This window comes from Ammospiza nelsoni, chromosome 9, assembly GCF_027579445.1.
Source record: "Ammospiza nelsoni isolate bAmmNel1 chromosome 9, bAmmNel1.pri, whole genome shotgun sequence".
In the NCBI taxonomy this organism is placed as follows: domain Eukaryota; kingdom Metazoa; phylum Chordata; class Aves; order Passeriformes; family Passerellidae; genus Ammospiza; species Ammospiza nelsoni.
Genome location: NC_080641.1, coordinates 21,153,505 through 21,297,683, shown reverse-complemented (window position 1 = coordinate 21,297,683; position 144,179 = coordinate 21,153,505). Strand labels below are relative to the sequence as shown.

The following is a 144,179-nucleotide window of genomic DNA, read 5'->3' as shown; positions in this document are numbered from 1 at the left end:
AGGGGGAGATAGATTCTTTATTGATCAACATGTACACCTTGCAGAAGAAATAGGCAGAAGGGAGCAAAGCAGTATGGATTTTTGAGCTTGTATTAAACTACAAGATGGAAATAACTGCAAGTACAGGACTGTCTGCAAAAATTCAGAGACTCAGCAGGGATTTTAAAATAATTTGTATTTCTCTAATCGTAGTCTTTTATTTTAAGTGTTTCAGGAGACACAAAGGAGGACCAGGAATAGATATACAGAGGAGATGAAAGCAGGTCAGGTGTCCTAATACAGGCAGCAGCTGCACTAAAAGCCCATCAGACTGGAGCTGAAGGACAACTGGAATCTCCAGTTTAAAAGTCATTTCCCATTACTTCCCTCTGCTGCTGAAATCAACCCATGAAGGAGGATGGACCATTCTGGGTTTGGAAATGTGCCAGGCTGAGGACTCAAGGCTTTTGCCAGCACCAACACATCCAGCAACAGAGGGGATAGTCATTCTGGATCTCAACACCCAGTGCCACACGCTGCAGTCAAAGTTTGCTTAAGGTTTCTGCTGCCAGTAGAGCTGCAGGAAGAAATTGTACAGAACTTCCTCTTCAGAGCAAGTACCCAACCCAGTGAAACAGTGGATGAATCAAAAGAAACATCTTCAGCCAGGCTAATTCATGCCACATCCTGTAAGAATAACTGTGGGATTGATTTTGCTTGTGCTGTGAGGATTCACACGTGTTATATATTTTTATCTTTCCTAACACATACTATTGACATATATACGTGTATATATATATATATATATATATGGATATTAACCCTTTTCCTTAATTTGTTTTACCTAATCTGCTTTACAACTTGTGCTAAGAGAGCCTATACACTTACTCTAAGATGAGGAAAAACCATTGGTACAGTTATGTCCTGTCTTTTATCACAATTTTATATACCTTTATTCTTGCCATAGGTAGGAAGATTCACAGGTGCACCTGAGAGTGTGGCCCTAAAACCCTCTGTTTTCATTCACCTGTTTTGTCAGTTGCTGGAGTGCCCCACAAACAGGCCTAAATCTTCTCAATCTTCTTCAAGCCTAGTGGGAGAACTCAAGTGGAAGCGTTTGCAAGATTGAAGTCTAAATATTTTATTTTAGTCTAGCAAATTAATTTATGAGCAATGACATAACAATGTAATGGAAGATTTTTTTGTTAGTTTCAGAGAACAAAACATTCAAAAAGCACTGTAACTGTTGTGTGGTAAGTAGCTTTCATAGAAATGAAAATTCTGTAGACACTTATAAAATATAATGGTTTAAGTTACATTATGCAGTTAAAAAGATATTGTATGATTAAGTTAAAGTACTTGATCATAAATCCAATGAGAGAGAAATTAACAAGGGTAAGCAAGGCTGAAAGATACATTTTAAGATGGATGTGAGAGGGGTTGGAGAATCAGTGAAGCAAACACAGAAAAAAGCTTGGTTGGTGCTGGTGAAGCACAGAAGTGGAGTCTTGTGATGAAGAGCTGTGGTTAAGGACAAGAAAAGCTCTTGGTAAAAAGAGTAGAAAGAGTAACAAAGAAGCTGATGTTCCACTGCCTTGCTGCTCATCCTGTCAATTTACCTCTAGGGAATGGGATGAAGTACAGTCAGATTAGACTGGTAGTACTTAGAGCAATTGATTTTGCTCAGATAGAGAAAGAGCTGGAAGACATGAAAATAGAAGCAGAATAGGTCGATTGGATCTGAGAGGACCACTGTGGCCACAGCTGCAGGAGTGGCAAAGGCAAATGAAGAGGAGAGGATTTAGTGAGCTGACACAGAGCAGCAAGCTGGTTTGTACCTGGCACATTTCTATCCAGCAGGAGCAGAACCGGCGTTCCTGGAGGACGTGTGCTGCAGAGGTGACATTCAGAGGCAATGTGAAAGGTGATAGATACCAGGTCATCTACACCAAGGTGAATCAGCTGCAATCACTCATCTCAAACTCAGTATATGCATGTCCTGATAACTAATGTGAGTCCTACACTCAAGATTCTCAACTGGCTTTTCACAGAAAAAGTTAACGTCAACTGCAACAAGTAGCCTAAATACAAAGTGTCTGAACCTAAATACAGTTGTTTACTGATTTCCCAGTTAGCATATTGCTAACAGGCAAACCAAGCAAGGCTCTAGAGAAACTCTGAGGCATAAGAAAAGTGATCTCTAAACTAGGTGCTTCACAAAGTCCACAAGCAACTTTCAGCTTCCTCCTTAGTCGACAATAAGGAATAAGGTAACAAAAGCTTTCAGTGAGTTCCAGGCATAAAGCCACCAGAAGCTTTCTGGAAGTCAGTTGTAGTCTGGGCAGTAATATATTAACATAAACTCTACTAATACAGAGGCCATCCTGACACTAATGACAAAGGATTTTAAGAACTCAGATTTTTTTTTTTTTTTAATTTTGTGACATGTATCTTAGGTCAGGGGACAATGCTGGCTAGGATCAGCACTATTTTCCCACAACTTCTGCAAAGAGAAGTCGCTGCTCTAGCACCAAATTACCTTTTTAATGGTAAAGGCCTCCTCTCCTTTTTATTGCTCAGGAAGAACATCATCTCTCACCTCACCCTATGCTAACTGCCACTGACCATGGGTGTCTAGTTTACTACGTATTTTCATTAGAAGGCAAAAGCAGAATGATTTTCACATAAAACAGTACCTGAATATGAAGTCATGTTAAAAGATGCAGACTAAAAGAGTGTAAACAGACCCTTGTGACAAGATACCATCAGTTAACCTTTGAAATAAGCAGCAGTGACCTCCCACTCAGTATGAGAGTCTGCCACTACAGTATTGGACCAGCCTTTGCCCTACTTTTCCTCACTCAGCACCATATGCTGAAAACATCTTCCAGACAGAGCACCTTGTCTTTAAAACTACGATACAACCAGAAAGAAAATGGGAAGCAGAAATATAGGAATTCAACCTAGTTCAGTCTAATTTTTAAATGAAGTCAGTGTTTTTTTCACTCTAGATGCCTGCTTACTTATTCAAGTCAAGTTCACTCTTAGGGGGATCTTGTCAATAAAGTCAAATCAGGCTCTCTGTGAGCAGGGAGGTTTTTGAGGGTCTTTTTTGAGGGCTTCATTAAAAGCAGACAGTTTCTCTAACCTTTTAGCAGAACCTGTTATCTGATGACGTGAATTAAAGTCTCTCAAATGACTAATAATCATATCAAGGCTGCCATGTCAGCTTGTAGATTTGAATAAGAGGGTCTGAAAACATTTGCATGCCTCGATGTGCCAGTGCTAAGAAGCTAATGTGATAGTGCTGTCATAAAGCACTGGAAAGACATGACTTAATGTAATCTGTCATGTCATATGCTAATCTTCAGCCATTACTTGAGTGCTGTAAGTAAGTAGAAAGCATTTGGGAGAAATCCTTTTCAATTTCTCTGAGTACCACTTCTGCTGCTGGTCAGCTCAAATGGGTTTTGTGCATTTAATGCGGAGCTCAAGTCAAGTTGGTTTAGGTCACACTTAATTAACCAGCACATTGATGGGTTGGGCTTGTACAACATTATGGAAAATGGGTATTCCTGATACTGCCTAACACGTAAATATTTCATATGCTGGTGGAAAAACCAAAACCAAATAAAAATAAGTCTTCCTCAGACCTTGATAAGAAGGTGTCTGTTTCACAAAACCACTGACTTCCTAAAAAGATCCTGTTTTCTATGCATTTCAGCACCTCGCTTACCTTGCTTCTCTGTGTAAGGACAATTTAAACAAAGATGATTATAAATAGTTAAAGACATTTCCATTTGTAACTGCAAACTTTTAAAGCACCTAATTCGGACTTGTCATTTGAACTACAATAGACAAGAGGCAGCTTTAAGCAATGTGCTTTTTAATAAGAGCAGAGAAAACTATCAAAGGGAAAATTTCACTTTACTTATTTGTTTTAGAAAAATGGCACCAACATTTTTTTAATATACAGAAGTTAAAAGAGGGAAAAATACTCACAATGCTAAGTACAGCATGCAGAAAAGAAAATGAAACATATTAGTGAGAATGACAGAAATTTCAGGACAATTTTAGCAAAGTATGAAGGGATTTTGAGTCAATACTTGAAGGTTATTTTAATAATAGCTACAGCCTATTCAAATAAAAGCTTAAGAACCCTGTGCCTTTTTCAGCTATGAAGATGTTGAGCAGGGCTTAGCAGTTTGCAACCTGCCCCAGCTAAGTCTGAAGTCTTTGTGCTCAAAGGTTGCAGATCATTTAGATTAGGACTGCCATAAAAAAATGTGGGAATATTACACTCACACCAAGGGCAAGAAAACTTTCTTTATTCTGTTTTCTTGGTGGTCACATTGGAATCAAATCCTAAGTCGAACATTTAACAGATCTACAGGAAACAGAGATAGACATTCTTTGTAGTATTAGGTCATTATGTTCATTCTATTGCCAATGGTGGATTGCTCCCCATAGTAAATTCCGAAGCACTTCATTCAGTCTAAATTTGAAACAACTCATTTTAATAGGACTTCCACCATTCCCAAAGAGAAAGTGTAAAATATTCTTACCCTCCAACATCAAGTGTGGCTATCCCCTTTTCAGATCTAACCCCCACCCGGCCTTGCTACAACAAGGGGAAAATGGTGTTATATTTCCAAGCCTCAGTTTCCCATGCTATTAAAACACTTAAGAGTTTCTGATCAAGAAACTTCCCCTTCTGGAGGTATAAAAAGATACAAAATATGCTGTTAGGTCTGTGTGAGAACAGTAATCCTTCCGTTCTTTAATAATGGAATGTTCATTTACGGCTCCAGCAAAAGATGTCCTTCCCTACCACTGAATGGGTTAAATCCTTTAAAGACTAGTCTTTTAGAGACTTTTTTCCTGAAGTTCCTCATGATCTAATGACCCTACAATGAAATAAAGTCCTCTGATTTTCTGCACCATAGAGTGTGAGGGCAAGATTTCCTCCTATTCTCATTAGAAGTTCTGATTGCAAATGCAAGGACTTAGGGCAGATGCAACCCCAGGCCCTCAAGCCTTCACCAGGTTATCAGTGCAGTAAAATGAAAGCTCAGCTTTGTGATCTGCCCAGCTTTAAGTGACCTGAGTATTTCTGCTGTACTCCAGACCAAAGATAGTCCAACTTTACAGACAAGAGTTTTAAAGAGTGCCCTTTCCTGACTACAGAAAGTCATGTCTAACAGATGTCATTACCATGAGGCTTCCTCAGATAAACACCCAGAATACATCAGCCAGCCAATTTATTCATATTTCTTTTTACTCTTTTCTCACATAGAGCAGTCATCATTTCAATTTCTTAATTTGTTAGTTATTTTAAGTCCTTCCAAACTATTTGCTGACTAATTTTGGATGTAATGGAGTCCAGAAGCATTGCCAAGATGAAGCTCCTCACAGCTGTGAGAGGAACTGTGTATCTAAGGAAGTGAGGATGATGCATTTCATTGTCCTGTACTGTATTTAAGGGGAAGCATTCACTATTTCACTCACCAAGAGAGAGAAGGGGCTGTTTTCACAGATGAACTGACAGGCAAGCTCGACTTCAGCTATATTGACTTTGTTGTCTGATGGTGATCATTGCCAGGAAGCATGTTTTTCAGAGTATATACCTTTTATAGAGAAAAATACCTATTCAAACTCACACTGGGCTTTGTCTTTGCTATATCAGCTGGAGCTGTAACTCCACTTTTGCATATAACTTGAGTTCCACCTGCACATAGTACCCACATTTTGAAGGAGAGCCTAATACCTAATTTGAAGTCACCCCATCAGTGAGATGACATAGGAGGTATTTTAAAGCACAGGTGATACTCTCAGTCTATTTCCAGTGCATCAATGACTTTTGAAGGCTACCCAAATTCTGCAGGTCAATATTTGATTCACCTGCTGAGGATACCACTAAGGTATGTTTATCACCACCTATGATGGCACCTCCCAGCCAGGAGGAGTGTGCTAGAACTATCCTGATTCCTCTTGTAGCCAGCCCCTGGGAAGAAGTATTTTTAGTTACTGTCATCTGAGTTGGCAGGATATGACTCAAAGTCTGTGTGCATGATTACACACACAGAGTTACCTAAACAAAGCAATCAAGGTCTAGGCTGGTTCAAAATTACTATTTATTGGTCTATAGAGTGGTATTTATCAAGTGTCACAAAAATACTGAGCACCAAAAAAGAATGTAAAGATATCCATTATTGTAAAACACTTACAATTGGCTTCCAAAGTTTGTAATAAACTTTTAAAAGAAGGTGAAATGTATCCTAAATTTTTCATGGTTTATGTTCACTAGAGTATAGGAAATCAGCTCAAAATGACAGTATTAAACTATGAATGTTTGTGTGCATCATTGCAGATAACTACCTGAAAGACGTAAATCAATAATATAACAGATGGGGGAAGAGAGAGATTGTTTTCATATGCAAATGGAATGACTTAAACTAGTACAAATCAGAAATCAAGACTGTTCAGCAAAAGGTTTTCTGAAGGTTATCAAATTTATAGTTATTAGTGATTTTTCCATCTCATTGAAGACAACATTAAGACTGGAAAGATACAAAAGTGACATCTTCCACACTGCTTCCACACATAGCGATGTGATCTCCTTCTCCAGCAACATGATGCAGCAATACCAAAAGGAGACTGTTTATGTACAGGCTAAGTCAACTAAGGTTCAGAAATAACAAACAACACAATCTGATTATTAACAGACTGACTGCAAAAAGAAGCAATTAAAAGAAGAGAGAACAAAACTGTTTAGACTCCTCAGTCCATTTTAAACTGTGAGAGATCAAAAGAGATTTGGTGACACTGGAAGATACCTTACAGGATAGTTTTATAGGACTTTGACATCCAGGTAAGAAAAATGCATTTGAGGATCCCTTTATATCTATTTACCAATTCAGAGGTAATTTGCTGATGAGTTTTTTTACATTCTGTTACATATGATTAATGAAATTAATATGAACTAGTGAAAGAACAATGTTTTACATTTTCACTGAAATATTGTCCTATTTTTTTATATAACACAAGAAATCCATACTCAATATTCTCCAGGTCTGACAGGACAAAATCTTCCAAATTGGGAATGAAGACAGTTGTTTCCTCATTCGGAAAACCTAGCATTTAATCTCGGATTAATCAGAAAGGCCTGGACATAAGAAAGTCTTCCCACACATAGCACCATTTTCCACAGGCTGAATATTTGTAGAACATCACAGATGTAGTTTCCTGTTCTCTAGATACATCTGGTAATGTCATCAGGCATGGTCACTGGGGTGGGTCCCCCCATTTTCTTTGGCTCAAGTTTCGACCTCCCCTAAAAAGAGGTATTCAAAGCCAGCGGGCACCAGTTTAGTTCCTTGCTGTTCCATAAGCAACAGGGCTAATGGCAAACAGTCAAAATATTCTCTTAGAAGCTTGAAGTTGCATTAATATGAGCTTGGGACTTTACCAGGTCTTTGAATGCAGACTTTAGACTTTTCTACTGTAACACTACACATATGAATGTTCTGAAGCTTTCATTACCTGCAGGCTTTTTTAAAAACAGAAGAATGTTTGATTTGGATGGTTGCATTGAATTAGGGGATATTAATGGATTATACCCACAGTCTCAATAGTAATTGCCAGTTGTCTACAAGTAACTAGCTCTATATGAAGTCCAAAATTATCAAAGCAAACCACAAACAATAATTCAAAAGCACAAAACATGTGCTCTCTGTTTATCTTTCTAGGTTAAGTGCCTCCAGTCTAGGCAGAAATTTCATTACTTCTCAGATAAAATGGCAGCAGTTAGAATTCAGCTTTATTTACAAGTGAGTGTAAAGTTTTGGGGAAATTGTTGTGGCATGGCTGCCTTAGAGATATATACATATTTCTACTCAGACCTAAAGTGAGTGCAATTGAAAGACAGCAAGAGAAAAAGTATACTGGAACTTCCTAAGTCCTATTGTACTGGCACATAGAGGACTTCAGATTCTCTTTCAAAAGCACATCACCCCCAAACCCAAGCTATAGTATATATACATGTGTATATATATATATATATATACATACATACATACACACATACGTGTGCATGTAGAAACATAAAATCACAAAATTTATTTTATTGTAGAGTGCTAAAAAATTGTTTTCAAAGTGAAAGGGAAACAAAACATTAAAACTAAAAAATTAAATGTGAGAAAAAAGTTCATCTGAACTCTTTATGGGCTGAAGCATCATAATGCGAATTGCTGCTCAGAAACACCAACCTAATAACAATCAACATGATAGTTAACCAACAACATAACAGCAACAACCTGAATAGTCCGAAGTCCAAACTGAAGTCCAAAGAAAATTAACTAAACTATCTAGAGAGGGCTCTTCTTCATGCATAGAGTTTCAAGTGAGATTAATATTACCTTAAAACTTTTGCAAACTGCTAATAGGGCAGATGTGCCCCCACAGGAGCATTTATGTCTGAGTGTTGTAACAATGAAGTCTATTCACAGCAAAATATTGAAACTTGTATTGACTGTGACTGGACACGTGCATATTGGGATCTGATGCCTAACACTACTGCAAACTCAAGTTTGTAACACCTGCTAAAACACCTATACAATGAATTGGCATATAGTTTACTAATTGCTCTCATAACGTCTATGCAAACAGTTATAAAACTGAAGTTGTTGAGGTGCAAAAAAAGTATATGCACCAGCCACCCTTGACTGGAAACATATCTATCCACAACAGTTACATAACAAGCAATGGCTTCTCAGACTTTTATTCAGTACAGTTTTTTAAAAAGTCTGCTTTTCCCTTCTAGGTGATTTTTCATATTTTATTTTCTATTTCATACTAGCTATGTACAGTATAGATGAGAAAATACCTGTATGAACACAGAAAATCATTCTGGACAGGAATATTCGAATGCTAATGCATAGTATATTTATTTTCAGAGTAGTTGTAGTTTGAGTACTCTGGGCATCTTCAAAAATAAACACCTCCAGACTGAAGTCTCACATAATAGAGTTACCTTCACAGTGTAAGAAATAGAACAGAATAAGAATATGAGTAACACATCTTATGATTTGCTCACTGTTGTTTCCATAACTTTGCAAAATGTAATTTTTTTTCTTTGGGAAGCTGACTCTTTGAAAAAGTAACAGAAGCATGGGTTGTGTTATTTACTTAGATGTTTTGAAATTTCAACATCGACATTTACTCTGATAAAGAGCCCAGGGAGCCAAAGAGCAGGTGGGACAGGGTAAGATGCAAAAGTAAAAGCTCAACTAAGCAAAAAAACCAACACATCTAATCAGAGCAGTTCTGAAAACTGAGATGCTGAAAGTAAATAACAAAAGATTGGGTATCTGGAAAGAGCTCCTGGAAGGGTAGAAATGTAAGAGAAATGTCTCCTTCAAAAAAAGGAGGGCATAATAGTTACTCCCACAAAGTTTATGCTTTCATAAGGCAGGACTCCTGTCAGGATCGTGTTTTCAGACAGGATGAGAGAACAGAAAGCAAGTTCTAAGTATGCAGTGATATCAATTTGGAAGAAATAAATTATGAAAAACATCATTAGATGTGAAGGCCATTTGATCTTTTAAAAATCCAAGTTAATAGATATTAAATGCAATTTGGTGAAGTATTCCCCCATAAAGGAAAGAAAGCCTTCAAAATGATAAAATACTGTAGTCTGCTGATCAAGGAAAGATTACTTTGAAAATATATTATATTGAAATCTTTACTGGCAGAAAGGGAGCGTTATTTTTCAGATGGAAAGCAGACAGGCATTCTCATGTGAATTTAGCAGTCTCCAACTACATGGATATGGCTTGGGTAAAACAATCTAAATACATTTTATTTTAGATACAAAACAGGATCACTGTGTATCTGGGGTGTCAAGGTTTCTACTATCTGAGCCAAACTCAACTTCATGGATGGTGAAATATTTTTTTAAAGGATATTAGACTTCAGAATAACTGTTACTAAAGGGCTGTTCAGATGAGCTTTGAGTGAAATTTCATCTGTATGTAAAGGTTTAGTCCACACGCAGGGAACAGACACCAGCATCCCTACAGGGGAATCACACACTCGTTACTTTCTCCATCCCTAAGAGTATTGCTGGAATTCACAGCTATTACCATCATTACAACAACTTTCCACATTGTTTTTTTGTTTTGAGTGCCATTTAATTATCTGCAAAGTAGACAGGGTTTGTTTATTCTAGACAAAAATCTAAAAATAAAGTCTATACTGTTTTAGTATGGAAAAAGAATTTTAAAAAGCACAAAAATTCAACACCAACTGTACAAAGCTAATGGAGAGAGGAGAAAAAGCAAATAGTCTACTAAAATGTTAAACAAATTAGGCCAAATTGAGTCACCAGCAAGATCTTCAGATGTGTCATAACAGAGGGTTAAAATGGCTCTCCGAAATCTTTCCACACTTCCTGTTTAGTCCAGCCAAAGATACCCATGGTCAAGAATTGAAATTCTTCTCATCTAGAGGGACAAGTATCTTCCAATACACTACTGTGTAGCCTTTAGGGAAAGCAATGTTTCAAGCAGGCAGCATTCTTTTCTACAACACTCTTCTAAACTACCCAGAAACTTTGTGAAGGTAAGCTGAAGGAAAATTACTTTATTTATCAACACAGACTCTCCCCTTTCTTTTCCACTCCACCCTCTTCAGCATGCTTTTGCTATTATGGTATATTACCTCAGGACTGCTGTTTATCCAAAGTTTCTTCCAGATGTAAGAACTAGGAATAAAGTGGGTAAGAAACGGGAAGAGGGAAAAATCTCAGGTTCATGGTTTATGTACATATGCTATTTTTCCTCTTCCTACTGCCTTCTGCCAAATAAAAATATATTCTGCCTTCTATTATATTGAAATGTTTCAGGCAGTTCATCAGTCTATCACAGCTAATACTAGTTCTAGTCATTAAACAAAAAGTGAATACTTTTCCTCTGGCTCTTTTTATATATACAAATCACTCCTTAAAATTGCCTCAAAATTCACTTTCAAGTACTTCAGCTGACATTATCATGATCTAGAGAACTCAGTTCCTGTAGTATATGTAGGTGCTACTACTCTTCTCTGGAAAAGCAAAGATTGTTTATATTGAGTGTCATTCATTCATTTCATCTTCACCCCCACAGAAGAAAGTGCCAAGATTCCACTTTCAAAAGTATCAGACCTTTGACCAATCTGGTTTACCCCACAGGCTGAGAAAGGTTCAAAAGAGCAAAAGATGAGGTCTGACCTACTCTTGTTCCATGAAACAGGCTGGAAATGCAAACTATTAAAAAGAAGCATGGCTTTACTACTCAGCACACAAAGGGCAATAGTAAAGAATGCAATGAATGAAGTGTTTCCCAGACCCTCAGCTCTTAATCCTGCAACATTGCAAACAATAATGAACAACAGACTTTTCTCAATTTTTAATTAATAATGATGTCTTCTTTTGGGGTACAAATATTCAAGATAGAAAGTGTAAAATCATGGAGCAGAAAAAAGAAACTATGTCTTGAATAGTAAACAGGAGAAAAACAAGGTAATCAGGGTGAAGTTGGAAGCCTGTGTACTGTGGTCATTGGTAGTGAGGTATTTGGGATTGAGAAAGATTGTTGAGGAGTGCAGTGTAAATGGGGTGTTGAATGACTTAACCACTTATTTCCTTGCTTTTTGTTTGTGTTGGCATACAGGAAGTCCAGAAATCCTAACCAGAAGGTGATAAAATCTGAGTGTGTGGCTGGGTAGACAGAGAAGTAGACTGGTAAAAGGGTAATATACATCAGCACTGAGCATAAATAACACTGGCTAAGAAACTAGAACAGCTTTGTTTCATACATCACAAAGAAGAGACAGAAATACTATGTAACAATAAAACACAGAGCTGAATAAAAGTGGAAAAAAATAAACTGAAGAGTTCTGTGACTTTAGCTCAAAAGGAAGCAGTAGCACTTGCAAACTTATTTAAATGAGGTTCAAGATACCTTGTATATCTCTGTATATGAATCATTCTGATAGAAAGTAAAGACACTGCATAAAAATTTCAGATATGGGATCTGGCTCAGCCAGTCCAGCGCTCCCAAAAGGAGAGCCTGGATACATTCATTGATTTAGGGAATGATTGATGCCAGGTCTTTTGAGATCTAAAGGAGCCCAAGAAAAGATGTCTTGCTCAAAAAGAGTAAATGACAATATGGAAAACAGGTAAGTAGACAGTGTTTTATAATAATCTATCTGCAACAAACCATCCAAGCACATAAAAATCATCATAGTGAATAGTACCCATTCAGAAAGGCTCCAAGAGTACCCACTCTTTGTTTTAAGTGGCAAGATACCTAGTGTTTCCTCATGACAAGTTCTTTGTCATGATATCCTAAACTAGTACAAGGTAAATTACTCATGAACTTCATCTAAAATTGCAAAGCATATTCCAATGAATCATACACAGAATTTGCATGATTCACAAATTGCTGAAAAGAACTACTATGCAATGCTTCGGAAACCAGTTGGTTTTCTGAGCAGAAACTTTGGTTTTCTGCTCAGTTCTGTCTTATTGCTAAACTCAGAACACTTACTGCTCTGAATGGTCTAAATGATACTCTGCTGGTCTGAAGTGATCAACATCTCAGCGATCTTTGCTCAGTTGTCTGACAAAAAAAAAAAAGAGGAAAGGCAAGTATGGCAATGGACAAGTCCAGTCTATATTATATGGAGATGTTTGCAAAAGCAGAGAGAAGAATAGAGTGAAGGTATTCACACTGCCAATGTCTAAGAAAGGAAGACAGGCAAATGCCCTATGTCATCAGTAAATAATATAGGTTCTTCTTAAAGTTCACTTACGGGAAGAAAATTTTCCTCTGTGAACAATTTGGAAATGTTTTGCTTTGTATTTCTTGCCTTCAGTTTTTCGTATCTTGTTTCACTTGTTTTTGTTGGGGTTTAAGTTTCCCAATTTGACCTTGCAATTGCAGACCTAAAGAAAAACAACTGTTAGTTCTTGCTTCCTGTGAATTGGACCACACAGCAGGATCTTCTATTTGTTTAAAAGCAAAGGTCTAAGTTCTGGAAGATGCTGAGTGCTCTCAGCTTGTTAACTTCATAGATCAGAAAATCACTTGACAGCAGTACAGATGCAATTATTTTTTGATTACTTGGTCTGCCGTCTCTCTGTCTCTCTCCAGCAGACTTTTCCCCTCCTAGACTGTTCTACCCACCTCACTATCTCTGTACAACCTCTTCTTGCTTTTCTCTTCTGAACTACACATGCATATAATGGAACAGCCCCCAGGATGGTTTGGAAACCACCCAACCGTTACAAATTCCCCCATTTTCTTCACACAGATTCCACAGTCGTTATAACCCAACAAGCATGAAAGATAGCAGGGTAGTGACTGAGGGTGTCCAAGAAACACTTCCAGCCAATGTAGAAGGCAGGGCGTGGCCAGAAACTGGACGCTTCACTGTATCACCTTTAGTTTTGTCCTGTAACACATCAGAGCTCAGCAGAACTTCCTCACGAACAGCATACATTAGGAAAAAACCTTTTTTTAAGGCTGGACACATATTTCTAAAGCACTGTAAATTTTCATACCACATTTTATACTGTAAAATAGTTTTTAAAACCTGTATTCCGGTCAAGAATTTACTAATTCAAATTTACCATTAGACAAGTGACATGTCAGGAGCTTAATGAAAAAGTGTTGAGGTAAGAGTTTGGTTAAAGAAAGGATTTCAACGGCTGCATTTCAAAGATATAATGCAAATATAATTAACCTACCTTTAGATTTGTTCAGCTGAACACAAATTTTAAAAAGAACTCTGCCAGTCTTCCATAGTGGCTTGTTCCAGACTTCCCTATCTCTGTGATATAGAGTGTATGAACTATATATAATATTAGCCAAAATCTAAAGGTATAATAGTGACAAAACCAACCCCTCCATACAAGTTGAGAACTGCCCTTCAGCCAGTATACCTGATTGTCTATATAAATTAAATGAATACAGAATACAATTAACATATTTTTCTTCATCTATCTTCCTTTTCTAAGCAACTCAGTTAAATAAAAAAAAAGGAGCTGTTTCTTTTTCATTGTTGTTAGTTTCACATGTGAAACAAAGACAGACCAACCTCAAGCCTTTTGATAAATATGATACCGTGGTAACTGCAGCATTCACTTTGTATCCCATTTCTCCAAGTTCCTGTCAGCCAGATGTCACTTGCAATGCAAACACCAGAAAAATATGAAATAATAATTTCATACATCATCTATGTGAGCACGAGCCAGTCAAACCTTCAATACAAATTTAAACTGCTACTACATATAAAGCAAATATCATCCAAATAATATTTAGAATGATTGAAAGGCTTTTGATTTGGAAGTGTATTCTCTTAAGCTAAGTAGTCCCCAAGACCATCCAGAAAATTCAATTGTTTCATTTTAAAATGTTTTCTGCCCAAAATTATATCAAATCCTAATGTCTTAGTAGAAACACATGGGATTGGATTGCTGACTGGGCGCCTGATGTCAAAGAGGAATCTAATTTTCCAATGGCATTTCCTCATACTGTCTCACCAAAACACAAAATTGATAAAATTTTAATGGATAATTTTCAGAGAAGGACATTAGCTATCATGCTGGGAAATAGTGCAGGAGAACACCACGTAGCATCAGAAAGGCAATGTATCAGAAGACAGTTTAAATAAATATTAATAAAGCACAAAGCACATGCCTCACATTTTATATTTTCTCTTGCAACTAGAAACAGAATTCAGAAGGTAAGTTTTGCAATAACAGGCACATCATTCTTCCCTTCTTTTCCAGAGCATTTTTTACAAGTGATGTCCTTAAAATATGGGTGTTACATATTACCTAAAAGGGCACAGTGTTCATCTTTTACTGGGGTGACACAGTCACAGTCAACACAGTCCTCTTCTCATTGACATCAATTGTGAAAGTCATATTGAATTCAATGACTACATCACTAACCACTCCATATAACAAAATATTTTTGTTAAGTAACTCTACAAAAAAAATTGCAATGCTGGAATAAATGAAACATCATCCTTCTGGATCTCCTGATGGGGCAAGGTACTGCAAGCACTTAAGACCAAAAGCCATGACAAGATGAAAAGGGCTAAATCCTGCTCCTGATGACAAATAAGTTATACTAGGGAGAAAGGTACTAATTAACTGTATTAGGTTATCACTCAGTAACAATGTAAAGCATGCATATGGAAATGTGCTATTTAAAATGTGTTCTTCTCTGAATAATTTTCCTTTCAATTAAGCTAGGTCATTAATCATTTAAATTTGAGACTTATTCAGAAAATACAAGTGGACAGGCAAAAAGAAAAGTGAAATAAGATTTTACTAACCTTTGTAATTTATTTTGAATTTATAAGTGTAACACAGTGGAATATATTTTGAACTAGACTGACTCAGCTTTCCAGCACCCATTTCTTGTCATTTATTACTAGTTGGGTTTTGAAATCTGTATATATATATTCAGGGTATTCAGGTTAGTGCGCATGCTGATAGAGAAAGGAACAGTAGCATTTATGCTTAGAACGCTATTTCTGCTTTCATCAAGAGTTAAGTCTTAAAAAGTCTTCATAAATATCTAAGCAAAACTTGCAGAACTTTAAAAGGACCACAACAAAAGAAAATCACAGTGATTAAAATGGAGGTTTAATTTTCTGGGGGAGAAAAAGCCTGCCTATACCACATGCCAAGTCTACCACAGGTTGGTATTTTTCTTCTACAGCAAACTGAAAAACATCTCTGAAGTCCTCAGATTGGTTAAAGACTAGGGCTTGTCATGTAGACAAAGATATTTCCACAGCTACTGCTTTCATTCAGAAATGCTCACTTTTATTTCACTGCTCAGAGGCCAGAACCATTGTGAAGAGCAAAAAATTCCTATTTTGGTACAGCTCTTTATGGTCCACTGCACCTCTCTTCTAGTCAGCCTTGGTAGGACACTTCTCCAGATCTAGCCAATAAAATGCTTTTGACACAGCCCAGAAGTCATGCTGGAGCTTGCTAAGACATGGCTTCCCCAAGCCCCAGCTCTGACCTGAGCACAACCAACCCATAATTGCCCATCTCATGGGCCAATCAGTGAGTTAGACCTTCCCCAATGCCTCTGGCATTTTTGCCACACCAATCTGCCACACTGCCATCTAGTCTATCCTCCACACCAGTCACCTTTGCTCCTCCTTTACTCAAAGGAGTTCCCCTTTACAAAATAGGAGGGAAACAGAAAGCTAAAAATTTGGAAGGTGGTGCTGGAGGCTTCTTTGATGTATCTGAGTAGGAGAAACAAGACCTCCCTGGCTCTTTTGTTCAACTTTCCTGCTCCATCTTCTACAAGTGGAAGACAGTCTCCACTCTCTCTGTTAATCAAAGGCAGCAGAAGAGAGTTCTGCTTGCATTGCATAAGCATTCCACTGGGAAGGATAGTCAGTGCAGGAAAGAAAGTTTTGCCAGAGAGGACTAAAATTCTCAGAGGGTTGGCAAGGTGTATTGTCTTGATCTGGTTATTTAGAGTAATGAAATCTAAACAGACTTTTATTAACAAGTCTTTTCACACCTCCTCTGCTCTCAGCAGCTGAGTTCAGCACTGAAAGAGAAAGTATAATGCAGTAACTTTGAGAAGCTTTCTGTGCCTCTCTCAAATGAAGCATGCACTGGTTACCTAACTGTGCATGAGTACAGTACAGCACCAGCATCAGCTTCTGCCAAAACTCTATTACTGGAGGAAATTGCAAATTTGACAGATTTGCCATCCTAAAATCATAATGGCCTAAGAATGAAGAGGAGAGTGAAACGGATAGTTCCCTGACCAGATTTGCTCCACATCCTGGCTGATCTGTGCTGATAGCCTTTGGTAGTAGCTCAAGGGCTCAAAAGAACTCTTTAATTATCAGATTGACTTAGAAGTCAATTTCCAGCTTTGCAAACAGCACTGAAATTTTATTTTAACCAGAAAAAAAAAGTACACTGAAAACACACCACAGCTGCAGATATTTTTTTTCTAATTCAGAGAAAAACTAAGTCTGAGACTTATAGTTTTACCTGTCTCTTTTCCTCCCCAAAAGCATTTAATTTTTCTCAGTGCCAGCTGAACCTCTCTTTTCAGTTTCTTTCCTTTTAAGACTTCGAAGTTTCTTAGTAAGGGGATTAGGTGGGTAACTATCTGTTCATCAAGACTTTGTGGGACATAGTCAGAGTAGTTAATACCAGGTGGGTAGATACTGGAGCAGGCACAGTAGGATTGCTCCAGAGGCTCCTGGCAGTTTGAATAACTGGTACACCTGTGCAACCTATTCCCATATTTTGACTACTCAAATAACACACCCCCTTGTATAACTTGCTGATGGTTACCTGTATCACGCACTTCATTAAGTAAAATCTGAAATTATTACATTAAGTTCTTCACACAATGAAGAAGGAGCCCTGCATGCTGAAATATACTGTGTTGGATTCCACAAGCTGGACTTACTGATCAACTACAGGGAGAAGTTATACCATAAATAGCATTTCACAATATTTAAGCTTGAAAACATGCAGCTGGGCATAGGTTGGTTTTATGTGTCTGTATTCTCTTTGCTTAAGGATTGTTTAGAGATATATTTGCATCTCCAAGACAAAGTACATGTTAATTACCTCATGTTTGCACTGTACTTTCAGGAAGGAAAGCTATATAAGTGCTAAGTGCTATTAGCATCATCCCCTTCTATTTTTCTCTTTCAGCTTTTAAGTGAATATAGTGCTTGTGAAAGTTGTTGGATTGACAGCCCTGGAGACTGAAGTCTAAAGTGCAGCACACCCGCTGAGCCAAACAGAACTAAAATGTACAAAAGCTTCTCACCAAATTTTAAATACATGCTTCATTTAGCTATTGTTCTATGACGGCATGTAATACTACCACTGAAAGTTTTACTGCTGCCATTTATTTGTTCTAAACATCAGTTCAGACTCTTCCTTTATTTCCTACTTTTAAAAACCATTTCTTGCTGACGGGCAACACCCCAGAGACCGCTTCCCTGCCTTCAAAATCCCACGTTCCGATGGAATGCTGCTGGAGCGTAACTTCATGCTGCTGCAGTCAGGTACAATGGTGCGTCCTGGCATTCACTTTGCACATCACAGAAAAGTACATTAGCTAATCTCACACAGTTTTAGCACTGATCACACTAAGTGCTTGTCTGCAGAAATGCTACTCTATATTGTAATCTAAATCTGAGGCAAGGAGGCTTCTAATGGAAGATCTGCTCCTCTAGACAGAAATACTAGTGTAAGAAAACTAAGTCAATACTTAAATAACAATTCAATGTTCCCTGACAAATGGGTCATCTTATTTTTATTTAAACACTAGATTTCCAGGAGTACACCTCGGACCACTGAAAGATGTTTGGATTTTTTTTTTTTTATTTACTGTTTTGAAATCCTTTATGTTTATATGTATATACCAAAAGACAAATCCTACCTTCTAAGATGCCTCTCTTCGCACAAGCACATTCAGATCACTCGTAAAGCTTTCTCTTGATTTCAGCTAGGGCCACTGCTCTCTCCAGGAGATTGCCATTCCTGTAAACAAGTTCTCTAAATTACACAAATGCTTACTGGCTGTTAGTTTCACAGTCTCTTTTTATCCACTGTCTGCTTGCCTCCAGGTGGGACCGTTTTAAGTGAAGGGACTGATCCTAGTTGAGTAGAGTGAGCACATAAGATGCAGAACACCTGCAGTGTGTAGAGCTGATACTAACAGCTGCTGCTTCTGATGCTTCCAGATTTCTTCACTTGTCTTGACAGGTTCCAAAAAGCAAGTTTGGTGCCTGGGTCATCTTCAGTCCTGCGTAACTTCAAGACCCGGCACTTACAGAAAGTAATTCCTTTCCAATTCCAATTACTTTCCAGTTTGGGAAATTTCTCAGGGCCTCTTGTCAGGGCATGCTAGTCTTTTATGATTTCCAGCCTGCAATGCTGCTCCTTTCTATTTCATCTTGACTTGATGTCATTAGTCTTCTTTCACAGAAACCTGAGCATTCTTTTCCTAATTTATCTAGATGGTACCCTGACAGCAGCTTCTTTGATCAAGACTTTGCCATTTATGTCTCTTCTCCCGTTAATCATTCTCTGAAATGAGACTTGTAGTAAAAAATAATTAAATCAAGTCTGGCTGCCTTTAAATTTCTTTGCTTTCTGGGATTCTGGGTGCTCACTTAGGCCAGGCTCTTTGGAGACACTGTGCTTTCTCTGGTATATTAAACAAGCCATTTGAGCTATTTTCTTTTACTGGAAGGTCAAAACAGGTTTTAGCATTGGTGAAACTAAGAGACATTTACAGCATGCAGCTATGACATCCAGACACTTTTTGGTTTGATAGTTCTCCCAAAAAGAATCTCCCATTTTCTATTAAAAAAAAAATTAAATCTGGAGGCAAAGTAGCCACACAATAATTTTTCTTGTCTTTGCTTCTTGGAAAACAAGAATTCCCTATTATGCAAAATGTCTATGCTGAACTCCAGGTTCCCAGTCGTTCTCTTTCTTTCAAATACTAATTTTCAGTCACTTAATATCTGCAGAGAAAAAAAAGTAAAAGACTAATGATTTGTTCAAAAGTGATATTTAAAAAAATCTTTATAAAAATGTGGTCTACAACTTATAATTATCTGCCTCATGTTTTGTGAGGTCTGATTCTAAATGAAAATCTCCAGCTTGTACAGTGCCTCAGGATCTCTTCCCAGCAAGATGGCCCATCTCCTACTGGTCAGATTTGTTCTCTCTTGCAAGTTGAATTCCAAGTCCAAGGCATCTGTGGCCTGGTTCCTAAAAGTCTGAAGGGCCAACTATGACCAACATCCTCATTTCTCTGGCCAATGGAAGTGTCATTAAGAGTTCAGCTTATCTGTGAGATGACACTTCCATCAACTTGAGATGATAAAATAAAATGCCCCAGGGGAATACTAAATATCACAATGTTTAGCACCCTCCTCGTCACTGCGAAGCACATTTCCTTTTGACTTTGCTGACATAAGTATGGATATAAGTATGAGCCTAAACTTACTTAAACACGAAGTGTTACTGACAACCTTCTTCCAGTTTGACAAAAATAGGGGAAAAAATGACACGATATTTGATATGCAGTCACATTATTTGGTTCAAGGCCAGAAGGCCTTGAGGTTTTACAGTGCCCAATATATTTTAGGAATCTGTGTATGTCTGTGTATATAAAATAATTGTAACACACCATACAGATCTACATAGATACGGTTAAAAACAAACTAACTAACAAACCAACATTAAGACTTTTTTGACCTCTATGACAGACCGACATTTTTGCTTAAGCCAGAAATGATCCTCTAGCTTTGTTGAATACCACTGGTTTTTACAAGAAATAGTCTGTTAAAGTCAAGGTAAATCATCATCTGGTTTCCTGTAGTACAAATGGCTGCATATAATGCATGTTCTTGCTATTAAGTCTAAAGTATTACAAGACCGAAATGTTCTGTATCTCATCTCAAATTTTCAAACAATCCAATATCCAGTCTATGTATAGATATATTCTTGCTGTTTAATCTCTTAAAAATCAATCAATATTAATGTGTCTGCCTGAAAGTTTTAAGGTCATTGTCTCCCTTCTGACATTTTTAACTACAGCAACATCACATTATATCATTATAGACTCATGAAGCAACGTACTTTTACATTTTTGCAAGATAATGTCTCTTTTGTGTTTCAGTTTTTATCATAATATAAATCTTGAAATGCAATTTGCATATCTTTTGTTTAGCAAAGGAAACCCCCCCATTTAAGACTCTGTAATTTTAATACATAGACTTTAAAGTGGATGACTTTTTAAAGGAAATGCACCAAAATATTCCAATTTATTCTTCAACTGAAGCGGCTGCTCCATCAGTAAATTAGTAAATTCCCTTAACAATACACTTGCTAACAATTATGGTCTGCCTTCCTTGGGCGCACTTGACAGTAGGGTTGCCGTCTGTTGAGAAGACCATTCATGGATTTAAAGGGCTATTTCTAGGCTTGTACTTTAAACATTGGAAAATACCTCTTTGCTCTTCAGCCTTCCCTCTACTTGTCCTGACTTTCCTGTGCTCTGTTGGTCTCCCTTCCCACCCTGCTGAGAGCACCAGTGCGCTCCCAGCACTGAACTGTCCCTCTGCACCAGCAGCCACAGCCCAGCAAGGGCGTTCAGGCACATTCAGTTCCCAGCAAGTCTGGCCCATTTGTAAAGCCCAGGATGCACAAGTAGAGAGGAGGGAGGACACTTACAGACAGGAACAGGCAGAAATGAACAGGCTCAACCAAGAAATTCAAAAGCAGCCATGAAGGAAACAAAATCAAGACAATGAATGGGAAAGGGATGGTAGGAGCTCTGGCTCTGGATAGATGGATATTTCATGAATTCCTTCAATAAATAGGAAACCTCTAGGGAAATTCAACACCTGGCAATCTTAGTGGATAGTGGTGCTGCAAAGAAAGCATAATGTTCACCCCTCTGGTAAATTCAAGCAATTAAACCCCCTTAAAAAAAAGGCCCTCTTAGGCTTTCTGCCCAGTAAACTCACAGCGAAAAGCAGCTTTAATAAATGTTATAAATCTCACCTCTGAGCCAACAGGAAATTCAAATGGTTTGCATGTGCAAGAGCCAGGGAGCTGCTGAAACAAAAGGTAAATGTGGATATTAGAATAGATTATGCCCATACTCTGACTGGATAACAGTAGATGCAAGAGGCTCAGAGATGACAGGTTTTTTAAAAGCATCCTTTCTACTGCCATCTTTGACAATTTGTGTTGGTGTTACACTAGAAGTTCTCCTTTCTTTGTGAGTGGACAAATTTGTTTAGTGATGAGTTTACTGGTTCAATTATTACAGTATTACTCCATACCATACAACATTATTGGAAAGCAGTTTTGAGTTTCAGTATTTAGACAAAAACCTAAATAAAGAAATAGCAACAAATATCTGTGGTTTCTAAAATGAAAAGATCAAAGAAGAGAGACTGCAGAGAATTTTTGATCAACACCTTGACAAGGGGTGTTAGTTTTAATAAACAGTAAGACTTTTAGGCCATTATTAAGTATGAGATGCAGTCTCAGCTGTGTTTCTAATTTCCTTTCTTGCCTTTACTGCTGTTGTATAAAGCTCTGTAGTGACGAAAATCATTTATTGAAAAAATCTGAGCAGAGCATTCAGGTTTACGTTACTTCACCTGCCAATGAGAAATATTTGCCTCTTTGCCCTCCATGACGCCAAAAGCTGCAGGTACATTCTGTATATGGGACAAATCCCTGGACAGAGATGCACTTGTAGAAGTGAGTAAGAATTTCTTTACTGAGTCTGAAGGCTAAATGATCACAGTACACAGTCCCTTTTGATCATTGCTCTTTTAAAGCCATAGATAAACACAGCCAGATCTTTGTGCACATTTTTTAGAAGTGAATTTAAGTACATAAAAACAATGCATACCTGGCAAAATATCCTGTCAGAAGGAGATTTCATGACAATTTTCTGGGAAGATGTTGTCTACCAAGTTATAAACACTTTAGTTTTTGTCTACCACACACTACAGGCTTATGAAGCACAGAAGACCATGAAAATTAGAATGAAGAAATAGGGAACGAGAGACAGAAGTTTGGATGGAAATAAGCCATATTTGCTGCTTGAATTTTTCATAGGAATCAGGACAAAGGCATGTTCATTCTTCCACTCTTAGTTTTTGGGACAGGATGGCAGAGAGGGTTGTTATGAGAGAAGTCTCTTCAGAAATCTCTTCATCACCCTCAAAAAAAAGCTGGGAATTAATTACTTTATTACAAGAGGGACACAAGAAACAAGTGTCTCTGTTATAATGACTCCATCTCTGGCTTTCCACCTACAGTATTTTTCCTTAGGGGATTATCAAGATTATTAGTAGTTATTACTAGTAAGCCATTACTATGAATAATAGTAATTACAATATAATTTAAGGACCCTAGTCATAATCACTGTGGAAGACTTATGAGCATAGTGAAGGCCAAAGCATTGCACATGCCTGAAAATGAACAAACACAGAGTTACATCCCAGAGAGCACGACACTCAAAGCCTTTCACCCCTAAATGGCCAGTGGCAGCATCAAACCCAGCACTTGTCCACAGACAAATGACTGACAATTTTTAACAACCTTTTTTGACTTTTAAAAGAAAACAAAGTGAAAACAGGAGGATTAGTAGAACCACATAATCCCATCTCTAGCCCCAAAATGTTCTGGTTGTGTGACATTTCTGCTTAGAGTAAACAGTGTTTTAAAGAGCAGCACAGATCCAGACACCAAGTGGATCAAGGACACATAGAGAACATTCAGCCATTATGGATATTCCATAGAAGGGCAACAAGATTTTGTCCACTCCAGTTTGCTTGTTCTGTGTCCCTTATTCAATAGAATTCTAGTTTTTCCTTTAACAGAGAGCAAAGACCTGCCTGCTATGAGTTAATGTCTAACATATGCTCAGCATGGACACACCCCAATTTTCCCACTTTTTACATTTCTTTTTTATGGTTTTCTCTCAGGAACACATGCCCTCCCTTCTCCTTTTGCATCAGTTCTAAATCCTTGTCTATCTTGCTTTCCATCTTCAGAGTCATGACAGAACTCTTCTAAAAGTACTCTGCTGACAATTTCTGATCTGGTTTTCCACTAAGATAAGCAGAACTGCATTTATAACCTTTTAACTTCACATATAACTTCATAACTTTAGTTTACAACTATATAAAATTTTGTAAGGTTTTATTTTTAAAGGATGGTGTTATCTTAACATAAGCTATGAAGTCACTTGATATATATATACACATACATACACTATGTGAGCATACATACATATTAAATATGTATATCATTACACACGGACATATGCTTCTGACAAAACATGAAGAGAGGACTTTTCATGCTATAAAAAATGGTATTTGCAACTGCAATCCAAAATATATTGCAAAGGGTATTAAAATGTGTATCGTTCTATTTCAAAGAAAAACATTTTTCAATGTAACATGCTGCAGCTGTGTTTGTTAAGATTTCCTGATCATGGGGGTCAGTGTAAGAAACACAGCACTACCTTGACAAAGGTGACCAGAAGCACTCTACCCAGAAGTGCCCCTCCCCCTGCATTAGAGAAGGAATTGTAGGTCAGATGCTCACAGGCACATCCATCAAAGCAAAAAAAAATTGTTTTGTAATAGTATATTTAAGAACCTAAAATCACTCCAAAACATATATAAGCTGGTTATCCAACCTCTTTATTACTCTGGCATTATATCTACTTAATTTCTGGTTCAGTCCAGATGCAGCTGAATTTCAGTATACAAACACTGGTTCTTGGTTGTCAAGCCCCACATACCAGTTTACATGAATTTAACAACACTACAGGGCTTAAAATGATAAGCATTCAGGGCTGGAAACATGTGACAACTGCTGTGTCAAAGCTTGCACAATGTTCAGAGCAATAGCCAGTTAGGCCAGTTCTGTTATCTTGAGTACAGAATCATTTCCAATGCCTCATTCTTAAAAATTAGGTAGGCCTGATAAGCCATATCTATTTGCATAGAAAAGTATCCTGTCTAAGTCTTTCATGTTGCCTAACTTAGGCAAGATTTAAATTAACATCACAAACAAGGTACTTACCAAGGAGGGAAAAATGCACATCATAGGAAACCCTATTCATTTCACCTACAAAATTCTGGAGTTTGGTTTAAAGCTTTAGGGTTTTTATTATATTTTCATGCAAAATTTTTGCTTGTTAGCTCATTTTTTTTCCCAAATTCAGCTAAGATCTGCTTTGGATATGAATTTCTGTATGAAAATATTTTTAAAGTTTCCAATTTTGACTCATGGAATTTATTAAGCTATTATACACCCCCATTCTTGCGTGAAATTTAAAGGTACCTCTCATGACTTTCAAGCAGTGCATTCCCCAAAAGAAGAAAGGAAGAGTAAAAATATAATTGTTGAGATTAGGCCTCAAATTTGCTTTAATGTTTGCTCATTTTTAAGAACTGATGCACTCTTAGTGCCCTAGTTCTACACCAGCCCTGAAACATAAGACACATTCTTCACTTTGCTGCTGCATGAGACCCTTTCTACATTAAACATTTTTGCTTGGTCCTTAAGCAATAAGTTAGGCAGAGGGAGTGTGACAGACAAGTTGCTATTTCATACTTGAAACAGCACCTGGAGGGCCAAGACCTTTCCCACTTTAATAGTAGACAGAGAATCATGGCAGTGATCAGGGTCATATGGTGGGTGAGGAAGTCACTGATACTGAAGGATCAGATGTCACTGTGACAGCTGTAATAACCAGGGCTTACTTCCTTCAGCAAAAAAATATCCACAGAATATGGTGAATACACTGCTGCAATATGTACCTCTTCTACCTTTGTGTCATGCTATAAACATTAACTCCTGAAGGCTCACAGTGCAAGAGCAGAGCAACTAACCCTCACAAGACATTATAAAGGAGATATGACAGAAGAAGAGGCTTTTTTTTAATCTTGAAAATTCAGCAGAAAAGTTATTATTTGCTTGCTATTGACAATTCATTCCTCTGAGATAAAAGAACTTAGTTACTAGAGGATCCCAAGCAGACAGCTGGCAGTGATGAACAGAACAGCATTCAATTGCAGCAAGTGAACATCATAAAACAGGCACCACTGGATTAAAAAGTAACCTTAAACTGTTTAGTATACACAAAGGCAGCTAGTCAAAACACTTCAACAATGATTTAAAATCTCAAGTTAGAGGCTAGTTTCAACCTTCAGGGAAGGCTTCTCTATTCATAAGGAGCTTAACTAATCATAACTTTTCATTACTTATCAGAACTGGATGCAGTGTGTCACAGCATGATAACTGAGCTCTGGAAATGTAACAAAAGATGTCTTTTTACAAAAATAATGGTGAGACTAAACCCCAAATGTTAATCTTTGAACTTGGTGGGGGAATAACATCCTGTTACTCATTAAGTGTTTCCATTAGCATGCAGGGAGTCTTAGGCAGGCAGCTCCTGTTTGTGTTACTATGATGTGGAGGGCAGCACGTGTATGAGGAAAGGAGCAGATTTCTGAAACCTGGTCCAGGATGCTACACAAAGTGCATCACCAGGAAACAGCACAGGCAGGATCAGACACACTGCATTTCTGCAGCCAGCTATCTATGGAAATAGTAAGTATACCTGAAAAATAACATTACTTTCGGTTGATCTAATTGTGCCATATTAACAGTCTAGTGTTTAAGAAAACATTCGGAATTTATTTTCTAACATGATAAAACTCTAGCTTTAAGAAAGCTTCAGAGTTACAGTTAAATGGAGCCCAAAAAGGACCAGATTTCTATCTATGTTTTCTTCAGTGTAGTTCCAGATGCATTAAGACCTCAGCAGAGACCTGCAAATATTATGTACGGCTTTCTTTTATCTTCTGGAAAAAAGGGGGAAACAGTATGAAAGAATGAACCAGTGCCAAACACTACAAGAAAGGCTTAATAAATAGAGCCCAGGGTCACAATGTTGCTCTTATTTGCCCTGAAATATATCACTGAAGTTCTGTATATTCATATTTGTTTACATTATAAATGTACTAAATGAGCTAATTATAGTGATCATAATTTACAATTAAAAACAAACAGTTAGAAATTTCAAAGGCTTTCAATATCTTTTCTTTAATCATTCACCCAGGCTCAAAATATGCATTTTTTAGATTAAAGCATTAAAGTTGCTAATTATATTCTCAGAACTAACAATTATTTCTTTACCCTTTTACTACCTTCTTCTGGCAACAAAAAAATGTCAGCACTGATTTAATTTTTTGTTATTACCGGATTAAAAGAAGTTTCTAAAATGCAATTAAATGTGCCCTATAGCTATAGTAACTTTTCTATCAGCATCCAAAGCCTCTTCACTAAAACAACAGCATAAAAAAATTATTCAGACTTTCTAGACATACTTTTTTCTCCTTTTATAACACATTCCTTTGGTGATTATCTCCAATGACAACTCAACCATCTTAATGAGACTCTGTGCAAATCTAGATCTTGGTAAAAGGGAAAAATGAAAGTTAAAGAGGCTGTTAAGAGTGCAAAACCCTGCAGATGTCAAGCACTGGTTCTTCACCTTTGGAAGCTTGGTTCAAGTTCACCCTGAGGCCCTAAGTGAAAAGTTCAATAGCCTCAACTATTTCCCTACCTGATATATCACAAAATCAATTACTTTATGATGGTACATTTGGTAACCTATGCTCAGACAGAATCAAGTTTTTTCCCATTGGGAATTTCACCAATTATCCCCTCACTAAATTATTCTCAGATAAAAGAGAAGTTCCTGCTATCAGCAGGAGTTTCTCCTTTTACTGCCTCTCTTGTTTAGTAGTTGAGCTGGCTTGGAACAGTGATGCTGCACTCAGCCCATGCACCATTAGCTGCTGTGTGATCAGAGTGATCCATGGTGACAGGACACCAAAACATGATTCAGTGCCCACATTTGTACTGGTTTGGAAAAGAAGAATAGTCACTGCAAGCACCCAAAGAAAAATTGTAGCAAGGAACATAATTGGAATTCTACAGTTCCTCAAGGACTTGGTTTCCTCTGAAGAGCCTGGAATGGTAAGGCCCTGCCTTTAAGTCTCACAGTTGTGAACATGATTTTCTAACTGCTATCAACAGCTTCCTTGGCCCAGGCTTCAAGAGCATACTGATCCACCTCACTAGTAGCTCTGCTAAATTTACATCTTGTGTTACTTTTATAACAGCTTGTTGCTGGAGTGGATATATTTATGTTAATTTGTTAATATTGTTTCCAATTTACAGACAAAGTTTTCACGTAAGTGAATGCCAGTCTGAATAATAAATACAAGTCACTGAGAGGTTTAGATACAGAATATGCATTCTGTATGCTGCTTTTTAAGTCAAGCTGCAATCATTGCAAAGGACCATTCCAGCCCCTGCAGTGGTCTGTCCAAACTAAGCTCATTTAGATTAGTCTAATTCTCAGCAGTCAGAGTTTTGCTTCATAAAATCACCAGCAACAAAATTAATGCTAACCAGCATCCTCTGTCAGAGGAGGCTGATGGCACACGCATTCATTGTCTCTGAAAGGGATTATTCAGTCCTAGCACCAAGTAAGTCAGCAGTGATACTGTCCCCGTTGTAGTAATTTTGTAGAATATATTCTGTTTTAAACAGGCATCTTCCAGATTAAAATTCTGAGAGAGAGACAGAGTTGACAATCAAACAGAATTTTGATCTTATTCTTCCTAGAGTAAAAATGTCTAGATATGAGCAGTGAAAATTATGGGAGCTAAAGGAAAGTCCCAACATGCAAAGATGAAAGAGATGGAGACTGCCCAAATAAAGAATGGTGTAATACACAGAGGCCACAGAATGAACGGTAGAAAAACAAGAAGTTAAAATTCCTATTTACCCTTACACATAATATAGGGACATAAGGAGATGTCTCTCAATCTCACTAAGAGAACATAAATTTTAAAAAGAGTTTTATCATGCTGAGTTCTTATCACTGTTCAGCAAATTTACACTTTTCCCACTATAAAATGGGGATAGTACTCTTTCTTCACAAACACAGAAAAGCTTGTTGGGGAAATATCCATATAATTCTATAATGAAGAATGCTGTTGAAAATAGTAAAAAGAAATTAGTTATTTTGAGTGCAGTGCAGATTTGGAGTGCGTTAGCTTGCACAGTGGAAAATAAATAAGGCCTAAGACTATAGACAACGCAATGAAGTCAAAAAGAAATATTCAACACCTTCCTTGTTCCCTGCAAATCATCACCCTCTTGTGCAAAATGAGGCAAAACTAATTAGTGATTTGTAAATAAGGATGATACCCTAACACATAGCTGAGAGAAGCTGACTTAGGATTCTAGGGCCATCCTTGAAATTCCGAGTGCTTGATCTTGCTATCCAATGGACTTGTTTTTTTTTCATACAGTTACAAACAAGTTATCATTTCTACAAAAATAACCGGATTATTAAGCTGATTGTTTGCAAAATTAGTATGAAATGTTTGAATTGTTTCTCTAGAGAAATGCAAAAGATTTCATTTGTAGTCTTTCATTCTGTGAGCATTTAGTGAATTTCTCATAGGAATACTGCATTCCTAAGGAGCATTTCAATTCCTCTGTAAATGTTACACTCTTCTAATAAACTCTAGCAACAAACCTGTTCAAAGTTCATGCTTAGACTTCTGCATCTTTCCAAGCATACTCTTTCTTCATCAAGACCAGAAATATGCCCACCAAAATGGTGATGAAGAACAACTACACAATTCAGAATTTCCTAAGTGCAGTACCTAATGTACCTGCTCCATTTAAGGAGGCATCTGGACAGTCAAGGCAAATGTTGATGGAAGTATTTTGCAGACTGAATAAACTGTCCCAAAGTAAAATAAAAGAGTAAACCTATCAAAAGTTATAATACATACTTTATTTAATGTATACTCCCGAAGAAAGGGGATTTACAGCCAGCTATTAAAGGTATTTTTTTCTTTAAGAGCACAGCTGGAACAACACACTACATGCTTTTTTTGGTAACAGCACAGTAGGAATAATTCTGGATATGTAGATGGATTTGAAAATACAAAAACTCATGGTAAAATTTTGGATGACATGGCTACAAGTTCCCCTGGTAGGTTGGATGAGATAAACTCAGATGTGTCAGAAATACCAAAGCATTAGATGCTGCATCTAACAGAAGGGAAGATAAGGTATCAGGAAAAATTTCTTTACTCCAGCCATTGTCAACCATCAGTCTGTCCAGGGAAGTGTGAGTTACCACCCCTGGAGGTGTTTAAAAGACATGTAAATGTGATACTTAGAGACACTTTCCTTAGTGGGGGACTTGGCAATGTTGGGTTTACTGTTGGATTCAATGATGTTTAAGGGTCTTTTCTGACCCAAATTATTGAAGTGTGATTCTATACACTGTGTTACAGACTTACCAAGAAGAAAAATGGCATGCCACAGAATAAATTTCTCTCTAGTCCATGGGTGTTTTGCAAATCTGTGGGATAAATACCAGCCTATGTTTAAATTCTTCTGTGTAAGAATGTTTGGGATTCTTTTTAACATTTTTGATGAACAAAAACTAAAGGGGCTGGATAATGCAAATACCGATGTCCTTAGCATTATGTGGATTGATGAGTTGCACAATGCGTTCCCTCTGCCACATTCAGGTCAAAGATGCACCAGCTGGAGGCTGAGTGTTTTACATGTAGCATGGTCATGGCAGACACCTTGCAAATGGCAGCAGACACAGCCTTACAGAAACAGGAGGACAACCTGGAGAAGAACCAAGCTGGGGCATTTGCTCAACATCAGATGTGCAGATGTGGTGCTGAGGGACGTGGTTCAGTGGGAACTCAGCAGGGTGAGCTTTATGGCTGGACTTAAAAACCTTAAGGGTCTTTTCCAACCCAAATGATTCTATGATTCTACATGTTGGACTGTTACCTTAGGACAGACAAGCAGCCCTTTAATCTTCCCTTTTGAGCTTCATCCATACCTCAGGATGAACTAGAAAGTTCAATCCACCATTCCTAGAGAGACATAAGTGTCTACTAGAGCAAGTCACTCTTGCTGCTGATCAGCTGTGGGGAATGCAGACTGTTCATTGACTGGATCAAGTCAGTAAATGCTGGGAAGGAATCATAGAATTATCAAATGGTTTGGGTTGGAAGAGATCTTAAAGATCATATAGTTCCAACCTCCTGCCACGGGCACAGACACCTTTCACTAGACCAGGCTGCTCAGAGACCCATCCAACCTGGCCTTGAACACTTCCAGGGATGGGGCAGACACAGCTCCTCTGGGCAACTGGAGGGAATATGAAACTGGGATATCCTCACCCACTGAGGGTAGGAGGGGAGCCACTTGTATTGTAGGCAAATTGTCCAGCCATGTCCTACTAGCTGAAGGCAGCATTCAATATTACTATTATTCTCCATATTCACTGGAATTACTCAATTCAGGCTGAATCCGGACACTTTAACTGTATCATACAGGTACACTTTCTGAAACTAAGAGATTTTCAAAGTGTACATGCAAAATTTTCCTGCTTAGTACACTATTCTGTTGTTACAATCTTCAGAAGATAATATCCACCTAGTCCAACAGCTGACAAAAAGCAATGAAATCGATCATGTCAGAAAGATGCTAAGATAACTAGATAAGTAACTAGTAAGGAAATTTTAGTAAGGAGTTTCCCAGGTCTCCTGTCTACATTGGATATCAGGCTTTATCTAGAGTTAAAGAGGCAAGAACCCATTATAGAGAAAGTCCATGGCATAATTAGAAAACAATCAACACTTTTTCTAATGCTGATTTCTTCTTCACTTTAAACTGCTTCATTGACTTTAATTAAACTTGCCCTGGGTTATGAAGCTAGCAAGCTGCAAAAACATTTGAAAATTAAATAAAATAAAAGCATCTTTCTTGTCTGAAGGGTTTTTGCTTAGCTGTACCACACTTCTCACTTAGAGGATTTTTGAATTATTAGAAATGCTGTATGTGACAATGTGACACTGCAAAACTTGTTGGTTTTGCTCTTGAATTAAGATAACCTCCCACTCCACAGTAAGAATCACAACATTAAATTACTGAGATTATCTTCAATGCTCTTCATTGCAGAATTCCTCTGCTGGTTTCTGAGAAATGGTGTGATGCTGTCACCACTTACATCAGCCCTCCTCCCAGTTTTGTCCAAGGCCAAAGGAAAGGAATGTTGCATATTTAGAATACAGGCAATTTTCATGCCAATAGCTCAGGCCAAGTTTAAAAGTACATGACACAGACTTTGGAGGAATAAAGATATGGCCCTTGTCCTGCCCCAGCTCATGAGAATGTGACCAAAATTCCCAAGAATGAGAGTGAATGGAATACCTTATAAAACATTGAGAGAAAAGAAGGTGGGAACAACCATATCAAATATACTCCAGCCTGGAGTCATCTAGTTTCAACAGATGTGACCTTCACTGTATTAGAAGTGAAGGTCACTATATTCTAAATAAAATAAATTCTAGTCAAAGATTGGCCTGGTAAAGAATTAGAAAAGCTCAGGTCTGAATTAATTTTACAATTTGGTCTGCCTCTATTTTGTGTTGCTCTCTTTTTATCCTCTGAAGAACTTCCTAGAGACAACTGAGGAGGGTTCAATATCTGTACTTATTATTTCTAGAAAAAGCAAAAATATATTTTGAAAAAATTCCAAGTTTTGCTAAGAAAGTAGCAATTACTTGCAACTGCATGCACGTCTTGGTGAAGTGACATAGTGTTTTGTAGAGTATTGTAGTTTAATCTGGGGTTCAAAAGATTTTAATTCAATTTTTGCACAGCTTTTCTATTTCTTTTTTCCCCCGACATCCACAGATATCTGAAAAGCCAGAATTTCTATGAATAAGAATGCTACTATCCTCTACTACTCTTAAGATATTACCTAGATATTGTCACTAAAGTCCAAAGAAAGAGCTTCATAAAAGTCAGTGATACCAGGATCAACTGTATATATCTGTAAATTTAACATATATGTTGTCTACAACAGAATACCTAAAAATATGTTAATTGTCATTTGTTATATCTTGAATATGGACATAACATTGATGAAATGGGAAGAGTTTTCCAAACTGGTAAAGACAGGCAGTCTACAATAAGAGACAACTCTACTAATGTCCACTCAAGCTGTCTAATACCACAACAGAATTACTCCATAGTTTATGGACATTCTCCTTCACCAGAATCTTTGAGAACTTTCCATTTACTTCAACAGATGCCAAAACGAGCCCAAGAGCAGGAAATTAGGAAATATACTGTACCCAAATGAAATCATTGTGGGAATTTAGGTAGGCAGAATGTAGTTATTCACATTTGAATTTGGATAGAGCACTAGGTTTATATCCCCATTCTGGCAAATATATGAGATACATAATAATCAAGAAGAACAGAGCTGCTGGCTTTCCTTTCAGTCAAAAGAAAAGAATAAAGGAGGAGAATGATCTGTTCACTTGATGCTGAATAAAAGGAGTGACATTTATTGCATCATCTGCAAGACTTGCCAAGAAACAAAATGCATTAAGTAAATAATCACATTTGAAAAAAATAGAAGTTTTGTTCTCTGCTGGTGCAAATTGAAATGTACGGTTTTCTTTCTTTTGTGTTCAGTGTAGGGAAAAATCTTTGGAAATTAGTGTCTTTACAAAATACTGATACATTATTTCTACATTCATTGATATAGGTGAGGACACCAAGAAGCACTGAGAAAAATAATGGATTCTCTTGCAAATGTACTGGATTGTAAAATAACAAAAAGTTCCAAATCTTGTAATAGAACTGCATTACATTCTAGCAATGTGGATCCATTTCTGAGGTGGAACATGACAGCTTTTTAACTTCCTACAACAATATGAGACAGAAGAATACTATATTCAGTTGATACCACAGGGTGATTTATGGAGGCAGAATGTAATAATATAAATTGAGTTTCAGAAAGACACCGTGACTAATCTTACAAAAAATGCTACAGGATGTTTAATAATCCTGGTGGGTCAGAAGCTGTTCCTCAAAAAATTCTCTTAAGACTGATTGTTATTAAAGTATGTACTGCATTTGGTTCATTTTTCATTTAACTATGTAGGCTAAAACTGCTGTCAAGTGCAAATATTTGAGTTGTAATTGGATACCCATACAAATGGAATAGAGCCACCAAACCTCAATGAAAATTATAATCATAGAATACTTAAGGTAGTAAATGCCCTTTGAAGAGCCATAAGACAAGCATCTGTCCACATCTTTTGAGGTCTCCCTAGCAGTACTCATGGGTGTTTATTGTCCCATTAATCAAAGACAAAGGAGCAGGAATGAGGCAGCACACTAGAACTCCTTGCATTCTCTCTGCAACCCTTCTCCATTGCCTCCCTTCAGCATTTAAGGCTGTGGGAATTATGTGCTTATGGGTGGCAATTCTGACAAGACTGAAGTGAGCAGAGAGAATGGGAAAACACAACATATATAATTAAGGGCCTTGATTCAAATGTCTTAGAAATGTGTTTTACTGCTAAGGCCTCTGTGTCAGTCCTAGTGGAGAAGCAGAGCTGTTTTCACAGTACCTCTTTCCTTGTCTGCAGAGAGGCTGAGACTGCAAGTGCTGGGAGCTCTGCTTTGAGCCAGCATGGTCACACAAGGAGATGAGGAAGAAAGAGACGCCATTCCATGGGCCTCATGTACACCAACACTACAGCGCCCCGCACTCCTGCCAAGGCCTCTGTGGGATGGCAGTGTGGCGACCCCATGGCTGGCAGGGCCTGGCGACAAGAGAGGCACCTGCTGAGGCACTGGGCTGGGGCCAGGGCTGGGGCTGGCCAGGGGCTGACAGGGGCCGGCCAGGGACAGGGAGTCCTGAGGGGACTGAGGCCTGCGGGTGCCCTCAGGGCCTCGACTCATAAAAAGAATATAAAAATAAAAGTATCTCAAACAGTTTTGGTTTTGGGTTTAGTTTTTGTTTTTAGTTTTGTTTCATAGGGCTTCCTGCCTTTCCACTGTGTATTTTCCCCTGCATTTTCTTTATGATTTAAAATGTACTTACCCATAGCTTTCACCACTGCATGCAGCTCTTTTCAGTTCACCCTTGTTAATGAGAACAAATGAAAAAGGACGTTTGTGCATTTTCAGAGGCTATCCAAATGGGCTGAGATCCACTTACATGGCATCCTTTCCTTGGCTACACAAAACACCAATATTTTTGTAACTCTGGAAAATTTGCTCCACCTAAAAGTTTTGGCTAACACTAGCATTTTCATCCCAAATTTTGGCCTTCCTATAATGTCATAAAGTTTTTGTTAACCAGCCCACAAGTACCTTAAAGAACATTTCTCAGACAGTACATAGCAAGATGTTTAATGTATGCAGTATTTCAGGTTTGGTCCCAATATCTCTCTTACAACTCTCAGCCTTTTCCATCACACAATACACTATGTGGCAGAGACCACCCAGCAATTATTTTTTTCACTGTATTTCACATTACCCTCTTTGTTAAGTTTAGTTGTAGACTTCAACTCCATAAGGTAAAATATTCCTAGATACTTAATAGCCTGTGGTTTTCAATCTATATTTAAACCCTGCTTTATCCACTGATCGTACAATATGTTCAGGGACATAAACTCCAACTTGCCTCAGTTGATTTGGCATTCAGACACGCTTGCAAAATTCTCAGCTAGCATCTATAGATTTTTTATGTTCTAGGAGCTGAAATAAAAATACCATTTATACTGTATGATACTTATTAGAGATGAATGAACAATGCATAGCAAATAACTTAGAAAACTATTGTCTACTAAATATCCATAAGCGGATCTCTTATAATGATTTGATGATTTCTTTGAATTTATTCAACATTCTCCAGTTCTTCTCAGTTTTTATTCATTGCTTTTCAACTTAGATATTTCAAATGTTCAATAGTCATTAGCCAATCTATGTAGTTTAGCTCTGATGAATGTGTGTGAGTGGTGATTTTTAAAGTTTTCACTAGCAAAATTTAAGTATATAACTCTGGTGATATTAATATTTGTCTTGGCTTTGACAAACATCTTGCATGTACCAATGCAGGTACGAAGCAGTTAAAATAATAATGCACAAAAGAATGACTTTGCAAATGTTGCATTTGCAGCAGCAAATCTGGGCCATGCCAGGAAGAACTAGAGAAATCTGGACCGTGTGCTTCAGACTAATAATGTGCTACGCATGACACAAAATCCTACGCCTCTCGTGAGGGTGTTATTCTGCCAGTGAAGTTTCTCAACCCAAAGGAGACCTTTGTCAGAAAATTCTTAAACCTGTATGTGATTTTTAAAGCTCAATCCTCCCCAATGCAGACACCAGACCCAGGACTACAGTGCAGAAGTGTATTAAATGTATAAGAATGTACATTAGGAAATTACTCCCGGTCTGGCTGCCATACCAATCAATGCAGCAAAAAGTGTATGGTAGAACAGAAGGTTTTGTGCTAGAGAACAGATAAGTGACATGGATTGAAATTATGGTAAATTTAAATTGATGGCCTAATTAGTATTATCTCTTTTTGTATTCTCTGTAAGAAATATTATCCAGGAGGAACTCATTTTGCATTAATGTTGATATAAAGTGTAATTCTGCAGCATTTTCATTGTAATCTGGCATTAATTAATGCATCATTATTCCAAAGTGTTAATTAAATTATTACAGAAAGGGACATCTGACCCACTTCAGAAAGAAAAAAAAAAATAAGTGTAGCGCATGAGAATTAAACTTTCAGAGGTCTGAAATGGTGTGAGTTCCCAGAACACTAGGTTTGTGAAGCCACACAAAACCAAGATAAAATATAGACATGATATATGACTCATAAACCACAGTATGACATCAACATTTGCTCACTCACAATGGAGTCTGATGACAGCATCAGAGCCTCAAAGACAGGCAGACATCAGAAATCTGAAATGACCCATTTCTAATAGGGTAAATTAAATAAACTGTACACTATCATGAATTACTCTCAAGGAATTGAACTGGGTTACAAAAACAATCACAACTTGTGCAGGCTCTATTCCATACCCTGCTGCTGGGCAGGAATACCACTGCTATATAGCCAATGGGAGTGCCAGGGCAGTTAATTGGGATGAATTGCAAACAATCCTGCACTCTTCAGTGTTGATTGTCTTGACCTTCTGCCCACAGTCCTAAGGGGCTTCAGTGAAACCTCAAATCAGCATTTCAGTTGTTGCTCTTGTTACTATCAGCTGGGTGGTAGCTTCTTTCACATGCAGGAGAAAACCCAATCTCTACCAAAGGATGTACAGTCTGATTCAATCCCCAGGGAAAGCTACACAAGTCTAATACTGACATAGAGAAATGGCATTTAAGCACACACCTGGGAATTGCACAAGCAGACCTCTGAGGGAATGCCACTGCAGCAAGTGGTGCTCTCTGCAAGGGGCCACACAAGCTCTGTGGAATTGGGGTCTCTGTGAATTGTTAAACCTGATTAATGATTCAAGAAAACATTAGTCTAGAGCATGAAGCAAATCCTATGCGATGTGACCTATCTGCCAGCTATACACCAGAGTTGCACAAGATACTTCCAGGATGTGACTTCCATAAGATTCAATGTCTACACTATTCAACAACTCTGTTTCAACAATTATCACTTTCTTTTGTTACATTTGGGCTTGCATTGAAAGATCTTTAAAATGTGAAAGTTAAATGAGGCTCTTATAAAGAAGTGGTTTGGGTGCAGTATATTAAAGGGAAACTTCAAAGGAGCTCAAGATACCTTTCAAGCTAAGGTACAAAAATTTAAACAAGAACAAAAGCTTCTCTTGTATTTTGAAGCATTAATTGTTCCACTTCTGTTGATGTAAAGTGAAAGGAGAAGCTTTTAGTTAAAAGTAAGTAGTATCAACCAACATGGAATGTTCCAAAGTCTCATGGAATAATTTTAGCTTTGATATAATGGCACAGGTGGATCTCAAATTATAATGCCTTCTGTAGAATATGCAATAATTTTTGTTAGCTGAATCCATTAGACAAACATTAGTCCTTGAAGAGATTATTGGCATAAATCAGGGTTTCACCTTTTATATTTATAAGATATTTCATATTTATAAGGTATTTCATAACTTTGTGAGTGGTGTTTGTCACATAACTTTGTGAGCGTTGTTTGATATTTCATAGCTTTGTGAATTAAGTTTTCTATATCATTATAGCCCGGTTTTCAAAGGATAAAATACACAACATTGAACTGTTTGCTCTTTCACCCATCTGTAAGTTCCCTTTCTTTAAGGAAGGCACAAAACTGTACAAACTGGGGGGACATAAAGTCTGCCATAAGTTTTCATGAAAACTGGCAACTGGGTAGTAAAGAGACAAATTGGTGCTTCCATGGAAGAAAGGTTTCAGCTGAGAATTAAAAAATTCTATGGACTATCTCATGTGGCCAGTCTGTGAGGAGTTCAGTGCCAACCACAATATGTTAGCTTGCCCACTTGTAATTAGTCAAGGTTACTGTGGAGGGATTTATGAGACACATGAAGCAATTACAAGTCTCACGTGAAAGTACATCATGGAATTCACTCAGAGAACAGTGAGCTGGTTTTGTGCGGAGGTAAAGGTAATTGGGATACAACATGCAAAAAACAACACATGCATTGGTGCTGCTGTTCATGAACAACCCATTGTGGCACAATTTAAGCAGACCTGTAGACCAGCTCAGTAGAAAAAAATACATTAAATATATTGAGATGCCTGATTTTCTGCATTATCAATAAAATATATACACCAATAATTTTAATCTATAATGCATTTAACTCAGATCCATATAATACAACTGTGACAGTAAAAATTTTTTCTTTTCAGTTTTGCTTTGCATCATGACAAGAGTATTCTTACTTTAAGCAATATTTAGGCCAGTGGAGACACAGAACAATTAATATATAGGTTTTCTTAATGGTAGATACTGGTTACTCTCACTAGGAAAATTGTTCCTGATTCTCAAGAGCATGAATTTTTACAGCTTTTGTAAGTTTCAATTGGATTCCTATGCACTAAGAATGTTTAAAAATAAGGCCCAGTGTGTCTCCATCAAGACTCGTAGCTAATGGTATAATACAATATGTATACATATATTACTTGGACTGAATGCTGTGTTTCCCCCCTACATTTTATGGGTTGTCAGTCAGTGGAAGTTAGGAGAAACTGAGCCTAACAGATCCAGGAGAATCAGTTATAATTTTAAAAAGTCAATAAATATAAATAAATACAACCAAAATCCCAGTCTCTCCTCTGTCCAGCTAGAAAATACTATATATATATGTGTGTGTGTGTGTGACTTATTTTACTACTCAGCTTTTCCTACCAGATGTTTGAGTGGTCAGTCAAAGCTCCAGAGACCCACAAGGTTCATCTACATGTATGCAAACAATTAATTAGAAAAGTATCTTATTACCATCATTTTTGATGATTCTTTAACAAAGTGACAGGGTATTTTCATTATTTGCTGTGTACTTATGGATAATAACAAATTAAGTGTTGATCAATCAATATAATGATCCATTGACCCATAAATAAATAAGAAGAGAACATATGCAGAATTTCTAATAAAATTTCAATCCCAACAGAATTTGAATTCATTACTTTTGAAATACAAGGCAGACAGTTTGTTTCACTAACATGGATTTGAACTTGCTGAGGGTAAATTATCAGAGAGGCCCTTGTTGCTTTCATGCAGCAATACAATTTTATTAGGAATTACAGGGAAAAATTAATAAGCACTTCAGAGCTCAGAGTCCTGAGGTACAGCATGGCTTAGATCTTGGCACAAACTTGGGAACATGCCCTGCTTGGAGTATGTATTCTTTCAGTTTAAAGTTTATTAATGTTGTGGGCAAGGTTAAAATCTCAGCCCATGTCACAATGCCAACCTCTGAAAAACCTCAGAACCTGCCAAATAGTCTGAGTTTGTCAGCAGTGAGCTTGTACCTTCTTTGGATATTCAGTGCTAATGAATGAGTTACTGGAAATGCACATTCCAGTGCTGCACTTCTAGCATTCTAATACAGTGATTCCCCTTCAGGAGGAATTAGGAATTGCCATGTCTCTCTGCATGGTGAAGCAATGCAAGATCATCATGCAGCAGAGTCACAGTAAGCACAAGAATAATCTTAATTTCAGGTCAAAGTCAGTGCATTGAATTTACTTTCCAAAAACTCACAGTTGGAGCTCAGAGATGAAGCTCTTCTTTTCACTTCTTTCCAGTCTCATTTCTTTCCAACTCGGACTCACAAATCTTCTAGCTCCTACAATGAAACTTTGAGATTGAGCTGGTAATGTTACTGAAATGACTGATTATGAACCATGTTCATCCCAGCAGGGTGTACCAGGTTTATCTTCTGGCACAGAACAGTGTAAAGCAATATATAGATCCTGGAGCTAAATTTAAATGAGTTATATTCTGGAGGGAATTCAGTCCTGGAAGTATACAGGCCCATGCTGCTGTAGCTATATTGCTTTCTACAGCACAGAGCAGTGTAGATGTGCCCATCCATTCTCTCTGTGACCATGATGATGTCATGATGCTCAGTGGAAGAAATGGCATTAGCTACAAGAATATATAGCAGGGAAAAAAAGAGGTTCTAGAAATACAAGAATACTCAAGACACAGCTACACTTAGTTTCAGGAGACTGAAAAGCTCAGCTAAAATTGGGTTTCCTTGTTTTGGTATTTTTTCACTCCCTTACTTTGTTCTGTTGGGAATCAGATGCTCAGCAGAGTATCTTTTAATTCCTTTCACCTTCTTAATTTCAAAGTGCCTCCTTGCAATCCTGGCCAAAGTCTCATCTTCTCATCAAGAAGCTCCTGGTTCAGGTTAGACAAAGTAAATATTCAAAATCTATAAGCCATTGTCTGTTACCAAGATTTTCAAAACTTGTGAACTGATGCTGTTCCTCAGATCTAAGGCCAGAACAGCTGATTTAACTCTGAAATAGCCTTTTAGAAGCCATACAAGGATTACAGAGATATACATGCAACATTTATAAACATAACATAAACAACCTCCTAAGAAAACATCAAAAAGATCAGTTAACAGATCTGGCAAAATCAGGTAAATTTGCTTAAGAAGCAAATCAGAAGATTCCTTAGGAAGATCTCCCTTTCAAAGGCATTTTTATACTTCTAAGGAAGAGAATTTGAATACTTCCAGAAGGCGTGACCAGAACAGAACTGCAAACAAGCCATTATCTAAACCAAGACTGTTTATTCTGCTCAACTGGAAGCCAAGGATGAGTATGCAGGATTTAGTACTTTTTCCTCTATTGTAAATCCAATTTTGTTTTCTCCCTCAATATTCAATACTCTTACAAATGTTCAGGAGTATAAAACCTGCCTTCTTCTTTGCTGGTTTTTATTTTGTCCTAATTCTGTTCCAAAAAATGGCAGTCTTTTCTTTTGGCCCCTGTGAATTTTATGCTTAAGTGAGTTGATGGGAATACAAACACAAGCTGATGAATATGTGAGTATTACTGGTGTGGATGTGGGTGCAGGAGATGGCAAAGGTACTGTAGAAGAGCAGCTGCCAGAGGTAAGCATACAAAATGTGGCTCCTACACAAAAGAATGAGATTTTCAGAGAATCTGGTGGAAAGCCTGACAAGTACATTTTGCTGCTGCTAAAAGAATTTATTTCTGCTGAAACCTATAACTCCTGGGTTAATAAAGTGAACTTTGATGGGACTAGAGGGAAATATGGGCTTCCCAGGAAAGTTAGGACAAACTTAGATGCATTTCTAGAACACAGATTTATGGAAGTGATTGAAGCTGATAAGATCAAAACCCAAGTTAACACTTTCCTTTGCTTGGCTATCACACGCTAAATAGATCTCTGCCGCAGTTGGCCTGCTACCAATAAAACTAATGATGCCTGTAAACAATACATTTCACAGAATCATCAAGCCCATACAATTAGTATCCATGCATGTTGTTTTGCTTGGAATTTTGAAGGATTTTACAGAACCTGTTATTATGTTATAGCTAACTGACTATGAAAATAGTCAATGGCTTCTCAGGAGTGACTGCTAAATCAAAAGGAAAAAAGAAAAATAGCAAGAAAGTCAAGGAAAAATGACCCACAGGATCTGAGGTAGTCTGATTAGTTTTGTATCTTGGTAAGGGTCTCCAGAATGAATAACAATGAAGGATCTTAAAGAGACTGCCTCTGCTACTAGTTGTAAAAAGTATGCATGTGCCCACTATGCGTTCATAAAATGTAAAAGCTCTAACTGGTGCATTCTTTATTCTTTTCCTTCCTGCTTACTAAGGATGCAAAAAGTAAGCACATTATGCTCTTGTTAGAGGGATAGTCAGTACACTGCTGAACACCTGAGCAAATGAAAAGAACGAGTTTGGCAGAGCATGTTGGAGAAGAACAGTTGTCTCCTGTTGGGAAGAGGAGGTTTGTGCATGCCTCCAATAACAAACCCTTTTCTGCAGGCACCAAGGGCCAGCTTCATGGCCTTCCCCTCAACACAGGCACAGAGGAGGCTGCTGAAAAAAAACAAATACCTGCTAGGCAGGGGTGTGGCAGTTTTAAAGCACATCTGCATTTTGGTCATGTGATGGACATATTTCCTTAGGTTCCTCAGGGAGAGTAATAAGAGCTCTGAGGAAATGAGCAGTGTACAGGATGAATGAATTTTTTTGATGAAACAGATTCAACTTGTGGGCTTAAGGTGAAGCTAGAAAAGGCAGGTCTAGGGCTAACATGGTCTCTTTATCTCATAAACTTAGACTACAGGTTAGATTACAAAATACAGGCAGGAAGCTACATTTCCACTACCTCTCTATTTTTACTTTTAATGTTTAAATGCCCATTTCTGTTTTTTTTTTTTTCTTTCCTTCTATAAGCTTTCTTTCCTTCTATAAGCTTCTATAACTTTCCCGATTCTTTTTCTCCCGTATTTTACATAGGAAGTGTTCAAGTCCAGATCTAATTTATACCATCTTGTTTTTTCCCATAGGCTGCTCCAGGCTTCTTTTTTGATGTCTTTTTAATATGCCTTTTCTAACTCAACATTACCTGCAGGTAGATTATTTGAAAGTTCAACTATGGCACATATGGCTCTAAAACTATAAAAGGTAAATACAATTGCTTCATTATCTGTTTATTATTTAGGTTATTCATGTGCATATATGTGCACGTACATGTGCACATGTGTGTGTGTGCATACAAATATATGAACTTCCTGGTGGTAGCAGATACATTAACTTTTCCAACCTATCTACAGGAAAACGTATATTTTCATATTTCTAGTTCACCCATTCAATATAAATCAAACATCACAGACATAATTAAACAACAATCTTTTAAATGCTTCAAAAGTAAATGACTAGAGTGCTAAAAATTGAGCACTAGAGCGTTAAAAATTAACACTACAAATGAATATTACACATTGCTATATTTCCTGAGGAGTTGCTTTTCAAGAATTCTGACAAAAATTTGAAAGATTTGCAAAATTAATACTGTATTTCAGATATTATGGGACTACTACATTTTAGATTCCATCTGTAACTAACCTCTTTGTTTTAGGCTAACTTGCAAAGGAAGGAAGTATCTCCACTTATCAATTTAAGTCTTATTAAGGGAAGAATCTTAGTAGCTTTTCATGGGTAAAAGTCTTTAACCAACGTGCATTTTCAGTCTTGAAGTTACTTCAGTCCATCAAAACGTTATATTTCTGAAACAAAGAACTGGAAATTTCTAGAATCAGTTCAAGATTGCCTTTCTGTAATTCAACATTTACTATGTACTCTTAATAAATAACTTAGAATTATTTTTGTTTTTAATATCTGTATTACAACCCTCTATGGATCTCTTATTAGTTTTGTAATAGTTCTGAGCTAAAACAGGCCATGTAGCTTTATTATACATGAGGACTGACTTTCCCAAAGACCTACCTGCTTTTCAAGTTTTACTAGGACAATCTGAAAAAATTATAAACCAGGGAGATATGATATTTTACAATTAAATGATCAGACATACTTATTTCTAACATCCTCACTATGAACAGTATTGAAAAATGTGCATCCTTTTATTCTTGTTCTGACCTTCTGGTCCAAAAACACATAACTCAATTTTCACCCTAATTTAAAGACTTCTAAGTAACATGGCTATATAGAAAATTGAAAGAACCTCGAAATTCAGAGACATACACTATAGCTCATTCCAATTATTAGCAGAAAACTTTAATAATAAAAGCATTTAAAATTAAAGGGGGTTTTGGATCTTTTTCCTTAATTCCTTTATTGGAAAAAAATCCCATGGTTTATGAAAACATGTTTGTCTGTAATTTGTTTCACTGGTACTAGTTGTGCATGACTCTGATGACAAGGTACATGGAGCAAACCTCCATCTTCCCCTGGATTTCTCAGTTCCTAATTTCACAAAAAAATGGAAGATGAGCATCTGAATTTTACAAGTTGGTTAGACAGTATTGACTCAAAGCATTTTTTAACAAACTTTACTGAAAATTTTATTGAAGCAAGCATATTGTGCCTTAAGTCAAGAATACATGTAATTCATTTTGTAGACCATCTGTATAAATAAATGCCAACTGAAGCTATCTGAATTTCTGGTCTCAGTTAAGTCTTATATATTTAGAACCACAATATGCGAGTGACACAGTAGGATCTTGTTTATTGAGATACACAGTAGAACCTTAGGAACTGATATTACAGTGGAAAGTAATCTAAATTGCTTTCACAGAATTCCTGCTACTTTCAAGTAATAAAAATGTTACACTCTACACTCTAAATAAAATCTTAGTTGCTATCGACAGTTTGTATGAGATTCAGTCAGAACTACCAAGCTGTGAAAATAAGGCCCAGCTTCTGTTGTTTTTGTTGATACATTTGGCATCCAATCATGAAAAACAATGTCCATGTCAGTAAAATGGCCTCCAGGCATTCAGTATATCTACATCGAGGTTAAACATCTATGTGAAGATGTGACAGCACACCTTATAAAAGATATTATTGAGTAATATAGACTTTCTGTAATAACCAAACAGTAAAGAATATAGCTTTTTAAAGGTCTCCCCATGGCTGATCTCATGACTCAAAGATGAGAGACTGTGCTGCAAGCTAAGTAATAAAATCTGGTGGATACTGTGGGCTAGCTTGTGACAAATCATATCAAAGTATTATTAAAGAAGGAACTTGAGACCCAAGACTATTATTGATTCTTGACAGAATTTCTTATAAATAAATGCTGCAATCTGATCCTGGACTCCCAAGGCCCTGGTAGAATTCTGATTATTATAGGGCAGGTTGCAAAACAGTAACATTATTATTAGTGAAAGTTGAAAGAAGCCTATTCAGTGTCAAACAGGTACCATGGTCTAAAAAGACCAGTAGGAAAATGTTTTTCCCAGGCCTCATACACCTACAGCCGCAGATTACTGTTTAAAATGGCAAAATGATTTCTGAGCTTATAACAGGGCTGTGAACGTGTTAGTGGAATGAGTCTGTGACCCTTTAGAGCACTAAGGACACACCTCCATTAGTGTCCATATTCCTGCACTGAAGAGGCTGATACAGTCAACTGAAATGACAGGGTGATAAATATAAAACCACTATCATCAATAAGACTGGAATGTAAAAGCACTTAGTTTCAGCCTAAGTAACTCACAGAAAGTTTGGTTTCAAGAACCAATGTATCATCCATCACTACTCTACCTTCTGTTGACAAAGTAATTGTAAGATATCTAGAATGGAGGTTCAATATGAACTGACAGTTTTGAAAGGAGGAATTGTGTGCTGCACTTACTCATTAAATGTATTTTCCTCCACTAAAGATGTTTCCTTTTTTAGTTTATGTATGAATAACTTTAGTTAAAGTTCCCTTGACACACTGACTTTGCTTTGAATAGCACCTATGTTCATTAACATAAAACCTGAAAGAAAATAATTTTAATGTAGCTTTTTTAACACTTCAAAAGCCTTTAACAAATTGATCGAGTACAATTATGTATTCTAAAGGGAATTTTAAAGAGATCACGCAAGGTTGAAAAGTTCTGGGTAATAAAAAGAGAAAAGCTAAGTGAAAACAGGCACTCTGCATGGAACTTTGACGCACAGTGGAAGAAAGTAATAAAATTATATAGATTAAAAATCCTTAACATCTCCCAATTTTAGACAGACACATACAGTCATTGTCTGTGTTACTTAGTGTGTGGAAAATACCATGCTCACTCGATAATGTGAAAAAAAGGTGTAGAGGTCAAGATAGTCAGAAAATGGAGAGAAGCTAAATTAGCAGTCCACTTACTGCTGAGACTACTGAGTCAAGGCAAATCTGAACAAATACTTAGCAAGGAGATCACACCAATTTATCAACATGGCTGGTTGCCTTTGGGTAGGAATAGATCTAATCATGGCATTCTTCTTTAGCTAATGGCATATTTTTATTGGCATCATTTTAAAAGGCTACATGATAACAGCATTCTTTCAAAAACCTTATGAACTAAACAACACATTGCAGCTAAATGGATGAACTGACATTGAGCCATTAACAAATGAGAAATAGATTCTGATCTGCAGGAAGCAGGTTTTTTCCCTTACATTTATGGGTATAAATTTATATCTGATTATTTCAAAGTAATAATTTAGATGGTGCTTTCATCATTACAGAGTACTGAAATGAAGCCACAGTGGCTATACTCAACAAAAAGAAGCAGAATAAAACCATTTGTAGATGGAAAGTACAGGCCCTATGGCTTCAACCTCTAAAGCCCTCCACTTTACTCCACATTGAAGAGAGTCAAGCAAACACAGATATTCCTTGTTTGCACAAAATATTTTCCCAGAGTGGCAGAAGTTCTCTTTGGGAGGATGCTTCCTTTGCACACCCTTTGTTTCTGCCTCCCTCTCAGAAATGCTGAGAACAGACATAAAATTGCAGAGACTCAAAACTGGCTGCACAGGGAAACAAACAGTGAGAAGAGGAAGAAAAAAAAAAAAGTCTGAAAATAGACTTTGGCAACTACAAGTTCTATGAACTCAGAATCTGTTCCCTCCAGTGAGTCTCTTTATACTATTGATAAGATTCTATGGATGGATCTAGCATATATCAAAGGATTTCTACAATTCTCTATTTTCCCTCCAATCTTCTCTGTTGAACACCAGAATGAGGGTTTCCAAGTGGGAAAACTTCAACTTAGCTTCAAGGTTTACTGAACCCAGGCTTTCAGTGTTAGACTTCATGCAATGGCTTAGTTTTGAGAGCTGATTTGACCTGCCTATTCTTTGAATCTGGTGACAACACTGGGCACAAGGGATACATGACTGATGGTTTGCAACAAAATAGCTATTACTTGGTGTGAGATCACTATCATAATTTGAACAAGATTTGCATTTGGCTGTAGATAAGGGGGAGTCTGGGAGTAGGGAGGTGATGGTGTCAACAGCAGGAGTGTGGGAACAAGACCAAGCACAGAGACGGCAATCTTTATAGCATCTCCTAATGCTGAAGGAGAAAGAATATGGAACTTGCAAGCCCACAGCCTACGCACTTCTCCTCCCTCTTCCCAAAAACTCTTTAGAAAAGATAGAAGAAAGAGAATCTTCCAATCAATTTCAAATGCCTCCCCCCTCTACCTGAATTCTCAGAGACAGTGATATAGGACTAAAGACTGAATAAGAAATTTTATTTTCCAGAAATTCAGAGCTGCTCGCTCAACAGGAAAAATGTCTTCATATTTTCCTTAGAAAAAAATCAAGTTTCATAATACAATGTTCATATAAACTAAGTATTAGAAGTATATAATATGTTAAAAAAAATTAAAGTATATGAGTTAATATTGACTAAATAGTCAATAATCAGAGGGAAAAGACCCCAACAATATTGGCAGCAACAGACCAACAGCACTGTGGATCAGATTCTTCTGTGCATATACACACACTGCTCTCACAGTTCTGCTATGATGTACAAAATGGCTGGAGGAATAAAATATCATTCAGTAAAGTGAGGATGACAAAATCTGTCAAAGGAAAGATGTTAGAAGTAAAGATAAGTTCCAGCAAAGTATCAACTGAGTACATGTTTTGTTTATCTATAAAATGACCCTACAAGAGGGAGGATTATTCTGTTAGGTTCCAGTGCACTTTTCTGGATGGGCTGGAAGGGATGTTTATGTTTTCAAAACTCAACGATCTCTGTTGAAGCATCATTAAATCAAAAACCCAACCAAACCAAACCCAGATTAGTGCCAAGCAATCTTCAGGGAGGAGAGAATGAGTATGATTGAAGCTGAGATTTGAAAAAACAAATCTGTGTGTCGATAAATATAGTGATCAGGACGAGAGAGAGGTGTCAGACAGAAAAACCTGCTGCAATGTTTGTTGCTGCCAGCACACCAAAAATAAAGCCTAGGAGAACTTGTTGAAAAATTGTTAGGGAAATTTGCAGAGCACTACAGATTGATAAAGTTTTTATCTTCAGAAGTGTATCATTTGGGTGGACAACAAGCAACAACACAGGAATCCTACACTGAACATTGCTATAGCGAGATAAGCTGCTCGTATCTCCAGCAGCGCAAGATCACAAATGCTGCATTCTTCTCTACCACATTATCTTTTCCTGGTATCAGTTTTGTCAGGGATGAAGTCAGTTTAAGAGGTTTCTGGCCCTTCCTAATATGCTCCTTCTGCCTTCCTCCATTTCTATAGGCACACACCCTCATGTTTCGACTGGTAGTTGTTGAGAAGGAAAGGAGACAGCAAAATTGTTTGGATTAAACCCCTCTCTCCCTTAGTATCTTCTCCTCCCAAGGCTTACCCTTACAGCAAAGGTATGGGAATAACTAAATGGGCAGAAAGAAGCAAATGGCACAGACAAGGAACTTCACATCCAAAACTCACTCCTCAGAAAACTGCAGTGTCAGTCTCATCTTGTGAGTACAGACCTTGGTATTGAATTAGGAAGCATCATCAGACTTTTAATCACTGTTTACTTTAATTAAGTGCAGGGTACTAATGTATTCAGATAGTAAATGCCAGTCTAAACAACACGAGTAATGGCATTCAGGCTACCTCTGGGAAAGTCTGCATCAGTAGCCAAAAAGCATAGCTACCTCTGTCTTGCTTCCCTCATTCCTGTGGAAAGGGCTGCAGAAATGGGATAGACACAGGCAAGCTCATACTTAACTCCTTCTCTTCTTAAGGCTACTAAGAATTAAATAAAGACAGCACTTTAAAAGTCAAAACACTTATAAGCCATCACATTGCCAAATTAAGGTGGGAAAAGTTACTGGATTAGGAAGAGTGAGGAAATTAGTGAGATTTTACAACATACATGAGGAGATGAAATGTAGGAGTATTCTCAGCAAAATAGAGAAAAGGACTGACTGAAAATTTGCTGTGCTGCGAGAAAGAGAGGAGGAAGAGCCGGGTATCAAATTTATAGGTCCTTTGAGCTCGTGAGTGAGGAATTTGGAGAAGGTAAAATGTCATCATCAGTCTCAGCTGACTTGCTATTCTATTGCCAGATGGGACCATTATCATCTGATTGAATTATAATCATGTCAAAACTCTACTTGGATCCAGGAATTAGCTTTCAGGAAAACCCTGAGTCAAGGTAGAGCTTTCCTGCCTTTGTGATCTGTAGAACACATGATCTGAAATGGGATTTAAGTATCTGTCTTTGGCTCTCTGAAACATTAGTATGAACATTTGTTACTCTTGGTAACTTCTCTGGCTTATCTCCATATTTTCCTTCTCTTTGCTTCTTTCCAATAGACAAGTTGGTCACCTAAAAGGTTTTAATAGTTTAACTATAAAATTAAATGCAACTATTTAAATAATACTTTAAATATGATAGGTTTTTACTAACTGGCCATTCTTGGAAAAGGAGAGATGAGAAAAGATTCATTTTGGAATTACTTGAAACCAAGTAAAAAGCAAAAAGCCCAGCAAAGCAAAAGTCAAATGTCTGGTTTAGACCACATGCAAATTTTAGATAGCATTTCAGCACTAAAGGCATACTTTATCTTGTCTCAGGCAACAGATTTTAATAAAATACAAATTTATTTCAAATTGCAATGAGATCTGACTTAAAAACTTGTGGAGTTCTTGACAAACTATCTTAAAAAAGAAAAAGTAAGCCTGTAGAATTTGTTGTTATCATGGAATTTTCAATTGTGAATAAAAAGGTTAAAGATGCTGAAGTATATATTCCGGGCTCATTCACTCAGTTCTTCATAGTGTTTTAGAAGCTGAGGAGGCAGTCACAGAAACTGCATTTATTTAAAAAAAAATCTTTGGATTTTTTTTTTATTACCAATTTAATTACCAATCCTGGTGGTAATTTCCAACTAGACACAAGACATTTGTGTCTAGTTGGAAAGCCATCCTGCTGGCTTGCCTTTCTCTTTGAAGGAGCAGAAGTCAGACTTCTGATATACAAAGCAATTAGAACACCCAATCAGGAATAGCTCAGCTTTAATTTTAAATTTTAGCAGACTAAGGGCAATTGTAACAGAATTGCTCAGAATGTGGCATTGGTTTGACAACCCTTTAACGTTCATTGCTAACAGAATTGATGCAGGCAGATTTGCAGCATCAAGAAGCCATGAGTTATCTCTCTGTATCTCTCTGTTCATTACAATTGGATAACTATTCATTTTTTCCTTTTTTAAGAATTAACAAGTGTGGTTATGCAAGTCCTGCATCATTTTCATATACTTTTCCTGGAAGGAATGCCTGGAGCTGTTCATGAGCTACCCAGCACAGTATCCCACCTCTGCTTCCAGGTGTATCTAGTATGGACAGCACTGTTTCTTTGTGCTGTGGCAAAAAGGCACAGTACAGCTTTCTGTTTGAAAAGCACTTCCTTAGCATGCCACAGTTTACCATTGTCTAATCTAAAATTTATTATAATTTATTTTGAATACAAGTATTTCTGTATATTCAAGCTGTATGCTCTTATATCTTCAGTGTGTAAATCACAGGCAGTGTAGAAAACAGCATATTCTCATTAAGGGAAAGCTCAGCTACAAATAAGTTACCACAGTGAAAACACTTTTATCTGTTAATGCCTTATAATCATAAAGAATAAGGAAATAATTCTCCTCAGATGGGATTTCCAAGATGAGATTTATAAAAGGGTGCCTAACTCTCCTAGATATTACAGCCTCCAACAACAGATACAGGCTTAGAGTGTGTTTCATTTACAGATAAAAGCAGAGGAGGCTGGATGTAGCTTTCATTTCCAGAAGAGCTTTGTTGTGGTTACTCTGCTGAGTAGGAACTGTGATTCCCTGCAACATTTAGCCCTTGAGAAAAAGAAGCAGGAGACAAATCATGTGAGGAGTGGTAGGGAATAACAAAAGATTGAACAATTCTTCGAGCTTGAACATGTTTCACTGTATTTTCATCTCTGTTTGGCCAGGTGGTAGTTGAAACACATTAAATGAAAAGCTATGTGGGAGTGTAACACTATGCTACAGTTGCACTTTGTGCATACACTTCTTATCTCTTTAGGAACTTATTCCAGATGTTTCAGGAGAGGAAAATAAAACAATTATCTTGGTCATGTTTTAGGATAAGCTCTCAGCAGGTCTGGAAAATGTTTTAATCTGGCCTTCCAGCTCCTTCAGCAAATTCCCTATAGCATTAATTTTCTAAAACTGTTTATGCCCCATTTTATTTTTTCTGTTATTTAATGTGGGGAGGGAATTCAGCAAACATGATAATAAAAACACATCAATATTAAGTGAAAACACTTTTTAGTGTTTTACTTGTAAAATATGGCAGTAGACTGTTAGAACTCCTATTCATAATTAAGAAAAAGCTTATGATTTCAATTAATCACTTTCTCCTGATATATAGATTATAAATTGAAGTTTTGCATAAAGCACACTTAAAATCCTTATGGCAAAATACAATTTCATTGTCATCATTACAAGGTCAATATTTAGCAGCCTAGGCAGGTAGAATTCTGCTTGTTAAGTCAGGGATAGAGGGAAACACTAAATCTCAAGAGATGCTTTAAAAGGGGAAATTGCATCAGCTATTTTAGGTTTCCTGTGGAAACCAACAATCCACAGAGCCCAGGTGAATCCAAACAAATGAACAGTGAATCTACAGGACAACACACATCACCTGTTCCTTATAGGGAGATGTTAGAAGAAAAACCTGTTATTCAAAATGCAATGCAGAGCACAGCAAGGCATTGAGGGAAGGGAAGGGAAGGGAAGGGAAGGGAAGGGAAGGGAAGGGAAGGGAAGGGAAGGGAAGGGAAGGGAAGGGAAGGGAAGGGAAGGGAAGGGAAGGGAAGGGAAGGGAAGGGAAGGGAAGGGAAGGGAAGGGAAGGGAAGGGAAGGGAAGGGAAGGGAAGGGAAGGGAAGGGAAGGGAAGGGAAGGGAAGGGAAGGGAAGGGAAGGGAAGGGAAGGGAAGGGAAGGGAAGGGAAGGGAAGGGAAGGGAAGGGTTGTGTCATCTCTATCATATTCATAGGTTTTGCCTGCAATTCTCAGACCTCCAGGTCAATTCTCTGATCACTTAATGAATACCTGACATCTCTCCCTACACTGCTTGCCACAGAACCTGTCCTTTCCAACAGTGGTCAGCACACACAGTACCAGGACTCAGGGTCATTTCTACATCTTTTGGTTTTGTTTATTCAGTTGCACTGATAAACTCACATTTGCAATGTTAGACAGCTGCTATAAGCTCGGTACCATCACATAATATATGATGCCACAAATCTTGCTGAATTGTCCTTCTTTTCCTCAGTCTAGGACCTTTTCAGACATTTTTTCTAGTATCCTGATTTCATTACAGCAAATGTCATATCTCCTTTAGCTTACAATTTCCCAGTCACAGAACTCAGGCAGCTACTTTAATGTAATGTTAAATTTTTAAAAATACTTTCACATTATACATCCATTCGCTTTTTAAGAGTAATTTCAAAATACTGTTATGTCCTGACCAATTTTATTAGTATTTCTCCCTCCTTTCCTATGATCAAAATTAACATCTGTACAAAGAATACACCCTCTCTTTTAGAGGATTACTTTTCATCTTGAATCATGCATAGAATATGCCTTCTAACTCTATCTAGTGTAAATAATGTGTAAAATAATCAAAGCATCATCATGACCTGACAGCAGAAGCCTTTTGATGAATAGGGTTTTATGTAGGATTATCATATGACATTTCCAAACTACATCATATTTGAGTCATATACTATTGCATTAAATTCTTCTATCATGCTGGATTTGTACATTTAGCAAGTTATCAGCATTCTCTTTTGTGGACAGATTTTTACAGCAATTGCAATCGAAAGCAGAAGAAGTACAAAAGAAAGCAGTGCAGAGGAAGGATATTCTACAAATGAAGAATCAGATCTTGTTCTCATTATGTTGTTTATTCTGCAGTTTAGTTCTGACAGTGCTATTGGATTTGTTCAGTACACCAAATGCTAATACAGTCCCTAAATGTTATATTTTAGAATGTTGGACATGCTAAAGAACACAGTGATGTAACTACATTTCAGCTAAGTTGAAACAAATCCCTTCTGTCTCACATCACTGCATGCCATGCACAATAGTCAAATTGTCTTCATCCCACAGTTTCTCTGCAAATGACCTAAAAATGTAGCACTTTCCCCTAAATTCAGCAACTACTGTGAATGATGCCTTCAGAGTACATATATTGCAGCAAATGACAGTCACACCTTCCTTCCAAATGCAATCATACACCTTAAAAAGTGCATAGAGAGGCTTTAGTGCCAGAGCAAACACAGAGACTCATCTGGTCTTTGGCACCCATAAAAAATTCAATTCATTGAGTTCCTTAGTTTGTATCAAGAATGAAGCTGAAACATCAATACAGAGAATAATACTAGAAAATGACAGGACAGGAGAGGATGAAAGAGTCTTTGTTCTTAACTGCTAATTGGTTGTCCCAGCTTTATGTATGGCACAATAATGGTGAGGGCCATCTATCAAGAACATTAAGCAATATTAACTTACAGTTGCAAAAATAAAAAACCTATTTGCAATAGAGAAATCTTTCAGAGAACAGGTGCAAAACGACCCAAACACTTATGCACCCTCAAAGGAGTGCTTTGGCATACCTTGGATTAAGAGTGCTAGTAAGGTAAGAAGAGTAATCCAAGAGACAAGTAAGTGGAGAAAAGAGAGAGTGTTAGAACAGTATAAGGGAGAGAAAAAAGAAAAAAAATCTGCCTTAGCATGTTCTTCCTTCCTAGACTCAGCTCTACCATCCTGACTTGGGCTGGCTTACCCTAGCTCAAAAGAACCCCTATATTTGCCACTGGTATGGAGCAGTGTACACCAAAAGGCAGATTTTCAACAAACTCATTTTTCACAGATGAAACAATTCCAGGACTTTATATCCATTAAAGAAATTACTCAGTTAAACAACAGAGTGAAGGAGAAGGAGGAAGAATGGAGAAGGGGTGAGGAAGAAGAGAAGAGAGAGGTGTGATGGCAAACACCATATGGTGACTGAGACTAATGCAGGGCTCAGTAGTGTCCCCAAGGCTGGTGGTCATCCATAGCCAAAAGTCAGAAAGGCTAAGATCCAATTCCCACTTCCTACCATGCACCAGAGGTGCTGTGATTGGTGTTTCTCAGCCAAGGAACCCATGCAAACCATGGAACAATCGATGAACCATGCAAACAACCCTCTCATCAGTTTAATATAGTTCAGAATTCTAACCTCTACTGTGGTTTAAAATATATTACTTTTCCACCCAAAATGTCGTGCACATTCCTAATTAAACAAACACACTTCACCTTCTGTGCCCTGAACTAATACTGTCTACTCTGCATACAGAAAAAGAACATTTAAAAATAACATAATAAAATAAATAAAATAAAATAAATTTTAATCGATAGCTCTAAAACAGAATTATCTCCATTTACCCTTTCTTTATCAAGAACTAAGTCTCTAGAGGTCCCTTCTAACCCTTCTCATTCTGTGAACTAGCTCAAGAATCATGGCTTCTGATGGAGCTTAATTGCTTATCACAGTCTAAGATCTAATGGAAATAGCCAAGTATAAAATAATGTTCAATGGATATCAGAAAGAAGAGCATTGCTTAATAACTTTAAACACTTTGTCTGCTAAATCCCCTGTATATTCTCAGTTATAAAAACCAAATCTAGAGTTAACTGACAATTTACCAAGTGGTAAATTCTATCTGAATTAATCCAGAATAGTAAAGATTATTTTTCAACATTCTGTTCTAGCAATCATTTCTGTAGCCAGGTTTTGGGTGAGAAAATGTGGTACTAGTTTTCCTACTTTTGGCAATAAATATAACCCATATAACATTATACACTGAAAACATGGCAAAAAGAAAGTCTCCCTTCTTAATAAATGTGAGTTGATGTAAGTATTTCCTGTTCAAATGAGTATAATCATGTCTCAGTTTGGAATACTTTAGTATCACAAGTGATAACAAAAATATTTGGATGAATACAGTAATGAAGAGGTTAAATCTGATTGTAATTAGATTTCAGTATGCATGGTCATGTGGCTAATAGTAAATTTTCCTTGATTAACTGATCCTGTTTGTTAAGAGCTCCTATTAACATTAGCACACTCTATGGCGGCTGTGGAGACACACCATGGACCAGTGCAAGATTAATGAAGGCAGGTACGCATGCTGATTAGAATGTGGCAGTTTAATAAACTCTTCTAACATTAAATTATTTAATGTATTCATGCTCATGTAGGCTATTCAATGGTCAGCTTGACCACCTATGTGTTAATATTGGGAATTGAAATGCAGAGGATGGAAGAAATATAGCAGTGGATGAGGTAATTAGCTCTCATGTCTGATAAATGGGGCAATACCTATGTGTATACATGTTTTAGCACATCACAAATGGTGCTTTCATTAACTGGAATCTCTTGCTGAAAATTTTCTGAACGTTTAGTTTGATTTTGATCCCATAAACAATTCAGCTAACTACTATATCCAGAGTCTATTTAATATTTGAAGCAAATCTATAGCAAGCTATAGTGATAAAACACATTGTTAAAATACAACACAAAAATTATCACTGAAGCTTTGAAGTCATTTCGATGTTCTTCCAGTGCACTGCTTTGAAACAAAGATAATATTTAATAAACATTAGCTGAAAAGTTACATGCTGTGGGCTGACTCATGTTTTATCCTGTGTATTCCTCTCCCAAATGTCACTAACAAGTGGTTGTTACATTTGCAGGAAAGTTGCTGACAAAGATTTCAAGCCAAACAATTGCTAATTCCAAGCAGTACCAGCATCATCTAAGTGTGGATTTGGGTTACATTCCATCTTCTTATGGGGCAACACAAGTCCCATGCCATATACTGTATCAATTCACATTCAAAGCAACAGAACATAAAGGCAAGGCTTTGATGTAAGGTGTGGGTCAGATAATGTGATGCAGTTTGCTTTCAATGACATCCAAAACACATCAGTAGGAGAGCTGAGGACTGGTCTGGTAGTCCCTCTGCCCAACCCCTTTTGCTGGCATTTCAGTCTCTTTTCAGATCATTTAGTAAATCTAAATAAATGACAGAAATGGCTGATGGGCTTCAATTCAACACTATGTCCAGCTTTAAAATCCTTAACAAAATATAACCTTGCTAAAGCACTTTGGTGAATGAGCACTTTACTTATTGACTGTGGTCTCTGTCCATTCATTTACAGTAAGCCACTCATTTCAAATAGCTTTTCTAACATTTTAAAGATTAAAATGTTATAAAATGAATAGCTTTAGTACTGATCAGCCACGTAAGTGCATATTACTAGAATTTAATTAGCCAAGCTATTACGTCATTCCCAATAGTACAATGTGACAACATTGATGAAAAATCCCCATCACTCCAGGCCTAGGAATCTCTCCTGAACATAGGACTACTCAACAGGATTGGGGTGGAAACTGAACCTTTCCTGACAAATTTTGGGCTCTATCACTGCAAAAGATTTTTAAAAATCAGTGTGTTTAAGGTGTAGCTGAGACAGAGAGACATACATAAAATGTAGGCAGCACTTTAAGGCAAAAAGTAGGACATTGTTAGCTGCATATGCTTCCTTAAGCCATCTGAAAGATTCACAGCATAGCTGTAAAAGAAGAAATGAAGAAAAAATGCATACAAAAAAAAATCCAAACCAAACCAAACAAAGGAAAAAAAAAGACAAAACTTCAGAAAATAAATTGATCTAAAAGAATGCTTTTGCTGAATCTTGCTTGAAGGCATGATGGAGGCATGTAAGCAATGAGCAGAACACAAGCCTGGGTTTGTGTAAGATCAGAGGAGTCTAGAGAATGTCCTGGCCATGCTGCTACATGGAGTTTGGTGATAAGAACAGAGGAACTATTTCTGGCTGGCTGATGTTTCTATGTGCAAGCACAACAGGATTTTATCAACTAGAAAGATTACTTCACAGAATTACCCATCTCAATTTCTTCCCTAATTGGAGCTATCAGATGATTCGAAATTTCTGTCTGTCTTCTTGGATCAACTAGAGTGACACCATTTTTCATCTGCAACTTCTTTAAAAATTAGTGTAATAGTAAAATAAGAAAAAATATGTGCCCTTATTCTAAGGGAACAGACTTCATTAGCTTCCTTTCCTCACCTTGTAATGCAATATTTAATTTAAAAATCTTCCTTTTCTGACTTGGATCTCAGGAGGTCATACTGGATTTCATCTGGTTTCACTGCATGTCCCAGGCTGTTCCTCTGGGCCGTGTCTGCTCCTTGAGACTGGTGCTCTGCTGCATGCCAAATTGTACTCACAGTGTGCCTAGAAAAGACTGCTAATCATCAGGTAGGGGCAAGAAGACTGGCAGTAAGAGAAGAGCATACAGATCCATTCCAAATCAAAGACAGGAAATAAATTATTTGAGGGGACAGGATAAAGGAAAAAAGCACCAATAAAAGTAAAGTAAAGCAATATTGGAAGAGATGAAGATAATGTGAAAGCAACATAAGGAAAATGAGATGGAGTCAAAGTCATAAAAGGAGGATTCACATGCTTGCAAGCTTTGACTTAATCCCTAGCAGTAGCTCCTGAGCACTTGTTGGAATATATATGACGTGGTAGAGAGGAATTCTAAGAGGGGGATGATGCCATTTCAATTAAAGGGAGTCTTCCCAAAAACTCCTTTCAGAGTCTCTGTGAACATTAAGCAAGATCTGTGGGCGCTGGTAGATCACAGAGCCCCATGTCTTTGAGGCCATGTGCCACATGATGCATGGATGAGCATCCTGAAGTTTGATCACTTGGCCTGTTTTGACAGATCTGGAGATAAGGATAGATGATTCTAATATATGGCAGGATTAAGAGGAGGCATTGTCAGCTGAACTGCCTACATCTCCCTAAGCAGCTTCCTTTAGCTTGTAAAGGCTTTGACAGTTGGCATTCTCAGATGCAGATTTCTAGAACAGAACTGCAAGGTGTGTGGTATTGTATTCTCTGACAAGCCTAGGATTCTGAATATCACAAAGACACAAGGACTGCATTGCATTAGGTAATTTTCTGAAGTTGCTGTACTTATTCCTGTGCTTGTCTAATCCTCTCTTCTCGCTCCTCTATAATCTCTCCAGGTCCCCCTCCAATGCCCTTCCAATTACAGTTCCATGCTGCCCATCATGTCGTCAGTTGGGAGATACTAGGTTTGGATTAGCACTAAATTCCCTTAAGTCTCTCAAAGTCTCCACCTGGGTATGAAGTAAGCCTGAAACTTTAATTATATCTGCCCAGCTGATACAAGTTTTTTCTTCCCAGCTAGACATTTGTGTTTCAGTAGACCAGACCAGTTAGCATATATCTTCTGAGCATGAACTAGCAACAAATTTGAAAGAAAAGTTTCCTGAACAAATCAACCAATACTGTGTGGTATTTTTAGTCTTGAACTGTGGTGGTTTTCTAAGCAAATGGCACATTTTTCACAAGTTGCTGCTGCACAAACAGCTCTCAACATAAATTATTTTGAAGTCGGCTTATTTCAAATGATCAGTTAAATCAAGCAGATCATGCTTTCGGTGAAGTTGCCAAAATTCCTACATCTACACATCTATTGATTAGCTAAATCCTCCTGAGAAAGACAAAGGGGCAGTGAGTGAGTTCAAGCTTTGCCTTCCTCCAGAGCATACTTATGGCCACTCCACAGGCACTGCTGAGAAACATAAGCCAATGAATATCACGTTCCATTTCCAGCATTTCCTCAGTTGTACTGTGCTCTACTTACATTATTTCCATGAGCTGTTTTGAATCAACATAGATTTTGGAAAGATAAGACTCTCTTTTACTATTTCAGAAATAGAATCTCTTTAATTTTCTGTTCTAGTATCAAAAATAGTAAAAAGGTTTATTATGTGTCAGGAAGTCTTCACAGCCTAATCTGACTTAATTATCAATATAACTAAAATACTTTTAATAACAATAAAACAGCACAAATCAGTAAGGTCACATAAAAAATCCAAAATATAACTGCATTGCAGTGCATTAACATAACTAAACCAGAGAAATATAGTCTAATACTTTGGCTCTAATTTCCTCAGAAATACCAGGATAGAAATGAAACATTGGCTTGTTTTATCTGATGGTGCCTCGCATCTCTCTTTATGTGAAACTACCTGGGTCAGATGGATAGATAATCTGCCTACTAACAGTTCATGCCCTTGCCTTATTAATCTGTCTTTAAGAGTAGATTTTACAGGTCGAGACCCTAAGGGAAGGCGCTTAAACAGAATACTCTTTGTTGGCATAAAAGTGGCCATGATGTGGCTGTCACCTTCTCCCTCCATTTAGCCTGGAGACAATGCAAGGTTTGGTTAGGAAACACCATCTGTGTAGCTACCTAAAACGTGCTCTTACCCATTTCACCCCACGGCTGGTACCAGGCAAAGGATGAAGGCTCATGGGGATGTCTCTGGTCCAGGGATGGAGGATGAATCTTGGATTCAACCACATGGCCTCAAAGCTTGTGTCTGTAAAAGCATTTATTGGTGCAAAGTGAACACGTAAACTAAGAGCAGTTAGGAAAAAAAAAACAACAACAATTTTATCTTGTTTATACCTTCCTGAGGGATGCACAGCTAAAAGAGCCCAGGCTTTCCACAACAGCATAGTCCAAAAAGTAATTTTTGCACCAGAAGATTTTGATACATCTTTTAGCGCACTTCATATATTTAGATTTGTGAAGATAGACAGTGCAATGTAGAGGTTTAGGCCAGACACTACGACCAGCAGTAATGGCTGTTCCACCTCTGAATTCCCAGGTGTGATACAGAAAATTACCTCCAACTATCAAATTTAACTGATTTTACTTTTAATTTTTATCTCAATTTTTTCATAGGCTGCTTCAGATTTTTTTAAGCTATTTCAATATCCAGACACGCTGTAAGGACTCCTCATGGAATTAGTTCAATTGGTAACTTGACTTTGAAGAATAGATAGATAGATAGATAGATAGATAAACTTATATAAAAAACCTCTAGCTTACAGGAGCAGTGCTGTTGCAAACAAGCAAAGTCAATAAATGTGGGAAAAAAGGTGGCTCATGGCAGCAACTGAGGCAGGACCTAACACTCATACAATCTTATTTCATTCCCTTAAATTCAGGATTTGCAATATGGACTTAAATTATACATTACTAATTTTTCCCCCAGGAAATAATCACTTCAGTCCACAAACAAGGTAGATGGTGCTTAACAAAGGAACAGGGCAGTTATTCAGTATTTTTGTTATTCTCACTGTTCAGAGGGTGGTCCTCCATCTTCCTCAGTTCATATTTGCTTCAAAATGTATTTTACAGAACAGAGAATTTTCATTTACTTGTGGGATTGTCTATTGCACTCCATGGCATAGTATCTGAATAATTCTCAAACATTAATGAATTTATTTTCAGAACAACCCTTTGGTTCATTTAATTGTAAACCATTTTACAAGTGGGAAGCTGAGGCACAGAGCTAATAAGGTTAAAAATATCTGTTCATCCTGGGTTCTTCTGAGATGCCTAACGCTGTTTCTCCTTACTATTCAGCATCATGCAACACTGTAGTTGTTCAAGTGTACTTCCTATTGACCTATTGTGGTTATGAAGTACTTCACTAAATCAGAGCATACCTCTGTGGGGTAATGAAAACACACTTCTTCTGGGTCAGCTGACATGAGCGTAATCCTGTTGCTATTGGCAGCAGCGAGGGTTGGGTTTAAATTCATGGGAATTACAACAAAAACTCAAGCCATCAAAATGAACTGAGGGGTAATTACACTAAGTTTTCTGGGGCTAAAACAAGAAACCTAATTCTCCAACTTGCAAAAGAGCAGTTTAACAGCCCATATTTTCATTAAAGATACAACAGCAAACTATGCCCATGTATCCAAACAGAGAATGACTAATTTACAAAACTATAGCTTTAGCCTCTTTTCCTCCAGGAGCAGTGGTGGGGCCAGCAGGCTGCTTTGCCTCCAGCTTCTTCTTTGAAATGAGCTGTTCCCGCTGGCCAAGGTTGAGATCAGGCTGGGCAGGCCAGGAGCACCCAGCCATGGCCTGTGCTGAGCCTCACCTCACTGACAGCTCATGTTGCTCCAGCATTCCATCTCTGGGAACACTGCACAGGGTGTTCAACTAACACATCCTCCTGGAGACCCTCTCCACATGATCACTCCAGGCCTGGGAGCTATTGCTGTAGAAGACAGCCACCATTTTCTCCCCTTCCCTCCCCGCCCACACAGACAAGGAGCAGGCCTAGGCTTCTCTGCACAGGCTCATGAATGGTCCTCCCCTTTCTAGGATCTGTTATCCTTTGAGGATACAGGTCCCTGTTAGCAGAAATGACATTCAAACACAAAAAAAAACTACCGTGTGCAAAACCCAGCTGGAAACAGCTCACAGCAGAGCTGTCTCCCTTTTGCTCTTCCTCCAGTCCTTCCCTGCCTCCGGGCTTCTCCAGCCAAAGAGAAATGCGGAAATACTATATACCTCAGTTAATCTGATTTTTTTATAAAAGATTTCTCCATCTGAACAGACATAACATTAGGATCCAGTTCTCCAGGACAACTATCAATTGCCAGCCTTCTTTACTGATTTGCATTTTCTGTCCTTGTCTCATGGGAATCTTCCTTGTATTTCCTGTTCTTCACCCCAGCCTCATCATTCCAGCTTTTTCCCACCATTTTCTCCCAGTTCCCATATACAATTTACCAAATTACATTTCCTACCCTCTTCATGTTGAAATCAAGTGAGGTCTCAGGATCCAGAACAAGGTCACTGAGATAACTGGCAGGTTAATTTTCACTCTAAGTTTTGGTGTTTAAGTGCCTAAGTGTGCCAAGCAGCATCACTAGAGGAAAAGTCTGCTCTGCTTCAGCAGCTCTGGGGAAGGAAGGAGGGAAGAAAGGAATGTTGGTGCACTCTAGGGGTGCAACCCCCACACTCAGTGATGCAATCCAGAAGCAAGAGATTAAATCTCACCAGAGAAAAAAGAAATTCAAAAATCCGCAAAACTGACAAGTTTAGCTGCTGAACTCTAACAACTCTCCCTGAAGCAAACAAGTAAAAATTGACTTAATTTTTAATAGCAGCTGATTAGTTAGCCAAACTTTCACACTTCCTTCCTGACAATAGTGAAAGCCATGCCCTGATGTGCTTATCACTGCTGCCAAATGGCAAGTCCCTGCTCTTGCATGGGAGCTTCAGCGATTCTCAGTAACACAATAACTTAAAATAGTGAATAAAGACAAAGCACTGTCTTTCTCTCATTTTATTCTCTTAGCAGAAAAAATTTCAGCAGAATTCCAATGTGAAATGAAATTCTTCAATCTAAATATTTCAACTAGCATCTAAAAGGGGTCTTCTAATGGGTCCTTGCTGTCTAGCTTGTGGCTAAGACAGTAAGAGTGCCAAATGTATGCTTCTGGCAAATAGATGGATGGTCAGACAAAGATTTATGTTTTAACCCTTATGAGCCATCTGGCCAGAAAAGAAACACTGAAACTTGAATTTTGTCTCCCACTACAAGTATTCACTTGTCATCAGTCCACTAAGGGGGATGATGCTGTGGGAGAACACCTGTCTACATCAATTTCTTGTTCCCTTCAATGTATAATTATATATCCCTGGGAAAAAAGGTTCTGAATTTCATACCACAGGCACCTCCAAGTAATTACTTCACTCTAAAATTACATTAAAAGTATTTTGTTGAGGTTTTTTGCATTTTTCTGTTTTAAAGAAGGCAATATATTTTAATAATCATGTGTTGAAAAACTTTATTAAAACCTCTATAAATTTAAGAAAATATTTTAAAGGGTTTTTTTAATATTGAAAACCATCTTCTTTAACAAAAAAGTTCACTCTTAGTCATTCAACACCTGACATGTCAAAACACGAAAATGAGTGTGCAATGTTAAGGCTAAAAGGGGGCAGCTCTCACTGTGACAGATTAGTTTCAGCAACATCAGGAGCCACAACAGAAAAGCTTCTTGCATCTACTTGCATGAGTCTTATACTTAGGTTACCAACCTTACAGCTCAGGAATTGCTTCTTCTGCGGTCTGTACAAAACCAAATAGAATTAGGGGATCATGCCCTCATGAAGTATCTGGACTGTATAATAGCAATAATTATAGAGCAGTATTATTAACAATCAGCCTACATTTTTCACTGTGACAGATTCAGTGCACTATGGAATCCAACTTTTAATTGAAAAATACTCAAACTATAGCGTTGCTGCTTGCAAAGATAAACTTTTCATTTGTACATGGATGCAGTCTTGTCTCAGTCTAACGCAGCAGCTTTGAGGAAGATTGCCCTCATCTGTCTCAACTGTTTGCTATTTGCTAAACATAATGCCTCAAATCTCCCTGAGACTAGAGAGCAAACTTGAGAGAATCTCAGCCTAAGTTTTACTTAGCGTGGAATAACTGCTTCCTTCAAGCATGATTTAAAACAGCCCAGAAGGATTCTCTTTGGATCCCAGAAACTAATGTGCCAAAAATCAGTGTTGGAAAACTGGGGTATGTACTCTGAAGCATGAGATTAAATTTAAAGTCATTGATATTTAAAAGACTGATGTGTCATATAGAAAGTTTATTTATATAGAAAATAGTCACTACAACACATTGTTCTATGCTGTGCTTGAAAAATCTCAAATTCAGATATCACACCATTTGATTTGCACAGACATTAGTATGTGATGGCCCCTCTATATACCCCAAGATACTGCTAGGTTGGTGCTGCAACAAAAGCAATGAAAGCTAGGAGAGAAAAACCGGGGGAGCACCCGTTCTGATGATATTTCTCTTCCGGAGCAAATACTGTGTGTACTGAAGCCCTGCTTCCTGGGAAGTGTCTGGACATCACCTGCTGATAGAAAGTAGAGAATAAATCTTTTGTTTTCCTCTGCTTCTGCACATGGTCTTACTTTTGCTTTATTAAACTGCCTTTATCTTGACATGGGAGGTTTTTTCTGTCTTATTTTCTCCTTTCTTATTTTCCTCCACTCTGTCCTACTGAGGAGGGGAATGATAGAGTGGCTTGGAGGGCACTTGGCTTCTAGCCAAGGTCAACCCACCACACTCCTCCAGATGTCATCCTGGAGAAAGCAGCGCACATCTATCTCGCATATTTGTCTCTGGGACAGGTGGCAATAAATTTCTACTTCTCTGCTTTAATTTTGATAGTCAGACAGGAGACAGGCATTCATTTCACAGTGGATTCCTTTTTGTCAGCATTTCAGAATATTAGCTCTTTCACAGTCTTCCTAAAACTCAGCCTTAGTTCAAATTTCATGAACCCCAGCAGTTGGTTCACATAAAGGTCAGTTTCCTAAGTTTCATCATTCTCCTTTGTATTGATTCACTTTAGCCATACAGAGAAGATCCAAGCTTACTTCTGCTTCACCACAAAATGTTTTGGATGTTACACAGTGGGGAAATGTAACAAGTCTGAACTGATCATTATGTGAAACCATGTTAAGGTAACTTATGTGGAAAATTGGACTGATGCTGCTTTTACAGCTAAAATCCACTAAAGAACAAGAAAAAGAGTGACATTCCAACGAGACATGCATTCCTACTAATTATCAGGAATCAGGGTGGAGGAACTTCAGTTAGTATTTAATACATCATGGCTCTCTTTTCAAGTCCTAGATCTTCTTGAATGGATGCTAATTTAGCATTCAGAATAAAGACCTTTAATGTTTAAACAATTAATATTTACATAGAAAAGTTATGTTTCTTATAATAGGTCAGTAATAATATACAATGAAAAATGCTTTCTCAGGATTTGATACTGGACTGTAAAACTGCTAATGTCACTAAAAACGTAATTTTAAAAACACCTGAAGTAACCTTAACAATAAAGTCTAAATAGATTTATAATGGACTTCCAGGATACAGGATAAGATTCTTCCTGGATCCTTACCTAGGATCCAGACATGAGGTTTTAAATAATACATATGTTGTCTGCATGGAGGCTTAAAGCACAGTTGCACTGCAGCCAACTTAAAGGATCCAACACTTTAGGAAGTGTTAGTTTACTTGTGTCACATTATATTGCAATCTCCCATGTTGATATCCCATATATGTTAATTACCAGAGCAGCAGCCAATGTAATCACTCATCAGTGGTGGCTCAGTGCCAAAAGATTTTCCTATGGTTCTTGAATTTCTGTGCCCTATGTCACTGAAAAGAATCCCTGCTCCTCCTTCACTATGCACAGCAAATACCTCTGTCTTCCAGATACCTCAGCTACTTTGTAACTCTTACAAAACATCTGTGCAACTACTGCAGAACACTTCAGGTGCTGACAGACTGTCAAAAGGGACTTGTTAGAAGAAATCAGAAACATCATCAACAAGAAAGGAGTCACAAAAAAAATCCAGATAAATGTTTTAATGTAAACAGTGAGAAGAAAACTACAATAACAGGAAAATACAGGGCTAAGAACGCAGAGTAGACATGAATGGGATCACAATAGAAGAGCATAAGAGGAACATGGGAGAGGTTAGAGAAAGAAAGGAACTGGATTTGGGTTTCACTCCCCACAGCGGGGTTTGGCTACTATTGAGGCCAACAGAGGGGATTAAAAAATGGCTTTTGCAATGAGGGGCAGTCAAGCCTCTGCCAAGCCCAGACAACTTTTACAAGAAACAGAAGGTGTTGAGAATCCCTTAGACACATGAACTGAGTCTCTCTTTGTGCTGGAAAGATGCAAGGTTTCCTTGAGGAGTGGGAGGAAAGGAAATGCCTTCTACAACTAGAAAGCAGAAGGAAGGCACAGGATTCTCTCCCTGCAAACAGCTCCCCTGGCTCACTTGGGTATGACATTGCCAGGAGGTGAACAAGAAAAGCATGTGCTGTAACTACAGCACTTCAAAAGCCGTTCAATGAAAAATATCACACTGGCTCTTATCATGTATGCTTATATTATAGTGAAATTGTACTTCTTTCAGTTGAATATTACCTTTAAGAAAGGGGCGATATCTATTTGTTTATACTGGACCTAAAAGCAATGTCGTTTACAAACTAAAAACTCTCAGGAAAAGTCCGATACTTTTTCTTATTCAATACAGCACATTAGCAATCATTTAAAAAGTATGGACTTAAAGCAGTATTGCTGATCAAATATATTGCATTAGAAATAAATTCCATATTAAAATAGGGACTTTTACTAAAGAATTACCTTTTTTTTCAAATAAATTACTGAAACTTTTGCATTATGAAAGCTCTCAGGCAAAATTAATGGTTTTGTTTTGCAAATTAATTTAGATATTAAAAAATCATATTTTCAACCAAGATCTCAGTTACTCAGATTAAATATTAACCAAAAGCTGTCTTCTGCTTAAATAGAATTTAGCCTTTGAAGTGTTTTTATTAATCTCTTCTGATGTAGGTGCTTGAAATTCTATGAAAGTGCTGCTGCTACCAGTTCAGTGCATCACTTACTGTAATTTATTTTCAGAACATAATTCTATTTATAAATGAAAATCCTATTAAAAGAAGACAAGAAAAATTAGTCCTAGACTTTGCATTGGTAGAGTAGAAACAAAATGAGCGGCCTAACCTGAAGTGACATTTACAAATTACCTGTTAATTTAAACTGGGTTGAAGGATGACAGAGTTTAGTCGGACTGACAGGAAGTACCGAAGGAATGACAGTTGGGCCTGTAGTGGCCATAAAGCTCCCATAGCAAGCACATTTATCTGCCTCTCTGGGAAAACCTTCCCTTGTAGTAAATAATATATTTTTAAAAATATTTACTTCGTGGCAGCCCAGTGACTGAACATTTTATAGAGCTGAACTCCTCCCCCATTCCCTCACTCAGCCTCCCCTTCTTTTAATTCTCATTTTTGCTAAGGATAAGAGCCCTAAGATGGCCACCTGCCTTTAGTCACATGGTTGATTCATCACCACCCCCCTAAAGCTAAACCACATGATTTTCTTAATGAAAATGAGACAAGAAGTGACAAGGCTTGTATCCTTTAGTTGCTTCAGGATAACATTCATGCCCTGAGACCAGTTCCTTTGTTCGCTAGACATTCTTTGAACAGACACGATTGCGAATCAAGGCCATGCACTGCCAAATATTTATAAGGATAATAATAGCTGCTCTCACTCCACTTACAAATAGCACTGAAAGGACTCAGAACAAAGTGCTAAGAGTCTTGTTATTTATTCACTTCTGAAAACCAAAATGTTTTCTGAAGGAAAGGCTCCAGTGTCTTACCTTTTAAATACTTTCCACATGTACAAACTTTTATAAAATATTTAAGCTACAAATGGAATATTTGGGAGTCTTAAAATAATCAGTGACAATTATTTAGGAATCTGTCCCTCTTATGACAAACAAAGGACCACACCAGACAGCTACTGAAGCTCGTTTCTGCGAGGGAGCACCACATGCATGTGGAGATGCATATATACAGGCATGTGTGCAGGCTACCATAAGGCGAGCTCAGGTCACACACAAAAAGCTCTGGTGCATGCTTAATGAAAAACACTTCCATATTTTTAAAGAGCAAGCTGTATTTTATGTACACATAGCAATGACTGAACATAAATTTAAAATGTTATACGGTGTGTTATATGTGTTTTAGGGATCTCAAAGAGCAGCATCCCCTGGGCCAGGCTGCCATGGTCTGCCCCTCACCCACAGTGCACCATGCAGTCCACGTGCAATGCTGGACCCACACTCTGCTTTCCCTTGGGGTCAAAACCCGTGCTGATATAATGCAGCTGGGTGTCACTATAAACATGTCTCTACATTCACACAAAAAACCATATAAATCCCTCCATGAACATGAGTGTAATTATAGATACAGACAAATGGTATGTGGAGCCCCCAACAAAATTCAGAAGCCCTCATTATAACGCCATTTCCACAGACCTTGCTTTTGAAACTGACAGTCTAAACACAGAAAGGTCAACCATAGCCAAGCCTGCAACACCAAACAAACTCAAGGTTTCTGTAGGTTGGCATGGAAGACTTGCCAACAGGTACCATCATCTTGCAGTAGACATTTTAAATGTAATTCATTTCTGATTTTTATTCTTAGCATGGGACCCTTGATTTTTTTCTTTTTAAATAATGGTTTCACAGGAATGTAATTTTACACATACTGTACAAAAGATTTTCCTTATTTAATAGCAGAATATAAATTCTGGAAGGAAGAAAAAAAATCTTATTATTATGGAAGAAGAGTAAAATAAGATCTACAGTACCATTATTTTTTTAAATTAGACATTGTACCTTAGTCAAGAGATCCAAATATAGACTGTGCTTTGGTCTGTAGTATGTCACTGATGAAAAATGGTTCTCAAATTCTACTTAAAGAGTCTAAGAGGACACAATTAATATTTTTATTTTTCTCAGGAAAAAGAGGGCTCCTGCAATACATAAAAGTTTTGAAACTCTACTGATAGTAGGAGGAAAGTAACAAAAAAGAGTAAAATTGAAAAAACAACCCAACTGAGTTACTATATTTGATGTGCCAGCCACAGACTTCCTCCCTCACTAAAACTGGTTAGGGTTCACCTTCCTCACAGAAAGGAGAAATGACCAGTGGGAGTATCCAACTACAGAGTAAGAAAGATCTTTACTTTGGAGATGTTCAATACAATGAGGAGAAACATAACCCCATCTGCAGCTTGACTCTATGATATAGAGAGCTTTCATGTGTCTTCATGCATCCTTCATATATCTTTGGAGAGACTGTCTTCCATTTAGATTTGGAGATAGAACTAATATACAACATTTTATTAATTCTCTCCCACACATCTTTGCCCAGAAAACCGTGACTACCTCTTGGACCAATCACAATTATTTATCCCAGTTTATTAAGTGTCCCTGTACTGCAAGACTGATATTCCTGCCCTTACTCAGTGTATCAAGGACATATGATAATGATAACGATCAATGGTATTGTAACACTGCACAAAGGCCAGGATGTCAATTCCCTTTCTTCATTAGAAAAAAATACTATTGATTATTAACTAGAGATAGCTAGAAATGAAAAAATGAATAGGCAGATTACCCAACTGCCAATTACCTGCAAAGACTTAGTCAGGTATTTGGGATGCAAATTAGTTACATGTGGTTCTGGAGGTAGACTTCTTCAATATTCAGCACCATTATTTTGATTGGTTGTATTACAGGAGAAGGAATTTAGAGCTACAGTTGCACCAAATTGAAAGATAGAGGTTATTTTTTAGTTTAGTCATGTCTACTTTCAAACCATCACATGAAAAGTTCTCTCAGAACTAGTCCAATGAACTGCAGCAAACAGAGCTAATACTCATTGTGCCTTGGGAGTCGTTATGTGTTAGTCAGTGACTGAATAACACGAAATATTCTACTAGAGAAATCTGGCCTCTTCCAAGTGTCTGAGTGCTACTCTGGCACTCCTGAGGCTCCAATCACAGGATTCGCACCATATGTACTTACCTCATATGATCCCTGTCTAGAGAATCTCCCTTGTTTTTGTACAATCAAAAGATCTAATTGCTTTCTACACATGCAAAAAAGATAAAATTCACTGCTGCCAGCTCGAGTTTATTCTTAAAACTGCAGAAATTCATACCTTTCCCCTTCTTTTCTTTCTTTTTTTTTTTTTCTTCATTCCCTACCTTCTACTGAATTTTAGAAAAGGTAATTCTGATACCCTGGCAGAAAAAAATAAGATCTACAAGGCACTTCACAGCTCAGACTGCTGCTTCAGGAGGTCATGTCCCTAGATATGAAGTATTTCATGTAGGACTCCAACCAGCATTCTGAATTCCCTGATTCCTCTTACCCAGGGAAAATGGGTGCCAGCAATACGTCAGGTGTCTGTACGATGACAGAAGATTTTCTTATTCCTTGTTTGCTAAATAGTCAATTATCTTTGGATAAAGCTCCCAAATGGTTTTTTAATTTTTATTCTACATGCTAAAAAAATCACTTCAAACCTAATGCATACAGCTGATGTACCTTCATCAGAGTCTTTAATTTTCAGAGAGAATTTACATTATTGGAATCCTGTTTTCTGTCCCTCTGGTAACTGAGCATCACAGTAGTGATCATTCAGAGCAAAGGAGAATTGTTTGCATGCCACCCTAAAATCCTTCTAGCTTTGTCACAGCTATAGGACTTGAAGGAGGGATTAATTGAGAGAAATCCTTTGGTCTGTGTCTCACATGCAGCTTAGACCTTACAAAAAGAGGCAGAATTAGGAAAATTGTATTCCTTTCAATTCTGCATCTCTTAGTGATGAGACATCTCGAGGAGCATTGCAGTGTTTTCAGGCTGCCAGGTAGACATCAGATAAAACCAGGAAGCTCTTACTTCTTTATTGGAATCACAGTCTGAGCATAAAAATTATTCAGATGCTTAAATCCATTCTCTAAGCACCACTGGTATTTTTGAAAATCACTGTTCTGTTGCAATACCTTCACAAGAATCCCCAAATTTCTACTGGTAGCAAGGCTGGAAACTGCTTAAGCATGCGAAGCAGTTTGGTGACTGATCCCCACCTGGACTGGACAGCCTTCAAAAATTAGACACCTGTCCATCAGCTCAAAGGAGTTCATCAGATAGCAGCCTGTACAGCACTGCCCAGCCCACACAGCAAGCTGCAGGCTCTGTGTTGCTGCCACTCAGCCTAGTGAATCTAGACATTGCTGTAATACTCAGCACATGCTGTCGATTCCCCTGTGTGATGTGCAGCAGTGACTGAACTCAGGTCTCCCTCCTCCCAGGACCCTCATAAGATAAGATCCTCAGTGGCAAGTCTCTCTCAGCAGTGCTCATTGAGGCTGTTCTATTTTCTTGAAATTGCTTAAACATTCTTTGGGACAAAGAAGAAGGAGGGATGTGTTCAGGCTGGCAGCCAGAACAACCCCTAAGACCCAATTATTCATTATTGCACACCAAGTTTCCCCTGTATCATTCTGATCATGCCACACAGCAGCCATTTACTGGGGCCACAAGACATAAGAGCAAAGCAGAAGAAGCATCAGGAGGGAGGCACAGAAGGAGCAGCAACAACAGCAAGACACACTCTGCATAACAAGAGCAAGGCTATCAGCTGCATACCTACACTGGCCATCCCAACCAAAGGTAGAGGCACCCCAGAGATGCATGGAAACTTAAGGAATGAAGAAGATAGGGAGCACTTTCCTTTAGATGCCATAAAACCTACAAAGCAGGGTTGAAACTTCACTTGTAAGCCACCTGTCTTAATCAATCATAGATGAACTGCACAAAAAATACATAAAAGGAAGGGAAGAATATACAGGAGATAGGATATCCACAATAATTTGTTGATCGTTTGCCATCTTCTCCTTCTACAGAGGCAGCTTTAAAAAATGTGTAAAAGTCCAAAGAATGCACTTCTAGGAGTATGGGGTAGTTTTTCAACTACATAAACTAAGGCAGTATCTGCCAGAAGTAAAACTTTCATTCAAACGTTCTTTTAAATAACGCTGTGTTCTTTCTCCTCTTTACTTAGAGGAGGCTCAGATTGATGGGTTTGCTGATTTCCAGAGGGATCTTTTCAGTTTTGAACCAGATCCTTATTGCTGCTGATAACACACACCAGAAAGCATACCATCATTTTATTCCCACTGGAATATGTGAGACATTTGGGGACTGTTTCCAGCTTTGGTAATAGCTCTGTGCTGTTATGACATCAGCCTCATTATCATGGCCACTTGCATTTGATTCTTTCTAGCCCACAGGGACAGGGGCCTGGAAGTGGCAGTGTGTGACAGAACCTGTGCTGCATTCTATGGAACCTCACAGACTCTTTCTTTCCAAACTGAGACTTTCACATCTATGCTCAGAATACCAAATCTTTAGACAGATGACCAAGACAAGACTGAGGCATCCATACATAGGATATTTAGAGCATTATTTTAAAGAAATTTAGTTCTAGCCTTCATGAATGTATATTTCACCATGTCAGAGTGAACAAAGTGGGGTGTGACAAGCAAATGCTTATTCGTCCATTGCTTTCCATTTCCTTGTCCTCATTTGTATGCTACAGTATTAAAAAGCAGACACACTGAAGGCAAAAAGTATTACTGGCAGAAGTCTCTAATTCCCTTTCCTATGGGAAACAAATAAAATAAAAATATATTATTCCTTCCATCTATTTGTATTACTTTTTTGACCAGTAAAAATTTAAGATGCAAATCCTGACATCTGCCATGAATATTTGTAAGTCTAAACTGGGAGAACTGGTTAATGTAAAATGGTTTTAGATACTTACTAAAAACCCTAGGGCTCTTACTGGATACACTCAGGGCCAAGATATGCAGTCTAAGGAGCTCTTGTGGCTTTGCTTTGACTGAGATAGTATCTAAGTAAATAAATATTCTCACCATCGTGTGCCTTGGGGATGAATATCTGGCCTTATAGCCAGAGTAAAGGCCCTTAGGACTGTGCACTGGCCAAATACTCAAACTACTGACAGATTCAGTGCTCCTTCCCAGGGCAGCCTGTAGGATTTCCTAGAGCTTGAACAAAAATACTGAGGAAACGGTTGTTTAGACTTCCTATAGTTTTTCAAAGATATTCTTAAAAGACTTTGATCATTAGATGAAAATAGATAATATCCCAAATTCACCCAGGGAGCACAGCTATAGGATCTCAGGAGAGTTGCTTCTGTGGGTATATCCTTCCCCATTCAAGGCTTCTGCTCTTTGATACAATCAGTTAATTTGCGTATCTTACATGCTGACTGGCATACGAGATATACAAGGTACACCAGATAGAAATAAATACATAAAATTTTAGCTCCCTTAATTTTACCAGACAGATTTAATAAATGCACATAACTAATGGGTATATAATGACTTCCTAAACTCCTACTTGTAGATCATGCATTCTATTTCCCAGTACATCTTTTTTTTCCAATGAAAAATTAAATTGGAAAGTCAACAAGAAAGAAATCATACTGGGGACATTTTCTATCCATTCATTTACATTTTCACTCTTTGCAGAATGTGGATAGTATATTTTTACTGCATGTTTTGTTGCTATTCAAAACATTTTTTTTAATTGAAAAGCAAAATTGTTAGGTGAGTAGAATCCTGTATGCATAATAAGAGCACAATTTAAAGGTATCCCTAGGCTAATTTATGAAGCACTAAATCAATTGGAAAGTTTTTCCTTTTTCTTAAAGAGGAAACCTGCTTTTTCAGCTGGTTTTCTCTGTTTTCATGGATCATGCACATTGATCATAGCCTGGTACACTTAGCCAAATGCATATGGGGAAAGAAACATCTGAGAGATGAAACTAATGATAGGTACAGTCTTTGCTGGTTTGTTTCACTTCCTTTCCTAAATGAATTCCCTGTTAATTAGTGCGCAAGCCATTACTGAATAAGGTTCACAGACACTGACCAGTGTGATAGAGAATACAATTAACACACAGGAGTTTTACAAACAGGTATCTGTGATTGCACAAAGACCAGGCTTGTAAGTTAACCTAGTAAAATGTTATGTGAAATACCTTTCTTCACAGCCCAGCAAGGATGTGCACAGTAAGTTTCCAATAAACTATGGGAAAAATGTGCATTCCAGAGTAGATGTTGTGGCTTCTTACTGTCACTGTGTGAAAATGATCCTTGGAGCACACACACAGATCTCAAAGCACATTACAAAAGCAAGGAGGTATCACTCCCATTTGTATCGACAGCAGACAGAACCACAAAGATGGCACAAACTTCCTGACTCATCCAGCAGCACAGACAAAAACAAAACCCAAGGATCTTGCCTAGATCAGCACATTATTGCTGACTCTCATTTTGCATTTGTTGATAGTGCCTTACAGAAACATGTTCCAAAGCAATCGTTTATCCACAGATAATTTTTACTGATGGCAGTTGCTGGACTTTCGCAGTCCAAAAGTCCTCTGAGGAGAAATAGTTTGCAGTTTATACACTGCTCTACAGATAGTCCTATAAAGATCTTTTGCCCTAGTTTCAAGCATAAGAAGGTACACAGAAAAACTGATGCGTTAACAGGACCTACTCGACAGTTTTGGACTGACTAACATGTGCACTCACCTTACACAAGTAAAAAGCTCTTCTTGTAAAAGAGGCAGAAAAGACAGAGGAAATTTCAGCTCATTGAGGGCTATTCTGACAGTGTAGACATTAACTGAGAAAGCAGTTCCTATGTTTTAGTTGTTTTCATCTTTGATTTAAAATGTAATCTGTTCCATTACTAAGTTCTCTCATCCTGGGACATTAAATCTGATATATTGTGGAAATTCCAAAGTCCAAACACATCACCAATTGTTAAATTGGTAATGCTTACATCCTAAACTGGCAAAATAGACCTGATTTTATCCATCAGAACTGCATGGATTCAAAGACCTAGTGTTTGATTCCATGGTCATGTTGTATGGCTCTCCTTAACTAAAGAGAACCTAATGATTTGCATCTATATATTTTTGTCCTTCAGAAGGACAAATTATACTTCCTGTTCATGTAACTATCATGAGTGCTGCATCCCCTACATGACACAGTTTAAAGGGTATAATTAGCAAAATGCAGTCCTTACTTGTCTTACAGATGCCACCATCTGACACGGAAAGGCAGAATATTCTATTCTTGTATCAGTGTTGACAATAACCAGAATAGCTTGAACTTTACCAGATATCCTGTCCCAAGAAGCTGCCCTTCTAATACAGGATTTTTTACACCTGTTATCTATAGGAAGAACAGAAAATTACAGAGATATCATTTGGACTTTTTAAAACACCTTGCAGCATTTTAGGTTCAGAAACTGAGATAAACGTACATTTTTCCATTTGAAATACATAATATTATTCCTCTATCATTTCTATTTGAAAGAAAACTGTATTTACATAGTTGGCTTTTTCACTGTGATACTTTCTTCTTACAGCTATGTAATATCCACACCAAAGGCTGTTGAACCAGTTGTTTAGTAGCTCCTCAGAGTAATTCCTTCAATTACTCTGAAAAATCTCTTGCAAGATGCCTTGCCCTAAACTCTCCATAATCAGAGCAGCCATAGAAAATTGTGATATAGAAGTCCTTACCATTGCAATATGCAATCCAATATTTCATCTGCATGTGTACACCTAGGTTATTTTAAGGTAGGCGTTGAAACCCTCAGGCAGCATATTGGACTGGGTGAACAGTCAGGGCTACTGGAAGATTTTACTAAGTTATGCCTGGATTCACCACAGGAGAAGGCAAATTGAACAACGAGAGCTTATCATGGGATTTAATAACATTAGCATGCAATTCCACTGACACTGAGGAGGTGTGACATCTATTCCACAGCTGGACATACAATGGGTAGTGAGAGAAATGTCCCGTAATTCAACAGACATAGAGTTTATAAGTTGGAAGTAACTGGGCTCTTCAAAGGCAAACAGGATCAACACACATGTTGAGGCACTACTTTAAGATCCACTAAACCCCTTTCTGAGGGCATAAGCACTGCACCTGTCTCATGCTGGCCTCATTTGCATGACTGAAATTCATCCCAAATACACCACACAAAATACTGCAGAATTTCTGTGCCTGCAAGAAGAAAAAAGGACTGTTCCTAATGTTTTATTAAAGTCTCGTAATTCTGAACTAGTGTGGTGCCATTTTATATGTGTTGGCAATATCCTCATGAATACCTGTGACAAGTGTCATTAACATAAAATAAAAAGTGGAATTGGGCATGATTTAAAATTTAGACACGCACTTGCCACATTTAAAAATGTACTTCACAGATATATTTTTAAACCCTGTATTTTTCAAAAACAAGTCAATTCAATGCCTTATATTTTGAGTTTTAATTCCAATCAAGCTAATTTCTAGTCATCATGAACACATACCTGCCAGTAATGAAGGTTGTTTAATTAGGTCCAGATAAAATAGCTACAATTCTGTTTCTGATCCACCTGTCAAAGCAAATCAGTCTTTTACATGACTTTAAAAAAACAAATTAGACTAGCTGATGATTTTTTGAATATTCAAGTAGACATACTGAAGATAAATCCAAACCAAACTTGTGACTGAACAAAAGCCTGGAATGTGACCACAAAGATGAAGAGATCTTGTTCTGCCAGAAGCAGATTTCCAAGCTTGGCATTTGAGGATTATGAAGTCAAGGACAGGGTGCTAAAAAGTGCTACTGGAAAGGATAGCAGTGACTTCCACAGCTTAAGGCAAGGTAACATTTCAATGCTATGTAAAATTAAACACAAATAACAATGTTAAAGGTCCTACTTAATGCCCCAAAGCCAGGTGATTTCAGAATAAACATGTCCAACTCATGCCACTATCGCTCTATGGACAAAAAACACTAGTTTTCTCTTCCTGCTACTGTTACAGAAACAAGTAGAAAATCTAAAAAGGCTTAGAGGCTTGAATGCTAAATAATTTCTTTTTCATTGGATTTTAAGATGGGCTGGTAGGCTGTATACAAAAACATTTATGGTAGGCAGATGGCAACAAAAATTGAATGTCACAAATGGATTTGACATATATGATGTTAATTAAAACAACTTAGTACTCTGAGAAATTGCTAGTAATTGCTTAATACTGTAGCAGCTCAACCAACAATCTCCAAAAGAGTAAGATTAGGCATAAGTGCTAGGTAACAGACTAGAGAGAAAACAGTGATTAAAAGCAACTCTCAGACACAAACTGTAAACATCCATAACACAAAAAAGGGTAACTCAAATTTTAATATAGAAATTATCTACTAGGCTCTGGTATACAAATCAGTTAACATGTGCTTGCTGTTTCTGTGCTTACTGTGTATTCAATCCATTAAATGAGAAGTCACCAAAAATTGCAGGGTTTCATGTGGTTTTTCTCATTTGAGCCTACCAGTTATTCTGCTCAGATGATACTTCTCTCATTCTTTGATTCCCTATCAAAGCAGTTCTACTGATGTTACTCATTAGAGCACTAACTTTTCTCCAGTCATTTATGCAGATTGCATTGGCAATTGTTGTGCCTTCTGGGTGATGAACTTTTTAATTTTGGTTGATTTTTAACTCATGATGACTTGTTCTTTCCTCTGACTAACATTCTAAGCACCATCCTCAAACTGTCTTTAATTTGTTTAGATTGGACATTTTTTGATTTGGCTTTGCAAATCCAGTGAGAGTTAAGTGATACTATCACATGTATGCACTGATTTCTTACCTTACACAGATAATTCCTGTAAAATACAGTTATGGTAGAAATAGGGCACAGTTGTTCTAAGTGTGTCAGTTTCCATAATGTTTGGGGGTTTTAATTCTTTTCTCTATGAATACAATTCAAACCCAATAAAGTTGTAGTTTTTCCATTTGCCCCATCACATTCATATGAGAGGAAGTTATGAGTATCAAAGTCTCAAAATTCATTCATGTTTTATTAGAGTCTCTCTACATTATTGAAAGGAAACTTGTTAGATGATGCAGTCTGATTTGAATCTCACAACCTTATGTTGTGAAAACAGCAATGCATGAACTTGTTATGCTTACATATTGCAAACAGTTTAACAGGTCCTCCTTGAAATAAGGATATCACTCTTTTCCACCCTCAGCTAATTTTCCTCAGGCTACAAATGGAACAAATTAGGATCATGAGTCAGAAGGTGAGATTTTTTTATTATGTCATTAGGTCTCAGCTTGGGAAGACCTAAGTACTAACTTGGTTGCCAAACTAAGGAACAGAATTCCACAAGTGATTCATACTCACTTGCCTTACCTAGAATACATGCCATTCTTTCCAGTTGTGGATGGCCAATATTACCTCTTATTTCTGCAGATCTGAAATCACAGGTTGATATAGTCCTGTCTGCATCTGGGAGAAGGAGAGGCAGCTATGGGCTGCTGGCTCTTTATCAGCTGGCTGTTAAAAAATGTTGATTTGACATGAGCATTTGTACACAATATACTCCTGACATTGCATATAACCATATGCTTTACATTAATTAGCCACCACGTCCAAAAGACTCTACAGATTCTTGTCTTTCACTGTCACCTTCACTATACATAAACAGGACTGTACTGAGCTATTTTATTTATGTGCTTTTTTTCCTCTAGATCAGAAGTAGAATGCATTCATTTGAAATATGGTTAGATCAGAAGTAGATGATATTTATTCGAAATACAGTTGCAGCATGGTTTCAGAATATATCATATATTACTGCACTTTGGACCTGCAATATATTGCGAAACTCCTAAAGATTAAAAGAAAAAATAACCTCCAGATTTTTGCTTCCCATTTTCTGGAAACAAATAGAGGCATAGAATCATAGATTATTCTGAGCTGGAAGGAATCCACAAGGATCATCAAAGTCCAACTGGCTCTGCACAGGGAAGCCCCAAGAATCCCACCATGCACCTGGGATCCATGGACCTTACCTTTTGTCCAAAGGCTTCTTGAACTCTGCCCAGCTGGGGCTGTGACCACTGCCCTGGGGAGCCTGTTCCAGTGTCCAACCACCCTCTGGGTGAAGAACCTTTTCCTGATATCCAACCTAAACCTCCCATAACACATCCTCATGCTTCTTCCCCGAGTCCTGTCACTGGTCAGTGCCTGCCCTCCTCCTCCTCTCATGAGGAAGTTGTGACTGCAGTGAGCTTTGCCCTCAGTCTCCTCCAGGCTGAACAGACCCAGTGCCCTCAGTTGCTCCTCACAGCTTCCCCCCAATGCCCTTCACCATCTTTGTTGCTCTCCTTTGGACCCTCTCTAATTGCTTTATTGTCTTCTTATAACATGATGCCCAAAACTGCCCCCAGAACTTGACGTGAGGATGCTGCAGCACAGAACAGAGAAGTACAATCACCTCCCTTGCCCAGGTGGCAATGAATCATCTCCTACATCATCATCACTGCTTCTTTGGAAGATCTGAAGTCTGGACTAAAGCTGTTAAGAATACTGGCAAAAATTGGCCAGTGGCAGATTATTTATGCTCACACTTTACTACAGGGCACTCAGATTATCAGCTACATGACCTAGAAAGTATTTTACCACAAGGAGCAATGAAGACCACGAGATGCAACTAACTCTACTGACATTTGACCAGTCTAAACTGGTTGATACAAGAAGCACATTTGTTTATTTGACCTCTATTTCCTATAAAAACCGCTATTCAAGATTTTGCTTATCTGTCTCCAAATTTCCACTTCTCTGCAGGTCACTGGCTGCACAGAGCCTGCCTTTTTAAGGTGTTTTGTGTCATTTGTTGGTGTTAGGATGATACAGGTACTTGCTTATCCCATCAGATTGGGTTTTTCACCTCTTTATGATGTTGTGTGCTCCAATTAATTTTTATTTAATCTCTCACCTAGCTTTAGTATATGTGGCACATTGTTTTGCCCTTTTTACGCCCTTCATCAGCACAAAACTCAGTCTGTCATTGCTTATCAGTCTTGTAAAAGGGGCAAAATCCCACTTAGACAGAAAGCTTGCCTCTCCAGAGTGCCCAAAATCATGCCTTTAAAACATTCTTTCAACAAGCCAGTGAGTGCTGTACCTTTTTCCCCAACTACAGAGAGCAGGGAGGTGGGGCACTTCACTCTGTAAAACAGCACAAACATTTAGTACATCTCATGTTTTAATGCTATTAGCTCAAAGCATTGAATTAAACTGAGGAAGGTTAATGACAGGTTTCAGTCATGATTGCAGTGACCATGATAAAGGAATGGGGCATGAGAATGGCAGTTCTAACAATTAAACCCTCTCAACACATTGCTTTAACATTACTGCCATAACACAGTGAAATGCCACAGTTAATCAGATCACAGCTGCTGCCAACGCTCTCGACCAAGTTCTTGTGACTCCCCTGTCGGGACGTCCTACAAAATGATCATGTTCTTCATTAATGCTAAGTAAAGGTAGATGTCACACAATTATTTATGGTTATAATTGTTTATGGTTACAAATATATTAATTTTTTATGGTTATAAATATAGGAGTTGACTTTCATTCTAATTTTTAATTGGCATTATAAATACGTAACGTACAGTTGAATCCCTGGTCCCCTGTAAATCTCAGCTTCCACAAAATAAAAGGCTACAAGCACCTAGCAGCATGTTGCACCATACAAGGCTTCCAGTATATGCTGGAAGTATTTTGCTTACCTCACTAAATACCAGAAGCAAATCTGGCACTAGATCAGTCAGTAACATCTTATTTCAAATATTTCTTGCTCTGCCTCTATTAGATTATAAGCAAACATCTGATTGGTTGAAAGCTCCTGCAGGGTCCCATCACATTTTACGATTGGCCCTTTCTCCATATCAGTAAAATTCAATCACAATGTATTTCTAGTGCTAGCACATGTCTGAGGAATAAAAGGGATCGCTTTTTGCTGTAGTATGCTCTCATGTCCTCACTGAGGACAAAAGGAAATCAAGGCTTGCAGAAGAAGGACAATTTTGGTCAGCAGTAACAGCATTAGATGTGGATGTACTAGACCTTAGTTCAAGTCTGTTTCCTCTGTGCCTTGAGCAAGTGAGTGGGATTATTTCTATAAATAGGATTAAGAGCACTTACAACTACAACTCCAGGATATTTCAGAGTTAAACAACTAAAGGATTTTGGCCTATTTAGATACTTTAATAACACAAACTCCCCAAAGCAGAGAATAATGAGAGTAATGTCTGATAAATGTTGCTACTCTCTTCTTTATATAGTGAGGGGTTGTGGCTTCTACAATTTTATAGCTACAAATTTGAGGAAATAGGTTATGGAAAAGTTAATGTAAGGTTTTAATCATAATTTTGATGACCATGTCCTAACAAAAGCCAGGGATTATTGCAATTAAAAAAGAATACCAAAATTCTATTTATCCATTGCCAGAACACAAAGAAATGCCACCATTAATTATACACCACATTGATTACTAAAAAAGTTGCCATGTATCCCTTTGACACAACAATCACTGGAATGGTGATATTATACCACTGTCCACCAATACTATCGCTCTACAACCTTCACTTATTGGTGCCATATGCTATTGCTCAAAATGTTAATCACATAGTTTGTGTAGACTGGAAGCAAAAAAATCTCACTGAAACCTGTGACTTGGATCTTTCTTTACCATCCTATAATACAGAGCAGAATCCTCCTCTTTGTTCATAAAAATATGCACCTATAAAATAATGTATGTACTGTCTGCTGAATATTCTCTACTATTCATGAAGTTAAAATTAACTCCTTATTTTAATTGCTTATCAGTTCCATAAGCATAATTCTCATGATTTAACTTGCTTTCATGGGGATCTGCTACCTTTCCATATAGAACTTCACATTTTTATGAATTTTTACTGTTTAAAATGTATATGTATGTAAATTATTATGCATCTGAGCCTTTCACATCAGAGGTACACTATAAATACTAAATCAACGTGGAAAACATCATGTCTGCTTTAACTTGACTTGATTATGGCTAAATATGAAAAAATAAATTAGCATTTTACTCTATTTTTAGTTGTCTTCATTGTATTATACTGTGTATTTGCTTCAAGTGAGTAGATTAACACCCCTCCCAACTATTTCCTATAGGCTTATGCTAATAAAATGTAACTTAAAAAAACACAAGGGACTAGCAAGAGAAAGTCAGGTGTCTCATACAGATGTTCCTTAACTGAAGGACAAATATGCTGGAAACCTTGGGATACTGAGTTTTGTCTTTTCTCAGAACAGATCTACCTATTGCAGCTGGTAAATGTAGCACAAGCTGGGTTAAAAAATGGCTGAGACAATACAAAGCTTTCTTCTAATTTAGATTATATTTTTGCTCATGTTTTCCATAATTTATTATTGATTTTTCTTAGATTTATTACCTATATTTGAGCTAGTGATTCAAGCAATTTTAAAAATAAAGCAAATAAAGCTACAAAATGCTGCAATTCAGCAATTATGCCAAAGACCATTTTTCTTCTTCATAGACGTGATTGACATAAGAATGTGACTCAGGAAGAAAACATTATTAATATGAAGAAAAGTTACAACTTTTGAATTATGTTGGCTCACTTTGGAAGTAATTCCCTGGGTTAGATCTGCATTGCATATTCTGATAAGTATATATAGATTCTCTTTACACATTTTAGCTTGCTTAATAATTTTGCTAAATGCAGAAGAGGGGAAAATAAAGACATATTAATAAACAAGCAATTAAACAGGTTAGGGCAACAATGCAATGCTGGTCATTCAGGAACCCTGTGCTAATTTTAATTAGCTACTTTCCCTTGCTTTCAAATGTAATTAAAGCAGCTTAGTTGTGCTCAGTGATGCAAACCACCTTATTTAATCACTAACGTTATTTCCCTGAACTATTAATGATTTTCAAAATGCTTGTTTATGCAGAATTAGAACAGTAATTATCTTACCAGTTAATTTTGTACCTTCACATTTCACACCTTGCTCAAACGTCATTCATTTACCATAGCCTTTCTGTCAAAACAAAGAAATGCTTGTTCTAAATGTGCTTCTGACTGCCAAATTGAAAGCCAAGTTTTGTAACACTAATAAAGTAGCTCCCAAGTGAAACAGGTGTAGTAATTTAGACCCTTCCTGTCTTAAGCTTGCACGTACATGCTATGTCTTTTCTTTATTAGCTTTAAAATGAGAGCTTGGTGTGCAAAATAAGCTATTTAATTCAGACTTGTGGAGCAGAATATAATCTTTAATTTAAACTAGAGCCGTAAAAAAAGGCTTTTAATTTTAACTGGCATGTGCGTGTGAATTTGAATTAATAATCCAGAAAATTGAAACTGTTTTGCTGCTGTTGCCGGATAGTGACTGTTCTTCACATGCCCTTAGTTTTCACTCACTCCATTTCTCTCTCCCAGGCTTTGCTTAGTGCCTATTCCATGATGTTGCTGTCTTACAGAAAGGGAATTCTTATAAAAAATATCTAAAAAGCTCAGTTGATTGAACTCTTGCAAAAGTATATTGTGTTGAAAGAAATTTTTATGTCTGTATATTTTGGTTTACAAAAGGACTGTCATTGGTATATTCATTACATCTATTTAAGGCAGAATTTAAATACACCATGAATTTATAAATTCATAAATCATCAGATTTTTTTCCTGTTATTTCTTTTAGTGTAAGTTAACAACTAATTGGCCTTTTAATCACAAAATACAACAGCCTTACAATCGGCGAATCACTCTTTCTCCTGACTCTTGTGAGAAAGGGAAGTCTTCTCTATTACCAGGAAAACTAAGCAACTGCCTAAAGTCATGAAAAGAAAATCTGTGGCAGAATGAGAAGAGAAGAAACTCCATCTTTCAGCTGCTCTGAACAGTCTCTGAGGTCTCCCACACTCGCCCCAGCTGCGCAGCAAGTTCTGGTGGTGAGCACTAAAGGCTGCTGGTGCAGGAGATGGCTTGTGGGCAGATGGGCCACCCATCAAGAGTCATTCTGACTCTCCCCTCTTGGCCACATCAGACTAAATATCTGTCTGTGCAACCCAATTCAATAAGTTCAACATTCAATTTACAAAACTAGAAGACAGCCTAAAAATCCCACTGTAAATGAGGCCTCTCTTGTATACATTGCATCTGTGGATAGCTCAAATACACATCTGGCTAAATTCCTTCTGAAGAAGGGGACAAAAAAGACTGGACTTGATGCACTGCTTCTACTGCTCACATAATTTTTGCAGGAAACATAATTGCAAACATAGTATAAGATTTCAGTTTCTTAAGGCTTGTTAATGCAATTAAATTTAAACACAAAAGCAATGCATTGGACTTCCACTGGACCCCCTTTCTTTAAAGGGCAAAGTTACCCATGTAAGAAAAAAGGATGGCTGGATGGACACCTAAAAAGAGGCCAACAATAATTTTGCATGCGTTCATTAGAGGTACAGAGTTACTACAGTCAAGATTTTAAATACTACATCACATTTTGCAAATATTCTTTCCAAATACATTATAAATCATACAAAAGAAAGCAAATCAATGTGCAAAAAAATGGTTTTAGTTAAAAAGCCATATTTTTTCAAAAACCTTTACATGTACCTTGACAAAGCAGTTATCTTTTAATATATTTAAATGTATTATATTTTTCCAGAGAGTCTATAAATTTGAGACAGCTAAAATTATTTCAATATTTTCAGAATACCCAAGATTCATGGTCTCCTGGCAACTAGCAATCACATGGCTGGAGAGGTTTTGGCCTACTGTTACAATGCCATTATATGTTTGGTTGATGATTTATTCAAGTCCAGTTGCAAACCTGCTGTTAGCTCCCTCATTGCTTTAATGCAGCCAGTCTACCATTCATAACTGTCAGGAACCAATTCATTGGGACTTGAGCTTATTAAGCACCCAAAGTGTGCACTGAACATATGCAGTTTTGTGCCTCGGAATGTGAATAAACACTATCCTTTCCATCCATTTAAATTGAGCCTCTGATGTTTTTAACACCATGCGTTATTTTTATCTTGTTATCAGAATACTCAGCCATGAACTCCTAAGAATCCATAGTGCACAGCTTGGTGTTAGCAGGTGTCAGCAAAGCCTGGCAACCTCCTGTCTAACAGGGCACAGGCACAGAGGGAGAGGGTGGCTTAACACACTGTACTTGCAAAAAGTTACTGTGGGCACAGAGTATGAGCTTTATGGTTTCACACAGAAACAGGAAGGACAGGCTCATCTTATGGATACAGCACAGTAGTTGGAGAACCAATAATGGACTTCTTTTCTTACATACTGCTGTATTTGAAAGGAGAAGGATGGCTCTGGCAATTAAATGAGTAATCACAGTGGATATTTACCCTATTGAGGACAATATATTAATTCTCTTGGTCAAACATGCCAACTGTATAAATAATATAAAGAGGGAATGGGTTTTGAAAATAAAATATTACTTAACAAGTTCATTTATATTTTAATCTAACTCTGTTAATTCAATTGTTTCAAAAAGGCATATTTGAATTACAGGCTTTTATAGCTTTTCATGTTGAATAACATGGTAATATGATTTTTCTCCATTCTGTACACATAAGGAACATTCTAAAATGTGTAGCCTCAATTACACAGCAACAGTGTGGATGATATTTAATGCTAAACTGAGAATAAAGCTGGTTCAAACCATTTGGTTTAAAACAACCATAAACAGCCATTTTAACATAATGATTCTAGTATAATATGCTCTGCTTAAATTTTAAGAATTTTAGTGGGGCAAAGATAACATTCTGAGTACTAATTTAATTTAAATTAGGACTTCTGTAGAATTTGAGTTCTGACAAAATAATAAATAAAGTTTAAGGTTGTTTTTGTTTTTTGTGGTTTTTTTTTTTTTTTTTTTGTTCTGACACAAAGGACTCAGTATTTCTTGAAAAGGAAATTATTATAAAAATGTCAGCAAGAATAATTGGAGGGTCAGGAGGTTTTTTCTTGAGTGTTTGCTGATGTTGAGCCCATCCCATCAAGAATTTCAAAAGAGGAATAAAATGGCACTCTATCTTCTGGACAGCTTGATGTTTGTCTTTGCTGTCAAGCAAAAGGGGATGCAATTCCATTCATACTGAGAAGATTAGAAAAATGCAGAAAATATGACAAACCAGAACAATTCACAACCAGTCAACACATTGAGGGGTCTAGAGTCCTTTCGTACATAGGGACTGACACACAGGGCCCCAGTGAATCAAGGTTGGTCACTAATAACAAATGTACTTTCTTACAAGCTCTTCACATTTCTTGAAGAATTTAACATAAATAACTTCTTAAAATTATTCAAAATCATCATAGCATCCCTTAACTACACTACACCTTAACCTGATGCTTTAACAGAACAGGCCTCTGCTTACAATCAGGAGTGGCTGCAACAGGACTGTTCTGCACTGCCCATGGGAGCCCTTGCAGGAAAACCCCTTCCAGAACTATTGGCAGAGTCATGACAGAGAAGTATGAACATATATGTAAGTTTTTCAAAAGAACACTTGCCCTGGAAAATGAATCATCATCTCTTTCCTACAAGACTTTCAGTTCAAACTCAGGCCTTCCTTTAACATAAACACAGTGGACACATTACTCCAGGCTGTTCCATTTGTTTTGTGGTAATGTAATGCAATTACATTTAACTAGCCATGAACTGGCAAACATATACAGTGTTTGGGCTTCACCTTTAAATAAAGCTTACTGCTGCTCCAAGTTAATCAAAATCTGCTGCAAACTTGCTAATCTACTCTGTCTCAAAGCTTAAAGAAATTTCATCTCTGTATCTATTTTCATGGTTACTTACAGAAGTACCTATTCTTTGGAAAGTCAAGGTGCTGTGCAACACTCCCGTGGTCTCTTTCAATGTATTACACCAAATGCAGTTCATTTTTCAGATGTGTGAAGCAATTCAGCACTGTCTTACTCTTCCTGAATATTTAATGATTACTCAGAAGTGACATCAGAAGAAACTTTTGGTAGAACCAATACTGATTCCGGTTTTTTTTGCTGTGATCCCATCTACAGGAGATAAAGGTTTCGTGGAATAATGTCTGGGTGTTTGCATCCTACTTTTCACATCATTAGTGTGATGATAAACACACAGAAACACCTAAATCTAACTCTGCACCAAACTGGCATTATATCTTAGCTTCCTTCATCAGATACTCAGATCTGTTCATTTATGCCGTGTATACATCTGTCCCCAAATATAGGAATGCAATGAAATGAATGAAACAAAAAATGATGGGTAGTAGTAGTAATTTCTAGTCTCCAAATTATTTAACCATTTCTTATTCAGAGACTTAATCTGGGAGAAGTTAAATTAATCAAGGAATGCTATCAGGGAAGGGAGGAAATGAATCTCAGTAGGCCAACCAGGGCAGCTTTGCATTTTCAAGAAGGGTCTAATATAACTAAGGAATAAGCTGTATATTTCTGTATAACCTGTTTCTTAAAAATTATTACAATTACACAGCCTCCTAAAATGGCTGTTCCCATCTCCCAGTTAGCATCATCGAATGAAAGATTGCTTCTTCCCTGTTCTGTAACAAATTTCTTTTTCTACACACAGGAAGATCTTGCCCTGCACTTAGTGAACATAGGGAACAATCCTATTCATAGCATTCATTTAGAACTTACAATATTCACCCCTCAGTCTTTTCTTAGCTAGGTAAATCCAGAAGTTTCAAGGGAGCATATTGCTCTGTTTCAAAGTCCTTATCTTGACCAAAACTCAGGCAGAGTATTGAATCTCAGGTCTAACACTTCAGGGGTAATTTTTTCCCAGAGTTTAAAGGGTTCTGATCATGCATTTTGTAATTAAACCCTGGGGTCTTTTTCCCCCAGTGTTTAACAAGATCTTTAAAATTCTAAACTAAATCTTCTGAATGCCTGCAAACTCTTCTCAACTGGTGTCAGCCAAAAATATTTTATTGATATCTGCTGCTATATCATCAGAGAGTAGAACTGGATCCATGAGACTTCTTGGGGAAGTTTGTTGTGTACATCCCCAAACTGCAAAACAAAATATTGCTATCTTTCAGTATTTTTAAACATTTACATAAATGTTGTACTTAGCTTCAACTGGGTCATGGTTTCTTGCACTACAATCTCTATGTTTTAAATATTAAAATTACATTTTAATACATGGGGGTTTTTATTTCAATCACAGAGCAGATCACAGTTCTTTTGTGAATGAACATTAAGTGAAATGAAAGGCAAGGGATACCTCATCTGCCTTAAAAACTGATGAAAGATACAAATTAAGAGGAAAGTAAGAAAGTGACATCATCAACAAGCACAATGCCAGGAAATATAATGGATAAAGCCAACTTTAAGAGCTGCCCAGAAGACTGATCATAAACATGGCCAGTTAAATTTCCCACAGAATTTTCAAAGGCAGGAGGACTACACAGGCCAGGTAACAGTAGTAGTTTTGCTTTTATGTACAACCTGAACTCTCAACTCCCATATAATATGCTTGTTTACTGTAGAAAAAAAAAAAAAAATTAGTTCTTGCCTTACTCTCCCATACCTGAAAGACTAACAACACAATTAGTGTGAACAAGGTTTGATTACTTAACACTGCTAATCACACCTCAGAGCCTTGGGTTTCCACAGAGGCTGAAACACACACAGGGACTGAATCTCCTTCCTTTGTAGGATACTCGCCACAGAAGCCACCTCCTTCCCTTGTAGATCTCAGACCACATAGCCCTTGCCTTTAACTCTGCCTATTTGTTTTTTTGACTCATGCATTCTCACTTTTCATCTATTCACAAGAAGGTGAGTTTATATTTACCAGCTCAAGGCCCACAAAAGCAGTGTGACAGATTGCAAGTAGCGTTTCCACATCCTTCCCCATTAAAAAGTCCTTTAAAAAAAACTTGCAATCCATAAAATATCTACCCCATTCTTTACAAGTGTATTTCCTTATTCCTTAAAAAAGCAGTATTCTGCCATGAAGTTAGGTATGAGAGAACATCAGGTAAGCAAAGCATAGTTAATACCAACTTTAAATATGAAGAAACTAGCACACCTCTGCGTCATTAACAAGGAGAACTACATTTGGTCACATGTGATGGGGGGGAGGGAAGATTCCTCACTCAGGCAAATTCAAAGACAAATTTTTTCCAACTTCTACACAAAAAGCCCAAAGAGACTAAACTATTCATCAGTGATGGAGGAATATTTGTCTATTGCCTGTATGTATCAAAGCAGTTTTTTTCAATAGTACAATGAAACTAGAATCAGTGCACACATTCAGATGAAATGGATCAGTTGGTTTCTCTGTTCCCTTGCAAAAAGGGATATTCTGCACCTCTGTTCAGGGCTTAGGTCTCATCAAGAGAATGGATAAATGCTCCAGAGCACTTGTACATGTCTCCCTCACTACCTTGTGCATTCAGCCTCCATGCTCAGAATCGCTGCCAGATTAGATGAAACCTGCAATATTTTTGTAACTATTGTGTTTTGACAGTGTCAGAGTTAAGTGATGTAATACCTAGGAAGCAGAGAGCCTCATAAATTGCATTAAAAGTTAAAGTTTTGGTGCAATGGCCAAAGGTGCATGAGGTAATGTATCCACAGTTCTCAATCACAGTCTCCTTTATTATGGCCTATTTCCATCAGTCTAATCTGAAATGAATGCATTAGGTTCTGTGTTCTTTACACAGTTGCTGCCAGCATTACTGCCCTTCCTCCTGATTTCCTTGGTAGTTTGGGAGCCTAAGGGAGGGGTGGATTAAATTGGAAAATATAAATAACAAATCAAAAATTAAAATTGATTGGATAAACAATTTCCCTGTTTCTTAATAAGTGATTGATTTTTTAATCAATATTCATTATTTCTCAGAACATACCAAACTGTTTATTGAATAAATGAATGGTTGGAACTACAATGACATGAAATCAAATAGGTGAACCAATTTCTTTAATAACATGGGCTGAACAGGCTACCTTATCTTACCTGGTTGAAACTAAAAGCCAGAAATTCAACACCATTGACTAGGTGATCCAAAAAAAAGGATGCAATTTGTTTTCATGTTTGATACACACAGGTGTAGAGCCACATGCTGATTTGTGCGATATTTCTAAATTGCAGTTGAAAGTTACTTTCTTTTTGATACAACTGTAGTGTTCTTTCTCACCATTCTTCATTAGTCAGCAGACTACGAAGCTTCTGAAATAAAATTCAGATCTGAAAAATGAGATCTGTAAAACTGTTCACTGTAAAGGCTTCAGGCATGGCAAATGAATTTCTCTAATAAGTTTTTATTCACTTGTATCAGATTCAGTGGTACACATATAAACTATATGCTACATCCTAATATATACTTCAGACTATTTCAATTTTTTTTGGCATAATGTAAAAAATAATCTTTTGAGGCACAGAGATTCTGATGTTCCTTTTTTCAGTTGAAGAAAAAGCACTAGGGTATTAGATCACCACGAAATGTTCGCACAGTTGTTTAAAACAGAAACAAGGATATTAATTTGGTTCTACATAAAAAAGATAATACCATTTACATGATCTTCAACTCAAAAAATTTCTTCCAGGATGTGGAAATATTTAACTTTCATTTGTACTCAGAATATACATGATTCTTCTTCTAATGAAAAATTATAAACTGTACTAATCAATTGTTAATTAATTTGTAGGATGCTCACTTTAACATCTATTTTAACTTGTCACAATTAATTTAACATATGACCAAACAGCAATATAATTTCATTGCTCCAAAGACATAAAAGTATGGAATAACCTGAGCAATGAAAGGATTTTGAAAGATTGCAGTTTCAGTTTGTACACTAATTCCATGTGTTCGTTGTTGTCAAAATTAATTATACAGAAACCAAGTATCAATCTATTGTGTTATCATGTACAATAACACTAATGTAAGAAGAAGTTTCATTAAACACACTTTTGTAGATCACAGATTTCTGCAAATGGTAAAGGCCTATGTTAAAACCAGAAATCTAACCTAAAATCTTAAACTTCAAATATAATTTCACTTTCAAAGTCAATCTATCTTACAGCACTGCTTCCCAATAATAAAGAGGTAAGTTCCACTGTTAACTCTAAAAATTGGCATTTTGAAAGTACTAACTATTGAAACGAAACTGTTTCCTCTCATAATATATAAATATTCTGCAGAAATTCAATTCCAGTCACCAACCTGTATAACACATCAGGACTATCTGACAACATGAGTCAGCATCATTGACCAAAACACTTTCCCTTTATTCCAGGCATAAAATCCCAGGCACTAATGCTCTGGATTTATTCACAGAGCTTTCAGCTCCCTTAGTCTGGCATTTTGTACCATCCACTTTAATAAACATCTACATAAACTTGTTAGAGTCCTGTTTCCCTTTGGAAATTTTAAGATGTGCTATTTTACCAGTATGAGCTTGCTTCAAGTGGCTATGACTGTCCTCTCGGTTGAGGTAATAGCTTGCCAAAGGCAGCAGCAGAGGAAGTAGAGGCAGTTTGTGTCCCAGGCACTGGCCAGGAGATGGTGGCAGAGAGCAGCTCTCCCTCAGCCCCTGCAGCGCTCGCGGGAATCCTCAGAGACCCCGAGGTACTTTGGACACCTCATCAGTGCCGCACAGCAATCTCCTGACTTGCGCCATCAACTTACTTTTTATATTTTAGGATAACACAACAAGCTCAAAACATTGATTAACATCCAGTTTGTTCAGTCAGATCTGGGCACTTGTATGAACACACTACAATACAAGCCGGATGCACTCAGCTCTCCCTCTTCTGCTGAAGAGCCAAGTTTCTTGACATCAGTTTTGGTAGTGATAAAAATCAAACGTTTTCTGGAGCCATTATTGCCTAAAATGTTAATGCAGTTTACTTTTTTCAACTGTGATCGATAGCAGGAGGAAAAGTGCCCATAAATTACTAAAGGCAAATACGATTCTATTAGCACTCAGGAGATTTTGCAACATTTGCCAGTCTGTTTTACTGGAAAAAAAAATTAATTTGTTGAAAGCCTAGTTTTTTTACCTGTCTTTGTCTTTCTCTGTAGAAGAAGGATATTTTTATCAGGAGTCATTTAGGAGATGCAATTCTAATGTACTATAGCTATAGGTTTCAATTAATGTTCTACTTCTCTGTCAGCTTTACATTCCATGTTTTATGAAATCATTAACTATTGTCATGTTTCTATTATGATACTATTAGGAAATAAAGAGATGTATGTAAATGGAGATGTAAAATAAATGTATGACAGTTACTAGGAGCAACATCTGTGCACTATCATACGTGTTTACACTAATTTTCTAAAGATTCTTCCATTCATTACAGAGCATTGTTACTTGCTCTGGCACAACCCTTATTTCCATGCATTTAGGGATTCAAGCAAAGAGAGGGTAAATGAGAGCCTAATCAATACCACTTTTCATTTTGCTTCTAATGTGCTGCCTTTCTCTTTCTTTTCTTCATGAACAAATCCAAAAAAGATCCTGACGTTACAGTCATAAAATGTAATTCTTCTGCAGAAACACAGACAATAATGCTCTCTGTATTCAGGCATATTGCATATTCTAATGGCATTTGGCTAAATTGAGTATGGATTTAACATCAAAGGCTTCATGAATTTTTCAAATGAGATATTAAAGTCAATATTTCAAGTGAAAGATATTTCAATTTAGTTGCATACACAACAATAAAAAACTTCTACAAGGCAGAGGTACTAGTGGCTATGGCAGTATTAGTTCATTCAGGAAATTATTAGTTTATAAGAAAATCAAACAGAAGGTTGTGATACAGCAATGGCACTGAATAAATTAGACTAACAGATACACACTAACGTACTTTATCTCTTGAAGTCTGAAGCAGAACTTGCTACTGGCATGTTCAGTCCTTCAAGCAGGGCTTCATTTGGGGATATGTTATTTATTTATTTTGTGAATTCAAATGGTTCCACCTAAATTTGCATTCAGAACCTCAGAAATCTGCTTACATTCATCACTGAAATGGTTAGGCCTACTGTATGCAAGAAACAACCCGGTCCTCTTTATATTTTAATTTAAGTGCATTTTGCTCCATATTGTCAACGCTTATGCAATGCTGCTTCTGATTTCCCACTGAGTTACAAAACATTCAGACTACTCAGTGCTCACAAATAGTCCACTGAGCTCTGACTACTTCTATGCCCTGGCAGAGATAAAGACTTACAAACAAAATAACACAGTCTGGTCATTCTTTGCCTTCCTATTTTGGGCATGTGGAACGTAGCAAAATGCCCATTAAATCAGGAGGATGTTGGATTATGATACCGTTACATATCCCTGAGGAACACATTTGTGTCACCTAGGACTCCTGGGAGAGCTGGATGCCCCACATACATGTGCTCCTAGTGCAACTTAGGCAGCTGCACCACAGGGGCATTGTGCTGCTCTAAGGCCAAATAACCATTTGTTCACATACAAATAACAGAAGATACCAGAAACTACAAATATATACTGCAATGAATACTGATTTCACTAGTAATTCTTATATTACTAAAAACTAATTATAATTGGGTACGAGAGGAAAGTTACACTGATTTAAAACCTTGACTATCAGGTCGTTTGGGCCAACAAATTATTACAAAGAATTCTGATCCTAAAAGCACTTCCCTGAAATTAGCAGGTTGTTTGTCTCTACAATATTCAGTCAAAGTGTTTGCACTTACTGTGAGACTGCTCCAAGGGCTCACAAAGAAAAAAAGCTGGTGCTAACTAAAGGTTAAATTCCTAGGCCTGTTTCTACCATGGCTGCAGGAGTGACAGCAAATGCTGATCTGTAAATCAGGACTAAACAAAGCTAACAGCCTCGTGGGGAACTCTTGGACAGACTGGGACAGGCCATCCTTCCCCCATTTAAACACTACCTAACTCGTAGCACTGCTCTTGGGGTCCTAGACAGCTCTTGGTTCACCTCTGAGGCTCTTCTGAAGCTCCGTGTTCAAAGCACAGTAATATTTCCATGAAATGAGAAGTGTCACCATCTCAAAGGCAATCAATCAGGGACAAATATCTTCAGAAACAGTACTCTCATAAAAAGTATTTCTTGTGGTAACAAAGGTAAGGCAGAAGCCTTGTATAGATAATAAGATCCAATAATAACTAGAATTGTATTTTCAAAATTGCCTCTGGGGCTGGGGAATATGGTTTCCTTTTCTTCTCTTTTGATTTCTGGACATCTCTGAGATTGTTCTGAAAACTACAATTCATGCTTAGTGAGGCGGTAGTACATCCAAAAACTTCCAGTTGAAATTATTGAAATGTTGCTTTTTCATGACATAAAATGACCCAGTTAAGAGGAAAGATTCCCCCATTATGTCCACTCTGTCTGAGAATAATACTTAAGGAATGATCCTCTGAATTGAATAATTTCCCATTTTCCTTGTTGATTTTAGGGATGCAGATAAAGTTAAGAGTACATCTCTTGCAAGATCTGTGTCAAAATGAGAGTTCAAATCCTTCTTTAGAGCACTGCTAAATAAGCAAAGAATATCTGGAGTTCAGATCAGAAGAGGAGACCAAACTGTAGGACTTAGTCTTGGACAACCAAATGCTATACCAAAATCAAAATCATTCACATATCATGCTGTACATACCCTTTGTGTTTAATGTAAGGTTTTATTGAAAACATATGAGTAGATTAACCATAGAAATAAACTGAAGAAATTGTGCTACCTAAAATATGCTTTTGACTCTTTATTAACTGGTGATAATCTGCACTGATTTGCATTGCAATTTCATTGCAGATGTTGCTGACATTAAGACTTATGACAAGGAAACTACAGAAAAAGCTCATTTAAACAGGTATTTCACATTAAGTCAACAACATATGCAGTGCATAACATCTTCCATGGGGGTTTTAAGTATTCAACCTAATTCTTTGCAATTTCATTATTGTTAAAAATAAGGAGTAATGAAAGTCCAGTTGACAGTCACTTGGTTTTCTCTAATTTCTAAATTTTTCTGATTTGGTCTTGAACTTTCCTTCTTGATGGAGTCTAAAGGAACTGTAATTATGTAGTTTGACTGAAACTCATGGCATGGGAAGGGACGGTTACATTTTTTGGATCTACCATTATTACAGAAGGAGCAAGCACAGCTGCTTTCAGACTTGTTAATACATTCTGTAGGGGATGAAAGCCTTGGAAAGGGTGGTACTTGTGTGAATTTCCTCCCCCTCCATACGACAAATGGAGCTGGCAGTCCACCAAAGCTCCCAACTAACACTCCTGCACTGTCTGGCAGAAGAAAGTGTGGCACTTGATTAAGGGGAAAAATAGTGCTTTTGGGGCACTGCATAGAATCGTCTTCAACACAGAGGAAGAACCATGAAAGATGAAGGACAGAAAGGTGGGGAATGTGTGTTCGACTAGGTGAAGAAATGATCCCACTGTAAGGCTTTTTCTTTCTGTTTGTTATAGGCCAGGTCTACAGCATTAGCTCTCCATCTAGGTAGAAGTAAGATACACCAGGACTCTCCACAGATTCTTTAGTCTGTATCTGGGAAATGCATTTATTATGAAGTGTTAGGTGGTTCATAGTGCCTGTGATAGTCCTCCAAGATAGGTTGGATTTTACATGTTTTTACAGAGTGACAAAGCAGGAAATACCTTTAAAAAACACAGTATTAGTCAGTAGAAATCAAAATAAGAAGCTCCATATAGGTCATCTGAAAAGCCTAAAAAGCAATCAAAAACCAAACTCTTACCAGGCACACAAGAATAGGAACAACCTCAGTGCAAAGTATAATAAACAAACTCCTCTAGTAATGTCAACTACACAGATGCTTGCTCCATCAACTCAGTCCATATTTTGAAAGCCACACAACATCGATGAAGGTAACAGAACTTACCCAACTTCTGTAGTTCAGCAATGAGCTCGGTGTGTTTGTCAGTCCAGCTCCCTGGAAAAAAGAAGTGTTACATGTCAGGAATGAGTCCAGCAATTATCTTCTAACACAGAAGCAATGCCAGCAACATTCTGGTAATGGCAGCATTAATGCTAAAAGTTTACATTTTCAGAAGTGAAAACATTCACAGACACAATCTGGATATTTTAACTGTCACAGGCCTCAGCAATCTGATATTGCTTAGCCTTGTGGCCAAGGCATTAAGACACTGGTATCTATCTGCCACAGAGAACATATCTTCTCAGTACTTCCCTTAGAAACTTAATAATTAATCCATCAAAACTAGAAAAATAAAAACAAAGGCCATGTCACTCTTAACAAATAAGAAACAAAAAAAATTTACTTATTTTGCTAAAAATAGATAATGAAAATATTTTCTACTTTATGGTAAGATCAGAAAACAACATAAAGTTGTAAAGTTCTACAGTAATTCAAATTCATTGAAGTCATTATAAATCCCAAAATATAGAAAATAACTTAAATGATTGACCAAGTAAATGAATTAAAGTTACCTGTCAAAACAAAGCAAAACAAAACAACAAAAAAAGGGCAACAAGTACATGCCCACATAAAAAGGACAAAGCATCTACTATATGAGTGTAATCAAATGCAGGTTTGTACCAGAAATATAAATAGTACAGATTGGAAAAATACTTGAATAATGAAGTATTTCATGCAATTCCAAGGAAAATTAGATGAATGACTGAAAAGGATGGAAGTGTACACAATTTATTATATAGAACATGGTAACACTTGGCTAAAAGAAGTGTGGAGTTCCTCACTTTAATGAGCACAGTCTTTGCTCACAAATTAAAAATAAACAAATAAAAAAGATACGAGTATGATCTCACTTATTGGCAGTTGATCAAACTGCAATTTTCCCCAAGAGCTGGGAAGCCACTGCCTTATAACACATCAAGAACTCCTACATATTGAACTGATCTGTGTACAGACTGACTCCTTTTCTGTCTACAGCAATTGTTTTTCCTATCAAAAATTTGGGTTTATGGAAATGACAACTTAATGGTTAACTGGGAACATAGCAGGACGTTAAAGTTAAATCATGCTCACTTGACTGCAGCATCTCATTGTACCCCCACTGAATAAAAGTATTTTATAAAAAAAGTTTCCTTTCACTGAGGGTTGTACAGCTGGTCCAATCTCAGTGCAATGCTGCTGATGTTAGTAGCAAACTTGAATAGCTACATACAACAGTTTAAATCTCTAACATACATATATTACCATAACTGAATCCAGCACTTTTCATTAATCATACAATGGCATGCTGCTTCATTTACAGCCAGCTGACTAAAATACAGATATATTGTCCTGAACATCACAGAAATCATGGGCACCCAGCCATTGTTTCCAAATAGTGTTTTCTCAGCCTTGTTTCACTCCTCAGCTACATATTGCAGATTACCAAAATTATTAAAGATTCCAGCAAAGAAATGGACAACAAAGGATCCTAAATAAGAGATTGAAAGGCATAAATTTTCTGTTACAACAAGGAACTTCAGGTAGAGAAGGCCTACTTCAGTGTCCTCTATTACTGCAGCATTTCAAACACAATCAAAGAAACTAATTTGAGCTTTTGATAAGGAAAACCTGAAAATAGCTTAATAAGCTATAGATGGAAACACGTAGCTTTAATTTTTTATTTACATGAGTCCAAACACCTAAGAATGCTTGGAAAACAGGCACATCTACACTGAAAACAAAGTTATTTGAGAGTGGGTCAACAATCTACCTCTCAAGTCACTTATCATCCAAGTCTGTGTGAATCTCACGTGACTCTTACTGAAAGAGAACAGGTAAGACCCCAAGTACAGCTTCATCTCTGACCTATGTCTCTAAACATATCATTTACTCAGGGATTGTATCTCAATTCAAATGTATAATTTTGGAGTATTTTTCAGAAGGGATGCAATGGATGTATCACTAAGCTTCTAATTCTATAAATAAGGCAAAAGTCTAAAGCGCCATAAGGAGGCTTGCCCACCATGAGACAGGATTAGTGATTATTTCTCTAATACTCATTGTCTACCAGTGCATATATACTGCTACATATTTATTATAAGTTACATGTTTATAATTATAACTTATGTACACATTTCCACAAATTTTCTTGGAGAATGGCATTTTGGTGTGAACTGAATGCAGAACGAGGAACCAAGAGCTTCTCTGTCCTGACCTTCATTCCAGTAACAGGATCTTGAGTTTGCAGCCTTCAGCAAACCACTTTCCGGCATTTGTAAAATGAAGATATAAATACCTGCCTGGTTACCTAGAAAAGAATACTGGAAAACTTGTTGGCCTTCACAACCAAAAGTCAAGACTGAAAAATTCAGAGTGAATTTGGCAAGGAAATATTGCACAGTGCACTGCAATCCCAGCGTTGCTTTGGCACCTTATGGCATTTTTCCTGCAAGATTTCCAGGCTGAGTTTAAGTTTGTTTGACTTCCAAACCTGCAGACAGTTATGGCTGTTAAGCTACAATCACAGAATTTGTCTCCCTGACTTCAGCAGGATTAATTAATGCCTAAAGGTAAGGAATTAACCAAATGCTTGTAGAATGAAGACTTCATTTGGTGAAGGGCCAATTTTCCCGATTGATAATGTATAAATAAAATAATGCCTAATTTGCTACCATTACTAATGCTTGATATTCTATATAATTGGAAGCAAATTACCAATTTATTTTAAATTGTTTACATACAAATCTTATTTTCTTTAAGAGTAGAAATCAACAGCCATTTCTCTTCTAATTTCATGATGTCGTTACATATCACAAAGACTAAGCATAAGGGGCTGTTTATTTTAAATTATCTCACTATGTACTGAAGTTCAACATTTGATAAAACACTACCCAAAAGAAATAAAAACAAGTAGATAATAATCAAATATAATCTCATATTTTTATTAATCTAGGGCAGTTTCACATTTGATGCACATACAAGAATTTTAAAGAATCTTTTTTAAAAGTATTTTGAAGAGACTGCTTGTATTCTCCATAAAAATGATAAGAAAATGGTTCATGTAACTGGCAATGTTATTAAGTAATATATATAGTTAACACTACTTTTATCACCGTATTTCTCAAAACAACCTGATCCTTTTTATTCAAAAGGAAGCAAAAAAGTCTCACAAATACCAGTTAAAGACTGATTCTCTCAAAGATGACTCAGTGAAAAATAATGACTGACTGTTAAGATCTTATATTTGTGAAACGTGAAACAGGTCATCAGCAGGAGTCCACAGAAATGCAGCTATACTGTTTTCACACCAAGGGTCACAATAGCCTGATTTTCTTAAAGGTTCTTGGTTCTCTCTGAGCCTCACTCCTCAGCTGAACATATGTGAATATCATTCTGGGTCTATCACAAGTTAAAGCATAATTATTTGTGTGTTACAGTGGTATGGGCACTTGCCACAGTCAGCAAAAGCAAAGTTACTACTGTTAATCATGTGTCTTTCAGAGCTCTAATTCTTGCAAGTACCATGTCACCACATCCCTGTGGAATGGCACATGAATAAAAGAGGCTTTTTGTGAGGTACACAGTGAAAACAAAGCCCATCAAGGCAGATAAATTCTTCACTGCATAGATTATCCGACCAAAATATCACAAACAAATGGAAGTCAATGGAACTTTCCAAGCTTGTGGGCCGAAGGAAAATAACAGGAAAAACTACCTTCCCTGCCTTCCTGGATTTTTTCAAATGCTGGTATCGCCCATGTTTCATCCCTAACAACTACTTCCTATGATTACTGTCAATTCTTCTCAGTTGTCCATGACAACTACATCTATCATAATCTGGAAAAGCAAATCTAAAAAAATTACGTCCTTTGAGTCTAGAAGACAAGTCCTTTTTCTTCAACTACTCTTGGATTAAGTTCCCTGACCTTGACTAAGCAGTAGGTGTTGTCAACAACTTCTATCCTGTGATGACTGAAGTTTGTCCAGGATACACAAATCTGTTAAATCCTTACTACTCCTTCACAGAAGACATCAGTCCACATAGAAATTATTTGCAAGAATACAAATGACCTCATTTGCAGTCAAATTAGGAATAAAACAAAATTTAGCAACAGCAAAATAGTTTCTAGGCTCCTCTCCAACCATACAATGGTTGGATATATAAATGTACATGGTTTCTCTCATCTGGGGGATTTATACCAATCATGAGATTTTTGATATTACATGCATTTTTCAAAACTCCCTAGAAATGCTGTCCATAATTTGAAAGAAAATATAAAGAATTTTATCTCTTAATACACTCCACTCCCCAAAATGCAGTGGCATAAACACTAATGTCTAACATACTGCAAGGGGGGGTAACATTGAATATTCTGCTCGACAAAAGTCAGGCTGCCTAAGGAACACTCTTCCATGCAGTTCTGGATCCAAGTAACTCCAACAACGTATGTTTTCTAAGAAGACTACATCCTTAATGGAAAAGCTGCTAATAGCTGTATGTTCATTAGACTTGGAAATGGAGAGTCACTCCTCTAGCCTGGAGCCAGAAGGTGGGCTATCTTGGAGGCAGGGTTGATAGCTTTTGAATACCAGATGAAGTCTATGGATACAAGACTGGTGTCAAATGACAAGAGCCTTAAGCAGATGGATGACAGTGTGTGTGCACTATAGGCTGTTGTTAATTTACTAGCGAGAGATAATGCTTCTATAAAATTAAAAATGAGTCACTGGAAAACAGCCTGAGAGGCCATAGCCTGCAGATTTCAGGCCTCCTGGCAGGCCTGCATTGTGGGGGATATGTTTTTATAGAATTATGAAAATTAAAATTGCATGTTAGAGAGAAAGAAAATGTAATTGTTTCTCTTACTAGCTATTTAAGCTATTCATAGTTTGGATTTGTTATTCACAATTACATATTCAGTAAAATGGAATAAACTACTCATAGGAACTCAGACAAGATACACATGAGCAATGGCAAACATATATAATATTAATGAATTTTCACGTGTCAATATGTGGGGTTTAAGTCTGGAACTATGCTTCCATAGTTTTAGGATGACCATATACCAAGTCCCTCCTTTTCACTATTGCTCTGCATAGGACTTTTCACTGCTGTTGGATTATGTTGGAAATAACCTTTCCTCTGCTTTTATCTTGGAATGAAAATTTCATGTTATACTTCTTGCAAGACTGTCAACAGATTTATGTATCATAAAGAGACGAGGCTGTCTCATTGTTTCCTTGCTTCAAATGTGGGACCAGATGTCAGATTCGATGTAAAATGTTTGTGAGAGTCCATTTTGATAAAGAAGCAACTTTATCACCAAAGGCAAAAAGGGGAATGGTAAAGAATAAGTACACAGGTCTTAGCATGGTTCTCATGCTACCATTCACTGGGAGGGATACCCCTTACTATGCCATCTACAACTTTCTGGGCCACTCAAGATCATCTAATCTTAAGAAAACAGTGAAAAATTCAAGCAATCTGCCATCGAAAGAAGGTGGATCTAAGCTGTCTATATAGCCAAAACTGTTCTTGATCCCTACATGTATTTATCAAAGGCCCTAAAACAATTTAACCCACTGCCTGACAACCAAATTCCCACAGATGTGAAAAATATGCTGTAGGGAAAACAGTTCTAATGCCTAGACAATTCCTTTACTGTTTTCATCTATCCAATGAAGAAGTAACAATGCCTTGCAATTTTTCAGTACTTTTTGCCCCTAACACTGTTGGTGGATATATCCCTTTGGATAACATTGCCCCTAGAATCCCAGCTTAAAGACAAAAAATAACCACAGTTAGTGACAAGGTCAGAAGAAACCAAACCTTGTGGTGCCCATTCAGGGTTCATGTAGTTTTTAATCCACAGCCCCAGAGAGCTGATGTGAAAGCCAGCTACACTGTTCCACTACCTCAGCACCACAGAGTCCAGCAGTATTACTGATGGTTTACATGCATGTGAATGAGGGCAGAATTAAATATGACATATGTAAAGAGATGTTCTTCAAACCTTAAAAAGAGATGAGAGGAAGGAAAGGGACAAATATGCAGACAATGAATTAGTTATCCTGCATAATATACTACAATCAAGGTCACATGTAAATGTTTATGTATATAAATATATAATATTGCCCATGCAATATTGTGCCAATTCTTTTCAGACACTGACACTGTCACTGACAGTGACAGAGACCTCTGTGCAGCAACAGACTGCTGTTGCTTTAGAATTTTTCAGCTTTAGAAAACTTTAATACAAAAATGTCTACTGTAGAGACTTGAGCCATGAGCACATCCAAGTATTACAGTGCAGCACCTTGCATTTCCACTTGAAGGTGAAAGGCTGACTTTACAAAAAAAGTTTCTCTTTTTTCAGTCCTATGCAACACCACCTGTCTCATCAGCAGGACCACTCAAAAGGGATGGGCCTCAAGGCACCTCAGTCCCAAGATTCTCCATGCCTCATTCTTCATCCACGCTGCTAGTAATGTACCATCACTGGCACAGTTACACCTGAACACTCTGGTGCTGCCAAACACCTGGCTTTATTTTCCACTGTCCAAATGAAAAATAAGCATAATCTGCTATTTGAGGATACAGCAAATGAGGGAGTTCATGACAAATTGTGTTGGTTTATGCAGAATAGTGATAATAAGATACAAATGAGAATTTTTTGCTTAATGAATAATACTAATCACGTTTCAACAAATGCTGTGCCCTTCTAATTAGAGAGAATGCATAAAATCAGCTTAATTTATTTGTGACTAGTTATACATAGTTTAAATATTTACTAGAGATTTACTCTAACGTTTGAAATTATTTTACACAGCTCTTGCAGTAAAACCAGACCTAGTAATGTGAAAGAAGTTACAATTCTAACTTCTGCCCTCCCTTTTGTTTTGTAGCATGTGATGTATGCCCTCAGTTTTCAAGACGCAAGAGAAAGGATATTATTGATTTACATGTTAATTCTCCAACTGTTACTAATTTTGCTTGATTCCTGCTTCCAAAGTTGCACTTCCAACATTCATCACTGTAGTACACTAGAGGGGCTGAGCATCTTTTTCAATAAATTACAGGAACTATGACTAATTATAGTGATATTAACTATGCAAAGTAATGTGTAACTTAAAATGGATACGTTTATCATTTCAAATTATGCTTTTGACTCTTGATGGCCTAATACATGGATGCTTTTCCTTTTTTTATACAGACTATGAACTCTGCTATTTTTTCTAAAAATCTGTTTCACAGATATAGGCATACCTTGTGAATTTGATGAATGGAACCAAATCATTTACATCTCATGTAATGCCTAGTGGGTAGAGGATAAGATTAATACCAAGGGCAAGTAGGGCCAAATCCTGATTGTTATAGCAAAGAACTGAAGATTCAGCTTGAACACTGCCATCAGAAGGTATTTGCCTACAGGATTTGTACCCTATTCTTTGTCTTCCTATTTCTAGGAAGCTAATAGTGCAAGTTGCTTGGCTGATAATACCAGCATCATCAAGCAGTCACAGCAAAAACAAGTGCAACTGACTTTGGACAGTTTAGAAAGTATATTACACAGGTTTAAAATACAGAAGCTTTAAAACAATGGCAGTGCAGTTATGCATGTGAAAGAGCTCTGCATAACAGCAGAACTCTCTAGCAGCACCACATTGTTGTAGTTCTCCTTCCAATGTGGAAGAAACAATGCCTTTGTCTTCTCAGTCATTTTCACATTACCTAGTTAAAAGCTTCAGCACCATTGCACAGCAGAGTAAATCAGGCCAGTACCTCAACTCAAAGAACAACAGAAAACACATGAACTACCAAAGAGCTTAGTGGTAAATATCTCCATTCCTATATCTACAGAAGACCTGAAAAACTAGCACAGTGCTTTGGAATAAAGCTGGAAAAGGTTTGGAGAAGAGTTTGCTGAGTTGTCATCAGAGCTGGACTTCTGATTTCTTGAGGTTGAGTAAATAGTAGATTGAGGTACTAGTACTAGGTTGAAGTACTAGCACTTGAGGTTGAGTCTAGTACTTCTAACCTATTGTTACTAATATTTCCAGGTTTCCTTTCCTCCCATCTTTGCTGCTCTGGGAATAGATGGGTCAGCTGACTGTCAGTTTGGTGTCACCATCTGCATGTCTCTTGGGTGATGGTGTCACCATCACCCAAGTCTCTTATCAGCAGAAAATGAAGATTCTAGTTGTGACCTGGACATCACCAATAGCCTTAAAATATAAATCAAGCCCATTTCAATAATATCCTCTTGTGGCTGAGCTGTTTGCCAGTTATCTCAGCTGGGTACATGAGATGAACACTCACTGAAGATAATTTTGGCTCTTACAAACTATGTTGGTAACAAGGAAGGAAATCCTCTCATAAGAGGAAATGAAATGCTCTTCCCAGAGGTCTTTAAGAAAGGACTTTCCCTCCACACAACTTTCAGGAAGGTTCCTGGCATTCCTGCCTGCTTACTGTATCCCTGTGACTACTGCACCCTGCTTCCTCCTTCACATAGCAAGATTGTCACCAGACAGAGCTGTCACTGAGGATCCTCTTCCCTCTGAGGGGGCTGCCAGACCCAGGAGGATCAGTGATGTCTGTGCTGCTTATAGAGTCTGCTCCCATTTTCCATCCCTCATCTTCAACCATTCTCCAGCTTATCAGATAGTCTTAAGACTTGGCCTTAGTATGTAAGTCTGTCTTCTAGGGCATTTACAGAACCACTGCCTGCACAACCCACACACCTCAGCTGGTCCCTAAATTCTGGCCCATGTCTAAAATAATAGAAGGAGAATTTGCAAAACAGTCTTGAAAGGGTTTGAATGTACTAATGTGCTCTCTTGAAACTCCAAATATAGCACAGAGCAGAACCAGAGAATAATTTGTGTTGGAAGCCACAGAAGGTCACCTCATACAAGCCCTGCTCAAAGCAAGAGTCAAAAAGACAAGGCTCAGTCAAGATCTAAATATCCACAATGAAGCAGGGTAACTTGTTCCAGTATGTGATCACTCTCATGGGGGAAAAAATTAAAAACCTCTATTCAATGAAAACGTTTTGCATCCTAATTTTTAGCTGCTGTCTCCCATCCTGCCGCTGCATCTCCCTGACAAGATTTTGGCTCTTAGAAACTATGTTGTTGACGAGATCTCTGTCTTTTTCAGATCCTCCCATGAGGTAGCTGTAGACAGCAATAAGATACCTACATAGCCTTCTCCACTTAGAGATGAGCAAATCCAGCTCTCACCCTCTCCTTGTATGTAATGAGCTCCAGAGGGCTTAATATGTAGTGGTTCTGATTACTAAACAAAATTTAATTCAAAGAAGCCTTGGTGAAGGACAATTTCTGAGACTATTTAAAATCAGAAGTGAAAATCACTTACTAGCATCATTTACAACTCCAAAGCACAGCTCACAGCTGTCCCAGTTATGTTCTTATCAATCTCTTCTGGACAAGTATTCTCAAGTCCTCTACCTCATCTAATGTTTTCTAATTCTCCTCTCATGAAAATTTACTCTCAGGAAGTCATTGAGAGTTCACAATCTAATTAAATAAAAACGCTGTACGATAAAATTTACCACAGATGCATCAACCATGCTCTTTAACTAGAGCTGAGATTATCAAATTTAAAAATTCCTGATCAAAATCTAGGCCGCTTTAGAAACCTACAAATAGTATGTCCAAAGCAAGGAATAATGAGGTTCTGTCCTTGAAAAGTCTTCTGGACTTCAACACACTTCATTACCATTACCACTTAGAACAAACCCATAGTTTTAAACCATGTGAACACAATGAAGAGTTTGTCTACTATTCAGGACATTTTACATGACTGATATTATGTATGTATTTTGCTTAGGCATTTAACTCTCACTTTTTACTTCTCGGGGAAACGTGACAATTTAAAGTTCATATTCACTGGACTACTATCCGGTGTAATATTCCACACCACTGTAAAACGGTCCCTTCTGAAATAGTACCTTTATGTCATTTTCTATGATTTTAATACTACTAAAGTATTAGTAAGTTATTAATTACTAAAAGAGAAATTTCAGCCTTGGATATCAGAATCTCAGACCACATATTATAAGTCACAGAATTCTAAATATTGTACTATTAACATTTTTCCCCTAGATATCTCATTTTTTTGGTCATGCAAAGATACAGCACAACTGCCTACATATACACAACAAACAGCTGGAAACCTACAGCTTGCCCTCCTTTTCAATACATATCACTTTAGAGACAGAAGATTAACAAATGAATTTGCCTTGCAGGGTGGAAGAAAGCCAAAACACTGCCACTATTTCATTCTGTGTGGAGAAGCAAAATTCTTATATTAGAGTAAGAATAGACAAGGATGTGCAGGCACAGTATGACAGACTGCAGACATGATCCTTTAGGGTCACAAATCTCAGGTATGGAATTGGCCATGTAGAATGGCCATCTTCTCTTGCATTCACCACTACCTACTACTGCTAAGATCTTTCCTAATTTCTCTAAGCATTTTCTAAGCTCTTCCAATAACTGTACAGCCAAGAATGAACAAAACTTCAGGACTTGGGGACAGGGGAAATGAGTGCTTAAGAGTCCTGCTTCTCCTTCTCTTCATTGTAAACTCCTGTAGATTGCCCATCCAACAGAACTGATTTATCCCCCCAAAGCACTGAATTATTTCAAGAATATTGATGCACAACCCTTACCAATGCTTTTATTTTAAGTCTCAAAGATACTCAAATTGGTATTTAAAGAGTACTTCCTGGAGAATTTATAACATCCAAATCTCCCACATTGAGAACAATAAGGTTTCATGAAAGGAATGAAGAAATATAGCCATTTAAATTGTTCAACATCATTAAAATACTCCTAACTAGCTACTCCTAGGTGAAAAATACTACAGTTTCACAGACAAAATATTAGTTCCTCCTTAGACAGACTTTAAATAAAGCTTAAGTGGGATATCAATGACTGAAATATGCTCATGTTTCCTTAGCTTCTCCAGAGAGCATTTCCTCTGACTCTAAATAGGAGTTGTCTAATGGCTTTGACTAAACTGCATTTCTGAACCTTAAGAAAGCAGGGTCTCTTCTCTGACAGCTTCTTTTGATCTGATGTTAAGAGATGTTCAATTGCCTATAAATTCTTTCACTAGCCACTACAGATCAGATTTCCAGAGGTACTGCATACCTGAACTCTGGCTTCAGAGGGGAGCATGGAGGACAACTGCAGCTATATACAGCTCAACATCTTCCTCACTTATATACTACACCAAGAGGCACCAAATCATCAGTATCAGGTGTCCTGCACACATGAAAATTGTCAGGCCTATTTTACAAAAGTTGATGTGAAGTGCCCCTGTGTCCAATTACCTGAGCAAGTAAATGTTGTTGCTCTAAAGAGGTGGACTCAAAGAGCAAGGGCTGATGCCAAAAGCCAAGGGCCAAAGCTGTGCAGAGAGTGCAGGACTACCAAGCAGTACTTCTGGAGTTCAGAGCAAGGGTAGGGATTAGTTCCATGCTGTGCATGTGAGGAACAGCAGTGTCAGTGTGCTAAGGAGATAAATACAAGGATACAGGTATTTCCTAGGCACAGCACAATAGTTTCTGCAGTAAACATTCTTTGAAAGCTCATGTAAGTTCCTATGAAGTTCCTTTCACAAGAAAACACTTTAGATATTTTGTTGAATACACTGGTAACATCTAATACTACCCTGACTCTGGCTGAAATTTTGCTGAAATTCAACTTTCTGTAATACTTAAATATACATGGACCCTCTTCATTGCAATAAAGTGGTCCAATTTCTGCCTCCTTAAGCCTCTCTCTACAGGAGAATTTACATAAAACATCAAATTCATCAAGACTATTCTCTGTATGTAAAAGCAGATTTCTGGAAAAGCACAGGCTGAAGGCTACTGGTGAAACTGCCATTCCCTCAGGCCCAGGTTCTGTAGACAATAAATCAGTTGGTTAACACAAGCCAACCCACAGGCAGTTCCGGGCTGCCACAAGCAGACTGTTCCCAGTAATTCCATTGATTTAAAGTTTGTCCATAGTCCCCTGCATGTCACAATGTGGTTGCTGAACAAAAGCTCACCTATGGCAAGCCTGCTCTGCTTCCTTACTGAGCGGCTGCTCACTTTCTGAAACTTATGCTCCCTTTTTGTCCCAGCAACATCCTTCAAATCACATTTCTTCTTAACATTTATAACAATGCTGATATAAAGCTGTTCCCAAACGGTTGACATCAGGTCCTGCCCTGTTATCTGAATTTCCCCTGCTATACCTAAAAAGTACCTTCTTGATAGATATAAAGGATCTAAGTGTCCAGAACTGCTCCTGCTCAGATAAACTGGCATAACATCCCAGAATTCTACTCCACATCACTTACAACTTCAGTTTAATATAGATCAATATCTGTGATCAAATGGTACCTCAGTGTTAGGAGAGGTATCACACTATCAATATGCACTCACAGCATGGATTCCAGGATACTCCAGTCCAGTTGCTCACTGCTGCTGATCCCACTTAGCATGCTAATTCCAACTCCTACTAAACCAGCAGGAAGACAAGACCCTAACTTGTTACAATTCATTTCTCTATTGCTGAGGCCATTTCAGCTCACTGAGATATTCATTCAGAGAAGTTTTCATTACTCTTTGGTTAATGTGGCAGTTAATGTCCTTGAGCTCCATGTTCCTGTGTCCATTTAAAAATGTGGGAAAAAAATGGGTTGCCCTTATTTAGGATACAATCTCATAGTCAATCATTTGAAAAATCTTAATTTGCAATTGCTGGAGTGGATAGTGAAACCATTTCCTGAATGATGCTGCTTGTCTTTCAGATTCCTCTCAGTATTGGAAAGGCTATGTTAACTCTGGATCAGTGTTCTTTAATAAAACAGCACAGCAGTAAACACCAAAAATAAGAGTTTCATGCTTAAGGTACTATACATTAGAAAAATGTAATGTTCTATCGATGTTTCTTGCTGTTTTATAGTTACCTGATATATGTTGGACTTTCAATCCTTTCTATGCCCTGAGCATTCATTACATTTACACATTTTACAGTTCTCTAGTAATTTTGCAATACATATTCCTGAATCAGCTGATGACATTTAATGGAATGTTTAAGGCACAATATAAAACCATAAATGCTTTTGCTTATTCTGGGGAAAAAAACTGTGCAGATAAATTGGTTTTCATATTAAAAACTATGTTGGTGTACCCAGCATTTTTGCTTCTGCTATACATATTAAAATATAACTAAATGCCTCTTATGCAATACTGCAGCATAAGTACAAATAACAAGCATTTGTACTTTACAAGCAAGCTATATGATTAAGGGGCTATTAATGAAGTGAAACAAAACCTCAGTGCTAGAATGTAATAGTCCATGAAATTCTTATGGGGAGAAAGAGAATCTGCAGTGAATAAATATTAACCTAAATGCAAAAGAAACATAAAACAAACAAAAAAAGAAAGCATTTTTAAAGCCAAAATTTTGGTAAAAACTGCTGACTACTTAAGGAAAGTCTATTTGCATACCACAGGGCTCCATCTGCTGTGGAAAATATAGGCTGCAAGAATGATTTAATATTTAATAGAAGTAGTAGCCGTTGTTAATTATAATTTGCACATTTACAAATCAGCACTGATAGCAATACAAATTATGAAATATAAGGGTGTTATGCCGGATACTGGGGAAAATAAGATGACAGACAAAGTTAATGGAGTATCCCTAACAACAGCTCTGTCAGAACACATCAGAGAACTAATCCAGTTACTAAGAGCCTGCAATGGAAAATCTATTTAAAATATTAAAATGCTGTTTGGTAAAAGCTTTTTCCTAGTGCATTTTACTTAAACAGTTGCTTATTGCTCATGGGTCATTAGCTGTACACCCAGATGCATTCTGCAAACTGCTGTTCGAAAGAACAGTAGAAATTAAATAAGAAATAGATTTCTGCAGCATTTTTCCTGAAATCTAGAATCATCTAACTGCAGATTACAAACAGAAAAGTAATATCAGCTGCTTCCAAGATAGGTGCTCTTACTGCTGCTATAACTAGACATTTCCTTTCATTAAAAAATAAAAAAGCAACATGTTATAAAGCACTTGACTCATTTGAAAAATTTTCCATCCCTGGAACTCACTCCAAGTGCATTAAGAGCCCAATATGCAGAGAAAGTAATGCCAATACTGAAAACTTAGTTCTAGTTTAAGACTTAACATTACTTCAATTTCAACACTGAAACTATAAATAGACTCTTATTTAGTAAAACCACAGAAATTCACATTGACTGTTTTCATTAACCTCACTTTTCTTACCATCATGTAATATGGATTGCAGATAGAGACCATTAATGCTTTAATAGCAACTCTGCTCGCCGAGTCATTCGTGCTGCTACTGATTTCTGTTTTCACATCAGGTAGGTGGTCAATAATATAAACCAAGAGGCAACCCTAACCCCATTTAATTCAGCAGGTAGCTTAGTGTTTATGTCACCTACTAGATACAAGGTAAATGTACAAGGCAAGAGCCTGTAATATTCCCAGTATACAGTTCATTGCAAACCACAAGCTAACTGTGCTCCTGTGGTACAGACAAATCACATTCAGTCTGCACAAACAGGTACAATAGCTGTCTCCCTAAAGTCCAATAGATTAGCAAGTACATATTCATCTGAAACTCTGGCCATGGGTCACCCTAGGCTGATCTAGTGGTGTTTAGCTTACAAAGTCTGCTGAAAAAGTCAAGAGTACCACATTTTAGCTGCACTTTCTTTTGTCCATGTATTGGATTTCTTTTTATTTCATGTCAACAAAGGAAGGATGTGGAATTAGGCAATTAGCTATGCTGATGGAAATGGTCTGGGGAAGCCAAAACTCCTGTTTCAGGGGCACAACACACCAGTTATGACAGAATCATGAACCTACAACTACCTTTCTGTTCCTTCTGTTGTTAGTGAATATCTTTTTTTCTCTGATCAGAAGAGCTGCATTTTGTCTTCACCTGGTTCCTCACACCACTAGGTGGATAATTAAACAGAGTTAATACTTGTTTTGCTGGAGTACAATTTAAGACATGCTTAGATGCATTAATTTGAATTATACAGTGTCAGTTTCCCTTCAAAAAACGTTATTTTTGAGCATCACATGAAAGGCAGTATTTCAATGCTAAAAAACATACCTTCTGGTGCAGAAGCGGTATCTGCCCGTTTTTAGCTCCTCAATTCCTCCCTTTAGTAATGGCTTCAATAATTAAATCATTCTCACACACCTATGCCTGCAAAGAGGAAAAGTAGGCTTTGTTATTTTTGACTCCGAATCTCTATTTATTGCGCAATCAGAAAGGTGATTTTAATGGTATCAAAATTAACGCCCAACAATTGCATAAGATGCTCATGCTTGAATTTTTTAACAAACTATTTCTTTGTGCTTTTGGGACTCTGCAAGAATAACAAGATCTTGTACAAGATGTGTGATGATGGGGGAGATTATCCAGATTTTTAGGCAGCTTGTTCTACGGCAAGATGCCAAGACCTCATTTGACTGCTATGTCCTAGTCTACAGTAGTTGAGGGCAATCTCTGCTTTTTGTTAGGCAATAATTCCATTTCACAAAGAAAAGTTGTCAAGACAAAATGATTGCTGCAAGTTCTTCTCTTTTGCAAAACACAAAAATCTCTGATTAGCCAAAGAAATAAGAAATGATAAAATATAGATAAAATGGTTCAAGCAGAGAATGCAATTCTGGCTTTATGAAAACCAGACCAAAATAACATCACTTCCAGATATTTTTACATTCTTTTTGTGTCATGCCAGCAATGTAAAGACTATCTTAATACATGGCTGAAAATGCCCTTGTCACCAGCAACTCCTCAGATCCCTACCATTCCTAGATCTCAGTGCATGAGTACTATGCAGAACGGGACAAAGAAGAAACACAGCAAGAATATGAAATATCCCTTTGGCATGGTTAGTAGAGCAGTTCTTCAGCAGCTGTTACTCAATTTAGTGCTATCTCTATTTATACTAGAGATTGCTGAAGGAAAAAACAATCTCTAGGTTCAAGACATCAGAAAAGCAGAGAAAGATCACCCATTCTTTTTTTTTATTGTATGAAAGTGTTAATCTGGTAAGCACATGAAATTCCATCCTAAACAATAAAAAAACCCCATAAATGGTTTACTAACCTATCATTATTCCATATATGCTGAGGACTAAACAAAGCAGTGTACAATATTCTGTAGGGGTGGAGAAACAAGAAAATTAAACTTAACAAGTACTAGCACAGGCTGCGTTGTTGTTAATCCTGGCCTGATGAGTCTATGACATTTTAACATGTACATGCTCATTTATTATGTCACAGGTCAGATCAAACAGCCACCCAAACTGCAATTTTCAAAGCTGAAATAACATATAACTCTCATTTATTCTTCAGAAATCTCTTGTAGCAATAATTTTCACTCTGGGTCAAATATACACTTAGCGAAACACATCTAACAAATTTATGGGTTTTCCTCTGAAGTCAGCAAAGCATTTTCACACAATAGTCCATAATGAGTATAAAGAACCTGCTCTATTTACTAGGCATTGTAATTTCTTGCTCAGAAAACACAAAAAAATAGAAACATACATAGTAAATTTCCTCCCCTACTTGGTCTCTTGAAAGCAGCACAAAAGGAATAAATGATTGCATGGATAGCAAAGATGTCCCCTTTAGCATAATTACTGGCCAGGATAATGAAAGGTTCTGTGACACAGACTCCCCTGTTTCCTAGTCCAGTAGGTCAGTTTTTCCTGAAAGGTACCTAAAGCTCTTGTTTCTCCTAGGTACCTAAAGCTCTAGTCCCATCAAATACATTTTGTTGTAGAGAACAAAGTAGAATGGTCCTTTCTGAAGATCAAGTTTTCTGCAGAATGACAGGCCATCAGCTCCATGGAAATTCACAGCAATCTGGCATCCCACACACATCATAATTCACAAAGTCCTTGCTACTAACTATATTTGAGATCCCAGAAAATCCTGGAAAGCCTCAGAGTTAGGAAAGTACAACAAGTGGACAATAAAAAGTTAGAGAAAACTTTGGGCTTAAACAGTGGCAGAAATAGACTTGGATGTTGGATTTGGATGCTTCCTGCAGGCCACAGAGCAGTTTGAAGGAGTCTAAGTCAGGCTGAGGTTTAGCTGGTAGTCACTCCAGATTAGATATGAATGGTGTTCTAAGGATAAAAAAAACTCACAAACTCCTCTCAGTACTATGCCATCTGGACCTGTGATAATTGTATTTCAGTGGTCTCTTGAGTAGAAAATATTTCCTCTGGATTTCTTGCTTTGAAGTTTCCCAATATAATGTTTTTGATCTTTGCAATAGAACCCAATGTGAACTTTTTAGTTGCAATACAATAATACACTTTAAGATACTAAGGAAAAATAAAGTTTCATTCATTACATTCACAGAATATTTTAAACTTGCTGTGTGTGAAGGAAAGACTGACCTGGGCTCTTTATTACACAGCAGCCTATCAAGGAGAGGGACACAAGGGACAGAAAAGAATCTTCCATTCAGGAAGTACCAAGTTAAACACAGAGTTTTTGGTGTGTTCCACATTAGACATGACCACAAGCTCAGTATAAAGCCATTTCCCCTTGTCCTATCACTACATGCCCTTGTAAAAGTCTCTCTCCAGCCCTCATGTAGGCCTTCTTTAGGTACTGGAAGGGGCTGTGGGGTGCCCCCAGAGCCTTCTCTTCTCCAGGAAAAAAAAAAAAAAAAAAAAAAAAAAAAAAAAAAAAAAAAAAAAAAAAAAAAAAAAGCAAGTCCCTCAGCCCATCCCATACAGAAGGTGCTCAAGGCACCTGCTTTGTTTTGGACAAGTGTTGTTCTAATTTGCAAAATGTATATAGACAAAAGTACCTGACAGATAATGTCTAAATTAGGCATGTGGCAGTGGAAAATTCAGCAAAAAGGAACATATCCAAATAAAAAAAAATCAAAAAACACAGCAACATAAAATAAAAGTATGGCTGCTAAAAGTGTCTTTTTATTATTGTCAGTGAGTTTCTTCTACATCCTTATTGATACTTCCACCTGTCATACTGCTGCCATATAACTCTAGCCATGACATTCATCCATGTTGTTTACTTGTGGCATCTTTCACTTCCTAATGGGTCTTTTCTCTTTATTTAGATCTAACATAAAAGCATCCTTTCAAGTTTGTTTTTAAAGAGGAAAACTATTTCCCAAACTGAATCAATTAAAAGTCTAATATAGGTGTCTAGATTAGTGCTTTAGGCTTTTTATCTAGTCATACATACAGAGGCAAAGAGCTCTGAGTAATCCCCTTGAAGTTTCACTAAAAAGTTACTATGCCCATAAGTCTGTCACTTACACCACACACCTAGAGCTAGACCCCTAAACAGAGTTTGAAAGGATGGCGTGAGATTTTCAGCAGCACTGACCTAACTTTACTGCAATTTAAGTCATAGGAATTTTACCATTAACTTAAATGTGACCATTTAAGGCAATGCTAAGTGCTTCTGAAAATCCAATCTGTAATCTTCTTTAAATTTATGGCTATGCAAACTGGACCAAAAAAAGAATAGCTTTACAATCATTACTTCTTTTTAAATCTACACATCAGCCACATGTGAACATGACAGTCTGTGCACATGTAAGAATAAATGCATGCATACATATAAATGAATAATATAAATGAATGCATGCATATACATACATATAAATGAACTGAATTTTTGTGTTGACAGATTATTTGCCAAGTTAAAGCCAAATGTGATTTGAAATTACCATGATATTACACTGAATAAAGAGGATTTATAATGGAAATACTAAAAGAACCTCTGTAATAGTGATCCTGCCAGGCACTCCTATAACAACATATATTTCATTCTTTTCAGTTAATGCTGTTTTTCTTTCTCTGTATGTTTGAGAACAGTAAGTGAAATGTTAATTTTTTTAAGTCAGAACCATCTAGCTAAACCATCCAAATCGTTTTTGTATACAGAGATTTTATTTGTAATCTTTCTCTGCAAGCTGCTTTGTTAAATCCTAATGACAACTTTTATGCATAATGCATAAAATAAACTTTACCAATGTTTAAAACACTTTTATAAACATGTAAAACCCCTTCATAAGTGAGATGACACACTGCAGGGCATGCAGTTGCAGTGCACTGGGAAACCACACTTCCTAGATGACTGAAGGCATCTGCTCCGTGCCATTAATTTCTCAACATCGAACACATGTAGTTATCTTAGAACAGCGGTGCATCATATTCTGGACTTTTTTATTAATAGAGAAGTACATTTTACTGCATGTATAATAAGTGTGCTGTGCTCATCTACAATCCTTTTCCTTTTATTCTAGGAACATCTGTATTTTCGCAAGGAATGGGGAGAGAGGAAGACAGCAAGGTAGCTTTTTACCTTATCAAAACACTATTTTAGCAAAAAAGTATCTATAAAAATATATGCTAACAAGGAGTCACTCAAAAATGGATGGTATAAATCTTCCTTATGCAAGAGGCAAATAAATCAGAATAATAACAATGTATCACTAGCCTATGTCACTGAAATGATTTGTTTTACTCCTTTAATCTTTACCATATCTAAACTGACTATAATAAATGAATAATTACTCTGAATGCAGTGGAGTTAATTGAAAATCTGCTTGAAGTATAAAACCAAGAAATCATAACAACAAATACAAGGTTTAGCCAGTGTTTAGGAACTTGTCTTTGTCAATAATTTTTAAGGTTCAGTGTAAATGATACTGTTTACCATCGTACATCATCTAACATTACTTCAGAAAGTCATGAATTATTTCAGACTTCCATGAATATTAACAATCTTTAGAGTCATGGTATTTCATCAGCATACACCCAAGTATTAAAGTCTTATGGGGTTTGACTTTTCAAAATGAAACCAATTTAATTTGGGTTTGTTTTATTCTCAAAACCTGATTTCTAAGTCCAGAGAGGTGTATACTTTCATGCATGTGAAGCTCAGGCTTTCTTCAAATGTCAAAGGTATGTCACCTAACACAGGGACAGACTGTTTGTCAAAGCACACATCTGTACATGCCCTTCCTATTATGTCCAAAACAATTGGAATCCTGAGAGGAGCATACACTCCCAAGCAAGGGGAAGACAAAATTTGCTGGTTGTTTCCTGCTTAAAAACACAACAAAACAAGACCCTCCTTGGAAACTGTACAGTTTTGGACACTAATCAAATGGCCAAAACAAAAAGTAAACAAATATTGTTTGCATTAAAGTAACTGCTAAAAGATAAACCAGTCATTCTACTGACCAACAAAAATTAGCAGTTTCATCATCTTCTAAAAATTGTACATGCAGAATTCGCAATGAAGCTGACCAGCACGTATTCCTCTTTCTTGAAAACAGACACTTGGTAATAAAGGCTTACAAGAGAGCAAGTGAACTCACCCAGTTCTGTCTCCATCGAACCTGACCTGCAGATTGCTTGTTTCACCCCTACAACTGTTGTCATAAATTTGACTAGGGCTGAGATTAAAAAGAAACATGATGCATGAAGTAGCTTCAACACAGAATACATGAGAAGAAAAGCTGGCACTCTTCCCATACACACTCTTGTGCTGTATCACTTTATTCATAATGCAAATCAGAAGCACCAGATTTGAAATTAGGTTACCACAGCAGAGGGCAATACGGCTCTCACATATGTCCTTGGCAAACTGCAGCACATAAACAATTACTGCACAACAAAGTCACTGTGTTGGCTGCAAAACAGGTTCTCTGTAATCAATAACTTCACTCATGTAAAAGAAGGATCATATTTCAAGTGCTGCTGTTATACCACTGTCATCTCGTATGTACATAGTACTGCAAATTTTCTTTTCTTTTTTGGTTACTGTATAGGTTAAAACCAGCTTGTGCAAATGTTTTAGTAAATATTGCATTAAATAATTCTGAGATAACAAGCTAGAAGACACAGCAGTGCCAAAAGTTCTTGCTGACAGTCATCCCAGGCAGATGCCAGATCATTGCTGTAAAGGCTTTCCTTCCTACAGGTCATACTTTCACCATCGCTCTCATGGCAGCGTCTCAGTTTTGAAGCACAATGAACCGAGGTTTTGAGTATGTTTGCACACAGGAAATAGCTATTAACGTGTGACAGTTTCCTGACAAATACGCCTAAAACTTCTTTGGAAAGTACATATTTTACAAAAGTTTGCATAGTCAGAATGTGCATCCTGGAAAAAGGACCAGTGCAGTGTGTGTGTAAATTCAGCCTAAGCAGACCAAACCTAACTAAAACCAGCAAGCGACAAATACCATCAATTCTATCTCTGTACATCAAGTGAGAAGGGACATGCCTGAAGCAGCAAGGTTACTTTATTCCATTAGCCAGAAAATATTTTTTCTCTCACTAAAATCCAGAAGTTGGATGCACTCCTCTGACCTATCTTGCATCCAGATGACCCAGCAAGGGAGATTCATGCTATGCCAAATACTTGCTGATGGCAAAATCAGGAAGAAATCCAAAACTCCTGGGTTTAAACCCAGCTTTAAGGAAGTTGTAGCTTCTCACAGTAAGACTGCCTATTGTTCTTTTGCCTCAAAACACGTTGTATTCCTTGTTGCTCTGACACGTTCATGCTACGTCTGCACTCTCTTTCATAACACCCATCCTCTTCAACACAAATCTCATTTTCACTACTAAAATAGGTTTCTTTTTTCCTCCTCTCCTCCATTTCTCATGCTTTCCAGTAGTGAGCTCAGAATATTTTTCTGCTTTTCTCCATGTTCTGTTGGATTGCCCCAGCAGAAGTTTCCCATGCCCAGCCTCACAGTTATACCTGTAGCTGTGGGGACAATCCTATTCAGCGTTCCTTGAGGCCTGTACCATGTCATGCTCTGTGCAAATTAGTAATTTAAGGAATGTAAATAGCAAAAAATAGAAACATATTTAGGACAAATTTCCACACCAGCATAACCCTGAAAAAACTCAACATCCATGGCAGAAAAACAACTTTTCAAGAATATTTTTTGAGCTGACAGAGAAACTGTTTCCTCATAACCTTATGGTTGAAAATTACTTGAGTGTTAGAGCTTATTCATCGAACATACTGTGTTTGGGACAGACGCCTGACATGGAAAATGCCAGCTAAGACAGGGAAGTTTGGTACAGTTAGAAACTACAAATTCAGCAATAGTAAGAAATTACCATTAACACTGGCTCATTTCTAAGCTCTGCTGGTTGGGACAAGAAACACGATGAGAGTCACACATAAATGTGTGACTTCTCAATTGGTGCTTTCAATGGGCAGCAGGGACTCAGTGCTTGTAACTAGAAAAGAATGAAGACCTTGCAATCTAAAGTGGACAGAGAATGGAGATTATGTCTTGCGTGGCACTGGATGGGAAGCCCTGAAGCTTGAAAGGCACAGACTGTGACAGTGTGAGCTACAGAACCTACAGAACCAGTGCAGGGCTGGAACTAGAGACTAGCACGTTTGGGCAGACAGGAATGTGGAAAACTCGTGCTTGGTCATCCATTAGAAATGGATATTACCAAAGGAAACCTTGTCCTCTGACTACAGACCCCTGCAGTTTGAGCTCTAGGCAGGCTGACTCTTATCTGACAACCACCTTCTGCCTGGCTAACATTTGAAAATGGGAAGATTTTTACTTTAGGATTTGCTTTCTAAGATCAGATATTCACTGAAAAATTACATTGAAATAATGTCTTTAAAGAAGAGAATTGAAGGAAGATGTTCCTTTAATATTCAGAGTAAAGGGTAACATAATTAAAACTAGATATTAAAAATACTGTAAAATTTCCTTAAAAGAAACTCCAAACAAACAATCAAAAAGATAAGAATTGAAAGTCAAAACCCCTGCCCTGAAATGTACACTTTTTCTTCTCTCAGGAGAATAAATGCAGTGTAAAAGAGGTGTAAGTAGAGATAAAATCCATTCTTCTGAGTTTAGCTTTCTTGACAAAGTGTAGCATGTCATCATGAGACTATCTTATTCTTTTATAAGATTTGGTAAGTCCTATTAGAAGTCTGTGGAAATGATCCCTAATAACAAAATCTTCATAAAACAAGGAATTCTCGTGATTAAATTCTTACTGCATGAGTAGACATAAGTAAATGTTCAGCTCAGTGTAGTTCAGAAAATCATATATATGGGCCAAGATCTGCCTTTTAGAAATCACATCTAAAATAAGTAGAGAAGAAAAAGATAATTTCTTCTGAAATAATTTTATTTTTAACAAGAAAGCAGAAACATATCTATCAGAAGAATTATAACAAAGCAGCTGGAAGACTGGAACCTCTGTAATATATTGCACATTTTAATCATATTTGATACAACACTCTTTATATGGATATGAATTACACTAATGACTCTTACATAATACTCCTGGGTGCCTAAGGGATGTATATTTTCACGTCCCTTTTGTCATAAAAATAGAGAGTAGTTCTATACACACACTAAAGTAGTTTCTTTCATTTTTATATAATGAATGAGTAACACTGTAAAAAAAAGACATTTTACCCCATATTAGTTTAGCAAACAGAAGAGATTTCACATATGACAGTGCTAAATACACTCTTAAGCTGCTAATAAAGGCAAAGCCCGAGGGGAAAAATTCTAATGATGAGCAATGCCAGAAGTTTTTATTTCGGGATCAAAAGTAAAAATGTTTCACTTAGGTATAGTCTTAGAGGCATCATAGAAAAAATCAGATTTTCCAATAATTTTTATCTCTAATAAAATCACTGGAATTAATTTGAGCATCATTACAGGACTAAAAAAATGCTTTTAAAGGTACTGTTAGTTGCATAACTTGTCTCTGTGCACTTTATTGCATACTGAAAACTGAGAGGTTTCTGTAAATGATCTACACTTTCCCAATCAACTGCCTAGAAAACCCTACAGACTCCACAGTACAGCATAGAGAGCTGGCAGGACACAGGACTTATTCTCAGGGAAAGAATCAGAGAATCAGTTGAAAGGGGAAACCAGTTTCATCACAGATTTCTGAATTTTAACACATGAACTTCAGCACTTTCTCTGAGCTGGTCCTACCATAAATGCCCGCAAAAATAAAATATCTCCTGCCTCGAAGTTTTCCTAATGCTTACATGGGGAACACCAGTGGGCAATGACAAAGGTGCTGTTAGTGTACATAGACTAAGTGTGGCCTCACTAACAGTGCTCTACCCAGATTAATCCATCACAATAGGTTTTTCTCATCAGACCTCTGGCTTCTCTGATAACCTAAGTAACAGCATGGCAATTAAATTTATCCCAACTTTTCCCTTAATTTCAGCTGCTTACGAGATTTTTATACATTTTTCTTTATCCCAAGTTCAAAGCCCTGTAATGGATCTCTCGGTGATAATTAAATCCCAATAACACTGTGAGCAGGCAGGAATTTCATGGTGTTTGTACAAAGGGGAGCCTGGTAATAGCATAGCTCTCCAGAACCATACATTGCTGTGTAATTCTGTGGAATTTGCTGTCCTCCTGCAGCCCCTCTTCACTTGAAGAGTTTTTTAATCATCCATAAAAACTAAAGAAACCTCATAGGAACCTGAATATGGCAAAGCAATTTGTATTCGTGCATGTTTTCTCAATCTTACTTCTGACCTTCTGAGATAATGTATAAAATACATGTTGGATTGCTTCAGATGATTTTTTTCATTTGCAATTATTTAACATTGATTTTGATTCAGCTGGGTGAAAGCTGATGTGCCTTTCTGCCTTTCTCATTTTGAACAAAAAAGTAAAACTTCTGGATATTTAAATATTAAAAAGTGACAATTGCATATGCATAGCAAGTAACTACCTCTCCAAGATACTTCAGAAAAATTGTGTTTAGTAGAGTACTTGTGATAAATTATGTATTTATTGTAACAGGGTCAGAAGCTGTTACAATTTAGTGCTTGGTCAAAAATTCACTTTTTATAAAAAGTACTTCAGTGTCTCAATGTACATTTAAATGAGAACTTGGATGCACCAAACACATTGATTTTCATGGGAGACAAGTTAAACATCTTAGGTCAAATTTTGCCGTGGCTTACATTGGTATAAAAAACCCAAAGCATAGTCATCCTACCAATTTCCATATATTTTGGTCTTTCCTTAGAGACAAAAATATAAAAAAGTAACACGGAAGTTGGCACCTATTTTGCAAGAACAGGTAATGTGTACATCGTGCTATTGTTGTGCTAGTGAGCAATGCAGGAGAAAGGCTTCTAACAAAGCAAATGGATGAAAGCCAAGTGGCACTAAGTGAAATACTGGGTTTGCATCTTAGAGAGCTGAATTTTAAAAGTTAAGATTCAAGAGCCTGAGCAAATATTATGTGATTAAAATTTAGTTCTCAATGTTAATTCTTTAATTTTTATAAACTTGCTACATTTTTAGTACATCCTGCTGTCACCAGTAATAGCTCCTGGAATTATTTACATTAAGGTTTTTTTGAGGTGCCCATAAGAAACTTCAACAATGTCACTACTATTGTAAACTTTTGAACTAGCAGAAAGAGGAAGTTCTTAACTCACAGAACTTTCCTTTCTGCATCACTGTATATCTTGCTGAGGTTTTGCATAATCATAAACTTGTGGAAAAAGAAAGTGTCCTGTCTCTGCTGAGCAGTCAGCAATTACAGAATGTCAAAACATTATCTGCAGACCAACACTGTTTGTAATCTATAGCTGAGTCTGTGCCCAGTCAAAGAAACTGAAAAACTGTCCTTAATGTACTGAGAGCCCCAGTGCCAGCCAGCCTGGATGGAGAAGAGAGAAAGATGCCTTGGATCACTTTGTGACACCCATCTGACCTAGCTCACAGTTCAAGTACACCATGCCAGGAAAGCAGGCTTTTCCTAAAGTGTAGTCATTTAGACCTAACATTCCTCACATTTCAGGAACAAAAGTTGAGATTTCAAATTCTCATCAGGGACCAGGGTAACTGTTAGAGATTCATATAACCATAGAAATGTGCTTCTCTTTTTCCACTAAGAAGATATTTAAAAGCTGCTATGATTGCTACCCATGGAATGCATTGAGTGAGACAGAAACCAGGAGAAACAATGAGCAGGTGATCATGTAATATGGTTCTGCCATAGTGAATATGCAAATAGAGGCAAGTGTAAGTATCACAAGAAACACAGAGTCCAACATCTCCTAATTTACAAATACTTGCCTGCAGACAGTACTGCAGCACCACCACAGTGTTCTCACAGTGCAAAGGTTACATAGTCTGTAAGAGTAGTGAATGCAGTGCAGTGGAGATGCTCAGGAGAGCTTAAATTTACTAATTCCAATCTTGCTGTAGCACTTTGAAAGCAACTGCCTGCTGCAAAGTCTTCATGACAGATGGGGTTAACCAGCCCACATTAAGGCTCTTGCTGCTATAAAAAGACAGCCACAGTACCTACTTTAAAGTTGGCTTCCATGCATTGATCTCATACTGCTGTCATTGCTCTGTTGAGTAGTCCTTATTACACAAAGGTAATCTAGGAATACTCAATATTATTCTTTCAAATGGAAATTAATTTACAAAATTTCTTAAACTCACTAAAGTACACAACAAAGCCTCATGTCCTCATCATAAAATTCTCTCAGCCATAAATAATAAACAAATGGCTTTTCTATTCTGGAGCATAAGCTCCAGAAAAAGTTGTCTTCTTCCCTGGCTCTAGGCAGCAATTGCTCCAGCTGCACTGTTTTTGCCACTGTGCTAGCCAATGTATGGTGGGTTTTTTGGCTAGTAAGGAGTACAGCTATACCTGAAGTACAACTGGAGTCTGAAACACTGACTATGTAAGCCATCAGACACTGGAATAGACATATTACAGTGCAGCCACTTAAATACAGTTCAATATGTGCGTGTATACATGCATGCCTTGAAGCATCTATTGCAAGAAAGGAATAGCCAGTACAAATCATTAATTTTATAATATACAGATGGAGATGAAGAACATCACTGAAGGGGGAAAAATACAAAATCCTAAAGCAGTTCTTAGTAGAGTGCTAGAAACTTTCTTTTCCTTTTACTAATTTGGGGGCCAAGTACTTTTTTGGAGATACACCTCTACCTACTCTTTCCTGGATCAGAGCAAATGAAGTTTGGTTTTTGCAAGGACATGCATTTGAGGAAAAAATTAAGGCAAGAACTGAGTTTTCATTAGTTAGGATTTTCTTTTTAATTTCAATTTATTGCATAACTGATTTTAGTAAACTGAACCTCAACCCTAGTCTTCTGTTGGTATGAAAAACAGAGAGGGAATCAGCTTACATTTCTTTAAAGTTTCTGTATTGAATTAATTTGGGCACATTTACATTTCACATGTACCCCAGGTTACACTGATAATGCCACAGAAGCAACACTGACTTTATTGCTCTCACATTACACTGAAACTGCAGTAGAACTTGTCTGCTACATGTGTACTTTGGATTCCTTAGTTGTTTGATCACATTGATGAAGGGATATGCAATCAATCTCCTACTAAGACAGTGAGTAGTATTGGCCATAACTCATTACTCCATCAAAGGATTTGGCATTTCAATCGATGGGAAATGATGTGTGATCATTCTAATTTATTATACATCATTTCCCATCAATCGGTGTGCTGAAGCTTTGACATAGTAAGTAGTTACAGACACTGTCAATCATTCTTGGTCAAATACCTCTGAATGCTGCCATTTGATGCACCTTCAGCCATTCATCCAAACTGCAAATATTCACCCAAGACATTCAGCAATCAGACTGCAACTAGAGGTCCATAAAAAGACTCACAAAAGTGCTTAGGAACATCTCAAAAGCTTTAAGATGTGAAACTGAAGAAAAAAAGGCTTATGAGGAAAGTGCACTTTCAAAAAAATGCATAAAAACTGAGGAACAAAATCTCTAGAGGAACAGTGTCCAGCTCAAAAAAGACTGAAAAAGTGCAAGCTTCAGTATTGTGCTGGATTTTGGCAGGACCCTCTGCTATGCTGGCCACCTCTTACTGTGAGAAGGAGCTAAATTCTGCTGATTTGTGTCAGGACAATTCCTTTTCTCTTTTTTGGAATTGTATGGGCATGTAAACCCAAGCCACAATAAATCTTTCCCCTACTGAAAAGACTAAAACTCTTTAAATCTGCCCTGAGCCTTAAACATTCCTTCCCTATCCAAAATTCCCTTTAAAGGAGAACTTTTTCCAATCCAGAAGTGTAATAACATCCACAATCATTGTCAATTTACTTATTAAATACAAACAAAACATTAATTCAGTGATAATTTTTCATCTGGACTGACTTTGGGAATCCATTACACCTAAAGGCCCCAGCAACTGTTTTCTACTAGATCAGTATGATGCATAGCAGTTAGAGGTTTTTCTTTCACAGGAATATATTAACCCACTTAGTTAAAAACAGTGGTTCTCCCTGAGAAATCACTATTCCTTTTTAAACCAAGCCTGAACTTCCTCCTTAGGATTTATCTATATTTAATTCAGTCTTTGGATATGGCATACACTGTCAACAAAGACAGATAAAGCATTTGCGAAAGCAAAAAACCAATGAAACACTATCCCAAAAAAATACAACAACTTTCAAAGTCACAGAATTAGGCAAAAGCTGCGTAAGTAAATTCTATTGCAAGCCAGCTAACATCTTTAATATAGCAAACCCTCCTGTGATGTATTTCAGATGTCAGACTAGAAGATTCAGCACACCAGCTCTAACTCCACTGACACATTATCCCACTCACCCTCAGACATTCTCCTATGCTTTTCTGGTTCTCTCCCTGCAAGAGAACTCATGCTGTTCCTCTAATACTCCTCATCATTTTGCCCATCCTTTTCTTCATATATTGTCTTGTCTTCCTGTGTGACAAGCATAAAAGCTACTGTATTGAATTCCATATAGCAATATCTCATTATTGGTAAGCTGGTAAGAGAAAGGATTCAATGTATTGCTTTTATGTAGCAGTTTTATAAAAACTTTCTCCCTGCCCATCCATCCTTCCTATACTTTTTATTATATTTGTCAGCCTAAAATAATGCAATACTGGACAGCTTAATGTGGCCCCTAAATTGACCAGTTTATTTATGCTGTTACTATGAAATATTTTGATTTTCCTTTCTAGTTCTATTCACTCAGCTCCTGTACACTCTTCCAATCCTCTTACCAGCCTCCAGCCTGATCTTCCCTAACTATGACAGCTCCCTGAGAAAGGCAACCTATACAACTATCAGATCTTCAAAACAAAAAACATTAATAAAATAAGATCAAGTTAATACTTTTTTTAAAAAATATGCCAGTTTTTTCAAATATATTTTGGTGAATGTGTTGTGGTTTTCTTTGAAAAATGTTTCTGAGAGAGACAGCAGACAGACTTTGTCAAGCAAGTTTGCACTCAAAGGGAGCAATCAACAGCCCATTCAGTGATTATGTACTCACGAATAATTCTGAACTTGCAAACACCAGTTGGAAATATCATTTTAAGAGTTCTAGTACCTTCTCTTTCAAAGGGAGAACATAAATGTTAGTATATCTAATCAACATATACAGTGTGATATCTGAAATTAGAAATTCAAATAAATGCAACAATCTGCTTGCCAACATCTCCAGACCAAAAGTTATTCAGATAAAGTATTTGGTGAATAATTTTGAATAGCAAATTCATTTGAGAAAAATCAAAGCAGCTCATAGAAAATTCAGAAATGAAAAAAAAAATTATACATGTTAAATCATTTATTATGAAGTACTTTTCATCTCTCTTCTGTTATTGTTTTCCCATTCAAGGCAAGGACAGCTTCAGAAATGGGCATTAAAAGGCAAAGAAAAAAAACACCTATGCTTTTCTAACTTGGCATCTTCTAGTAATTCTTTAATATTTACCTATTTATTGAGAAGGGAAGAAGGTAAATGTTGACCCACCCAAGAAGAATAAACATCCACCCTAGTGAAAATATTATATACAAAGTTCCAGCCTGATGAGATTGGAAAGGAAAGGCCTACAGGCCTCCCAAATGCAGGTCTCATAATTAACAGACTTTCAACTATAGCTGCACTGCCAGGTGCAAATTTAATAACAGATTATAAGTGATAGATGAAGTGTACTTCCAGCAGCTGTTTATAATCCCAAGCAAAAATCTTCATTAAGATAGCGTTAGTGTTGTAAATGGTTATCTATTAATTTAAAATATTGCAAAATATCAAACATTACTCATTTAGAACATTCTGTTGAAAATTAAGTTAGAAATGATGCTGCAAATAAAGTTTTAATACATGAAGTTTTAAGTCAGACAATCCAAAGTCAGAATTAATGTCAAACTTTCTGCAGTCTTCAACAGCCTTTCCTGGGAATCAGACAAGCTCCTCAGGAACACTGATAAGTACTCCCTACACTCCAGCTGTAAGAGCAGTGTGTGGAGCTGCTGGAATTCAAGACTGCCACATTTTGTAGATCCACTGACATGCAAAAAGAATGTCATCTCTGGCACCAGCTTTGCCAGAACTCCTGATCTGAGGAAGAATCCAAGCTCAGTAAGGCGGAGCAGTAGGTAAAACCAGCTCTGCTGATATACTCAAAAAGACACAGAAAATCATGTACTTCCTTATATTCATTATTTTATAGAACTTTAAGATAAACCAGTTTGGCAGGGAATAAAAAGAATACATTGAATATGCCTGACAAACCCCCATTAATGGTGCAGAAATGAAGAGAGATGTGAACTCTTATCTGGAGGAGACTTCCTTCTTGACCCACAGAGTCTGAGAGTTTGTGACACCACCAGTTTACAGGGCTCTCCTTTAGGAAATCACACAAAAGCCTTTCTCACCTAAAGCTTCCATCCTGCTCATAAACCTCCAGCCTCAAAAATGCCATGAATGGAACATCCCCATTTGCTCCAGAATCAACCTCACACTGTCAAACAACCATTGTCTGCTATGTTTTTTGGGAAGGGTTTTTACACTGCTTCAGCAGGAGAAGTAGCACATGGGAACACCTCCACCACACCCAGACTTGCTCATAAATTGAAAAGACCCAAAAAAACCCCAAATCTCTATCCATTGGTTTTATACAGCGTATTCTGTGCAGTCCTTACAAGACAGAACCAAACATCAGCATCCATTAGAAAAATTCATCCAAGAAGTTTTCCTGAAAAGAGTTGCCAAGAAAACCTTAGGATTAATCTCTACAATTCATGTTTTAATTCACATTTTTAATACATTTCTAAAAGAAGACGAAAAAAGACCACCAAGCTGCAAGATAAGCACTAGATTTGGAAAATTTACTAGGTACTATTAGCTAAATAGCTTTACAGATGCTTAGTAATGATTATTACTTAAATGTGTAGAAATTCCTAGATAAAGCTACCGTAAATACATTTGTTTCCAAAAGGAGCTGGTTCTTCAAAGCCCCTTCCTTACTTTTTTATATTTAACAATGTTCAGAACAGTTGCAAATGACACTCAAGTCATGACCAAAGATGTGAGCTGCTTTCAACAGCTTTACTATCTCAGTTCCCAACTACAGCAGAACTCCCTACTTCTAAAGAAAGTAACCTCCCTTTCAGTTAACTCTCCCTCCCTCCAGCTCAAATGTTTAAACCTCTTTGCTTTCCCCCTTGAGTAAGAGGAAGTGAAATTCCATTTGATCATCTGCATGATGAATACATGGGTTAAAGAGATGCAAAAATTAGTGGTTGTTAAGTAAAATTATCAATAAGCCATTATAATAATAATTTAAATTAAAAAACTGCACTGTATCCTTGGATCTAAGTCTCTATTCATCCAGTGCACTATATAAGAAATAGTTAATAGTTAACCTAAATGTTTTCTGTCCTCATATGTTGTCATCTTATTGCGAAAGTTCTGTACCTTCTCAGTGATTTCTCATGGGCAGCTATACGCAGCACCGACTCCTTCTTCTCCACAGCAAACAAACTCCAACTCTCTTCACAGCACGACCAACAAACTCCAACTCTCTTCTCACCCAGCTAACCCCCTCTTCTCTAGCACTCATCATTACTGGACACAGCTGTGGCCTATTAAGGGCAGGCCTGTTCCTAATCTTTGGTGATTAGTACAGCTCCAAGTCCTCAGGTGTGAGACTGCCTTCTGCACTATTTTCTTACATTCTATCCCTCCACACTTATATACTCTATGCACACCTTAAAATCATACATTTTCATGTGTACAGAGAAAAAAATGTACTGTATAGGAATTGTTGCCTGAGAGTTTTGTGGCCAAAATATAACTGTAATTTCTTACTTCCCCAGAAAATAATGCGCTGCCATTTTGGAAAAGAATGCCGATAGAGTCGATGTCAGGTGCAAGTCAATTTCCCTCAAATTAAAGCACTGGCGTAGACAGTATCTCCAGGGAAAAAATATTTATGGGAATTTCACCAGTAAAAATCTAGTACAACTCCAATGATTTGATCAGATTTTTTCTCCCTATATTTAATCTGTATAAAGAACAAAATATATTCTCCTCTTATATTCCCCAATGTGTTTGTGCTGGTCTTTCAGACCAGACAAATATATTGGGGAATATAAGAGTAAATCAGTAACTAAATACAGGGAAGTGTTGAGATGCTCAGATTATACCTTATCATGCAGATAAAATAATTTTAATTCAAGCAGAATGGAATGCTTAGGTGACCTTTTAATAGGACATACTGTTTATGAGGTATACACCCAAATCAGCTAAATGAGCAACCACTAAATGTTTCTGAAGTTTCTCCCTAATAAATTCTGGAAAACAAATAATACTTCCATCTAAAACGGAGTCAAAAAACAGACTCAAAATATTAATAATTTCTGACAGGCCTTGCATGGTCTGCACCATTAGACATGAAAAATGTGATTAATGTTAATAACAGGGCTCATATGTAAAAGTAAAGAAAAAGTGTAAATCATGGCTGCACAAATGTAATCTTTTATGTATAAGCAACAATAAATTATATACCATATTGATGTTTTTAACTTAATAACTGCTAGCATATTATGCAGTTTTCAAATTTAAAATCACAGTACTTTAACCCTTAGTATCAACCCCTGGGTAGTGGTACAATATTCAATAAATGCAAACTGTGTGCTTCTCTTTCAGATGTGGCTTCCTTTCTTGACTTAAGGATTTTTTAATGTATTCATTATTGTGGTTTTTTCCCCCAAAAACCCAAATTTGCAGTCTTTAATTAGCCCACACATGAACCACATGAAGAAGCTGGCATAAGCAAGTAGCAGTCATTTTAAATGACAGATTACAATGACACAGAAGGAGGAATTTTGGTGTTTCAAGTTAATAATATGAAAGATTTGCCCTCTATGATACATTATCTTAAAATCCCACTATGTAGCCACATTCAAATAAGATTCTTATTTAGATCAGAAAGATTAACAACTCTGAAAAAGCAATTCCAAACTATGAGACACCCATTTACAAAATACAAGTATAAATTTGTGACACATGCATAAGATTGGTTAAGGCATCAGAGTATATTGCTTTGCCTTCCATATCATTTTTTACTTATAAATAAAATGCATGTATTTTAAGTCTAACAGAATCATTAAGGGGACAACAAGCTTAGAAACAAAATTACCATATTCAAATATTGAACCCATGCCACTTATAATTCTAGTCTTTCAAAAGCAAGGAAATTGAGTTAAGACATATGCTGCCCTTAGCTGCATGTGCCTATGCTTTTCCCTTAGTTAAAAGAAAGCATTACTCTCTACAGTGATTTCTACTTTGCTTCTACAATGCCTTTTTCTTCAATTTTATGCAACCTTGACGTTATTTCACCTTTGGAAAAGGGAAACTGCATTTTGTAAATAACTTCAAAAAGTTCTGCCTGTTCTAGAGAAGACACAGAATTTCCTTTATTCTTTTACCTTTAGAAAGATTTATGAAATACAGTTAAAAGACAGATTCAACCACAAGGCAGAACAGCTGGTTTCCAAACCCTAGAAGATTTCGGAGATATTCAAAGCAGAGGTTTTTGTTCAGTTACAGAAATAAAGGCCAACCATGAAAATTAGATCTCCAGTTAGATTTGGAAACACTCTCTTCCTACTAAAGTTAAGGCATTCTGATCTGCATTTAGATCCCTATCTGCTACAAAGACTACATTAATTTAATTGTTATAACAAGAAAAATTCATTCTTGCCACAGACATTAAAAAATAAAATTCAAAGACAAACTATTCTTCAAAGGAAACAAGGGCCCCATCTGCTGATGTTTAAACGTACTACATTAACACAAACACAACAGCTCTGCCAGAGATAAGGTAATGAAATGAGTTGCAAAGACAAATCACCACATTAACTGTACTGCAGTCTTCTGGTACTTTTTTATAGGAAAAAAAAGAGGTTTTAGGCCTTTGGGTCAATCAGTTTTCACTGATTATGAGAGCTTTGTCTCTGAAATAAAAATGGAAGACTAGGAAGGAAATTCAGGCAGGAACCTGAATTTGCACAGCAAAAAAAAGTAAGGGAATATGGTCAGTCCTATATATAGCACAACAAAATTATGTCTATGTGCATGCAATAAGAAGTTATAAAAAATAATAAACTACTACTATCCAAATGTCAGCTTCAATGCTAAAAACATGAATTATCAAAATCGCCAAAACCTCAACAGAGATATTAAAGCCGAACCCTAAGACCAACAATGAAAGAAAGCATCTGGGAAATGTAAAAGTCAAATTTTTCTGAAGTTTAAAACATCTTGTTAAAGAGTTTGGTAGTTGTTTATTGAGAGTTCTTAAAAGTAAGCACTGTTTTGTTTACAGAAATCCCATACATAGCAGACTTTACATTATGCTGGGATGAAAAATGGCAGTCAGCTTAATGAAGACAAAACAAATGTACTTATTATAGACAGGACTATTTCAAACATTATATCAACTACGAGCCAGCAGCTGAATTCATAATCTTATATGACTCTATTCTGCAATAAAAAAGTCCATAATTTTGGAAGAAATAAAACATCTTTGTTTACATGGCTACGACACAGAAAAGGCCCATGCTGGTGTAGCAGAATGAAGCACATGCCTGACCTCTCTCCTCCAGCCCAGCAGCACAGTCAATGAACCTCTGATTACAGCTGGAAAAAGCACTAAAGAAACTTCCTCCTGCTCTTCTCTCCTGGATTAGCCAGTGCAAGTTGGATGTTTAATTGTACAAGCCGTTCTACACCCCAGAACTGTAACTGTACTGAGTTTCTGTGCCATAGACCTTGTTGGCATGTATGACATTGAAGGTCACCATTGTGCCAGACAGCAACCACTACAGGACAGAATCTCACATACTACTGCCTTTCTCAGGAAATAAGAAATGAGCAATATATTTCCAGCAAATATTCTAACATAAGAATAAAAGCTAAGCAAATGTACTAGACTTGCATGCACGTTACAGAATTCTGGTTTTGCTACCAAAATCCTACAAAAGTGGACGTGATTTTCAGCTGGGCAGTGGTCAGAATGCAATGTACAAAACATCTCACTGCACGGATAAAAAAAAATAATTAGACTTCACTGGTAGTTAATTCTTCAGAAAATAATCCACACCAAAAAAAGCTGTCTTGATTTTTGACTGAAGAAATTAAATTTAAAGCATTCTGAATATAATTCCAAGATGTGATAAAAAAGTTTAAGGCACAAAACAAAACTATAAATATAACTTCTATTTTAAAGTATAATTAGATATAAAGTTATTTTATGGTATTTTCTTATAACTGTTCCTTTAGTAGAGTTCCTCCCATTGGCTTTTGTATTATAAACCAATTTAGAGATGTCCACAGTCCAGTCTGAGTACTGAACTCTACCTCAAGCTGAAATATGTTAAATGAGGAATTTGTCCAGTGAATTATCTAGATAACAGTGCATGAGACCAAGTTCTAGTTCCCCAGATATAGCATTTTCTCAAAATGAAATTTAAAATTTACTTTAGGCACTAGCTTTCAGGTGTTTTTTAATAAAGCATTTCTTTTGAGCAGGTTGTTATTTGGTTGATCATTATCACTCATAAAAGTGAAAAAAAAATTAAAAGCTTTCACAAATCAGCTTGTTCAAAAAAATGCCTGTGAAAAAAAAAAAGAGCATTCTCATTCTTGATCACAGATAACAAAGTTACTTTACTATCCCCCTTCATTAGATCATACATCAATCTCCAATGTGATAATCTCTGTAGGGAAAAGTAATTATATCTGCATCAGTTATGAGTATGTTAAAACAAAGCCACCACAACTGAACATTGTCAAAAGTGAATCTGCTGCTTTGGGTGAAGCTACATACAAGACAATGAGCTGATCCCACTGGCTTCTTCTGTTGGAAAAGGAAAAGCTCAACTCTGCCATCTGCTCTCTACTGTGTGCTCCTCACCACACATTCCTGACTCCGAGTCCTCCTAGATCTGGGCTCTTTCAGCTAGGCAAAAAGGGGGAAACTGAGCCAGCAAACAAAGTGAAGCAGAAAGGATCCAGCCACAGAATCACATTTAGCAAGGAGTTTTACCCATGGCAGAAGGGGGCAGGACATCATAATTCAGAGGAAGCCTGGGAAGGTAAAAGCAAGTTCCCCTTTTGGCAGTGGTAGCACAGCTGGGATCATAATTTGACCCTGAACTTGTCAGCTGTGCTTCTGCATTTGTGCAGCATTCAGAAACCAATGCACTTTGCACAGTCCTGACTGTAACATTCAGCCATCACGTGTTTCAAGTTTGGGTTTGTACATCTGCCTGGGAATTTAATCTCAGTGCACAGTAGATGAAGAATAAAACTGGCTATGATAACATTTAGTAAGTACTTACCTCAATTGCAATCTCAAAATCTGAATAACTTTCTAAAAAAGGAAGAATTTGAGATTTTCCCTTCATAAATGCATCAGTCAAACACTACCAAGTCCAAACCCAGTATAAAACTGAGATTAGCTCAGCTGTTTAGAAAATGGTGCTAATAATGCCAAGGTTTGAGCCCTGTATGGGCCATTCACTGAGAGTTAGACTCGATGATCCTTCTGTTCAGAATATTCTGTGATTCTGTGATATGATCAAGGTAACATGTTCCAGTCTTATTGGCTTCTATGGTGTGAAAGATCCAACAAAACCCCATTTGAAATGAGCAGTGCTAGGACCTACCTACATTACAAGCACCATAGATGAACCAGCAACTCAGGTGGCTGGCTATTTCACTGCTTTACCTGAGCAAACAGTAGTGCAGCGAGGTGTATTTGGCCTTCAAGGGCAGAGAAGGTCAGAGTCCGGCTAGCTGAGGTTAAGGCCGATACCCAGCTGCAATCCTGCCAGCACCCCTCGCGTCGTAAGGCCCCGGGCTGTGCTGGTTGCGGACTGGATCCACTGCTAAACAACGAGAAAGAAGGAGCTGGACACTCGCCGGGGGCGAAATAGGTTTATTGGAAAGCCCACAATGCCAGCCAGGGAGGGACACCCTGACGATGCCAGCCAGGGAGGGACACCCTGACGATGCCAGCCAGGCAGGGACACCCTGACGATGCCAGTGAGTGACCGAGAACAAAAGGTGCCTCAGGGTTATAAAGGGAAGGGGTGGATCCAGGAGGGGTTTACAGAAGACCAATAGTGGGAGAAGAGGGGATGAACTTAACACAAATGACATAGTGGAGAGCCCAATAGGTACCAGGTATGGGAGGGGCCCCGGGACCACAGCCAACCACAACCCCCAAAGAGGAGAAGCTTCTGGAATACTGGGTGGAGTGGGGGGGGTGATTGACTTGGCCCAGGGAGGAGAAAAAGCATACATATAAGGGAAAAAGGGGAGGAGAAGATTGACAATATAACTGGCAGGGCTGTGGCGGGAAAACTGAGGAGGGCAGAACCATTTTACACAAAATGGGAGGGAGCAGATACATAAAATGGGGGAGGAATTAAATGAACTTAACGAACACACTACAACACAGCAGTATCTATTGCACTACACATATACAACTGCCTTGTAAATCTCAGTTACTTCCACTGCCATCATGCATTTAGAAATGCAAGTAGTTACACTCCTGATAAGCAAACTTGTGCTTTCTATTACTCTGGAACACATTTTTTTAAATTAATGCAATGATTTGCTTATAATTCCTTAATATTTTTAAACAGACATGATTTTCATCACATTTTCTCCTTTTACTCACGTGAACACACATTGTTTTACACAACGTTTCTTACAACTGCTCTCCTATTTTATTTTTTCTCTTGAGAAGCCAGTGAACATTCTCTGTGGAAGATGAAATATAAACAGAAAATGAGAGCTATAGCCCTGTAGAATGCAGAACATATAATTTTGAAAATTTGGTGAAATGCTTCACAAACATTTAACAATTCCTGGTTAATATTTTGATCAGTTCAATAATTTTTTTCTCCTTCTTTCTGCCTTCCTCAACCCTTTGTAACACATTTTAGCTTTATAAGAGAAAACACAGCACTCCAGAAATCTGATTGGCAGACATAAAGGCTGGCAGGCACAGAGGGTGTCTTTTTGATTTAATAACGATGACTTATATCGTTGTTTTGAAAGACCCATGAAACAGAATGGAAGTCTCCTTTCAAATATAGTATTTCTACACCACTGCTTGTGCTTGGAAGCAGCAGCTCTATTTTGGCTGCTTTTGGTCTCTTTTGGAGGCATCTATTGATGCTTACTAACATGTTAATGAACAGCATTGCAGTGGTGAAAGTACTGGATATGAGGCTTTTTTGGAGCTTGTTAATACTTCTCTTTTATCAGCCAGAGGAGATGCTGTAATGTGACACCTGAAAGTGTGCTGGCTCTGAAGTGCTCCCAGTCACTGCTGGACCACAGAGCAAAACAAGGGGCTGAAATGAACATCAACACAAATAATACTTAGACAGGCTTTGGGAACAGGTAAAAAGGAAAAAGCTGAGACTGAAGTTACAGGATAAAAGGAACATTCCTGTTACTTTTGTCTTTAGCTAGGATCTTATCCAAAGTCTTTATGTTTCAAGCATAGAGCACTGTTTGCCATATACTTTGACTTAATTAAAAATTATGCTTTATTTATCAATAGTTCTACAACTCTACGTCTCGGTATACATATCGTTTTCTTCCAGACACATGGAGCTGCTAAAGACTAAATAAAACCCAACAGCAATAACTAACCTTTAAAAAATAAAAGATTTAGGAATCAAACCCACAGGTAAGGAAGAGTTAACTTTCTTTTGATAGGGGTGTTAAATTTGAGTCCCCAGGTATGTATGGGGATGTTTGAGTTCTTCTGAGAACTTCAGGTACATAAAAAAAACACTTGAAAAGGTATTTTGTCTCTGCATCACCAATTTGGTCCTAATGTTTCCCCTCCCAGGGAACCATAACTATTGTTTAGGTGATAACTGAGTGGGAGCTTTCTACCACTCAAAAGATATCTTATCTCTTACAATGAAATGACCCTTATAATTGTTATTGCATTAGATTATAATAGTAGTGTATTTAGCTGTGAAATTGCATGGACGTTTTTGTGCCTCTACATTTGAGTACTCTCCCTACTTGTTAAGTCAAACAGCATTTTGTTTTCAGTGCTCAGTGCTGAGTATTCGTGGAGACAGAGGCATGCATGCACATGCACACTGTCTCTCTGCTCTTTCACAGAGAATTTACATCTGCTTCTGCTTGGGTTTTATTCTCTTTCAGATCAAGGCTCTCTGCTCTTTCCACATAGAGGAAGCCTTGCAATAACAAATAAGTATGTCCAATAACCTAACTATAATGGAAGTATGCTGAGAGGAAATTGATAGTGTTGCCAACTCTCATTATTTTCCTATGAATCTTGTGATATTTGCTATTTTTCTTAATGTTCTAGCTGTTGAAATCACATTAATAAATGTGAATCTGAGCTTCCATGAAAACAAGTGTCTAGATTTCTCAAACATGAAGTAAAACTTGAAAATATGAACTGAATATACCCAAGACAGATGAAACAACCAAAGGTAAACTAAAAAAAAAATGAAAGATGAGTGGGGTGTTTAATTACAATATAATTTTAATATAATTTCTTAATTTCAACTCAATATTGAATATTTGGATTGACAAGCGGAGAAAATTGGCTAAGATCCTCAAATAAATGCTGTGTGCTACATGGTACAGAACAAAGGCAAGAAGAGGGCGGAAGGCTTCCACTTTGGGCATGAATCATATTCCCAGGAAAGTGGTTTTGCCCTGGAATTGGTGTAGTAGCACTAATCAGAGCTTCATTGCCAAGTCCGCCCTTGCTACCCATGCCTTGCTGGACCACTCTCCCAAGGATTGCTATGGTTCAAGGTCTGGACCTTGAGCTACTTAAAAAGCATTTACAATTTGGTACCCTCAGGTATTGATTTTTGTCCATAGAGCCTACAAGTACAGGATATGGTCCTTCAGAAGGGCCCAAAATTTTCTCTCTGTGCAAGTAAAAACTAGTTTTTATTTTTAATGACTATGACAAAATTGTACCTGATCTGTGAGCCAGTATGTACAAGAATCACTCAGCAATGCAGAGAACTGTTCACAAAGTCTATCATCAACATAGGATCTGGTACTCTGAGAGGATATTTATTTTTCCATATGAAATTTTTTTTTTAAGTAATTAACAATATACCTAAAATAAATGAAGTTTATTTAACCCACCAAGCTTGCAGTTTAAGCCTCAAAAAGAGTATAGATGCTAAAGACTGGAATGACTGATATTTAGGAAAACAGAAAAAAATTTTCTTAGAATTTTTAATTGATTTTGTAAACTGAGAAAAATGGAATGACGGGGTTAGAATACAGTGACTCACAGGCCTGCAGTCACAATCCCAGTCCCTCTTCCAGTATGCCAGCATCCTTCCCTTTGCACCAGAGGTGCAGGAAGCCAGTCTGGCCCTCAGCTTCTCAATAACATTAATATGACAGAATTTATCTCACACAACCTCGGATTTAGGGGGAGACAGGTCATGCTTCCTCCACTCTGTTTCAGGAAATCTTATTAGTCTACAATACACAGTTCTTCATGCAAATTCAATGAGTACAGAGAAGGAGAAAAACTAACAGAAAATATCTTACCAGATGGAGAAAATTGAAACATTACCCTTGTTTCTTTGCCAGCACAGATCCATTCTGACAGGTTGGAAATGATTTATGGTTGGGGGGGGCATGGAGGAAGAGAGTATGGGGAGAAGGAAACATATTTACACTAGCAGAGATATTAATTGCTGTACAATGTTAAAATCTTTGCATTGTTTTGCATGCATGCAATTAGTTCCAAGAATTACATATGCAGCAATGTTTGCACGCTGATCTCTGCATGAGACAAATAAACCTCGAGTATATGATGCATGTTAGAAATTGCTTTCAAACCACTGTAGAAGACATTTTGGTAAAGAAATTATACAATATGGCAACTCAAAAGCTGCAGTCAAGGAAACAAATTACCTTTGAATATATGAATAGGTAAATACTTCAGCATGTCCAAGATTAATACTAATCATTACTATTTTAATATATAAAACGTTATGGATATTGCTACACAGCAGTGATCAGGCAGATATCTAGTCTTTGTAAATTAAACTCAGATATTTTTCTGCATCTAATTGATTTTTACATTACATTAGGCAGCCAAGGCTGCAACCTTCCATGACATAGTATCTAAATAAACATTTATTAAAATATTTTAATTAGAATAAGAGGGAAAATACAGTTTCCAATTATGTTTTCAGAAGGAAAAAAATCAGACCTATTAAGAATTAATGTAAACATAAGTGTAATGTAACATTTAAATGCAATAATGATGCCACATGATTTATACAATGTGAGTTATTTCTAATTCCTAAACTTTTAAAAAAGGACTACTTATCCTAATGCATTTATTGCCTCTTGCATCTTATGGCTTTGATTTAAAAAATAATAAGGGACACTAGAAAGTGAATAGGGATTTTACAAACTGAGGCATATCTGCTTTGAGCAAAATTTATCTTATAGATGCAGAAGACTTAATGGTCATTAATAACATTGCTCTGCTAGACCAGGAGCGCCTCCTGCTCTAAAATGTGGAGGTGCTTTGTCTGGGCTGGCTGTAAACGACACATGTGACTGCACTCCTGCCATTTCCCTTGGAACTCTAACTGGGCAAAAAAACTTATTCCCAGGGGATTTGGATGAGATTGTTAAGAGTCCCCAAATTACTTCTAATTTTTTGCTATATAGATGCACATACCTGTGTGCCCATGTATTTTGGCTTCTTCTATTCTATTTTATGGCACAGTGAATTTCAGATCCTGACATGATTTAGCACAGGGAGATGGAGTCAGGCACTGTACACCACTGTAATCTACAGCTTAAAGTACTGATAAATTGTCACACCTTATTGAAAACATACATTGCTTGATAGTATAGTTCCACACCACCAGATATATACACATGAAGAGGAATCAGTTTATACCTCACAAACCAGCCAGAACTTGGTGTGGAAGTGAGGGCAGCATCTTCTTTGCTTCAGCCAGAGACTGGCAATCACATGGCTGTCACTGCAGGGAAGCAACAAGGGAATCCTCTATGCCTATTAGTTTAAGACATTTTCAATCACCAAGGGTTGCTGAAGAGTTTCTGTCTGTCATACAAAAATTGGCTCATGGTTCTTGACATTGATATAAACTTACAGAGACACTTAAGATACTACAAAAGTAACTGGTTAGGAAGATGGGGTTCCTGAATTTTTTACAGCAGTAATTAAATCCTGGGCCATGGAAAGAACTTTTGAAATGGGCATACAAAAATATATGCATGTCTGTGTCATGCAAACACAAATGGAGGCTCCCAAGGAAAATAGGCTGATGCAGCTATATAACCTGTGTTTCCTTGACTGGTTTGAAGCGAGTCTCAAAGTACTGGGATAGGTAAATGAAAGCAGGAGTGCACCATTCATTTCTGCCAAACAAGCAAATTAATACCTAAAACATCAGTTCACTCACTTCGGGTTGTACCCTTTAACAATACATACACTGATTTCTTAATTCAGTAATTGAATATAGACACCTTAATCAGACAAAATTCAGGCATTTTACTCAATTGCTTATTATCTTAACAATTCTTCTTATGAGCCTTGCTGCCTTCATTTTCCAGATAATTTTTTTTTTGAGACTAGAATTATTCCGAGATTTCCAAGAAAGATGTCATTTTTGTGTCCTTCATTGCAAAAGTATTCACAGAAAAGGAAAAAAGCTAGAACCCAATCTAGACCTTCCAGATCTGGATAAGGAGAGTAGAAAAGAATTAATTGTCAGACAAATAAGGGGATGTGAACAGTTTTCCTTAAGAAAAAGAGTACATTTATCTTCTTCTTTAGCTCCAAGAGGCTAGTTCCTATCATTTCTCATAGCTTCCATTCCCTTCCTTTCCCATCAAGTGCGTAAACTACCAATCATAAAAATCAAATGTCTAATCTTCCCCATTCATATCCTCTCATAGACTAGAAGACTGCTACCCTGCTGGCACTTTTCCATTCCAGCTCTGGTTTCAAGCACTGCACAGTTATTGCATAAAGCAGAAAGCTTGAACACATCACATCCATTCACTCTGCCACTCATTTCCAGGGTTTACTCAAAAAACTCCATGGAATCTACACTCACTTTTAGTTTACACCTTACTACCATCTTCCAATTACTGTCCTCTTTGTTCTCTCCTAATAATAACAGCAGAAATAATAACAACAAACACCACAAATCACTATGCCTTCTTTAAGGCCAATATTTCACAATACAACATGGTTACTGTTAGTAAATTCATATTTCGTTTCCTAAATTAGTAAGCACTTCGATTTTAAATATGAAGTGCTCAGCTGTTACAGAGAACATTTAACAGCTTTAGTCACTTGTTTATTAAATCTTCATTTTGGCTCTCTTTCATGTATTTCACTTACACAAATACCATGACTTATTCAGCACAGAATGCCTCTAATATCTCCATACCACTGAGTAACAGACTTCCTATGTTGTCTTTGCATCCAAAATTACATATATAATCCTATAAATGCCTTCACAGGAGGAGAGGATAGGATTCAGGCACTATCATCCAGCATATAAAGAAAAAAGAATTTACTCTTCTGAAGTACTTTTTAATCATAATTTATTTTAATTAACATTTGCTATTTTACAAATGTTTTACTGTAAGCACATATTCTCAATGTTCTATGCTTAATCTATGACTAAACTCTGTTTGACAATTTTTTAATGTTCTACATCTGAGGCATCAGAGACCTTGCAGATTTTAAAGATTAAAACTCTGCTGGGTTCAGAGATATGAATATCCATTTCCCTGAGTTAGCACTGATGGACTTGAACTTACCTTCTTTTGACAGAATTTGCAGTATGTGGCAATTTTTGCATGCTTATTTTTAAGGCAGTTGCAGTATAAGGGATTCATTTTGGCAGTCATGTTATCATCTTTTTTACCACAGTGGTAACAAATACTGTGAATTTCCAGCAAGAAAATCCCTCAAAGTTTTCACTATTGCTATCTTCATACTTACCACAGTACTTATAAGTATTGCTACGCTAGATGAAGATTTGTGAGCCATTTTGTTTAGCAGCTCCCTTCCAAGTGTTATATATCTCCTACAAAACAGTCATGGAGAAATAAAAGCTCAGGAATAATACACTGCATTGTGGCATTTTTGGCAGTCATGGACTTCTCAAAACTAGTGATTGCACTGTCATTATAATAGGTAATCATTAGATTTATCTTTTATATCATTTGTAACATCTTACAGTATTATATGTGCATTTATGTAGCCTCATTACTGCCAGGAGTCCTCTTTAACTGAGGTGATAAGTAAATAAAGTAGAAATTACACACCAACAGGAACCTGGAATATGTTGTTTTACTGTATGTCTGAGCTCCCTTTAGCAGCACTAATCTGTGCAGCAGTTACCATTATTTCTACCTCAGTGAGCACTTCCTAATTGCTGTGTTATTGCTTGTGAAGAAAATATATTATTAAAGTCCACAACTTATGACTTGTTGCACATCTATACATAGAAGGAAAAAACCTTCTCATTTCATCAGGCCTTAATAGGTTTTGAACAGGATGATCAGCTGAGGCTGTTTTTCTCTTGCATATCTGTTCATTACCATTTCATAATGTCAGTGGCTCCTTCTAACAGTCAAGATGCATCCATAATTTACTCAGAAACCTGAAAACATTACTAAACCAAATCTACTTAATTCTCTGTGAATCAGCTCAGGCCTGTTTTGGAAGCAATTTGTAATGAACAACAATTGCAAACCCAAAGGAATCAGTATTCCTTTTTAGTTGTTAATGTTTTATACCCAATTATTGGTCCACTGCCAGATAATGATCCATAGAGCATTAGAAATGTGTATTAATATTATCTTTACAAGTGCAATAATACTCAGTGGAGGATAAAGTTTTGATGGACTCCTCTTGTGTGCAAGTTAAAGCTCTGCATTGTCTGGGAAAAAAGTCAGCATTAGCACTTTGTTCTGATGGGACTGCTAAGGACAGGGTGACCTTCAAAATTTGGCAAAATGGCAAACAGCAGACACTGAAATTAACACAGAAAATAACTTCAGCATTTTTTCCTGTTCAGAACTACTGAGATGTCACAGCTATGAAGAAAGCAGACCTAATTAAAATATTTTAGGAAAAAACAAAATACTCTGCATTCTTCCAGTTCAAAGTAAGCATGATGAGACTTACATCTTTCCATGAGCAAGCCGACACTTAAGAATTCCTGAAAAGATGATGAGCCTTCATTCAATCGCCAGACTGCAGTATTCTTCTCTGTCTTGAATACTGAGTATTACCTACTTCTACAGGATGTCTGGGGTAAATAATATGAATCATTTTAAGAACTGCATTCCATAGATTCTGCTTGGGATAATACTGTGCACTTATCTTAAGAATAAATATTTGCCACTTTTAAGTTGTCTTAATTCATAGCCAAAATGTGTCTGCATACAGAAAATAAAAAAGCCAAACACAATTCTTGTAACTTAAAGAGGTTTCTGCACAAAACAGAAAATGTTGGAAAGTAAGAAGAAAGTCTAATGAACATTTCAAACAGAACTCTGCCACATTGATTGTGTTAATAATGGCAGGGCTTCAGTACTGAGAAACTGTTTACAAGTATATTATTATGTCTTTCCCAAGCAGCCTGTGTCACAACACTCTTGAAGCTGAGTGGATGGGATTTTTGGTTTTTACTTTTAAGATCTCAGAGAAGTGCAAAAATTAAGAAAGCAATTTCATAGTTAAGGTTCCACTTAAAGCCCTGTTTGTTTTTTTCACAAACACATAGCCTGCTTCTCTTCTCACCTGAAACGAACAAGCAATAGAGAGAACAGACAGATATATTTGTCAGCACTAGAGACCAGCCACAAGATTTCCACACTACTGAAAGACCTAGGGGACCTTTAATAGGATCTCTGTAAAGCACCTGGGAAGCTAATTGTCATTGGCTATGAACAGCATTAGGATCCTGGGTGTTCTTAAAAACTCACTTAGGTGCCTCTACATCTTCAGGAGCTTAAATACCTTGTAAAATTTTCCATAAGGCCCTCAGCAGGCAGCCTCAACAGCCTCATATGTTCCTTGGTACAGGCAAAGAGAGATAAATAATGGCGTGTTTTGATCAGAGCAGTAGCAAACAGTCTTAAATATTCTTTTCCCTTTTACATGGAGAAGTTGATGACAGAGACAGATATCTCTTTGATGCAAAGCTATTTATTTTCAAAAATATATATGTCCTGTTCCCCTGAACACAGGGGAAACAGTGGGAAAACAGCAGATGCTCAGTGCAGTGTGTTGCTTTTCTCTAGCCTGTGCTGAAGGCCTCCCTCCTACCTTTCTTTCAGGGTCATATTGTTTTCATTTCCTGCCCATCCTCCCTCTGCCATACTGGCTCTCTCTGCTCTTTATTTCATCTGTGGCACTCAAATATCCTCATCCTCCTCCTTCACAAGGATGAATTTTCCAGTTTCTGGTTTTGCATCTGTTGCAATGGAATTCCTTTCTTCAAATAGGTCAGCTCCTGTCTAGTCTAGCCTTAGCTTATATTTTCAGGGGTCTATGGCTTCTGATGTTTATCCTAAATGTATGGCAGCTCTCAGATACAGCACTTTAATCAACTCTCTATGTAATATAATGAACAGGTAGCCTTCCCATAAAGCTATAGGTTGTGTACTTTTTAAAGATCCTGTCATCATCTAAACAGCTTTGAACCCAATACAGTAAAGATTTCACTATTGCATTCACATTTCAAGGTATGTTTTAACAAAACACTTCTAATTAAAACCTCATGTATTAGGTTTTTATACAACTTGGGACTCATGACAACAAATTTTACTCTGAATTGCAACAACCAAGTTCCTTGCTACTTTAGTTCCTAAAATTAACTTTGTATCCTCATTTATTCTACATCAGGAAAATAAATTGTTAAGAAGAAAAGTATGTCAACGCGGAGATTCAGGTGTATGATGGGAAGGTGGAGCTCACTGCCAAGCTCCCCTATAAGGAGTATGTAAATGCAAAGCACAAACCCAGCCTGGAATGCATTTTATCCATCTGACATTGGTAACACATACAGGGGCATAGCTGGGTGTGCACTAGCACTGCCATAGCACACACAATGTAGCTGATAACAGAGGCCATGGGCTTTTCTCCTAGGAATGGGTTCACACTTAGTCCTGTCACAGGTTGCTATAGTGGAAATCATGGGAACCTCCTTCCTGTATATCAAATACTGCAATTAGTAAAAGCACCAGGCACTAAAAACATAAATAAAACTCTTTTTTACCTGAGGCAAAAGCCAAACCTTGTTCCCAAAATACCCAAATGGGTATAATATCCAAATGGATATAATTAGTCCCTGGCTTTTCAAGTGTAAAACCAAATAGGCTACTTTACTTGCAATTAAAATTATACCACATTCTGATAGTTGTTAAAATTTCAGGCTGTAAGCACCACTTCCGAATAGAATATTGGTGCTTGATACTGCACTCAAATATTTTATAAATAATATCTGAGAATATAGTAAGACTCCTTCATCCTTTGGAAAGTTCTTCAGCAGGCAAAAAGCATCTCTCCTAGGTAGAGAGTGCTCTTGCTATGCCACTATGATTCAGTCTCATGAAGTATCCAGTATCTTTTTAACAAGCTATGGTCCCTTCATTCACTTACTCTCATTTTGAAGGCATGTGATTATGACTGTTTTCAACAAGGAAACAACACCAACACCACCTACCATAACTCTACTTGCTTTAGAGTGTCCTTATCAAAAGTAATGCAGAAAGCCCCCTGGCATTAATTGTTGTTATGCTTTTTTAAGGGCTGATCTGAAGATCAGAGAGCAACCTTTGAGTATGAAGAAGCCTTTTGTTTTGATGATGTTTGGACTCAGCATGACAGCTACTTTTTCCTATGTCCTGCTTTTATTCTGAATGCAAGATAACAACAAAACTGCAGTGAGATCTGGATAATAAGTTAAAAATGCTGGGAGTTGAAATATCACACTTCTCACTATTGATAGTCTGCCTAGCAAAATGAAAGGAATCATGAGCTGTAGTTAAATAGTACTTCAGCTTAACCCTCCACTAGTTATCAAGTAATTTCATGAGGATATTTTCAAGAGAGAAAGTTAAACTGACAGCTCTATGTGATGAAGACACATACAGCAGTAAGAGATAACAAAGTTTATTGTTTCAAGTTGGCTTTCCCTCCCT

At 37.2% G+C, this 144,179-nt stretch overlaps 2 long non-coding RNA genes across 3 annotated transcripts; both read right to left on the bottom strand.

Moving 5' to 3' along the window:
* Positions 1 to 10,144: 10,144 nt before the first annotated feature.
* Positions 10,145 to 18,609, bottom strand: LOC132077111 (uncharacterized). Of its 2 annotated transcripts, XR_009418999.1 has the most exons (4): positions 18,486 to 18,609; positions 12,835 to 12,967; positions 12,570 to 12,641; positions 10,145 to 10,741 (listed from the first exon to the last, which is right to left on the bottom strand). It is a non-coding gene; the product is annotated as an uncharacterized LOC132077111 (long non-coding RNA). The 2 variants fall into 2 exon arrangements; XR_009418998.1 differs by having other exon boundaries at positions 10,145 to 12,641.
* A 45,156-nt stretch (positions 18,610 to 63,765) lies between these two features.
* LOC132077242 (uncharacterized) lies at positions 63,766 to 127,370 on the bottom strand. The gene is made up of 4 exons (XR_009419024.1): positions 127,323 to 127,370; positions 110,617 to 110,712; positions 95,394 to 95,444; positions 63,766 to 63,971 (listed from the first exon to the last, which is right to left on the bottom strand). It is a non-coding gene; the product is annotated as an uncharacterized LOC132077242 (long non-coding RNA).
* Between the last annotated feature and the right edge of the window lie 16,809 nt (positions 127,371 to 144,179).